The sequence below is a fragment of the Nicotiana tabacum genome, chromosome 21 (assembly GCF_000715075.1).
Source record: "Nicotiana tabacum cultivar K326 chromosome 21, ASM71507v2, whole genome shotgun sequence".
Classification (NCBI taxonomy): Eukaryota; Viridiplantae; Streptophyta; class Magnoliopsida; order Solanales; family Solanaceae; genus Nicotiana; species Nicotiana tabacum.
Genome location: NC_134100.1, coordinates 98,986,116 through 99,130,294, shown reverse-complemented (window position 1 = coordinate 99,130,294; position 144,179 = coordinate 98,986,116). Strand labels below are relative to the sequence as shown.

The 144,179-nt window shown below is 36.8% G+C and overlaps 6 protein-coding genes and 2 pseudogenes across 6 annotated transcripts; 1 reads left to right on the top strand and 7 right to left on the bottom strand.

The window, feature by feature from the left end:
* Window positions 1–12,437: 12,437 nt before the first annotated feature.
* Window positions 12,438–14,489, bottom strand: LOC107820307 (peroxidase 57-like). The gene is made up of 2 exons (XM_016646569.2): window positions 14,206–14,489; window positions 12,438–13,430 (listed from the first exon to the last, which is right to left on the bottom strand). Exons 1-2 carry the CDS (start codon window positions 14,410–14,412, stop codon window positions 12,651–12,653), a joined length of 987 nt encoding a protein of 328 aa, XP_016502055.1. The 5' UTR covers window positions 14,413–14,489; the 3' UTR covers window positions 12,438–12,650.
* A 52,659-nt stretch (window positions 14,490–67,148) lies between these two features.
* Window positions 67,149–72,805, bottom strand: LOC142175381 (zeatin O-glucosyltransferase-like; annotated as a pseudogene).
* On the bottom strand, window positions 72,799–79,408 carry LOC107820306 (zeatin O-glucosyltransferase-like; annotated as a pseudogene).
* Window positions 79,409–80,523: 1,115 nt separating this feature from the next.
* Window positions 80,524–82,715, bottom strand: LOC107820309 (uncharacterized). The gene is made up of 2 exons (XM_016646570.2): window positions 80,879–82,715; window positions 80,524–80,780 (listed from the first exon to the last, which is right to left on the bottom strand). Exons 1-2 carry the CDS (start codon window positions 82,079–82,081, stop codon window positions 80,757–80,759), a joined length of 1,227 nt encoding a protein of 408 aa, XP_016502056.2. The 5' UTR covers window positions 82,082–82,715; the 3' UTR covers window positions 80,524–80,756.
* A 2,674-nt stretch (window positions 82,716–85,389) lies between these two features.
* On the bottom strand, window positions 85,390–92,868 carry LOC107820308 (V-type proton ATPase subunit H-like). The gene is made up of 12 exons (XM_075242342.1): window positions 92,730–92,868; window positions 91,716–91,830; window positions 91,116–91,241; window positions 90,621–90,723; window positions 90,480–90,552; window positions 89,519–89,584; window positions 89,284–89,401; window positions 88,534–88,695; window positions 88,138–88,263; window positions 87,412–87,537; window positions 87,023–87,202; window positions 85,390–85,894 (listed from the first exon to the last, which is right to left on the bottom strand). Exons 2-9 carry the CDS (start codon window positions 91,749–91,751, stop codon window positions 88,174–88,176), a joined length of 774 nt encoding a protein of 257 aa, XP_075098443.1. The 5' UTR covers window positions 91,752–91,830; window positions 92,730–92,868; the 3' UTR covers window positions 85,390–85,894; window positions 87,023–87,202; window positions 87,412–87,537; window positions 88,138–88,173.
* Window positions 85,646–87,692, bottom strand: LOC142161731 (putative V-type proton ATPase subunit H). The gene is made up of 4 exons (XM_075241967.1): window positions 87,663–87,692; window positions 87,412–87,537; window positions 87,023–87,202; window positions 85,646–85,894 (listed from the first exon to the last, which is right to left on the bottom strand). Exons 1-4 carry the CDS (start codon window positions 87,690–87,692, stop codon window positions 85,646–85,648), a joined length of 585 nt encoding a protein of 194 aa, XP_075098068.1.
* A 5,112-nt stretch (window positions 92,869–97,980) lies between the features above and the next one.
* LOC107831450 (putative UPF0481 protein At3g02645) lies at window positions 97,981–98,988 on the bottom strand. The gene has a single exon (XM_016659214.1). The coding sequence runs from the start codon at window positions 98,986–98,988 to the stop codon at window positions 97,981–97,983; it is 1,008 nt and encodes a 335-aa protein (XP_016514700.1).
* A 28,562-nt stretch (window positions 98,989–127,550) lies between these two features.
* Window positions 127,551–128,384, top strand: LOC107800693 (uncharacterized). Its single transcript, XM_016623920.2, has one exon. It carries the CDS (start codon window positions 127,652–127,654, stop codon window positions 128,186–128,188), a length of 537 nt encoding a protein of 178 aa, XP_016479406.1. The 5' UTR covers window positions 127,551–127,651; the 3' UTR covers window positions 128,189–128,384.
* The last annotated feature ends 15,795 nt before the right edge of the window (window positions 128,385–144,179 follow it).

The following is a 144,179-nucleotide window of genomic DNA, read 5'->3' as shown; positions in this document are numbered from 1 at the left end:
ACTAGAATTATGTTACAACTTCAATGAAGAAGATGGGTCTAGGTTACATAGGTCTCATGGGTCATGAGTGGGTTTAGTAGAGTCTTGCGGATCGTTACGGAGACGTCTGCACTTATCTTCGAGAGGCTGCAGAACCCTTAGGAAAATTTCACTTTCTTGTATTCTATCGTGCGAAATTTATTCAGCTTGAGACATAACTCTTTGAATTCCTTCCACACATCTCGTATGCGCACACGAGCACTCGGTATCAGTTGCGCATCGCCGGTTTGTGATTCTATGAATGAGGTTCGAGATATGTATTATGTGTTTTGGTAATGGGCTAGTCTGGAGGACTTGAGGCCAGGTTTAAACCATAGTTTTGGGTTGGTAGCTTCAGGTGTAACCTATACATTTGGACTCATATGTCTGATAATGGCCCTAGGAGTGGAATTGTGGCTCGATGAGCAGTGGAATGGCTTTGTGGTGAGTATGACGTAACTGAGGGAAGTTATAAGACTATGTGAATGTGACGAGAAGTGTTTTCTTGAAATGTAAAGGAACGCCATTGGGTGCTTGATTTTTGTTTTGATATAACGTACCGTCTCGAGTGTGAATGGTTTGAACGATCTTTCACGTTAAATTTTGGGGCAAATTAAATTCTCATGTCTGTCAATGAGTTTGAACTCAAGAAGAATAAGTGGTTGTGTAGTAATGATGGTTGTGAATGGGTATTTTGATGTTGATGGCTCGGGAAAGGTAATCTTTGAAGAGACTTAGAGTCGGTAACATTTTATTGGTTCAGGTGCGATAGAAATACATTTCAATTTGACGCAGTAGTTGGGTAGCAAAGTATGAGGGAAGACATATCGGGAAGTATTTTGCGGTGGTTTAAGTACTAGCAAGTCAAGTAGGAGAAGTAGAGGTTGAGAAGTTTCTTAAAGGAGATGATTTAACCGAAGTAAGAGTGGCAAATTAGCATATGAATTCACTAGTAGGGTAATCGTGCACCTCGAGAAAGTGTAGAATGGTTTGGAATCGTGTTAATATGTGAATCGGCCTGCAGACTCTATTTGGAGTGATGGTTAGTGTACAAAGGAAAAAAATTGAATATGGCAGAAAGGAGTGTGTTTGAAATGAATAGAGGCGTAAAGATTTGATTATCGTGTCAGGTGCAATATGACTTGAGTTCGGAAGGTATTGTTGACGTACAATTGATGTCAATAGGGAAAGTACAGACTTATATAAATGGTGGGCGAGCATGAACTCAGGAGAATTTACGAATTTCGTGGTCGTTGCACTCAATGCAATGTCATTAGGAGATTCGGTAAGGATTTCCACAGGTAGGTTATCTCCTGTGTGCAGCTAGCGGTGGCGTGATGTTGATGAAGCTTTTGCGAGGAATATTACTAGCTACCCGGTAGGAGGTCGCGTGTGTAATTTTGGCTGGAGATTCAGAATGTTCATGAAAGGCTTAATAAAAGACTTCGAGAAGTCTGGAAGGTTAACGGTGCGAGACCTTGGTAATTGAGAAGGAGGAATCCTTAAGGGTTCTAATTTTATATAATTACAGCTTAAGGCTAAGTGGGGGAGTCTGCTATCGACTAGTTTATTGCAAGGTTATGGGTCGTATTAGTTTCGGTTCGGGGTATACCGGTGAAATCAGTTATGACTTACAGAGGTCGAGATCAAGGATGACTCGGGTAAAGGAATTTCTGGACACAAGTTGTATTACACTCTATGGTTATAGGAGGACCATAAAAATAATTGAGTGGTTATTCACAGAGAATGTAGTGTACATGGAGCAGAAATTTGCTCAGTTGTGTAGGAGTGAGGGTTACTCTTTATTCCCTTGGGTGTTGGTGTGCTAATGGGGCACATGTCGTTTCGGTCTGTTTGGTCGGTTAATTCGAGAATGGTTACAATGGATTCAAGATTTATAAATATGGCTAGAAAACTGGGAGTTTCATTGAACGGTGTTGAGACTCGTTGTATCTTATATCATTGTGAATTATGCATTTTAGTATCAAGAGGGTGAAGGAAACAGTTTTAGGTTCACATAAAGTCTCTTCGGAGTAAGCATTTTTGGTTGTGGAACCTTTGGAATACATAAAAAGGGAATTCAGCGGCTTATAAGCCTTAGGGCGGTGTGATTCTATGCTAGAGTTCGTGGTGCAAGTTTTAGTTAAGTATAATAGTGTTCTGACAAGGAAATAAATAGAAATTTGAAGGCAATTTGGAAAGGACTTGAGTAAATAGGACAGTTCGGAAGTAGGTTGGGGTAGCACAGTAATGGGTATGATTGGTTATTTGTGTATTTATGACGTGGCTAGTCTCTACAGGTGTTTCGTGACAGTGCTCCCGGATTTAGCAACCTGTGTGTCTTGGTGAAGTTAGAGGAATTCGATTCAGATAGCTTGGTTATGTGCAAATGGATTTCAAAGTGTTCATGATGGGTTCTACCATGGTATGAACCGGATAATTTCTACAGATATGCGAAGCATGTTATGTGTTATTATTTCTTCCTAGAAATAAGCAAGAAAGAGGTTTATGACTAATAAGGTATGTAATTTGCTAGTGATTGAGAGTTGATAATGGAATTCTTATGCTTGTCACATGATGGCATAATAGATGTGGTGTGTTGTGCGGGAATAAGATTTACATGCACCAGGTCACATTTCAGTTTTGAAGGGAAGGACATAAATTCTTAGGAAGCATGAACGGTTTCCGATGACTAGGTAAATGATATTACTATCTGGTATAGCTTGATGAGAGTGTACATTTCAGATGGGGCAGTGTGTTTTGATTTATGGGTACTTCGCTAGTATTGCGGCACTCTCCTGGTTGATCGACTGTTGATATTTAAATTTTTGCCAAGTGGCACGGAAGAAGTTTCAAAGTATTTCTCGTGGAAGGATTGTGTATGAGAGAGGTGTTAGGAATTCGGGCGGTGGAGGTGGAATCAAATAGGGTGATTCATGTGTTCTATGGAATTGAAGATTGGGAGTTCTCATGAGCAGATTGTTTCATGGTGGTGGACTATAAAGTTGTGGCCGGAGCTAGCCAGATGATAGAAAGTGTTATGATTCCATCATTGTGGACTTTCGGAGGTTGTTTATCTATTGCTGGCTAACCATAGTTGATTCGGGGCCCATAGGTAGGCCCAATTAGGATGTGTATTCTACACTGAGCTGCATTGATTGGCTCCATACTGCTATTCTTGAAGGACGTGTCATTTGGTTGATGTGAAGCTTATTCGTGCTCTGAAATGATTGGTGAGTTACTCTTCTATGCTATGAGGAGTTGTGATTCGTGGTTATATGCACATATGGTGCAGTTCTATTGTGGCCTTGTAGCGGCATTTGAGCGAGAATAGTATTGGATATTGCTTGGTTGATGACGTATTGGTCATGTTCTTTCGGGTTTATGTCGCATGTTGTCGTTTGCTTCTCTGTGGTTATGGTAATACACTTTGGGTACTTGATGTCAAATTGCGCATGGTCATTGCTTTTAGCATGGTGGCTTGAGGTGTTTCATATGGACCAGTATTTTGATAGGGTCGCGTATTGCAGCAGAGTTATGTGGAAATATGATCCCTTGTGTAAGATTCGTATGCTATGGTTCTGCGGTGTGTGATGGGTTCTTAACATTGCATCGGGGTGGTACTCGTCGAGCTTGCGGAACGGTTCTCCTGTTTGGGTCATTGTTACGATTGGGTACATTTGGAATGTTGCTATCTGGTGCACGGATTACACGAGTTGTGGCTTTAAATTGTATTGATATGTCATGTCACTAGAGTGGTCGTGTTGGAGGAGATGAGGTCATTGGGCCTAGAATGGATGCTATCAGAATTGATTGTGGTATAATTAGGAGGATAATATCGGAAGTCGGCTTTGAAATTGGCTATAGTTCTTGTAGAAGGAACGAGAGCTCCATGGCCTGATGGTCTAATGAATGGTTATGAATTCGGTATGTTTCTTTCATCATCGACATTGTACGAAGGTTTTAGAACGAGGGTTTGGTTGATATGAGGTTTATTACTGCACTGGATTGATTTGAGTCGATACTGTGATTTGAAATCATTGCTTCGAGCATTCGAGCTATGCGGTATTTGAATTTGAGTATTTTACGGCTTTTGGTACAGATTGTTCAGACTTATACGGTATATAGACGCAAACTTCTCATCTTATAGGAAATTTTGAATGTTGGAAATTTGATTCGAAGTCTTGTGGGCTAGGTTGAATTGAGAAACTTCAGTTATGCTGTGCTATCAAACCTGTATGGGATAGGGTGATGTGGGATCACCCCCGGGTATGTGCATGTGAAAGCTACACAGCAATTTGATGGCTTTTGGAACAACTCTGGGCACGTTCGAGGATGAACGTATGTTTAAGTGGGGGAGGATGAAACGACCTGACTGGTCGTTTTGAACATTTGCACTTCGCTCGGTTGTTTGAGGGCATGAGTACTTCCGTATGATGTACTTTGACTTGTGTGAATCATCGGTTTTGGGTCGCGAGTATTTCGGAATCGAATTGGAAAAAGAAATTTCATTGTTGAAGCTTTGAATTGGGAGAGTTGGCCAAAATTTGACTCTTTAGCATTTGACCTCGGATTGGAATTTTGATAATTCTGTTAGCTCCGTTAGGTGATTTTAGACTTGGGAGTGCGTCCGGAATGTGATTTGGAGGTCCGTGGTAGAATTAGGCTTGAATTGGCGAAATTGGAAATTTTGCGATATCGGTCGGCATTGAAAAATTTGATATCGAGGTCGGAATGGAATTCCGGAAGTTGGAGTAGGTTCGTAGTGGTATTTGTGACGTATGTGCAAAATTTGAGGTCATTCGGACGTGGCTTCGTTGGTTTCGCCATGGGTTACCGAATTTGGAAATTTAGAAGTTCTTAGGCTTGAATCCGAGGGTAATTTTGTATTTGGATGTTGTTTTGAGTGATTCAAAGGTTCGACTAAGTTTGTATTTTGATATAGGACTTGTTTGTATTTTTGGTTGAGTTCCCGAGGGCCTCGGGATTATTTTGGAAGGTTAACGGGAAGTTTGAAGTTGGAAAAATACAGTTGGTGCTACTGTTCTGGTGTGGCCGTACCTGCGGGTTGGGAACCGCAGGTGCGAGTTTCGCAGGTGCAGAATTTAGTCGCAGGTGTGGGGCTTGGAAGCTTGAGGTTTTATCGCAGAAGCGGATGAGGGGTCGCACTTGCGAGAACGCAGGTGCGAAGAGGTGATCGCAGGTGCGGGTTTTAGGACCTTAAGTGACTTCCACAGATGCGGGCTTTTGGGCGTAAAAGCGGAGGCCGCATGTGCGCTATTTGGACCGCAGATGCGATTGTGCTTGGGAAAGAAGCGCCAGCTCATGGTTTTGTCTTCATTTTCAATTTTTGGATTTGAGAAACTCGGGAGAGAGGCGAATTTTCGAAGGTTTTCAAGGAGCAACGTTGGGGTAAGTGATTCTAACCCATAATGGTATAAAATTCGTGAATCTATGGCTTTGTTCATCATTAATTAGTAGGATTTTGGAGTGAAAGTAGGGGGTTAGGGCTTGGAATTCGTAAGAGTTTAATTTAAAGATTTGAGGGACCAAACGATGTCAGATTTTGATGAATTTGGTATGGTTAGATTCATGAGTGAATGAGCTTTCTAGTTTTGCAATCCAGCCTGAACTAAGGTGCTGAACATGCTCAGAAACTGGTAGTCCCAATTTAAATATGCAATGCAAGATAAAATGAAACGTATGGCCTCGAATTATACAGTTTACACTAATCACAGATAAGGAAAAATAGGGATTTAACTAAGCATGGTGCACAGAATATCAATTAGGCAGTTAAAATACGTAAGCATATTTTTCTAGTCTAAACTAAACAATTAAACATTATTAGTGCAATTCAATAAGAGAAACCATTTATGATTTAAAAAGGACAAACGTGATTTTTGCAAAAATAGCCTGTGTACGTACTCGTCACCTCACGTACACGGTGCCCACACACTAAATAATATCGAAATATCCTAAGGGGTAAGTCCCCAACACAAGGTTAGACAAGCTACTTACCTCGAACCAAGCTTAATCAATCGGTCACAATGCTTTTCCCACGAATATCCGGCTCTGAATGACCCAAATCTAGCAAAAAGTAATTACATATCATAAATACAACCATAATAGACTCATCTAATTAATGAAATCAACATTTAACAAAAGTTCTGAAATTAACTCAAAAATCGCCCGTAGGGTCCACGTCTCGGAATCGGGTAAAAGTCACAAAATACGAACACCCATTCACTCACGAGTTTACTCATACCAAAATTTGCTCAAATCCGATACCAAAATCTCGATCAAAACCCCAAAATTCGGCCTAAGAACTTTTCTCAATTTTCACCCCAAATCCGAAATTAAACGATGAATTCAAGCATAGATTAGTGGAATATAACCGTAAAGGAGTTAAGAATCGTTACACAATCGATATCTCTGAAAATTCCTTAATCCCTCGTCCAAAATCCGAGCTCCCAACTTAAGTTTTTGATAAAAATGGCATAACCTCCATTTTTTTGGAACTTTAATACTGCCCGGACGCGTCCTTCTTCGCGAACGCGAAGACCACTCAACTTGACCCTTTGCGAATGCGGGATCTCCATCGCGAACGCGAAGAACTAAAATTTCGCCTGCCTCCGGTTCTTCTTCGCAAACGCGAGGACCGTATCGGGAATGCGTAGCTTCAAGGTTCCACACCTTCGCGAACATGAGATCGACATCGCGGACATGAAGAGAAATTCAGCTGCCCTTCCAGATACCTTACGCGAACGAGAGGACTCCCTCGCGAACGCGATGAAGAAAATGCCTGCAACCGAACACCAGAAATTTGCTATCTTACAAAGTCCAAAAGTGATCTGTTTAGCATCTGAAACTCACTCGAGACCCCGGAACCTCAACCAAACATACCACAAGTCCTAAAACACCATACGAACTTAGTCGAGCTCTCAAATCACATTAAAAAAAAAATGCTAAAATCACGAATCACCTTCCAATTCAAACTTAAAGAACTTGAAATTTCAAAATTCTACAACCGATGCCGAAACCTATCAAACCATGTCCGATTGATACCAAATTTTGCACGCAAGTCATATTCAATATTACGGACATATTCCAACTTACGAAATCAGATTCCGACCCCGATATCAAAAGTTTCACTACCGGCCCAAAACTCCAAAAAATCGACTTTCTCCATTTCAAACCTAAATGAGCTACGGACCTCCAAAACACAATCCGGACACGCCCCTAAACCCAAAATCACCTAACGGAGCTAACAAAACTAACGAAATTCCATTCCAGAGTTGTTTTTACATAGTTCAGGCTACAGTCCAAATCCTAAGGCTTAAGCTCTCATTTAGGGACTAAGTATCCCAAAACACTCCGAAACTCAAAACTAATTATCCAGGCAAGTCACAATAGCAGAAATAGATATAGGGAAAGGAGTTAATAGGGGATCGGGGCTATTACTCTCAAAACGACCGGCCAGGTCGTTACAAGAAGTACTCTTCGCCCATGCTATTTTTCGTAGCTTAACTCAGGTAGAACCTTTTCGCCTTGGGGGATCCAGCTCATAGTTTCCGGGTAGAAGTACTATTTGCTTAGGATATTTTATGTAGCTTAACCCAGGTAGAAACTTTTCGCCTAGGTGGATCCAGCTCATAGTTCCGGATAGAAGTACTCTTCGCTCAGGTTGTTTTACGTAGCTTAACCTAGGTAGAACCTTTTCGCCTAGGGGGATCCAGCTCATAGTTCCGGGTAGAAGTACTCTTCGCTTAGGTTGTTTTACGTAGCTTAACCCAGGTAGAAACTTTTCGCCTAGGGGGATCCAGCTCATATTCTGGGTAGAAGTACTCTTCGCCCAGGCTCGCTTTTCACAGTTTAACCCAGGTAGAACCTTTTCTCCCAGGGGATTCATTTTCATTTCAGTAATACAGGGCACCGACCCCTGTTTAAATTTCTTTTCCATAATACAGAGTGTCATCCCCTGGTTACATTTCCTTTCAGTAATACAGGATGCCATCCCATGACTAGGGTCTCCATTCCCCAGTCATAGGGTCTCCATTCCCTAGTCTCTATTTTTTTCGGGGATCACCATTCCCGACCTTTTATTGCTTTCAATAAAGAAATAGTTTAGAATTTTGTTCACGAAATTTTCCTAGTGCAAACTGGGGCAGAAAAATTTTGCTCGTTTGTTTGTTTTGGTGTCTGAGTAGGTTTTACCTCGAGGCACATGGTTCAAGATGACCAAAAGAAGAAGTTTCAATTCAAAATAAAAGAAAAGAAAAAATAGATGAATTCAAAATGTAAAAGTAGTTGAAACGATGTGGAATGCTCAAGACATGAATGAAGCCACGAGCATTGAAGTCCCGTTTTGATTAGAAGAAGCTATAGAACAATGAACTCTCACCTACAGCTAGCGAGCATCAAGGTTTAGATCATAGTAAGCATGAAGAACCTGTCAAAACTCAAGATCAAGTTTCAGAAGACTCATAGATAGGAATCTTGTAACTCATAGCTGATAGGCTTGTTGAGTTTCTTTTTTATTTTGATATAATAGCAGGACCGTGGACTGGAGCCTCGACGGAACCTTACTCGACTCCTAAACTCATCATTTCACCATTCTCCTTGAACTACACGTGACCTGATTTCCCTATAACCCGAGATATGTAGGTTGTCCAAAATCAGGACTCGGTTGCACCCTATCTTTTATTTCTTTTCCTTTTGAATAACGGTTTGGTCAAAAATTAGTCACATGTCTCACCTAGTCTTTGGCTGAAAACTCTTCATGCTTCCAAGCAAAGAGGGGCAGTTGTAAGCACCTAATTTTTTACTATATTTGAATTTTTATCACCTTCTACTATGTAATTACTTTTAGAAATTTAATATATATGTTTTTAGCTTTGTTACATTTTTTATATAGGGTAAGAATTAAAAATAATTTAAAAGGTAAAATTATTACTATTAGTATAATTTTTATTTTTTATCTTTATTTTTAAATAAAATAAATTTTAAAAAACCAATTTTTTTAAATTTTCGGATGGGAATAAAATAATAGAATAATTAAAAGTATGGAATAAAAAAAATAAAAGTAAAAGTAGGCGAAAATTGTTTTTTAAAAAAAGTAAAAGAAAGTGAAAAATTAAAAAATAAAAGTAAAAGAATGTGAAAATTTTAAAAAGTAAAAGTAAAAGAAGTTGGAATTAAAAAATAAAAGTAAAGGTAGCTGAAATTATTTTTTAAAAAAAGTAAGAGAAAGTAGAAATAAAAAAAAGTAAGATAAGTGGAAATTAAAAAAAAGAAAAGTAAAATAAGTGAAAAATAAAAAAAAGAAAAGTAAAAAGTGAGAAATTAAAAAAATAAAAGTAAAGGAAAGTGGGAAATTATTTTTTTAAAAAAGAAAAAAATGGGAAGTGAGAATTCTTTTTAATTAAAAAAATAATAAAGTAATAAAATAAAATAAAATAATCTGAAAAAAATTTCGATTTTGTTTTTCTATAAATAGAAGAGAAATATGAGGAGAAAGGGGGAGGGAGAAGGAGTAAAAAATAAGGGAGGAGGGAACTGAGAGAAATTATTTTTTTCTTCTTCTACGCTAAGGGAATTTCTACTCGTGTCATTCTTTCTCCGTATTTCTTTCAAGCAATCAAGCAAGTCATCACCCAAAACCCAACAAAAATACTTCACAACATCCTTATTTACATGCCAATAAGTGGAGTCAATAGTCGAGGTCGAGGATTCTGTTGGAGCTCCGTTCACTAGGTTTGATATTATTTTGATGTTAATCGTCGCTTATACTTGTTCGACGTTCGTCCGAGTTATTGTACCTGTTCTTGGAGACTCATTTAATTGAAAATTTTGCATTAAAGGTTTATTCATCCCTCTGTTCTTTTTATCTTATTTCATGTGATTTTATTTATTTGCCTTTAAACTTTATAAATAATAATGTAAGTTAGTCCTTAAATGATATATGCTTAATCATGTTTTTGGAAATATGGCATTCAAACTTGCTTTAAAGTTGCGAAGATTTGGACCCTAATGAATTTGGGCTTCAATTGTTGGTTGTAGGGTATTGATATATGATGGTTTATTTATTCAAATATCTAAAATCATACACTTCTTCCACAAGTAATTCCATAATTCATGGCCTTCACAATAATCTCTAACTTAGGAAAGAAACAAATCATGAATATGCTAGAATGCTTTAGGAGTACTCATAACTAATTGAATTATCGTGATTATGTATACGTTCGCGTGACATTATTACGATTCCCAAAACTAAAATCAATGTATGCGTTCGCGCAACTTTGGCGAAACAACCTTAAATATAATAAAAATGCTATTAATTGTGTGCACGTACACGTGACATGATTTTGGCACAATAAACAAAACGGATTCACACACGTAATTCGTTTCAAAGATAATTTCATATTTTAATATAAAAGTGGACAGATAAAATATGAAAACCAATAAATCACAGTTTATCTAAAACTAGTTCAAGCCAAGTTAATAGTCAATAAAGCGACCGTGCTAGAACCACGAGACTCGGGGAATGCCTTACACCTTCTCCCCGGTCAACAGAATTTCTTACCCGGACTTTGTTTTCGCAGACCAATAATAATAGAGTCAAACCTTCCTTTGACTAGAGATTCATATAAAAGGTGACTTGGAACACCCAAAAAATCAATTCCAAGTGGCGACTCTGTAAATAAAATAAACCCTACTCAAATTTGTCACTTTAATTGAAAAAACTTTTAACCCACAACAATCCATAACACATATATCTTTTGGGGCTAAAAGAGGTGTGACATTCGGGTTGGAAGATGAAGGGGCAATTTGCTGAGGCATGGACTTGGAAGTTTTTGCCATCGGATTCTGGAATATATGAAGGTTTGAAGAAAATATATGAAGATTTGAAGATGGGATGAATATATGAAGGTCGAGGTTGAAGATTCAAAGAGAAAGTATATAGGTTAGAGGATGGAGATATGAAGATCTAAGGAGCAATGTATGAAGATTTAAAGGGGTTAAAGGTAAGTAGAGAATTCGAGGGTAAATCAAAGAGCTCTGGAACCGAAAAGTGGAGAAGTGATAAAGGGGCAGAGTTTTTATAGAGAAAGGACAATCAATGCATGACGTTTCATATTTGAGGACAGTCAACCGGCGACTGACACGTGTCCGAAGTTAAAACGATGTAACGGATGGGGCATTTCGTTGACCCATCAATTCAGTTGTAATGTATGAAGGAAGATACCAGGGTTCATTTATCACTTCCCGTCGCTTCGATAAATCTACCCTCCAGAAAACGAGGGGACTATCTGTGTACGGGTAAAATTGGGGAAAATGGCTACCCCGATTCCCCGGTGAGGGAACGAAAGGGGAGCATGGATCCGTGAGGTTATAGTCGAGGCCAAAGACCCCTCATATCGAGACCCAAGAAGATTGATTGGTATATCCGACATCAGACATGGTAAAGCGACGCACCTTGGATCGAGTATAACTTCTAGACCTTGGGAGACTAGTGGACGATTATGCACCACGGATAGGGCGCCGTAATACTTGCCATCAACCGGATTTTACGGCGTGAATCTCGTTCAGTATCGATTATGGATCAACAATCACCGGGAAAAGAAGATTTTTACCTCTTTTAGACTTATACTAGGACTGAAATTCTCCTACTATATAAAAGAAAAAAATTTTCTTTAGTCGGATAGTACATTGTAACATGCAATTCAAAGCAATAAAAGTTTACTTTTGTCTTCTAGCTACTGTTAAAGGCATTACTCACTTGTTATGTTCTTCATTCGCGACTGAGCTTGAATCGAGGGTCCAATCGAGGACGAGTTCATTATTCAATCTAGGATCAGGCTTGGTCATAACATTGATATTGGTTTGATCGTTTATTTCGTCTTTAATTCATTTACTATTTGTTATTCTTAACTATTCGTTTTGAATTAAACCACGCATCCTTTAAACCGCATACAAATTTAATTGTTACCTCATTTTGGAGTAAATAGTAATTTTCATCGCATAACGTGCCCTTCGTGCACAAAATTAAGCTTCGCTTTTAACCATTTTAGTTGTCATTGTTACCTTTTAGGGATATGACGTCATTTTTAAAACTTATTGAGTATAACGTCATTTGTACGTTAAATAATGGAGGCAAACGATCTTTAATTAAAGACTTGCTTTAACAATTTTATTATGACTTTTTAACTTAATGGATATCCATATAATACTTTTGATAATTGTACGAATATAATTAAGTAAGGGTTATGTTATGTGTACTAAAAGTGATATAAAGAGTATTAGCAAAAGAAAAAGATATAAAAAGGACAAGAATGATCAGAGGCGGATCCAGAATTTAAATCTTATGGGTTCAATTTTAAGATTTTTAACATTAAACCCATTATAGTTGGAGCTTAATACATTATGTTACCCTGTCATAAAATTAAAAAAAAAGAATGAAACTAGAGAAACCAATATTTTTAACTCTCATTTCCTTTCTTCCAAATCTCCTAGCCCACAAAAGTCTAGTTAATTCAAACTGGCGTTGAATAAATATAAGATAATACATAATAAGAACATAGATTGATTTTAATAACTCCCAAAATATAACACTTACAACATTTTAATTAAGATTATTTATTGAAGACCCTGCAATTTTTTCTAATTTCTCCATCATCCCCTACTAGTACATTAATACTTCCCATCTTGACCATAGCCTTAGCAAAACTCTGTCTAAATGCATTTCCATTGGCTGCAAATCTTGAAACAATTGGTGCACTTAATTTATCCAAAGCAAGTTCTTGATCAATCTTCAAAACCCCTTTCTTCAACAAGATTTGCTTATAAAATTGATTGTCAACTACAAAAGATGTATTTTGATCCAAAAATGTTGTTGGAACATCATCCAAGGTTGTTGGTGGTGTAGACGTGTTACAAAGTTTGAAAAGTTTTGTAACCAATTCAGGATCCATTGTGGGATCAGGTTTTCCTGTACCTCGAAAATTCGAAACCCGAAACTGAAAAAAGAAACAATGTGCAATTCCAACTGTATGAGCTCCTAATAATGTCACCATGTCATTTTTGTTTAGGCCTAGGGTTTTAAAGAATGCTAAAATTTCTGACACTGAACGATTCGGGCCGGGTAAGTCCACTTCTGAGGCGTTTGACACGAGGCCGTCGCGCCTGCCCGTCGGAATAGTGTATTTTGGTCCTCCGGCTAAGGAAACTACGTCGCGAGTAGCTAGTGTTATGATGTCCGCACATGAAACAGTTGAAGGACAATTAACTTCTAATTTTTCCTTAATTTCATCAATTAGTTCATAACCTCGTACTGTGAAGTTCGGATTAGAATCTTTTTCGGAGGTTTGATTGTTGGTTGGATCTGAATCTATCAGTATTGATGCATCACAACCCTGAAATAATAGTTACATTAGGAAAAATATCAGTAGATGACTACAACAAAAATAATTGAAGCTAATGGTTTTGCAATGAACACATAATTCATAAAAATAGTTTTAGTTCCCATTTTTGGTACTATTATATGTGGCTCCCCTACATGACTAATACTTTGGTAATGCATAAAGAATAACATTACTTTTACTGATTCTAAAATTTAAACATAAGGAAAGTTTTAATATAGAAACCGCGGCCTAAGGTGTTTTCTCTCTTTATCTGAATGATAAATCCTAAGATAGAGACATAAAGTACTCTTTTACCAAGTTGAAATGGTATAAGCAATATAATAGATGAGTTTAAATTCTACTATACTATACTAACAGTGTAAAAGAATATTTTTTATACAATAAATAACCGTCAATAAAAAATAAAATTAGTAACTTGAAAAATAAGATGAATTACCTACTATAACATGTTAAAATATACTGATGTTGTAGTAATATAGTAATTCGTTACACGATTATAAGTCAAATCCAAGTTCTATATATATAAGTGTGTTAGTGTACAAAATATATTTACACAATCATGTCACTTATATAAAATAACATGTAAATCTCTATGATAAGCATTAATTCATATCTAACATGATAACTAACTTATACGTAAATAAATTAAACTATAGTGATAGTGTAAAAAGTGAGTAAATAAGTTAAATCCTACTGAATATATGATTAATCTACTAACTACAATCTGCAAAATAAGTCCAAAGAGAAACAATTTTTAGATTCTTACTCTAACACCACAGTCATGAAAATGCAAGCGAAGTAAAGCTCCTGTAATGGAATGGTCACTTTTGAACTTCTCCTTCACTACATTTTTCACAATAGTTTCAGCCTTTGGACAGCTAGAACTATAGAAACCAACTTTAAGTTGAGCTGATACAAAATCTTGATTAAAAAAGTAACACAAAAACACCAATAACAATGTCACTATCTTCATCTCTTTAATACTAATATTCTTGAACCAAATAGCAACTAAAGCAAGAGAGGATCTCACTTATAACAAAAAATAGCAAGTACTAAACCAGTTATATAGAGCAAGTTTAAAGATGGTTTTGAGCTGAAGTTTGAAGTGTTCAACTGATAATTTTTTGATTCTTTTGTATGTTTGTTAAGTTTATTATGAGAATATACTGCATGAGCCGGCTAAAATAGCAGCCAATAGAAGCACATATTTAAGACAGCCGGCAAAATATAGGCATATATAGCAGGTTAATTTTTCCTAATCTAAGGGTTGTAGTTTTAACTTTTATATACGCTAACAAAGTAAAAATAAAAATACACTATCAATATAGTTTAATATGTGATTATCTCATGTTAAGTTGTTAACAATTTAATGATTATCATAGAATTTATTTGTTTTTTTTGTATAACTATTTGTATTCGGAACCCACCGGATCAGCTAATCCAGTTTTGTACTGTGTAGGGTCCACTTAAGAAGAAGCGGTACCTATTTCTTCAATCGGGGTTCGAACCCAAGACATTTGGCTAAGGATGAAGGGATCTCATCTATCCCACTGAACCCGAGACATCAGGTGGAATTTGAAACACTATAACTTAAGCTCTTATTACATTGTTAAATTTAGTGCTTAATTTGTAGGCATGTAAATTCTACAATTTTTAGTTGCACATTCCCATGCCAAGCTTTTCATTGTTATTTTTGTCACTAATATTACAACCTTACTCCCTATTATAATTGTCATGGTACGTAGTCGTTGGCCGTAGCCTCGCCAATAAGGAATCGTTTGGTTCAAATTCAAGATATTTCAGGATTATAATCGTGGAATTAATTACAATCAAGATTCCAATGGCCTGTTTGGCCAAGCTTCTCAAGAGGCCAAAATTGTTTTTTTTTTCTTTCTCAAAAGCACTTTTTTTCCCCAACTTGAGTTGTTTGGCAAAACTTTTTTTGGGGAAAAAAGTGCTTTTGGGAGAAGCAGAAGCAGTTTCTAAGAAGCAGAAAAAAATAGTTTCTTCTCAAAAACAGAAGCAGAAGCAGTTTTGACTTTTCTTCTTACCAAAAATACCCTTTAACAAAATATAGTATATACCAAAATAACCATTAAACCTAATACTTAGGATATTAATGTATAAATATTTTTTATTATTTTTAGGATAGCTTTCTAATATATAATGACTTTAGGAGTGAATGCTTTTATATTTGTTGAATGATTTTTAATATATTTAACTTATATTAAAAGAATTAAGTACTTTTAAATTTTATTTTTGTCACACCCCTTTTATGCCCCCCCAAAACGATAATGTGTTTGGATTGTGGGTTAAAGAGTTTTTTCAATTAAAGTGATAATTTTTGAAATATGGATTATTTTATTTATAGAGTCGCCACTTGGAATTGATTTTTTGCCGGTGTTCCAAGTCACATTTTATTTGAATCCCTAGTCAAAGGAAGGTTTGACTCTTTTATTATTGGTCTGCGAAAACAAAGTCCGGATAAGGAATTCTGTTGACCGGGGAGAAGGTGTAAGGCATTCCCTGAATCCCGTGGTTCTAGCACAGTCGCTTTATTGACTACAACTTAGCTTGAATTAATTTTGGACAAACTATGATTTATTGGTTTTCATATTTTTCTTTATCCGCTTTTATTGCTTGATTATTCGTAATTAAGGAATTATCTTGAAACGAGTCACGCGTACGTGTACCCGTTTTGTTTGGCGCATTAAAAATCATGCCACGCATGTGTGTACACAATTGATAACACTTTTATTATTATTAAAATTCTTCTGTCAAAGTTGCATGAACGAATACCTTGCCTTTAACTTTGGAAAACTGATGGCTTCTTTTCTTCCCATTCCTAAACCAAAACGTCCCAATTCGATTATTAAATCCCAACGCCATTAATTCATTGGAAAAATTCATATGACCCCATACTTTTAGCATTAAATAGTAACTCCACATTCATGACAATAGTGGAATGAAGACCCATATCAACTAGAAGTGAAGTAACAGATCATCTCAAGGCATACAAATACAATCAATAAATAAAGCATGTCAAATAAGAACCAATCAGGAAACTCATTTCAAATTGCACAACTAACTTTGTAAAGAGGAAAAGAATGGATCTTCTGTAGGTACTCCTCCATAAAAGAAGTACTAACGCGAGAAATCAGATCAACTCAAGTTTGTCACACACATATATACAGATGCTCATTAACAACACTATTTCATTCAAACATGCATTATAAAACTTCAAAAGTTATAATATTAATCAAAGGTGAGGCAAAAAATGAACCTTTACATGAATCTGGGCTTTTGATTTGGCAATTGGAACGACCATGACACACCAACCAGAGAGCCTCGGCACTGACCTCGAAAGGATTCAACTCGACTGAGCTTGGACGACGGTTTTGGATGTCAAAATGGGCTGTTTTATGGTGGAGTTTGGAGGCTGTTTTGAGGTAATTTTCTGTTGGTTTCAAGTGTGGGTTCGAGTGAAGTTTCAGTTGGTTTTCATGGTTGTTTCAAGGCTGTTTTCAGGTAGGTTTGGGGGTGGATTTTCAGCTTGTTTTTGGGGGTGTTGAACTGGAGAAAAGTGACTGTTTTGGGGTGTTATCGACAGTTGTGGGTGGACTGGTTTTCAGCTCATTTTTTGGGATGTTTTCAACTCGTTTTTGAGCTGTTTTGAGGAAGTTTTGGGGCTGAATTTCTAGCTCGTTTTTGGGGGTGTTGAACTGGAGAAAAGTGACTGTTTTGGGGTGCTATCGACAGCTGTGGGTGGACTGGTTTTTAGCTCTTTTTTGGGCTATTTTCAGCTCATTTTTGAGCTATTTTGAGGGAGTTTTGGGGCTGGATTTGCAGCTCGTTTTCTTTGCTGGTTCCTCCTCTTTTTTTTTTGTGTTGTGTGTGTGTTTTATAGTTGAAAATGGGGTATGGGATTTGTGATAGGAGACAAGTATGGGGGACAAGGAGTGGGAAAAAATAGAGAGAGTAGGGAGCAAAGTGTGGGAGGACAAGCATGGAGGACAAATGAAAGTGGAGTGGGGAACAAACATGTGGGATAAGCATGGGAGACAAAGCATGGGGGATAAGTATGAGGGACAAAGAAAAGTTGAGTGGGGACACGCTTGGGAAGCGGGAAATATTCAAGCACGGTTAAAAATTAGGTGCTCACAGCATGCCCCTCTTTGCTTGGAAACATTAAAAGTTTTCAGGCAAAGATAAAGTGAGCCGTGTGACTAAGTTTTAACCATATCGTTATTCAAAAGAGGAAGAAAATAAAAGAAAAAAGTGCGACCGAGTCCTGGTTTTGGATAGCCTACATATCCCAGGTTATAAGGGAATCAGGTCGCGTGTAGTTCAAGAAAAATGATGAGTTCGAAAGTCGAGCTAGGTTCCGTCGAGGCTCCAGTCCGTGGCCCTGTTATTACATCAAAATCTAAAGGAACTAAACAAGCCTATCAGTTATAAGTTACAAGATTCCTATTTATAAGTCTTCTGAACCTTGATCTTGAGTCTTTGACTGGTTGTTCATGCAGACTCTGATCTGAACCTTGATGCTTGCTAGCTGTAGGTGCTAGTTCATTCTTCTACGGCTTCTTCTGAGAATATGAAGCTCGTAACTTCAGTCATGTTTTGAGCAGTCCATATCATTTCCATCTGCTTCTGCATTTGGATTCACTTTTTTTTCTTTCTTTATTGTTGATTCAAACTTCTTCTTTTGTTTATCTCAAACCTTGTGCCTCGAGATAAAACCTACTCAGACATCACAACAAATAAACAAACGAAATTTTTCTGCCCCAGTTTTCACTAGGAAAATTTCGTGAGTTATTGTAACGAAATTCTAAACTACTTCTTTATTGAAATCAAATAAAAAAAAGTAATGGTGTACCCTGAAAAGGTCATGATGATTTTGTTTTTTATTGTCCCAAAAGAATATCTCAACTAAGGATTTGTGTACCTTATGTTGGGAAACTGTGGTCAGAGAATGGGATACCCTATATTGGCAATGATACCAGGGAGTGGTGTATCCTGCATTTAAAATCAAATCAACTAAGGAGTGGTGTACCCTATGTTGGAGAACACAGCAAGGGATTGGTGTACTCTATACTGGTAAGGAGATCAGGGATTGGTGTACCCTATACTGGTAAGGAAATGTAATCAGGGGATGGCTCCCTATATTACTGAAAAAGAAATATAACCAGGGGTTGGCGCCCTGTATTACTGAAAAGGAAAGGTAATCAGGGGTTGGTGCCCTGTATTACTGAAACAAGCAAACGAGGATAGAATTACAAAAGTCAAGACACTCACCAGTTTGCAGATTCAACAAACAAAATAGAAGAGAAGGCTAAGTGCCAAATAGCAACTAATTAAAGCAAGAGAGGATCTCACTTATAACAAAAAATAGCAAGTATTAAACCAGTTATATAGAGCAAGTTTAAAGATGGTTTTGAGCTGAAGTTTGAAGTGTTCAACTGATAATTTTTTGATTCTTTTGTATGTTTGTTAAGTTTATTATGAGAATATACTGCATGAGCCGGCTAAAATAGCAGCCAATAGAAGCACATATTTAAGACAGCCGGCAAAATATAGGCATATATAGCAGGTTAATTTTTCCTAATCTAAGGGTTGTAGTTTTAACTTTTATATACGCTAACAAAGTAAAAATAAAAATACACTATCAATATAGTTTAATATGTGATTATCTCATGTTAAGTTGTTAACAATTTAATGATTATCATAGAATTTATTTGTTTTTTTTTGTATAACTATTTGTATTCGGAACCCACCGGGTCAGCTAATCCAGTTTTATACTGTGTAGGGTCCACTTAAGAAGAAGCGGTACCTATTTTTTCAATCGGGGTTCGAACCCAAGACATTTGGCTAAGGGTGAAGGGATCTCATCTATCCCACTGAACTCGAGACATCAGGTGGAATTTGAAACACTATAACTTAAGCTCTTATTACATTGTTAAATTTAGTGCTTAATTTGTAGGCAAATTCTACATTTTTTAGTTGCACATTCCCATGCCAAGCTTTTCATTGTTATTTTTGTCACTAATATTACAACCTTACTCCCTATTATAATTGTCATGGTACGTAGTCGTTGGCCGTAGCCTCGCCAATAAGGAATCGTTTGGTTCAAATTCAAGATATTTCAGGATTATAATCGTGGAATTAATTACAATCAAGATTCCAATGGCCTGTTTGGCCAAGCTTCTCAAGAGGCCAAAATTGTTTTTTTTTTCTTTCTCAAAAGCACTTTTTTTCCCTAACTTGAGTTGTTTGGCAAAACTTTTTTTGGGGAAAAAAGTGCTTTTGGGAGAAGCAGAAGCAGTTTCTAAGAAGCAGAAAAAAATAGTTTCTTCCCAAAAACAGAAGCAGAAGCAGTTTTGACTTTTCTTCTTACCAAAAATACCCTTTAACAAAATATAGTATATACCAAAATAACCATTAAACCTAATACTTAGGATATTAATGTATAAATATTTTTTATTATTTTTAGGATAGCTTTCTAATATATAATGACTTTAGGAGTGAATGCTTTTATATTTGTTGAATGATTTTTAATATATTTAACTTATACTAAAAGAATTAAGTACTTTTAAATTTATTTTTGTCACACCCCTTTTATGCCCCTCCCCCCCCCCCAAAACGATAATGTGTTTGGATTGTGGGTTAAAGAGTTTTTCCAATTAAAGTGATAATTTTTGAAATATGGATTATTTTATTTACAGAGTCGCCACTTGGAATTGATTTTTTGCCGGTGTTCCAAGTCACATTTTATTTGAATCCCTAGTCAAAGGAAGGTTTGACTCTTTTATTATTGGTCTGCGAAAACAAAGTCCGGATAAGAAATTCTGTTGACCGGGGAGAAGGTGTAAGGCATTCCCCGAATCCCGTGATTCTAGCACAGTCGCTTTATTGACTACAACTTGGCTTGAATTAATTTTGGACAAACTATGATTTATTGGTTTTCATATTTTTCTTTATCCGCTTTTATTGCTTGATTATTCGTAATTAAGGAATTATCTTGAAACGAGTCACGCGTACGTGTACCCGTTTTGTTTGGCGCATTAAAAATCATGCCACACATGTGTGTACACAATTGATAACACTTTTATTATTATTAAAATTCTTCTGTCAAAGTTGCATGAACGAATACCTTGCCTTTAACTTTGGAAAACTGATGGCTTCTTTTCTTCCCATTCCTAAACCAAAACGTCCCAATTCGATTATTAAATCCCAACGCCATTAATTCATTGGAAAAATTCATATGACCCCATACTTTTAGCATTAAATAGTAACTCCACATTCATGACAATAGTGGAATGAAGACCCATATCAACTAGAAGTGAAGTAACAGATCATCTCAAGGCATACAAATACAATCAATAAATAAAGCATGTCAAATAAGAACCAATCAGGAAACTCATTTCAAATTGCACAACTAACTTTGTAAAGAGGAAAAGAATGGATCTTCTGTAGGTACTCCTCCATAAAAGAAGTACTAACGCGAGAAATCAGATCAACTCAAGTTTGTCACACACATATATACAGATGCTCATTAACAACACTATTTCATTCAAACATGCATTATAAAACTTCAAAAGTTATAATATTAATCAAAGGTGAGGCAAAAAATGAACCTTTACATGAATCTGGGCTTTTGATTTGGCAATTGGAACGACCATGACACACCAACCAGAGAGCCTCGGCACTGACCTCGAAAGGATTCAACTCGACTGAGGACGACGGTTTTGGATGTCAAAATGGGCTATTTTATGGTGGAGTTTGGAGGCTGTTTTGAGGTGATTTTCTGTTGGTTTCAAGTGTGGGTTCGAGTGAAGTTTCAGTTGGTTTTCATGGTTGTTTCAAGGCTGTTTTCAGGTAGGTTTGGGGGTGGATTTCCAGCTTGTTTTTGGGGGTGTTGAACTGGAGAAAAGTGACTGTTTTGGGGTGTTATCAACAGTTGTGGGTGGACTGGTTTTCAGCTCATTTTTTGGGATGTTTTCAACTCGTTTTTGAGCTGTTTTGAGGGAGTTTTGGGGCTGGATTTCTAGCTCGTTTTTGGGGGTGTTGAACTGGAGAAAAGTGACTGTTTTGGGGTGTTATCGACAGCTGTGTGTGGACTGGTTTTTAACTCTTTTTTGGGCTGTTTTCAGCTCATTTTTGAGCTGTTTTGAGGGAGTTTTGGGGCTGGATTTGCAGCTCATTTTCTTTGCTGGTTCCTCCTTTTTTTTTTGTGTTGTGTGTGTGTTTTATAGTTGAAAATGAGGTATGGGGTTTGTAATAGGAGACAAGTATGGGGGACAAGGAGTGGGGAAAAATAGAGAGAGTAGGGAGCAAAGTGTGGGGGGACAAGCATGGAGGACAAATGAAAGTGGAGTGGGGAACAAACATGTGGGATAAGCATGGGAGACAAAGCATGGGGGATAAGTATGAGGGACAAAGAAAAGTTGAGTGGGGACACGCTTGGGAAGCGGGAAATATTCAAGCACGGTTAAAAATTAGGTGCTCACAGCATGCCCCTCTTTGCTTGGAAACATTAAAAGTTTTCAGGCAAAGATAAAGTGAGCCGTGTGACTAAGTTTTAACCATATCGTTATTCAAAAGAGGAAGAAAATAAAAGAAAAAAGTGCGACCGAGTCCTGGTTTTGGATAGCCTACATATCCCGGGTTATAAGGGAATCAGGTCGCGTGTAGTTCAAAAAAAATGATGAGTTCGAAAGTCGAGCTAGGTTCCGTCGAGGCTCCAGACCGTGGCCCTATTATTACATCAAAATCTAAATGAACTAAACAAGCCTATCAGTTATAAGTTACAAGATTCCTATTTATAAGTCTTCTGAACCTTGATCTTGAGTCTTGACTGGTTGTTCATGCAGACTCTGATCTGAACCTTGATGCTTGCTAGCTGTAGGTGCTAGTTCATTCTTCTACGGCTTCTTCTGAGAATGTGAAGCTCGTAACTTCAGTCATGTTTTGAGCAGTCCATATCATTTCCATCTGCTTCTGCATTTGGATTCACTTTTTTTTCTTTCTTTATTGTGGATTCAAACTTCTTCTTTTGTTCATCTCAAACCTTGTGCCTCGAGGTAAAACCTACTCAGACATCACAACAAACAAACAAACGAAATTTTTCTGCCCCAGTTTTCACTAGGAAAATTTCGTGAGTTATTGTAACAAAATTCTAAACTACTTCTTTATTGAAATCAAATAAAAAAAAGTAATGGTGTACCCTGAAAAGGTCATGATGATTTTGTTTTTTTATTGTCCCAAAAGAATGTCTCAACTAAGGATTTGTGTACCTTATGTTGGGAAACTGTGGTCAGAGAATGGGATACCCTATATTGGCAATGATACCAGGGAGTGGTGTATCCTGCATTTAAAATCAAATCAACTAAGGAGTGGTCTACCCTATGTTGGAGAACACAGCAAGGGATTGGTGTACCCTATACTGGTAAGGTGATCAGGGATTGGTGTACCCTATACTGGTAAGGAAATGTAATCAGGGGATGGCTCCCTATATTACTGAAAAAGAAATATAACCAGGGGTTGGCACCCTGTATTACTGAAAAGGAAAGGTAATCAGGGGTTTGTGCCCTGTATTACTGAAAAGGAAATGTAACCAGGGGCCGGCACCCTGTATTACCGAAAAGGATAATGTAACCAGGGGTCGGCGCCCTGTATTACTGAAAAGGATAATGTAACCAGGGGTTGACGCCCTGTATTACTAAAAAGTATAATGTAACCAGGGGTTGGCGCCCTGTATTACTGAAAAAATGCTGAATCCCCGGGGCGAAAAGGGTCTACCTGGGTTAAATTACGTAAATCAAACCTGGGCGAAGAGTATTTCTACTCGGAATATGAGTTGTATCCCCCTAGGCGAAAAGTTTATACCCGGGTTAAACTACGTAAGATAACCTGAGCAAAGAGTGCTTCTACCTGGAACTATGAGCTGGATCACCCAAGGCGAAAATGTTCTACCTAGGTTAAGCTACGAAAAATAAACTGGGCGAAGATTACTTCTACCCGAAACTATGAGTTGGAACCCCCTTGGCGAAAAGGTTCTACCTGGGTTAAGCTATGATTAAAAACCTGAGCGAAAAGTACTTCTACCTGCAAATATGAGCTGGATCCCCCTAGGCGAAATGGTTTACCTAGGTTAAACTACGAAAAGCAAACCTGGGCGAAGAGTACTTCTACTCGGAATATGAGTTGTATCCCCCTAGGCGAAAAGTTTCTACCCGGGTTAAACTACGTAAGACAACCTGAGCAAAGAGTACTTCTACCCGGAACTATGAGCTGGATCCCCCTAGGCGAAAATGTTCTACCTAGGTTAAGCAATGAAAAATAACCTGGGCGAAGAGTACTTCTACCCGGAACTAGAGCTGGATCCCCCTTGGCGAAAAGGTTCTACCTGGGTTAAGCTATGATTAAAAACCTGAGCGAAAAGTACTTCTACCCGCAAATATGAGCTGGATCCCCCTAGGCGAAATGGTTCTACCTGGGTTAAGCTATGTTAAACAACCTGGGCGAAGAGTACTTCTACCCGAAACTATGAGTTGTATCCCCTTAGGTGACAAGGTTCTACCTGGGTTAAGCTACGAAAGACAGCCTGGGCAAAAAGTACTTCTACCCAGAACTATGAGCTGGATCCCCCTAGGCGAAAAAGTTCTATTTGGGTTAAGCTACAAAAACCAATCCTGGGCGAATAGTATTTCTACCCGGAAACTATGAGCTGGATCCCCCTAGGCAAAAAGGTTCTACCTGGGTTAAGCTACGAAAAATAATCCTGGGCGAATAGTACTTCTACCCGAAAACTATGAGCTGGATCCCCCTAAGCGAAAATGTTCTACCTAGGTTAAGCTACAAAAACCAATCCTGGGCGAATAATATTTCTACCCGGAAACTATGAGCTGGATCCCCCTAGGCGAAAAGGTTCTACCTGGGTTAAGCTACGAAAAACAATCCTGGGCGAATAGTACTTCTACCCGGAAACTATGAGCTAGATCCCCCTAGGCGAAAATGTTCTACTTAGGTTAAGCTACGAAAAATAACCTGGGCGAAGAGTACTTCTACCCGGAACCGTGAGCTGGATCCCCCTAGGCGAAAAGGATCTACCTAGGTTAAGCTACGAAAAACAACCTGGGCGAAGAGTACTTCTACCCGGAACTATGAGCTGGATCCCCCTTGGCAAAAAGGTTCTACCTGGGTTAAGCTATGATTAAAAACCTGAGCGAAAATTACTTCTACCCGCAAATATGAGCTGGATCCCCCTAGGCGAAATGGTTCTACTTGGGTTAAGCTACGTAAAACAACCTAGGCAAAAAGTACTTCTACTCGGAATATGAGTTGTATCCCCCTAGGCGAAAAGTTTCTACCCGGGTTAAACTACGTAAGACAACCTGAGCAAAGAGTACTTCTACCCGGAACTATGAGCTGGATCCCCCTAGGCGAAAATGTTCTACCTAGGTTAAGCTACGAAAAATAACCTGGGCGAAGAGTACTTCTACCCGGAACTATGAGCTGGATCCCCTTGGTGAAAAGGTTCTACCTGGGTTAAGCTATGATTAAAAACCTGAGCGAAAAGTACTTCTACCCGCAAATATGAGCTGGATCCCCCTAGGCGAAATGGTTCTACCTGGGTTAAGCTATGTAAAACAACCTGGGCAAAGAGTACTTCTACCCGAAACTATGAGTTGTATCCCCCCTAGGTGACAAGGTTCTACCTGGGTTAAGCTACGAAAGACAGCCTGGGAAAAAAGTACTTCTACCCGGAACTATGAGCTGTATCCCCCTAGGCGAAAAAGTTCTATCTGGGTTAAGCTACAAAAACCAATCCTTGGCGAATAGTATTTCTACCCAGAAACTATGAGCTGGATCCCCCTAGGCGAAAAGGTTCTACCTAGGTTAAGCTACGAAAATGAGAGGTATGAACAATAGTTATGCATGCTAAAAATAAAGGAAAGTGGAGATTTTGAGGAAACTTACCTTTGGTGACATTCGTCCTTTAGAAATCACCATTCTTCACTGTTTTGTTCATGCTGCAAACAAAGAAAAATTGTGAGTTTTGAAAATAGTGGTCAGTTTGTGGCCCTGATGTCTTTGGAAGCTTGGCTTTGTGCCCATCTTCTTTTGATGATGATTTTAACCTGCCACTAGATGTTTCCTGAATACCATTAGCATGTCTGGCCCTAGAGAGCCTTTGACTTTTCAAACTTTTACATGACGGTTGGTCGCGTGGGACTTAAACTATTCAACTTCATTTTGCCTTGTAGGCACTTTCAATTTGATTTCCTCTTTACAAGAGTTTTTGATTTCTAAGCATCAGCCGCCATGGCCAGTCGGGGTCGACTTGATGTCGCTGCTGAGTCTGGGTGCCTTTTTTGCATATTAGCTTGTATCAAACGAAAGCCCTATAAATCAGTCTTGCTATCCCTTCTTTGCCTTAGTTTTGGAATAGAGTTAGACCAAAATGGATTCGAAGAAAAACAAACAATGGAATGGACAATGAATTTAGACAAGAGGTATCCCTTTCGGGGAAGGAAAGAATGACTTATATGGAGTATATGCGGACTTCAATGAACATGACATGCCTTTTGGACTTGATGTCTGATCTGTGTAAACCGTCCGACTCTTAGAAATTCATCACAATTTTTGCTTCGAAACCTAGAAACCTTGCCCAGGATTATCAAAACCAATGGCTGTGAAGATCCTCTTTTCGATCAGTAGTGCCCTTTGCGGGTTTTCACCAGCTAAACTCTCTCAATTCTCTTCTCACCATCGCCTTATAGTGCCCTTTGCGGGTTTTCACTAACAAGACTCTCTCATTTTTATTTTCTTTGCTCGTCATCGTCATATGGTGCCCGTGAGGGTTTTCACCAATAAGACTTTCTCGTTTTATTTCTCTCATTTTGGTGGCATTAGATCCAAGTGATTGTATCCTCCAATTCTTGAACATTCTCGTTGATTAATCGGAAGGACTTGAAAATGATTTGGGTAAAAAGGATTTGGACTGAATTACAACTTTGGAACCTCTCAGGCGAAACCATCGCCGAATCATTATAACACCTGCCCAGTTTTAACTTTTGGGGGAATATAGATTTTTATTTTGGTGTGACTGAACCCCAGAGAGAGGCTGCCTACGTATCCTTTCAGAATGAAGTCGAACGTAGTTCGATTAACATGAACTTGTTTGATTTTTTTTTTTCATTTTTTTTATTTTTTATTTATTTATTTGTTTTTCTTTTTTTATATATTTTTAAAATAACATCTTTAGGTTCCAAAGAGGGTAATCAAAGAAAGGTAACCGGCTTAAAAGGGTTAGCAAAGGGTTGATGGTGTTTGGATAGCGAGAATGAAAGCATTCATCATCCCAATCAGAGAACATTAATGCTATATAGAGGGTCAAACATAGTACCTTTTGATTGCATCCGCGTTGACGGTTGTTTCAGGGACACTTTCTTCGTTGCTTCCCAGGTACAACGCTCTCTTTTGCAGTACTCTCATTACAATGTATGTACCTTTCCAATTTGGAGCCAATTTTCCTTTAGCTTCTTCATGAGATGGGAGGATACGTCTCAGAATGAGTTGTCCTATTTTAAATTTATTGGGCCGCACTTTCTTGTTGTAGACACGGACCATTCTTTGTTGGCACAACTGCTCGTGGCAAATTATGGCAAATCATTTTTCATCCATCAGTGTCAATTATTTCAATCGGTTCTTGACCCAATCTTTATCCTCAATCCCGGCTTCAACAATGATCCGAAGAGAGGGAATCTCAACTTCGTTCCAATTTTCTATTTATTTTCTTACAAGCCTTGTCTTCAAAATATTTTATTTCTTGATCTATTATTTCGGGGTCTCACAACGTTTTAGGATCTGGGCATGAAGTCCGCAAGCATGTCATGTCATTAAAGTCTGCATTAACAGAACTAAAAAGAGAATAAGAAAAGTGACAAGATTAAGAAAAGAAAAATTCCCCGACAATGAAATATTAATTTCATTTGATTTTTTAAAAAAAGTTTTTAAGATAGAAGGGTTTACATCAGAAAGCAAAGCAGTGAAGTAAAATAGTCGGATTAGATCCTGAAATAATTCGGATGCAGAAAAGATAGCAAGACCGGCTACCGAGACTCCCATATGACAGAGAACTTTTCAGGTTTGGCGCCCGTTTTTAAGTTTCTCTTCTGTCTCGGCAATGGCTGCAATGGCCTTCAGTGCCAGATCAAATTCCTCATCTTCACAGATCATTCCGATTACTGGCCCATTGGTGTGAGTAGGCAGTGAATTGTTTATCATATTAGGGGCCTCTTCATCCCTAAGCACTATTCCCTTGACATTGATGAGGTCTTCCACTGCTCTCTTAAGAGTCTAACAGTCTTCTGTATCATGTCTGACTGATCCAGAGTGGTATTCACATCTAGCATTAGCCTGATGCGAATGGGACTCAGGGTTTGGCCGGTTCGGGGCAACTGGCCACAATAGACCTAGCCCGATTAGCTTTTGGAACAAGATCGAGTATGATTCACCAACAGGGGTAATCCATCTCGGGAGGCTTTCTCTCTTCTTTCTTTTTTTTTTGATTTTTTTTTCATATCTTGATTTTTTTTTCTTTTTGTTGTTTTTCGCTCTTTATTTTTCTCTGTTATTTTTTGTCACTCTTTCTTTCTTTTTTACTCAATTTTTTTTCGATTTTTTTTTACTCAATCTGTTTATGGCTATGATCGAATCTGATGGGGATTGCCTACGTATCATGACACCGCATGAATCAGATCATTACGTAGTTCAGGAATACCGGGAACAAAGTACATAAGCTAGCTCTTCTTTTTTTTTCTTTTGGAATGTTTGAAAAGAAGAATTCTTAAAGGAGAAAGAAAATATATTTTTTTTTGGATTTTGATTGTTTTTGTTTTTGGATTTTTTGGGAGAAAGACTTCTAAAGAAGGAAAAAATATATTTTTGGATTTTGATTTTTTTTTTCAAATGAAAGACTTCTAAAAAGAAAGAAAATAGTTTTGTTTTTTTTTTCCGGTGAGAATCAGACCCGTGTAGTTCGGTGGATCAGAAATAAAATAGATAAACTAACTCTTTTTCATGTACAATTAATCCGACAAAATTTCCTAGCAAAGAAAATATTTTTAAATTTTTTTTCGATTGTTTTTTTTTGGAATTGGTGAAAGAAAAACTTCTAAAGTTGAAAAAAAAATTGAATTTTGATTTTTTTTTTAAAATTTCAAAAGAAAGAAAATATATTTTTTTGGATTTTGGGAGAAAGACTTTGAAAAAAGGAAGAAAATATTTTTGGATTTTTGGTCTAAAAAAAAAGAAGCTTCTAAAGAAGTAATTAAAGGAAAATATCTTTTTGAATTTTTAAAAATTGGGGGCCGAAACCGGTGAGGTTTGCCTATGTATCTCACATCCGGTGAGAATCAGACCCGCGTAATTTGGTGAAAATTGACTATGTTTTTTTTTATATGAAAATTAATCTTTAAAAACCATATGCACTAAACCACATCATTTTTTCTCTCTTCGTTCAACCGATATATGCTAAAGTCAGTCGACATGCAAGCCTCCCAAATAATGCAACAAGTAGCACATAACATGACATAATGGTCTCAACAAGGTACCTGTCCTAAAACAGAACTCGGCCCATGAGTCGAGCGCTGCTAAGTGAAATGCACATGATGCAAATAAACCGTAGCCTACTAGGGATATTCATTGCTTGTGGCTTGTTCTTCTAAGTTTGTAAATTCTAATGGAGATGGTATCTAGACCTGGCTTATCCGGACGGATAACCCGAGCCGAGGAGCGTCAAGCATTACCAGTAGTAGAACAGCACTGGCTAGCTAACGGCTCTCCCGCCTAAATATGTGTGACTAAATCGTTCACCAGAAGCTGGTAGGCTAACTGGCTTTATCTCAAGACAGAAATTTTGTGATGCTGGTAGGCAAACACAACATAACTAATTATCAGAAGACTCAGTGGGATGCAAGAGAGGATACAATTTATATGTACAGTTCAACAATATCAAGACAGTAAAAAGTGGACAAGTAGCACATTAGTCCCAAATAAATCACAATATATACAAAAATTAATAAAGTCAATGTACAAGTTCGAATTCTTGATGTCCCCAGCAGAGTCGTCAGAGTTATCACACCCCTTTTATGCCCCCCCAAAACGATAATGTGTTTGTATTGTGGGTTAAAGAGTTTTTCCAATTAAAGTAACAATTTTTAAAATATGGATTATTTTATTTACAAAGTCGCCACTTGGAATTGAGTTTTGGGTGTTCCAAGTCACCTTTTATTTGAATCCCTAGTCAAAGGAAGGTTTGACTCTATTATTATTGGTCTGCGAAAATAAAGTCCGGATAAGGAATTCAATTGACCGGGAAGAAGGTGTAAGGCATTCCCCAAATCCCGTGGTTCTAGCACGGTCGCTTTATTGACTATAACTTGGCTTGAATTAATTTTGGACAAACTGTGATTTATTGGTTTCCATATTTTTCTTTATCCGCTTTTATTGCTTGATTATTCGTAATTAAGGAATTATCTTGAAACGAGTCACGCGTACGTGTACCCGTTTTGTTTGGCGCATTAAAAATCATGCCACGCATGTGTGTACACAATTGATAACACTTTTATTATTATTATTAAAATTGTTCTGTCAAAGTTGCGTGAACGAATACCTTGCCTTTAACTTTGGAAAACTGATGGCTTCTTTTCTTCCCATTCCTAAACCAAAACGTACCAATTCGATTATTAAATCCCAATGCCATTAATTCATTGGAAAAATTCATATGCCTCCATACTTTTAGCATTAAATAGTAACTCCACATTCATTACAATAGTGGAATGAAGACCCACATCAACTAGAAGTGAAGTAACAGATCATCTCAAGGCATATAAATACAATCAATAAATAAAGCATGTCAAATAAGAACCAATCAGAAAACTCATTTCAAATTGCACAACTAACTTTGTAAAGAGGAAAAGAATGGATCTTTTGTAGGTACTCCTCCATATAAGAAGTACTAATGCGAGAAATCAGATCAACTCAAGTTTGTCACACACATATATACAGATGCTCATTTACAACACTATTTCATTCAAAAAAGCATTATAAAACTTCAAAAGTTATAATATTAATCAAAGGTGAGGCAAAAAATGAACCTTTACATGAATATGGGCTTTTGATTTGGCAATTGGAACGACCATGACACACCAACCAGAGAGCCTCGGCACTGACCTCGAACGGATTCAACTCGACTGAGCTTGGACGACGGTTTTGGATGTCAAAATGGGCTATTTTATGGTGGAGTTTGGAGGCTGTTTTGAGGTGATTTTCTGTTGGTTTTAACTGTGGGTTCGAGTAAAGTTTCAGTTGGTTTTCATGGTTGTTTCAAGGCTGTTTTCAGGTAGGTTTGGGGGTGGATTTCCAGCTTGTTTTTAGGGGTGTTGAACTGGAGAAAAGTGACTGTTTTGGGGTGTTATCGGCAGTTGTGGGTGGACTGGTTTTCAGCTCGTTTTTTGGGCTATTTTCAACTCGTTTTTGAGCTGTTTTGAGGGAGTTTTGGGGCTGGATTTCCAGCTCGTTTTGGGGGGTGTTGAACTGGAGAAAAGTGACTGTTTTGGGGCGCTATCGACAGCTGTGGGTGGACTGGTTTTTAGCTCTTTTTGGGCTGTTTTCAGCTCGTTTTTGAGCTGTTTTGAAGGAGTTTTGGGGCTGGATTTGCAGCTCGTTTTTTGCTGGTTCCTCCTTTTTTTTTTGTTGTGTGTGTGGGTTTGTGATATGAGACAAGCATGGGGGACAAGGAGTGGGGAACAATGGAGAGAGTAGGGAGCAAAGTGTGGGGGGACAAGCATGAGGGACAAATGAAAGTGGAGTGGGGAACAAGCATGTGGGATAAGCATGGGGGACAAAGTATGGGGGAGAAAGAAAAGTTGAGTGGGGACACGCTTGGGAAGCGGGAAATATTCAAGCACGGTCAAAAATTAGGTGCTCACAATTTTCATATTTTACTTAAATAAAATGAAAAGATTTAATTATTTTCTGTAATAATAAATTTTTAAGATTATTTATTTACTTATAATATTAACTATTAAGTAAATCTATTCATGTCCTAATTCGTAATTTGATACTTAAAAGTACTTTCTGAAAAGTTTGGCCAAACACAAATTATTGCTCAAAATTGCTTTTCAGAATGATTAACCAAACACAAACTGCTTTTCTTCAAAAGTACTTTTTTCAAAAGCACTTTTGAAAAAAAAAACTTTTCAAAATAAGCTAATTTCTTGAGCTTGGCCAAACAAACTATAAGTTGAAGGCACACGTCTATTTTAGGACACACAACTTATAAAGTTTCTTATATTTCAAAGGAAAAATAGTGATTTTGTTCCTTGAATTATTGGATTATTCTTGTATTGGTCCTTGTATTACACGATTGAGCGCTTGTAACCTTAAATTTAATGGCAAAGAGCCAAATATACCCCTGTACTTTCGAAAATGGTCTAAGAATACCACTCGTTATATTATTGGTTATTTATACCCCTGCAGTCATACTTTTGGTTCAAATATACCCCTCATTTAAACGGAGGGACACGTGTCATCGTCCTGTTGGCCAATTCTAAATATCTCCTAATTAAATAAAAAGACCCATTAACCATACCCAAAAATTAATTTTCTAAAGCAATTTTTATTTTTACAAAAACTGAAAAAAACTGAATTTTTTTTTACTAAAAACTGAAAAAACGAAAATATTTTTTTTTTCAGTTTTTACAAAAAAACTGCTTTAAAAAACACTGAAAAATATTTCCTAAAACAATATTTTTGTAAAAACTAGAAAAAAACCTGAAAAGTAATTTTCTAAAGCAATTAAAAACTGAAAAAAACTGAATTTTTTTTAACTAAAAACTGGAAAAACAAATATTTGATTTTTCAGTTTTTACAAAAATATTGCTTTAGAAAATTTCTTTTCAGTTTTGTTTTTTAGTTTTTACAAAAGAAAATGCTTCAGAAATTATTTTTCAGTTTTTTTTAAAGCAATATTTTTCTAAAAACTAGAAAAAATATTTTCAATTTTTCAGTGTTTAGTAAAAAAACATTCAGTTTTTCCAGTTTTTAAAAAATATTGCTTTAGAGAATTGCTTTTTATTTTTTTTTCCAGTTTTTACAAAAAATTGTTTTAGAAAATATTTTTCAGTTTTTTTAAAGCAGTTTTTTTTTTGGGAAAAACTGGAAAAAAAAATATTTTCATTTTTTCAGTTTTTAGTAAAAAGAATTTTAGTTTTTTTCAGTTTTAACAACAAAAAAAATTGCTTTAGAAAATTAATTTTCGGGTATAGGTAATGGATCTTTTTAATTAATTATGAGATATTTAGAATTGGCCAACAGGACGATAACACGTGTCCCTCCGTTTAAATAAGGGGTATATTTGAACCCAAAGTATGACTGCAGTGGTATAGATAACCCAATAGTATAACGAGGGGTATTCTTAGACCATTTTCGAAACTAAAGGGATATATTTGGCCCTTTGCCGTAAATTTAATCTAATGTCTGATTTTGGTCCAATTATTAACTACTGCTAACGGAAGTTAAATTCTACCAAGGACTATACTATTTCAGGAAAAGAACCACTAGTCAATAGTCATGTTTTCAATTTGATTAAAAAGAAAGCATTGAATATGAGCAATATACACTCTTTTCTTTCTACAAAAGGCTCTAATTTTTTTTAAAAAATTTTTTATAAAAGAACTGCTTTTACTACAAAATTCGTTTTTTTCTTGTATAATCTTGTTTTGCTTGACATCGTAGAAAGAGTAATTTCTTTTCTTTTCTTTTTTTCAAAATTTTTGTTGTAAGTGACAATGATGGTGCCATGGTTAGAACCTGAATTTAATTGCTTTTTTACTTGGATATAATGCCTCTTACAGAAATGCAGGGTAAGAATGCGTATGATAGACCCTTATGGTCCGACTCTTTTTCGAATCTCGCACATAACGAGAGTTTAGTGCACTGGACTATCCTTTTTTTTTTTTTAACTTGGATATGATCGCATCGAAAATAAATGGAAACATGATGTGACTATATGGGAATGATTGGACGAAAAAGACAAAAAAGCTTATTACAGTAGAAGTTAAACCCATTAGTTTCCGTCAAGTATTAGACTAAAATCACTGTAATATGGCCAAATTTTCATGACATTTGCCATGACATAATATCCATTATAACAAATTTGTGGTTCATGACAATTGCCATGATATAATATCCATTATAACAAATTTGTGGATCATGACTTTTGCCATGACATAATATCCATTATTAGGCCAAGGATTTCTTGCTATAAATAGAGGAGTTTCTCCTCATTTGCAAACACACCAATTCAAGAGCTTTTCACTCTTGTCTTTCTTTCTCCTCCTTTATTTCATTATAGAATATTTTGTAAGAGAGTGAGTGTTGGAAAACACTTATGTGAACCCTTTCTTTGGAGTGATCTTGTGAGGTTATTCTCTTGAGGTATTTGGGATTAATTAGAGTATTTACTCTAATTTTGTACTCTCTTTTGTACTCTTGTTGGTATAGTAAAATTGCTCATCTCCGCTTGTGGACGTAGGTCACCTTGACCGAACCACGTTAAATTTGTGTCTTCTTTATATTCTTTAATTGCGGTTATTATCAACTTCCATTGTCTTTGTTATTGTCATTATACCGTTGTTTGGCTAAATTTTGCACTATCCGGATTTCCGATCCTAACAAATTGGTATCAGAACCAGATCTAACCTGGTTATTTTAAATAGCCAAAATGACTCTAACAAAGTCTTATGTTGAGAAATTTGACCGAAGTACAAATTTTGGAATGTGGCAATTAAAGATGGAAGCTATCCTAATTCAGGATGGCTTAGATTTAGCACTGCAAGGAAATGAGAAGATGCCGGATAAAATGATGGACGGGGAGTTTGCCGTCATAGACAAAAAGGCAAAAACAGGTATTATTTTAAATCTTCCAAATGAGGTTTTGCGTGAAGTTGCAGCAGAAAGCTCAGCCAAAGGCATATGGAAAAAACTTAAAACCCTATATATGAAAAGAACAGTAGAAAACAGGCTTTACCTAAAGCAAAAACTCTACACTTTTCGTATTGCTGAAGGTACCTCTATACTTACTCATCTTGATACTTTTGATTCTCTTCTTATGGATTTAAGTAACATAGATGCTGAAATCAAAGAGGAGGATCAAGTTGTGTTATTGCTTGTTTCTTTACCCTAGTCGTTTAAACATATAAGAGATAGTATGCTTTATGAAAAGGATAATATCTCATATAAAGATATCAAATCTATTTTGAAATCAAAAGAACAAATATATAGAGATATTACTGGAAAAACTAGTGGGAATGAAGGGGAAGGCTTATTCATAAGAGGTAGATCCAATAAGAAAGATTCAAGTAGTGAGAAACCTAAATCAAGGTCAAAATCCAGATACAGAAATGTCATGTGCAAATATTGTCATAAGAAAGGTCACATTATTTATGAATGCTTTAAATTGAAAAACAAAGAAAAGCATATAGAAAAGAAAAATGAGCACAAAAATACTGACACTGCCGAAGCAAGTGTAGCTGCTGATGAGACTGAGGGAACTATTTTTTTAGCAACTAATAATAGTTTCAAATCTAACAATGAATGGATTTTAGATTCGGGTTGTTCTTATCATATGTGTCCCAGTCAGGATTTATTTATCACATATGAATCTATTGGAGGTGGAGTTGTCTTGATGGGCAACAATGCTGCCTGCAAAGTTATTGGAAAAGGTACAGTCCGAATCAAAATGCACGATGGTTTGGTGAAAACTCTCACCGATATTAGACATGTTCCTGACTTGAAGAAAAATCTCATCTCTTTGGGCACTCTAGAATCTCTTGGGTGCAAGTACACAGGTGAAGGTGGAGTTCTGAAAATTTCTCATGGTGCTCTTGTGATCATGAAAGCACGCAGATCTGGTACGTTGTATACTCTTTTGGGATCTACTATTACAGGTGTTGTTGCAGTTTCAATATCAGATAAATCAGATTCTGACATCACCAAATTATGGCATATGCGATTGGGGCATATGAGTGAAAAAGGTCTTTCCATCCTTAGTAAAAGAGGTCTCTTATGTGGCCAAAGTACCGGAAATATGGAGTTCTGTGAACATTGTGTGTTCGGAAAGCAGAAAAGAGTCAGCTTCAAATCTCCAACGATTCATAGAACAAAAGGTACTTTGGATTACATTCATTCAGATCTTTGGGGTCCTTCACGTACCCCATCAAAAGGTGGTGCCAGGTATATGTTAACTTTCATTGATGATTATTCAAGGAAAGTTTGGGTTTATTTCCTGAAAAATAAAAGTGATGTTTTCTTAAATTTCAAACAATGGAAAGTTTTGATTGAGAAGCAAACAAGAAAACAGGTTAAGCGGCTTAGAACAAATAATGGCTTGGAATTTTGTAATGATGAATTCAACGAATTTTGCAAGAATGAAGGAATTGCTCGATATCGTACTGTGAGAATGACACCTCAGCAAAATGGTGTGGTAGAAAGGATGAATAGAACTCTTTTGGAAAGGGCTCGTTGCATGATTTCAAATGCTGGGTTGACAAACGCCTTTTGGGCAGAAGCTATCTCTACAGCTTGTTATATTGTCAACCGAGCTCCTTCTGCACCTTTGAACTTTAAGACTCCAGAGGAAATGTGGTCAGGTACTCCTGCTAATTATTCTGATTTAAAGATATTTGGTTGCCCTGCATACATGCATGTAAATGATGGAAAATTAGAGCCAAGGGCTAAAAAGTGCATTTTCCTTGGGTATGCATCTGGGGTGAAAGGATACCGACTATGGTATCCTGATCCCACGGCACCAAAATTTATAATTAGCAGAGATGTAACCTTTGATGAATCCTCTATGTTACATTCTAGAAAAGAGTCTTCTAGTTCTTGTAATACAGATAAAGGAAAGAGTACATAGAACCAGGTGGAGATTGAGATTGGCATTCCTTCTGAGCCAAACTCATCAACTTTGGAGCAAAATACAGTTGAAACTCCTGAAGTTGAGACAGAAGCTGAAATTCCTGAAGTTGAGACTCCTGAAGTTGAACCAGAAGAAGAGGAGTATTCTATAGCCAAACATAGACCAAGAAGAGAAGGTACACAACCATTAAGGTTTGGAGATTATGTTGCATTTGCTTTTTCAGTTGCATAGGAAACTGAAGAAATTGGAGAACCATCAAAATATTTAGAAGCAATTTCTGGTGCCGACTCAGCCAAGTGGCTGATTGCAATGAATGAAGAAATTGAGTCTCTCCACAAGAATGGTACTTGGTCTCTTGTGAAGTCGCCATCAGAAAAAAGAATTCTTGGTTGCAAATGGGTCTTCAAGAAAAAGGATGGCATTCCAGGGGTTGAAGATGCGAGGCATAAGGCACGATTAGTTTCAAAGGGCTATAGTCAGGTAGAAGGAGTTGATTTTAATGATATTTTCTCACCTGTTGTTAAACATAGGTCTATTCGTGTCTTGCTTGCCTTCGTTGCCATGTATGATTTGGAATTAGAACAACTTGATGTTAAGACAGCTTTCCTACATGGCGAACTTGAGGAACAAATATACATGCATCAACCCGAAGGATTTGAAATTGAAGGAAAAGAAGATTATGTTTGCTTGTTGAAGAAATCCTTGTACGGATTAAAGCAGTCTCCAATACAATGGTATAAAAGATTTGATTCCTTTATGTTGGGTCATGGTTATTCGAGGAGCATGTATGATAGTTGTGTTTACTTCCGGAAGTTAAATGATGATTCATTTATGTACCTATTATTATATGTTGATGACATGCTCATTGCTGCTAAGGATTTAACAGAAATTCACAACTTGAAAAGTCAGTTGAAATGTGAATTTGAGATGAAAGATTTGGGAGCAGCTAAGAAAATCCTTGGCATGGAGATCAAAAGAGATAGAAAAGCCAACAGGCTATTTCTGACCCAGAAGAAGTACTTGGAGAAAGTCTTGGAGAGGTTTGGCATGAAAGATGCTAAACCAGTTAGTACCCCTCTTGCTGCTCATTTTAAGTTATCAACTGCTCAGTCACCACAGTCAGAGGAAGAAGAGAGGTACATGGCACAGGTTCCTTATTCCAGTGCAGTCGGCAGTATTATGTATGTAATGATTTGTACACGTCCATACATTTCACAAGCAGTGAGCGTGGTAAGCCGGTATATGGCTTGCCCTGGTAAAGCACGTTGGCATACTGTGAAATGGATTCTCAGATACTTGCGAGGTACTTCAAACACATGTTTGGAGTTTGGGAGAAATACTAACACTTTGGTTGGTTTTGTAGACTCAGATTATGCAGGTGATCTTGACAAAAGAAGATCACTGACATGCTATGTATTTTGCATCGGGGGTTGCGCTATTAGTTGGAAAGCTACATTACAACATGTAGTTGCTTTATCTACTACCGAAGCAGAATATATGGCAGTGACCGAGGCGATCAAAGAAGCTTTATGGTTGAATGGTCTATTTGCGGAACTCAGTTTACACCAAGGTGGTATTACCATTTTCTGTGATAGTCAAAGTGCCATTCACTTGACTAAAGATCAAATGTATCATGAGAGGACGAAGCACATTGATATAAAGTATCATTTCATCCGAGAAACCATTGCTGAAAGAAAAGTCTCTGTTCAGAAGATCAACACTAGAGACAATCCTGCTCACATGTTCACAAAACTTCTTCTAGTGTCCAAGTTCAAGCTTTGCCTGAACTTGATTGGCATTTATGAAGAATGATTTTTCCCATTGGGATTTTTGCGGAGAAGGTGGAGAAAATTTACTATATATAAGCCAAAATTAGGCCAAGGTAGAGATTTGTAATATGGCCAAATTTTCATGACATTTGCCATGACATAATATCCATTATAACAAATTTGTGGTTCATGACAATTGCCATGACATAATATCCATTATAACAAATTTGTGGATCATGACATTTGCCATGATATAATATCCATTATTAGGCCAAGGATTTCTTGCTATAAATAGAGGAGTTTCTCCTCATTTGCAAACACACAAATTCAAGAGCTTTTCACTCTTGTCTTTCTTTCTCCTCCTTTATTTCATTATAGAGTATTTTGTAAGAGAGTGAGTGTTGGAAAATACTTGTGTGAACCCTTTCTTTGGAGTGATCTTGTGAGGTTATTCTCTTGGGGTATTTGGGATTAATTAGAGTATTTACTCTAATTTTTTATTCTCTTTTGTACTCTTGTTGGTATAGTAAAATTGCTCATCTCCGCTTGTGGACGTAGGTCACCTTGACCGAACCACGTTAAATTTGTGTCTTCTTTATATTCTTTAATTGCCGTTATTATCAACTTCCATTGTCTTTGTTATTGTCATTATACCGTTGTTTGACTAAATTTCGCACTACCCGGATTCCCGATCCTAACAATCAAACTCAATTTAATTGAAGGACAAATACAGCTAGTTGAGTAATTCGAGGTTTAAAAATACAATTACGCGATAACTCAGGGACTAGAAGTACTGTTTTCCTATTTTTAACTCGGGTCGCCTGTACAACCAGCGACATGCACAGGGTACAACCAGCGACATGCATGATTTATACGCCAACGGTTTTTTCCTCGTACAACTTTATGCTTTTGAACCGTAACCCACTATATAAATATATACTAGCATTACCATAAAATTTATTTCTTATAAAAATAATAGAAAACTTTATAGTGTAGATTTTATTTAAAATTTTATATTTCTAACTTGTGAGATGCAAAGTTATTAAAAAATATTTTACAAAAAATTGTAAGATAAAGAGTCGATGGAGAAAGATTTTTGTTAAATACTAGACTTTGTCTTTTTTTTAGGAATACCCTTTTCTTTTCTTTTCTTTTTTTGCTAATATTTTAGGAATTACTCATATTTATGCTTTTGAACCATTTCCACATTTATTTTTCTCATACTACTCTATGCTTTTGGACTATAACCCTGTTCATAAGTATATACATCAGCATTTACGTACAAAATTATTTTCAATTTTTTTTTTCCATAAATTAAACCAATACAAAAATTCAAACCACTCAATAGTTTTTTCCTAAACTCTATAAATATTTTAAAAAATTAACTAAAAATCTATAAATAGTTGTCTCTGAACTCAATCATTATGTAATTTTAATTTGAGTAAGTTGTAGGAGCCCATAAACATTAAATTTTGAATACTTAATTATTATGTAGTTTTAATTTGAGGTTATTGTAGAAACCTATAATCTCAAATTTTGGATGCTCAATTATTATTTAATTTTAATTTGAGATCACTGTAGAAACTTATAAACCTCAAATTCTGAATTCGCATCTAAACTCAACATTCCCGAACTTCAAGAAATAATAAAGCTATTATCTCAAATTTGTTATAAAATAAAGACTGTAAAGTAAATACAAGTATATAGAGAAACTGATATATTATTCAACTTCAAACTGATGTACATAATGAATTGAAAACTCCTCTATTTATAGAAGAAAGGAAGCAGTTGCGAGGCTTTTCAGGAAGCAGCTGCAGGGCTTTTCTTGAGCTGTTTGTAAGCTGTCTGCATGAGTTGCTTGCAACCTGACTGTTTAATAAGAAGCTGCTGTAAATCACTTCATTGAGTTGATTCCAACTTGCCTGCATCAGTTGCTTGTAGATAAACATCAATAGAGTACCAAACATATAATCTTCTTCAGGAAAATTATCTCTAGCGGAGTAATAAATAGATATTCACATTATAATTATTTTCATAACACTCCCCTTTGGATGTTCATTAAAAGATATTGTGCCTCGTTAAAACCTTACTAGGAAAAACCTAGTGGAAAAAAAATCTAGTAAAGGAAAAAGAGTACACATATTTAGTAATACGCAATTCTAGTTGCCTCATTAAAAATCTTACAAGAAAAACCCCATGGAAAAAACTTTAGTAAGGAAAAAAGAGTACATTGTGTATTTCACTCCCCTTGATAAAAACCTTATTTCAAATATTTGAGTCTCCGCATTCCAATCTTGTATACCATCTTCTCAAAAATTAAAGCTGGCAAAGATTTAGTAAATAAATCTGCTGGATTGTCACTTGAACGGATTTGTTGCACATCGATGTCACCATTTTTTTGAAGATCATGTATGTAGAATAATTTTGGTGAAATGTGCTTTGTTCTATCTCCTTTTATAAATCCTCTCTTTAATTGGGCTATGCATGCAGTATTGTCTTCGTATAAAATTGTGGATCTTTTATCACATCCCAAACCATATTTTTCTTGAATAAAATAAATCACTGATCTCAACCATATACATTCCCTACTTGCTTTATGAATAGCTATTATCTCAGCATAATTTGAAGAAGTAGCAACAATAGATTGCTTTGTGGAGCGCCATGATATGATAATACCTCCATATGTAAACACGTACCCAGTTTGAGATCGAGCTTTATGGGGATCAGATAAATAACATGCATCTGCATAACCAACAAGATCTGCACTAACTTTGTTAGCATAAAACAAACTCATATCAAGAGTTCCCTTTAAATATCGCAAAATATGCTTAATCCCATTTCAATGTCTCTGTAAAGGAGAAGAGTTATATCTTGCTAGTAAATTAATAGAAAATTCTATGTCAGACCTTGTAGCATTAGTAAGATATATAAGTGCACCAATTGCACTGAGATAGGGTATTTCAGGACCAAGGAGTTCCTCATCCTCTTCTGGAGGTCGGAAGGGGTCCTTATTCACTTCAAGTGATTGAACAACCATTGGTGTACTCAATGGGTACGCTTTGTCCATATAAAAGCATTTTAAGACTCTTTCTGTATAGGCAGATTGATGTATAAAGATCTCATCTGCTAAGTGTTCAATTTGCATACCAAGAAAAAGTTTTGTCTTTCCAAAATCTTTCATCTCAAATTCTTTCTTAAGATATTCAATTGCCTTTTCGAGCTATTCTGGAATTCTAACAAGATTTATGCCATCAATATAAACAGCAAGTATAACAAATTCTGATGAGATTTTCTTTATAAAAATACATGGACAAATAACATCATTTATGTAACCCTCTTTCAACAAATATTCACTAAGGCGATTATACCACATGCGCCCAGATTGCTTTAAACCGTACAAAGATGTTTATAATCTGATTGAATACATTTTTTGAGATTTTGAATTTGCTTCGAGCATTTTAAATCCTTCAGGAATTTTCATGTAAATCTCATTATCAAGTGACCCGTACAGATAAGCTGTAACCACATCCATCATATGTATTTCAAGCCTTTCACGTAAGGCTAAACTGATGAGATATCGAAATGTTATGGCATCCATAACGGGTGAATATGTTTCTTCATAATCGACTCCAGGTCGTTGTGAGAATCCTTGTGCGACAAGGCAAGCCTTGTATCTTTCAACTTTATTTTTGTCATTCTTTTTATGCACAAAAACCCATTTATGACCAACTGGTTTTATATCAGCATGTGTTTGGACTATTGGTCCAAAGACCTCTCTTTTAGCAAGTGCGTTCAATTCTGATTGAATTGCCCCTTGCCATTTTGGCCAATCAGATCTTTGTCGACATTCTTCGACAGATCGGGGTTCAAAATCCTTGCCATCTTGCATAATGTTAAGTGCAACATTATATGCAAAAATATTATCCACCACTATTTCAGATCGATTTAAATTAATTCCATCACCAGTAGAACTTATTAAAAGTTCCTCGCTCACTTGAGTCTCGGGTTCATTGATTTCTTCAGGAATCTCAAAATTAATCAAATCTTGGGTCTCTTCAGGAGATCCCATTATAGTGTCGTTTTGATCATTTGTCGATTTTCTTTTTTGAGGATTTCGATCCTTGAACCCAAAGGCCTACCACGCTTCAAGCGTGCTTTAGATTCACTAGCTCTCATGCTACTAGATAGTCCTGTTGGCACATCAATTCGGATATGCACTTTCTCTGCAGGGATATGTGACTTAGTTATCCTTTTCAAATCAGTAAATGCGTCTGACATTTGATTTGTTATATTCTGTAAATGGATGATCTTCTGGACCTCCCGATTACATATATGGGTACGTGGATCAAAATGAGATAATGATAAAACTTTCCACACAATTTTGTCTTTTGATTTTCTTTTTCTCTCCCCCTAATTGTGGAAAGTTAGTTTCATCAAACCGACAATCTGCAAATCGAGCAGTAAATAAATCTCCTGTCAATAGTTCAAGATAACGAATAATAGAGGGTGATTCAAACTCAACATGTATTCCTAACCTTCTCTGGGGGCCCATCTTACTGCGCTTTGGTGATACTACTGGCACATATACAGTATATCCAAAAATTCATAGATGGGCAATATTTGATTCATGACCAAAAACTAATTGTGACGAAGAATATGTATTATAATGTGTCGGTCTGAGACGGATAAGTGATGTTGCATATAAGATAGTATGGCCCCAAACAATAGTGGGCAATTTTATTTTAATAAGTAGTGGTCTTGCTATCAATTGCAGGCGTTTAATAAATGACTCTGCAAGACTATTTTGAGTATAAACATAAGCTACATGATGTTCAACTTTTATCTCAACTGATAGACAGTAATCATCAAAAGCTTGAGATGAGAATTCTCCAGCATTATCAAGGCGAATAGCCTTTATAAGATAATTTGGGAATTATGCCCTTAATCGAATTATTTGGACTAATAGCTTTACAAACGCCAGGTTGTGAGATGATAGTAGGCACACATTAGACCATCTTGAAAATGCATCTATTAGGACCATAAAATATTTAAACAACCCACTTGGTGGGTGAATAAGTCCACATATATCCCCATGTATACGCTCTAAAAAGCCAGGGGATTCAATGCCAACCTTCATTGGCTAGTGATCATTTTGCCTTAATAACAAGTATCACAAGAAAATTCATCATTTGTAAGAATATTCAGGTTCTTTAATGGATGCCCACTCGAATTTTCAGTAATTCATCTCATCATTATTGATTCAGGATGACTCAAACGGTCATGCCAAAGCACAAAAGTATTTGAATCATTAAACTTCTAATTTACAATAGAGTGTGCTTCAACTGTACTAATCTTTAAATAATATAAGCCAAAAGATAAAGTTGGTAACTTTTCTACAATGCACTTTTGGCGAGAAATATTCTTTGTAATACAAAGATATTCCATATTCATTTCATCTATCGTCTGAACATGATACCCATTTCAGCGGATATTCCATAAAACTCAACAAGTTTCTTCAGGACTTGGAGGAGAACAATGATAAGTTTTTTTCCCTTAGACAAAAATATAGTGGCTCTTCCGGAGCCTTCAATCAAACTTATATTACCAGAAATTATTGAAACATTTGCTTTTTCCTTATGCAAATAAGAAAAGTATTTATGATCTTTGAATATGGAATGAGTTGTTCCACTATCAATTACACAAATATCTTCATGATTGATCTTTGATCCAAATATAACTTGAGAATTATCCATATTCTCTGATACTTTCAAAGTATTTGCTCGAGATGGCAGAGTCTCGTACTGATAACGTGTTATAAAATAATGAGTGTAAAGTAAAGACAAGTATAGAGATAAACTGATATATTATTTAACTTCAAACTGATGTACATAATGAACTGAAAACTCCTCTATTTATAGCAGAAAAGAAGCACCTGCGAGGCTTTTCTTGAGCTGCTTGTAAGCTGTCTGTATGAGTTGCTTGCAACCTGTCTGTTTAATAAGAAGCCGCTGCAAATCATTTCATTGAGTTGCTTGCAATCTGCCCGCATCAGCTGTTTGTAGATAAACTTCAACAGAGTATTAAACGGATAATCTTCTTCAAAAAGATTATCTATAACGGAGTAATAAATGAACATCTACGTTATAATTATTTTCATAATTTTTTTTATATACTTTCCAAATCTTATCGCCGCCCCTTTAAAAGACTTTTTTTCCTCAAGAGAATAAATACTCTTATAGATTTAAATTACCAAGTGGTAGAAAACTTAAAACTCTTACTTAAAAAATGATTTTTTGTCGGTTTAAAGTAGGACCCAATTAGAAAATCAAGTCTTTGGGTGTCTTTTTCAATGTACACCTCACATGCACAATGACTATTCATTATAATAAAAGAAGAACTTAGGAATAACTTTTAAAATTTAAACTTGTGACTTTATAGGAATTATTAATTTATAAATTCATAAATAGTTATTGCGTCACATCACACGAGATCATCCAGTGACACATTCTTAATTTCAAAATATATTATTTTATTTAAATTTCAATGATAACAAAAATCAGACGTTTGTCCAACTCTTAATTTTCTGACTTTATAGCGAGTGTTTAGTATACTTGAACTGTCTCATATATAAAAAATAAAATTTCATCAAAATTTTAATATACCCCCGACAATTTAATCAAGATAAGTGCCTCAAGACCAGTAGCAAATGAAGTTTTTGAGCTATGGATCCAACTGAACATAGTATTCGTTATACGGAAAACAAATATACGCATGAGTTTTGAACCCATAATTTCAAAAATATAACAAGTTTAACATTAAAAATAATCTTTAAAAATTAAAGCAGTCAAATTTAAATTCTGAATCCGATACTACTCAAATCTCTTTTTTTTTTTTAAATTTCTCATCCGGTGTCCGGTACCTGTATTAGAGCCCGACTTAAATTTGAATTAGCGCTAAGAAGTCCCACATTTAGGGGTAAAGCGCATCCTGCCAAAAGTGTGACTGAAATCCGAAACCTCTTAATATGGATCCAGACATGATACCAAATGATTTCCTTATTCTGCACATTTTACAATATTGTCTGCAACTCTATGTCATTTTGTGAGCGGGCATATATTCCAATCTTTAATGTTTAATCTTTCTACTTTAAGCCCTTAACCAAAATTTCCCATTCTACATTTCTCTTTTCTAGCCATTTTTGCTCCAATGACTACAAATAATATTCTTCAACTCAGAACTAGTTGTAGCCATAATTCCATGGCCTGAACATGGCCATCTCAATCAACTCTTTCATATTGCTAAGTTCATTTCCTCTCATAATATTCGTGTTCACTTCATTTCTCTCACCGATAAAAACCAAGATCTAAAACTTCGTGTCAATAATAGCCACAAATCCTCAAATATTTACTTCAATGACCTTTGGCACCAAATTCAGTAACCAAGAATTCAGAAACCAAATCTGATTGGGCTGATGACTATGCTTTTTTAGAGTTCTTGGAAAAATTAAGTGACCCCATTTGCAAAAAATGTGTTGAACTATCGACTAGTGCAAAGAAATTGGTGATTATTTATGCTTCTTTAATGTAAAGTAATATAAGGGATGTGCATTCAGTTTCAAACGTCGAGCGATTCTCTTTTCATGCTATTTCAGCTTTTACTATGTACTATACATTTAGATAAATTGTTAATGTAATTGATTAGGATCATGACGTAATGGTCACTCAACTTAGATGAATTTCCACGTTTGCGGAATTGCTTTGGACCGGAATTTATGAACTATGTAGAGAATTGGAAGGCAAGTACATAGATTTACTTGCTAGTGTTAGAAAGAAGCCTTTGTGGGCTCTTGGTCCATTTCATGTATACACACAGAGTCAGGTGGCGAAGCAGAGGCGGACCCAAAATTCGACAGTTAAGGGGCACCGATATATTCAATACAAATTTACCTGCTCATAAAAATTACTTGGGGGACCTTTGTTAATATCTGACTATTTCTTGAAGAAATTAGTAAATATATATGGAGTTTTTTGTCAAAGTTTTCGGGTACCGGTGACCCCTCTGCCTACCATGTAGGTCCGCCTCTAGCCAAAAGGAGAAGAGATGAGACAGAGAGCAAAGGAGCTGAGTAATAAGATCAAAAGTTCTGTTAGCCGTGGAGGACTTGCGCATCAGGAAATGAAATCTTTTCATTTCTTATATTACCAAATAAATTTTTTTCACTTATTGACGACAAGCTTCACCTCATTTTGTGAAATTATACTGAATTTGTTGTTGTTGTTGACGACATGCTTTAGTGTCCATTGCTAGTATATCATCTGCAATTAAGTTCCATCCTATAAATCTATTTTATACGACAATTTCTCCTTTTTGCCATGCCAACTTAGATTGTGTCGTATCAATTGTTTTAAAGCGTTGGTTTTATGCTAAACTGTCAGTATATATTGAAATCCAGCACTGCAATTTATGACTTTTTTTGTAGTAGTGTTTTGCCGGCTCTAAAGAGAAACATTAAGCTCTCTATCCTATTATATTATTCAGACTTAAGATTACAGATTACTTGACTAAATGGAAGAAAGTCTTAATTCGGGAATCTACTGTAATAAAAGTTTATATCTAGTTGAGAGCAGAGTGCATATATTTATCAAATGCTTAATTGTGCATTTGGGTAGACTGTCTACATCACACCTCTTGGGGCGCGGCTCTTCCTCGGATCCTGCATGAATGCGGGATGCTTTTTGTAAGGAGCTCCCCTTTTTTTAGTTGTAAATTAGTAATTTCTGTTCCTATATTCATCTTGCTCTATTCGAGTACCTCTTTACTCCAGTCTCAAAATGTTTAGTATGTTGGGCTTTTCTCTATTCAGAATTAGATCTTTGCTTGATTCAGATTTTATGTTCATATTGAAACAACAATAACAAACCCATTATAATTTCATGAGTGACGTCTAGGGAGGGTAGTGTGTACGCAGACCTTACCCCTACTTTGAGGGTAGAGAGATTGTTTCCGATAGACCCCGACTCAAAGAAAAAAGAAAAGAAAGCAATAACAACAACTACATAATAAGAAAACAAGCGAAATGATCAACATGTTGTAATAGTAGTTTAAAGAGTAGCTTAAAAGGATTACAAATCAAATTGCTGGTACAAAACTAGTGCTAATGTGAGTAACAACTCATAAAAATCAAAGTAGCTAATGTTTTATTAAAATAGAGGAAGCAGTACACATCCTCTACATTTGGGAACGAAAGCACATCCCCTATAGAAGTCCTCATTGGATTGTCATGAATTATGACCAATCTTTTCGCGTTGATTGAGAGTTCAAGACATGTTTTGGAAATGGACTCGCTAAGCTTTTCCAACAACAATACAATTGGGGGCAGATCATCGACACCATCTATAGGGGATGTGTACTGGTATATTATGGGAGGCGATAAAGCGAGCAACGATGAAAAACTGTCGACAATTAAAATTCATGTGCCACTCTCTTGACAAACGTGTATAATAAAAGCATCTTGTCATATGCAGATCTTGGGAACACACTAAGAGATCCCAACTTAATGTTCTGAAGATGAGCTTTTAATAACTATCATGTCTAAGTTTATTGACTCGATTAATTTCGATTTTTGAGGGGTAATGCATTTCCGAAAGATCTTTTATTTTATTTTCACGATTCGAACTCAAGATATCTGAGTTTATTTTCATTTTTATATTTGTAAAATGTTGGTTTGAAGTGAATTTAAGACATGTTCAGTGAGATTCATATAGCTGATCCAATTTGTTTGAGATTGAGGCGTAATGGTATTGCTGGCTGTTGAACTCAAGACATTTGATTAGGAGTAGAGGGTCCCAACCATAAGTAATTAAAGCAAGAGGAGATGATTTATATTTGTATAGGAATCCGCCGAGGGGATCGATAAATTATGACTTACCACTACTTGAAAAGGATCAGAAAAATCATATTCCTAATAGGAAACTAGTTATATGAATAACTATCCATAAACCTTAAGGTTACTAGGCCTCCTTTGTAGAGCTAGACAACAACAATAATAACAAATTCAGTGTAATTCCACAAGTAAGGTTTGTGAAGGATAGTGTGTATGCATACCTTTTCCCTACCTTGTGGAGATAGAAAGATTATTTTCGATAGACCCTCAGCTCAGGAAAAGCATAGTCACATAGTTGAAAAGAAATACAGTAACGGGAAAGTCATGGGAAAGAAAAAGTAGTAACAAGAAGCAGTAACAACAACATGACAATAGGATAACCGAAGCAAAAGAGACAACCGATAGTAATAAAGATCTAAGTGTAAGAAAATCCGTGAATAATAATGATACTACAAGTGTGAAAAAGAAAAAGCTCGACTAACTACTAACCTTTTATCTTTATTCTCGACCTCCATACTCTTCTATTAAGGGTCATGTCCTCGGTAAGCTACAAATATACCACTAGACGATGTTCTTAAAAGACTCTTCGATTTCAATGCAAGGATCAAAAGATTGTGAGAAGTAAAAAGCTATTCAAATGAGCTCTAAACGAGGAACAGAAACTAATAATGCTCAAATATGAATGTCTAATATACACTATGTAATGACCCAATCGGTCGTTTTGCCTTCTAGAACCCCGTTCTTCTAAATAAAACTCCCCGCATATGCTTTTATAATTTTATGACTTGCGGGGATGGTTAGTTCGGGATTTGGAAGTGTTCGGGTTGAAATCGGAACACTTGGTTCCTTAGTTTGGCTTTAAAAGGCCAAGTTTGACTTCGGTCAACATTTTTAGAAAACGAGCCCGAAATCGGGATTTGACGATTCCAATAGGTTCGTATGATGATTTTGGACTTAGGCGTATGTTCGAATCGGGTCTTGGACAACTCGCGAGCGTTTCAGCACTTAATAGTGAAACCTAGTTATTTGAAGGTTTTAAGGTTCTTTAAATTTGGTTTGGAGTAGGTTTTGGACTAATCGAGTTTCGTTTGAAATTTTGAGCCTGGGAATAGTCCCGTACGGTGATTTAAGGCTTGCACGCAAAATTTGGAGTCATTCTAAGTAGTTTAAGTATGTTTCGGCGCGTTCGTAGTAAGTTTGAAGAATTTAAAATTTCTAAGTTGAATCAATTTGGTTTGAGGTATGATTCTTAGTTTTGATGTTGTTTTACATGTTCCGAGGGTTCGAGCGAGTCCGTTTTATGATTTCAAACTTGGTATGTTCGGGCGGGGCCCCGGGAGCCTCGGGTGTTAACCGGACGAGACTCAGACCAATTTTGGAATTTGGAGTAGCAGCTAAAGCTTCCAGCTTTTGCTGCAATCGCACCTGCGCTTGGCTAGTCACAAGTGCGAGCTCGCAGAAGAGAGCCCCAAGCTGCAGAAGCGAAGACGCGAAGAAGGGGAGACGGGCCACAAGCCGCAGAAGCGGGATTTTTGGGCGCACCTGCGAGCGCGCAGGTGCGAAGCAAGGCGCGCAGAAGCGGAGAAATGCACAGGTGCGAAAACTTTAGGCACACCTGCGGATGCGCAGAAGTGGCTCTTGTCCGCAGGTGAGGAGCCAGTCCAAGAGGGGGAATCTCGCACCTGCGAGAAATTTTTCGCAGGTGCGGTTGTACCTCCGTAGGTGCGAAAATGTTGTTTGGGTAGAATGTTTAAAGGAACGAGGCTCAACCATTTTAGCCCATATTTCCTCCATTCTTGGGCGATTTTGGAGATTTTTAAGAGAGAATTTTAACTAGAAACTTGGAGGTAAGTTAATTCTACCTATTGTGAATTAAATACATAGATTATAGGTAGATTATAACATATAAATTGTGGAAATCAAGTATTTAGATGAAAAATCTAGGTTTGGATAAAAATGAGATTTTAACCACAAAAATTTCTGGAATCCGTGCACGTGGGCCCTGGGTAAATTTTAGGAATTTTATCATTTTGGGTCGGGTAATTAATCTAATACTCTAATTTCGAATTTTTAAGCATGTATTAATTATTTTATATAACATTTGGCTAGTTTCGGATGTTTCGGCATCGAATTGAGGCTTAAACGCGGCGTTGTGATCGAGAAGTGGGCTTTGAGACAAGGTAAGTCTCTTGTCTAATCTTGTAAGAGAGAATTTACCCCATATGTGATTTAAATAAATAATTGTTGCTCATTGTGGGGGCTACGTACGCACGAGGTGACGAGAGTCCGTGCGTAACTACTAATTATGCTATGTCTGTATAGTTTAGGACTCAAATCATGAATTACTTGTAATAATTGCATCATTTATTAATTAAAGTATTGGATTTATATTTGAAATTGTTAGAGGAAATAATAAAAGACCGAAATTTCATATACTTGATTTTTTGTGCAAATTACTTGACCGTTAATAGAAATTGTACATCCTTATATGTTAGCCTTGTGATAACTTCTCATTTTGGAGGTTCATAAAAAAATGTCCTCCTTTCTTAGGGAGCGGGCCGAACACCTCAGCAGTATTGATGTATCTATGGATCGTGTTGCACGTCCCTCGGCAGTGTATACGATACTCTGGACCGGGACGAACGACCTCGGCATAAATCGTGCTTAATAATAATAATTACACGATGCCTTGACATTTTGTTGCAACTTGTGAATATAAATGATTAATTGAAAATTATTGAATTTGAAAGAATTATTTATTTCCGCTTGTTACGAAAACTATTGTTATTCACATAAATCATGTCTATTTAAATATTTCTATTTTAATATTATTGACCCATAGTGAGTGTCAAAGTCGACCTCTCGTCACTACTTCTTCGAGATTAGACTTGATACTAACTGGGTACACGTTGTTTACGTACTCATGCTACGCTTGTTGTACTTTTTTGTGCAGGATCTGAGACAGGAGTTTTAGGTGGTCCTACCGGTGCGCATCTACGTTACCCCGAGGCCTAGTGGTGAGCTGCTTTTAGCAGCAACTAGTGCCTCTCCTTGTATTTGTATTCTGTCTATTTCATTTCAGACAGTATTTAGAATTTTTGTATAATCTACTAGATGCTCATATACTTGTGACACCAGGTCTTGGCACATACACTGGTAGAGTTGGGGTTTGAATTATTTTTCTTGATTTTTATTTAATCAGAACCTTTCATATTTTCTTAAATATAGCAAGTAAGGAGAGTTTAATTACTCAAAAATTTTCTAAAAGAATGAATATATGTTTAATTCACTAGTTGGCTTGCCTAGCTGTAATGTTGGGTGCCATCACGACCTATAGGTGAAATTGTATTGTGACAACATGGTATCAGAGCACTAGGTTCACGTAGGTCTCACAAGTTATGAGTAGGCCTAATAGAGTCTTGCGGATCGGTACGGAGACATCTGTACTTATCTTCGAGAGGCTATAGGGTGTTAGGAAACTACCTTTCTTCATCTCCTAAAAGCTGCTCCCCCTGTTGTTAGAGGCCGAGGCAGAGGTCAAGGGAGGGCTCTAGTCTGTGGTAGGGGACAAGGACGTCCCAGAGTTGTTGCAGTTATGCCACCAATGGATCCAGTAGAGGATCCTATCATCGAGGAGCAGGGCGAGGTGCCCACAACCGAGCCAGCTCCGGTGGATTTCACATCCGCACCGGGATTTCAGTAGGTCATGGGCCGTATGATGCGGTTCATGGACACTATGACTCAGGCCGGTTTATTTCTGGTAGACCAAGCCACATCTCAGGCCAGCGGGGGAGGACAGACCCCTACCGCACAGGCTCATGGGCAGGCAGCTACTGTATATCAGACCCAGGGTGCACTACTCGTGGGTGGAGCCCCTCTAGTGGCAGCAACTACACCTGAGCCCAAACCAGCTACGGTCCGCGAGCCACAAAAGCTGTTGGACAGATGGACCAGGCTACATCCTCCTGTCTGTGGGGGTGAACAACATGAGGATCCCCAGGACTTTATTGATCGGTGTAGGGACAAACTGCACAACATGAATATATTGGAGTCTCATGGGGTAGATTTTGCTACCTTTCAGCTGGAGGACAGGGCCCGTAGGTGGAGGAAGTCTTATCTTCTTGGCAAACCAACAGATTCTCCTCCCATGACTTAGGACAGGTTCACCCATATTTTCCTGGATCAGTATATTCCACCCTCCCAGAGGGATGAATTGCAGTTTCAGTTTGAGCACCTCCAGCAGGGTCAGATGTCAATGACCGATTATGAGACGAGGTTCTCTAAGTTGTCTCTCCATGAACTTATGATAGGGTTCGTCTGTCAGCGCATCTAATCATGTTATTTCCTTTCTAATCATATTGATTTCTGTATTGACTTGGCTCCAGATACCCAGCCTATATCTATCCCACTGTATCGCATGGCTCCGAAAGAGTTGAAGGAGTTAAAATAATAGTTTGAGGAGTTACTAGACAAAGGGTTTGTCAAACCGAGTGTATCTCCTTGGGGTGCACCGGTATTATTTGTGAGGAAGAAGGATGGCACTATGCGGATGTGTATAGATTATCGCCAATTGAACAAAGGCATTATTAAGAACAAGTACCTGTTGTCGTGTATTAATGATCTATTTGACCAGTTGCAGGGTGCTAGGGTGTTCTCTAAGATCGACTTGAGGTCGGGGTACCATCAGTTGAAGATTCGGGATTCAGATGTTCCGAAGACCGCTTTCCAGACTAGATATGGTTATTATGAGTTTCTGGTGATGTCCTTCAGTTTGAACAACGCCCCGGCGACATTTATGGATTTGATGAATAGGGTGCTCCAGACCTTGCGGGAACAAAAGCTATATGCTAAGTCCTCCAAATGTGAGTTTTGGCTAAACTCTGTAGAGTATCGGGCGAGGGTATTAAAGTTGATCCCAAAAAGATCGAGGCAGTTAAGAATTGGCATCGTCCCACGTCGGCGACTGAGATCAGGAGCTTCCTAGGTTTAGCAGGTTATTATCGTCGATTCGTGGAGGGTTTTTCATGTATTGCAGCACCTTAGACCAAATTAACCCAGAAGGGTGCTCCGTTCCGATGATTGTGAGGCGAGCTTTCAGAAGCTCAAGACAACATTGACTACATCACCAGTGTTAGTGTTGCCTTCCGGTTCAGGGATGTATACAGTGTATTGCAACGCTTCACGCGTTGGCCTGAGTTGTGTATTGATGCAGGAGGGGCGACTTATTGCATATGCCTCACGTCAGCTGAAACCCCACGAGAAGAATTACCCGGTACATGATTTGGAGTTAGCTATGATTGTTCACGCTCTTAAGATTTGGAGGCATTATCTTTATGTGGTGTCTTGTGAAGTTTACACTGATCATCGTAGTTTGCAGCATTTGTTTAAGTAGATAGACCTAAATTTGAGACAACACAGATGGATTGAGTTACTAAAAAAATTATGATATTATTATCATGTATCATCCAGGCAAAGTAAATGTTGTTGCAGACGCGTTAAGTAGAAATGCGGAGATTATGGGTAGTTTGACTTTTATTTCAGCAGAGGAGAGGCCATTAGCTTTTGATATTCAGTCCTTGGCTAACAGACTTGTGAGGTTGGATATTTCAGAGCCCAGTCGAGTTCTAGCATGTGTTGTTGCCCAGTCTTCACTATTTGAACAGATCAAGGCTCGCCAGTTTGATGACCCACACTTATTAGTTCTTCGAGAAACGGTACTACGAGGTTGTGCCAAAGAGGTTACTATCGACGAAGATGGTGTTCTGCGACTCCAGGGTTATCTATATGTTCCTAATGTAGATAGGCTGAGGGAAAAGATCCAAGAGGAGGCACACAGTTCTAGGTATTCTATTCATCCAGGTGCCACGAAAATGTATCGTGGCCTGAGGTAGTATTATTGGTGGCGGAGGATGAAGAAATACATAATTGAGTATATAGCTAGGTGCCTAAATTGCCAGCAAGTTAAGTATGAGCACCAAAGGCCAGGTGGCCTACTTCAGCAGATGACTATAACAGAGTGGAAATGGGAACGCATTACTATGGACTTTGTAGTTGGGTTGCCGCGGAAGTTTGATGCAGTTTGGGTCATTGTTGACAGGTTGACCAAGTCGGCACACTTCATTCCGGTTGTGACTATGTATACTTCAGAAAGGTTAGCCCAGATTTATATTCAGGAGATAGTTTGGTTGCACGGTGTGCCAATTTCCATCATATCAGATAGAGGCCCTCAGTTTATTTCACATTTCTAGAGAGCAGTACAAAGTGAATTGGGGACCCGTGTAGAGCGCAACATATCCTTTCATCCGCAACCGACCGGCAGTTAGAGCGGACAATTCAAATCTTGGAGGATATGCTCAGGGCATGTGTGATTGACTTTGGAGGTCAGTGGGATCGTTTCTTGCCTTTGGCCGAATTTTCTTATAACAATAGTTACCAATCCAGCATCGATATGGCTCCATTTGAGGCTTTGTATGGTCGGCGATGTCGTTCACCCAACGGGTGGTTTGAGCCCGGTGAGGCTAGGTTATATGGTACTGATTTGGTGAAGGATGCCTTGGAAAAAGTAAAGTTGATTCATGAGCGACTTCGTACAACACAGTCCATACATAAGAGTTACGCGGATCAGAAAGCGCGTGATTTATCCTTTGTGGTAGGTGAAAAAGTTCTCTTGAAGGTTTCACTGATGAAGGGAATCATGAGATTCGTGAAGCAGGACAAGTTGAGCCCAAGGTTTATAGGCTCATTTGAGGTGTTGAGAGGAGTTGGGGAGGTTGGTTACGAGCTTGCTTTGTCGCCCAGTCTATCGGGAGTTCATCCGGGTTTCCATGTATCTATGCTCCGAAAATATCATGCCAATCTGTCACATGTGTTAGACTTCAACACAGTTAAGCTAGATAAGAGCTTGGGTTATGAAAAGGAACCAATTGCCATTATTGATAGACAGGTTCACCAGTTGTGGTCCAAGAAAATTTCTGCAGTACAAGTCCAGTGGAGGGGCCAACTAGTCAGGGAAGCGACTTGGGAGGCCTAGGAGGACATGCGGAGCAGATATCCACATTTGTTCAGCACTACAAGTATAATTTTAAACTCGTTCGAGGACGAACGTTTGTTTAAGAGATGGAGAATGTAACGACCCAACCAATCGTTTTGCCTTCTAGAACCTCGTTCCCTTAAATATGACTGCCCGTATGTGCTTTTACTGTTTTATGAGTTGCGGGGATGGTTAGTTCAGGATTTGGAAGTGTTCGGATTGAAATCAGAATACTTGGTTCCTTAGTTTGGCTTTAAAAGGCCAAGTTTGACTTCGGTCAACATTTTTAGAAAACGACACCGGAATCAGGAATTTGACGGTTCCAATAGGTTTGCATGATGATTTTGGACTTGGGTGTATGTTCGAATCAGATCTTGGACAACCCAGGAGCGTTTCAGCGCTTAATAGTGAAAACTAGCTATTTGAATGTTTTAAGGTTCTTTAAATTTGGTTTGGAGTAGGTTTTGGAGTAATCGAGGTCCTTTGGAATTCCGAGCCTGAGAATAGTTCCGTATGGTAATTTAAAACTTGCACACAAAATTTGGAGACATTTCGAGTAGTTTAAGTATGTTTCGGCGCGTTCAGAGTAAGTTTGAAGAATTTAAAATTTTTAGGTTGAATCAATTTGGTTTGAGGTATGATTCTTAGTTTTGATATTTTTTTACACATTTCGAGGGTTCGAGCGAGTCCGTTTTATGATTTCAAACTTGTTGGTATGTTCGTGCGGGACCCCGAGGGCCTCGGGTGTTAAGCGGACGAGGCTTGGACCAATTTTGGAATTTGGAGTAGCAGCTTAAGCTTCAAGCTTCTGCTGCAATCGCACTTGCGCTTGGCAAGTCGCAGGTGCGAGCTCGCAGAAGCGAAGAAGGGGAGGCAGGCCACAAGTCGCAAAAGCGGGATTTTTGGGCGCACCTGCGAGCGCGCAGGTGCGAAGCAAGGCGCGCAGAAGCAGAGAAATGCGTTGTTGCGAAGGCTTTGGGCGCACCTGTGGATGCGCAGAAGCGGCCCCTTATCCGCAAGTGCGGAGCCAGGCCAAGAGGGGGAATCTCGCACATGCAAGGAATTTTCTGCATGTGCGGAACCGCAGTTACGGTTGTACCTCCGCAGGTGCGAAAATGTTGTTTGGGCAGATTGTTTAAAGGAATGAGGCTCAACCATTTTAGCCCATATTTCCTCCATTCTTGGGCGATTTTAGAGCTTTTTAAGAGGAGATTTCAACTAGCAACTTGGAGGTAAGTTAATTCTACCTATTGTGAATTAAATACATAGATTATGGGTAGATTATAACATATAAATTATGGAAATCAAATGTTTAGATGAAAAACCTAGGTTTGGATAAAAATGAGATTTTAACCACGAAAATGGTTATGGAATGGGATGAAAATTATATATTTGAGTTCTTGAGATTATGGGTAACGATTTCCTCCAAAAATTTTCGGAATCCAGGCACCTAGGCCCCGGGTGAATTTTAGGAATTTTACCATTTTGGGTCGGGTAATTAATCTAATACTCTAATTTCAAAATTTTAAGCATGTATTAATTATTTTATATAATATTTGGCTAGTTTTAGATTTTTTGGCATCGAATTGAGGCTTAAACGCGATGTTGTGATCGGGAAGTGGGCTTTGAGACAAGGTAAGTCTCTTGTCTAACCTTGTAAGAGGGAATTTACCACATAGGTGATTTAAGTTAATAATTATTGCTAATTATGGGGCCTACGTACACATGAGGTAATGAGAGTCCATACATAGCTACTAATTATGCTATGACCGGGTAGTTTAGGACTCAGATCATGAATTACTGGTAATAATTGCATCCTTTATTAATTAAAGTACTGAATTTATATTTGAAATTGTTAGTGGAAATAATAAAAGTCCGGAATTTCACATACTTGAATTATTGTACAAATTACTTGACTGTTAATAGAAATTGTACATCCTTATGTGTTAGCCCTATGATAACTTCTCATTCCGGAGGTACATAAAAAATGTCCTCCTTTCTTGTGGAGCGGGCCGAACGCCTCGGCAGTATAGATGCATCTATGGATCGTGCCGCACGTCCCTCGGCAGTGTACACGAAACTCTGGACAGGGCCGAATAACCTCGACATAAATTGTACTTAATAATAATTACACGATGCCTTGACATTTTATTGCAGCTTGTGAAGATAGATGATTAATTAGAAATTATTGAATTTGAAAGAATTATTTATTTTCGCTTGTTAAGAAAATTATTGTTATTCACATAAATTATGTCTATTTAAATATTTTTATTTTAATATTATTGACCCATAGTGGGTGTCAAAGTTAACCTCTCGTCACTTCTTTTTCGAGATTAGACTTGATACTTACTGGGTACACATTGTTTATGTAATCATGCTACGTTTGCTGTACTTTTTGTGTAGGATCAGAGACAAGAATTTTAGGTGGTCCTACCGGTGCGCATCCACGTTACCCCGAGGCCTGGTGGTGAGTTGCCTTTCTGAGTCGTTCTGCAGCAACCAGTGCCTCTCCTTGTATTTGTATTATGTCTATTTCATTTCAGACAATATTTAAAATTTTAGTATAATCTATTAGATGCTCATATACTTGTGACACCAAGTCTTGGTACATACACTAGTAGAGTTGGGGTTTGAATTATTTTTCTTGGTTTTTATTTAATCAGAACCTTTCATATTTTCTTAAATATAGCAAGGAGAGTTTAATTACTCAAAAAATTTATAAAAGAATGAATATATGTTTAATTCACTAGTTGACTTGTCTAGCTGTAATATTGGGCGTCGTCACGACTGTGAGCACCTAATTTTTTACCGTGTTTGAATTTTCGCCCACTCATATCACCAATACCACACTTTGTCCCCACTTCACTTTCCATTGTCCCCCACTCACAAACCCCATACCTCATTTTTAGCCATTAAAACACACACATAACAGACAAAGGAAAGAGGGAACGAATCCCTCCCCTTTACAAAAACCCTCGCAGCCCTCTACTTTCTTTGGACATAAGACATCTCCTTCCTCACAGGAGAGAAGAACGAAAATCCTCTCCAAAAAACAAGCCGCCAGACCTCTCTTTCTTCTCTCATCTCACTCACTTTCTGACCTTCATACACCCCTCACGCACACAGTGTGATTGACGGCTGAAACCACAGTTTTACTGCTGATTTTGTTGCTGGGATTTTAGCTTGAACTAGACTCTACTCTTATTTGGATTATCCTTTAGTGTTTTCTTATTCAGCTAGGTTAGTACCAAGTTCCCTTTGTTATATTTTTATCGAATGAGCAAATGTTGTTATTCTCGATTATTTTATGAGTATTTGTTTTCACTTTAATCTGGGCGGAAACAGTGAAGTAGATCACTCGTATGGGTCAATTTGATATCTATGGTCATTCAAGAATGTGGCATTAGTTGTTAAACCTTTTCTTTAGTCTTGAACAAGGTTGAAGTTTTGTTTAAATCAGGCAGACTTTGCAGTTTTTCAAACAGAGGTTTTACTATAGTGTAGTGTGTGAAATATGTGGATTTGTGTTAATTTTGGAATGCAAGAGAGCTGTTATTACTAACTATATGACTGTGATTTGCAAATCTGACTATTAGTTGGTCAGACCAGTGAACTCTAAGGCTAATTGAACTCTAAGACCTAGCCAAGCTCCTACGTTGAGATGCACATTGCGGGCAACTCCTTTCACGTTAGTGGGTTTGGCATTTACGGACTTCAGCACAGAGCTGCTAGGACAAAACACAAGGCCAAGTGACTTAGATTTGGGAAAGACTCCTGCCTAAATCTCTTTGTTATCTATGCTCATACACTCAGAAGAACATGCTCGTGTACTAATAAAAATCCTGAACGAGGCACATGTATCAGAGAAGACACAGTGAATCAGTTAGAGAAGATGACCAACAGATTTTTTGAGGTGACCAGAATCTCATTTGTTGATGATAAACTTCGCGAGGAGGGAGCCGGGCACAATAGGGCTTTGCACCTGATTGTCAAATATGAGGGGCATTATGTAAAGCGAGTCATGGTTGATGGAGGCTCGAGTGTAGATGTATGCCCTCTCTCTACCTTGCAGAGCATGAAGATCAACACGGACAGAATCCGGCCCAGCAATGTTCGCATCCGGGCTTTTGATGGCTCAACGAGAGATACCATTGGGGAGATTAACCTCAAAATGACGATTGGGCATGTTGATTTTGTAATTGTCTTCCAAGTAGTGGATATGGAAACTTCTTATAACTTTCTGCTTGGAAGACCATGGATCCATACGTCCAGAGCTGTGCCATCCACCTTGCATCAGATGCTCAAATTCAAGCACGACAGGCAAGAAATTATTATTCATGGAGAAGACGAGTCATCCATTTATAAAGACCCGTTAATCTCATGTATTGAGGCCAAGGAAGGATGTGAGTCTATTGTCTATCAGGCTTTTGAAGTGGTTGTTGTGGATTTTCTTTTAAAACTAACAATGATAATTTTCTTTTGCTTTGTCATTGATCCCCTACCGTTGCTCGCTATTAAGCAGCAACAACCTGGTGAATTCATAGAAGTGGCTATTTGGTGAAGATCTTGCAATTTTCTTTGCTTCTAATTTTATCATGTATTTGATAGTCTATAAAATTGAGTGGATAGGATAAGCATTACATTCACGTTCTTTTAGAATTTGAACATTTATTTATGAACCAACAAGGCCAGATATGAGATTAGACTTAATAGAATGCTAAAGTTAAAACATGAAAATCAATAAATCACAGTTTATCCAAAATTAATTCAAGCCAAGTTGTAGTCAATAAAGCGACCGTGCTAGAACCGTGGGACTCGGGGAATGCCTTACACCTTCTCCCCGGTCAATAGAATTCCTTATTCGGACTTTGTTTTTACAGACCAATAATAAAAGAGTCAAACCTTCCTTTGACTAGGGATTCAAATAAAAGGTGGCTTGGAACACCAAAAATCAATTCCAAGTGGTGACTCTATAAATAAAATAATCCCTACTCAAATTTGTCACTTTAATTGGAGAAACTTTTTAACCCACACTTAAACACATCTTTTTGGGTAGAAAAGGGGTGTGACAGCTCTGGCGACTCTGCTGGGGAATCTCAAGAATTCTAGCTTGTACATTGACTTTGTTTGGCTTTATTAATTTTTGTATATATTGTAATTTATTTGGGCCTAATGTGTTGCTTGTCCACTTTTTCCGTTTTGATATTGTTGAACTGTACATATAAATTGTATCCTCTTGCACCCCTCTGGGTCTTCTTATAGTTAGTTATGTTGTGTTTGCCCACCAGCATCACAAAATTTCTGTCTTGAGATAAAGCCAGTTAGCCTACCAGCTTCTGGTGAAGGATTTAGTCACACATGCTTAGGTGGGAGAGCCGTTAGCTAGCCAATGTTGTTCTACTACTGGTGACACTTGACGCTCCTCGGCTCGGGTTGTCCGTCCGGGTAAGCCAGGTCTAGATACCATCTCCTTTAGGATTTACAAACTTAGAAGAACAATCTACAAGCAATGAATATCCTTAGTAGGCTACGCTTTATTTGCATCATGTGCATTTGACTTAGTAGCGCTCAACACATGGGTCGAGTTCTGTTTTGGGACAGGCCTTGTTGAGACCATTATGTCATGTTATCTGCTACATGTTGTATTATTTGGGAGGCTTGCATGTCGACCGACTTTAGCATAAATCAGTTGAACGAACATAGAAAAAATGATGTGGTCTAGTGCATATGGTTTTTAAAGATTAATTTTTAAAAATAAAAAATAAAAAATAAATAACATAGTCGATTTTAACCGAACTACGTGGGTCTGATTCTCACCGGATGTGAGATATGCAGGCAAACCTCATTGGTTCCGGTACCAATTTTCAAAAAAGAAAATTCAAAAATATTTTCCTTAATTCCCTCTTTACAATTATTTCCTTAGAAAATCCAAAAACAATAAATACTAAATCCAAAAATATTCTTTTTATAGTCCCACAGTTTAGCTTTTATTTATTTATTTTTATTCTTTTATAGAGTAAAATCCCGAGAAATCAAAAATTTTGTGTGTCAATAATATGTTTGATCAAAGCCTAACCTCGTGTCTGGGTAGACAGGTATATCATGAGTGGGGAAAGAGGTAAGTCTGAAAAGAGGCCCATATCAAAAGGGATATCAGATTTTCTGATTGTCGATCAGATACCACAGTTGTTCTGGGATTGGTGGAGAGACTTTAAGAAATATGAGCGAAACCAGATAAATAAATACTTGGGACATTTGGTTCACATGGTTACGATCAAGCCCAGGAGGGATGTGATCGAAGCTTTGATTCCGCACTGGGATCCTGAAAACAATGTGTTCCATTTTACCGCCTGTGAAATGACTCAGACCTTAGAGGAAATCGCTCATTTCCAGGGGTAGGGCCGCAATCTTCGCCGCCAAATGCCCATAGTACAAAAAAATGTGAATGAGGGTAGGTTTCTGAAGCTCTTGAACTTAAAATACGGACAATATGAAGGTTTAGGAGGCAAGTGGGTCAAGTTGGGCTTTTTGTTTAAGTTGTATGGCCTAGAATGCAATTTCGAAAGGAATATGAGAAAATTAAAATCAAAGGAAGATAAGGAAACATGGAAGGTACATATAAGGTTTGCATTTATGGTTACTGTTTTGGGGCGTGTAGTTTTCCCGGAAAGGGAGGGACGCATTGACATTCGCTTGGCAGGTGTAGTTGAGGCTCTAACCTCATAAGGGGACGATTATAATTTGGTCCCTATGATTCTTTCTTTCATTTTTCGTGCTTTAACTAGATGTAAAATGGGCGCGCGAAACTTTGATGGTTGCAACATTTTGTTACAGATATGGTTTTTGGAGCATTTCTATCGCCATCCTACGATCACTGATTTTAGTGAGCTGTGGCCCAATCATACTTATGATCACCAGAAAAGAATTGACGAATGTGACTTACCAGAGGGGATTGGCGCCTGGGAAGAACTACTTCTTACTCTGTCTGCCAAACAGATCACTTGGAACTACGATTGGTTCTCCTCTAAAAAGGGCATTTGTGATTCTGCATACCATTCTTATTTGGTACTCATAGGATTGGATGGTGTTCAGGCCTATGATCCACTTCGGGTAATGCGCCAATTTGCACGACTACAGGAGGTTCCACCAACACGAGATATGAGCAATTTTTGTTATGATTTTGGTAAAGATCAACCTCATGACGAAGAAGAAATTATGAAAATTTGGTATGCAAGTAAAGTCTCAGAGTTGAATGATATGGTAGAAGACCGAGATCATGGAGAGGTAATCCCTGAATATATTACCTGGTTTCATGACCCTTCGTCGCTTAGAGATAGGCTTGAAGGGTCCAACAGGAGGAAAAATGATCAAAGAGCTATAGAAAGGCTAAAAAAGGAGTTGGAGCATTCCCAGATGACCATATCCAAACAACAAGCCCAACTGCAAGCCGGAATCGCTCAGATTCGTTTAAATATTGAGAAAGATTATCAATCGGTCTTACGGGGCATGGATAAAGATCTAAAGCATGCTAAAAATGAGGCGGCCCGCTTAGAAGAAGAATTGGCAAGCACTATTGGTTTAGTCAGAAGAGTTGAGGCAAATACAAATGCTGAAATGCATAAGCTGCAAGAAGACTTGAGTATCATTGAAGAGGATGCGCACCAACAAAAATTGGAGTTTGATCAGCAGAGAGAGCAGTTTGAAAGAGAAAGGGCCCATTGGATACGCTCAAAGGGTCAGTTTCATGTACAATTGGAAGAAATAAAAAGGTATAAGGGAGGTCATCAACATGCAGATTTTGAGGTAGAACGGCGTCAGTGGATAATTTAGAGAGCTATGCTAAACTGCCGTATTGAAGAATATGAGGGACGCGAGACTCAGATAGGGAACGCCCTCAACACTATCCAGATATGGTTGTAGACTTGTCACGTGAATATGGGGCAAGCCAGAGAGCAAGTACTTCAATTGGCAGAGAAAGCAGCATATATTCATGACGATCATCGTCATCTAAACAATGAGAAAGTTGGTCAACAGGCACGTGCCCTCGTTCCACAATTGCCGGCAGTATTTCAGAATTTGTACGAGATGTTGGGGGGAGAGTGGAGGCCAAGGGATGCAGACCATTGATGATATCAGTTTAAGCTAGAATGCCATTGAAGATTAAAGTTTTAGTGCAGTCAATTAGTTTTTAGTTTCATTTTTCATTAGTCACATTTTTAATTTTATATTTGTCGCATTTTTATTCATACATATGTCTTTAGAGTCAATTTGAATAATAATAATTAAAAAAATTTGTTATTACTTCCTCCTGAACTACGTAATGATCTGATTCATGCGGCGACATGATACGTAGGCAACCCACAAAAGGTTCGATCAAAATATTTTTTAATGATTCTAAGATGAGGGATCAAAATGAGGCATGAGTGAAATGAAAAAAAAAGGAGAGAAGAAACTAAAAGCGTCAATAAGAAGCAACCTGATAAGCCAAAATGAAACATGAGGCCTTCCAAAAGCATGTTAGGAATGGTGATAATATTAGGAGCATGGCATATTACGTGTGATTTATATCTATAAAATGCTTAACCCTAACACGTTTGTTGTCTCTTAAAAAATAGTAAGCTTAAGGTGGTTGGTTTGTGGAGAAGCTGGAAACACGTCATTACTTCACCAGATCTAAAGGAAAAGTACCAGTGGCTGACAATAATGAGATCGAGTTGGTCAGTGATGACCCCCAAGTTTAGTCAGTTGAGCAAGAGTCAGAGGAAATAAGAAAATTGAGACAACAATTGTCTGATGTATATCAAGCTTGGGTTTCCGGTCAACCTCCACCCTGGGGTCACTCAGAAGGAACTTTCACCGTACTCCTGACTACTCAACCACCGCTCTATGCAACGAGCGATCACATTCTACCACCAGGGTATGTGCCAAACTACAGCCTTTGTGCTACCCCTGATACCTCTAATGTGCGACCTCCAATCGCACCGGTCGGGAACACTCCTCTCGTCGTGTCTGGCGCACTGGTATATACAATCTCGCCACCACCTTCTGTGACGAGGCCGAACAATGAGCCACCATCTCATGCTTATGATGGCCAATACTACTCTCCAAATGTGGCTTTTAAGGTCTCAGCTCCATACAATCAGACTCCTCAGTACGAGTCACCAGTGGAAAATGAAAAGGCTGCCAAGACGTTTGAGCCGGATGAGATGGCCAGGAAAATGAGAAGTTTTTAACATAACATAAAGAACATACAGGGACTAGGTGGTCACAAAAGTGTTTCATTCAGTGATCTATGCATGTTCCCTCATATCCATTTTCCACCAGGGTTCAAGACCCCAAAATTTAAGAAATATGATGGACACGGTGATCCTATCGCCCACTTGAAAAGGTATTTCAACTAGCTGAGGGGTGCAGGTGGAAAAGAAGAATTACCGATGGCTTATTTTGGGGAAAGTTTTGTGGGGGTAGCCTCTGAATAGTTCATTGACCAAGATATCTCTCACTGGCATGTCTGGGACGACATGACCCAGGCATTTGTCAAACAATTTCAATACAACATTGATATTGCACCGGATCGCAATTCCCTGTCCAATATGAAGAAAATGCCAACTGAAAGCTTTAGGGAGTTTGCAATCAAGTGGAGGGAGCAAGCGGCTAGAGTTAAGCCACCCATGGATAACCACGAATTGATCACTATTTTTCTGGAGGCTCAAGAGCCTGATTACTTTCAGAACATGATGTCCGCGATGGGTAGACCTTTTGCGGAAGCGATCAAAATAGGAGAGATGGTCGAAAATGGCCTCAAGACTGGCAGAATTATAAGTCAAGTTGCTCTCAAAGCCACCACCCAAGCTATCCAAAATGGGTCTGGAGGTTTGGCAAATAGAAAGAAGAGAGATGAAGGGTCCATGATGACTTCGGGATCTAGGGAAGTTCAAAGAGGGGCATCGCACCCTTATGCGCAAGCTCAGCAGGGGAAATCAAGCTACCCTCAACATTGTTATCCCCCGCTAATTACTCAATACTCAGTGGGACCACCACAATATACAATGTTTAATGTTCAATCATATGCTCTTCCTCCCAATCAACAAGTATGGGCACCAGCTCCAAGGATCCCCCGACCTCAGCAGCAAAGTTTTTGGGCACCCTACAATGCTCGTCCCAGGAAGGATTATGGCTGAGAGCAGAGGCCGGTGGAAATATTCACTCCATTGGCTGAATCATACTCTAGTCTATTCCAGAAGCTAAAGCAGATGGGCGTGATTGGACCTATTGCTCCCCACCATATGCATCCCTATTCACATGGATTTCAAGCAAATACTAGATGTGAATATCATTCAGGTGCCCCAGGGCATATCACCGATGACTGTTAGACTCTAAAAAGAGCCATAGAAAGACTCATCGCGGAAAAGTTGATTGTGGTAATAAATGGCGAAGACCCTCCTAACGTTACAAACAACCCGCGACCGAGATCAAGAATACAAGTCCGTTGGCCGAGCATAAATTACAGTGGGAACGATTCAAGAAGGAACATGACTGGAAGTAAGTCCAAGCCGAGATGCACCATTGATTGTGAAAGGCGCCCAGAGTTCAGGGAAGGCAACTTTATTTGTTCCAAAAATCTCGAGGTTGGAAGTTCGCTCCAATGTTCCAAGCCGAGAAAGACTCCTGCCCAAATCTCTCTGTTATCTTTGCTCATACACTCAGAAGAACATGCTCTTGTACTAATCAAAATCCTGAACGAGGCACATGTATCAGAGAAGACCACCGTGAATCAGTTAGAGAAGATTACCAATAGATTTTTTGAGGTGAACAGAATCTCCTTTGCTGATGATGAACTTCCCGAGGAGGGAACCGGGTACAATAGGGCTTTGCACCTGATTGTCAAATGTGAGGGGAATTATGTAAAGCGAGTCATGGTTGATGGAGTCTCGAGTGTAGATGTATGCCCTCTATCTACCTTGCAGAGCATGAAGATCAATACGGACAGAATCCGACCCAATAATGTTCGTATTCGAGCTTTTGATGGCTCTGCGAGAGATACCATTGGGGAGATCAACCTCACCATGACGATTGGGCATGTTGATTTTGAAATTGCCTTCCAAGTAGTGGACATGGAAACTTCTTATAACTTTTTGCTTGGAAGACCATGGATCCATACGGCCAGAGCTGTGCCATCCACCTTGCATCAGATGCTCAAATTCAAGCACGACAGGCAAGAAATTATTGTTCACGTAGAAGACGAGTCATCCATTTATAAAGACCCGTTAATCCCAAGTATTGAGGCCAAGGAAGGATGTGAGTCTATTGTCTATCAGGCTTTTAAAGTGGTTGTTGTGGATTTTTATTTAAAATTAACAATGATGATTTTCTTTTTCTTTGTCATTGATCCCCTACTGTTGCTCGCTATTAAGCTGCAACAACCTTGTGAATTCATAGAAGTGGCTATTTGGTGAAGATCTTGCAATTTTCTTTGCTTCTTATTTTATCATGTATTTGATAGTGTGTAAAATTGAGAGGATAGGATAAGCATTGCATTCACGTTCTTTTAGTATTTGAACATTTATTTATGAGCCAACAAGGCCAGATATGAGATTAGACTTAATAGAATGCTAAAGTTAAAACATGAAAACCAATAAATCACAGTTTATCCAAAATTAATTCAAGCCAAGTTGTAGTCAATAAAGAGACCGTGCTAGAACCGCGGGACTCGGGAAATGCCTTATACCTTCTCCCCGATCAACAGAATTCTTTATCTGGACTTTGTTTTCGCAGACCAATAATAAAAGAGTCAAACCTTCCTTTGACTAGGGCTTCAAATAAAAGATGACTTGGAACACCAAAAATTAATTTCAAGTGGCGACTCTGTAAATAAAATAATCCCTGCTCAAATTTGTCATTTTAATTGGAGAAACTCTTTAACCCACACTTAAGCACATCTTTTTGGGGTAGAAAAAGGGTGTGACAACGACCTATAGGTGAAATTGGGTCGTGACACACTGATCTGGCCGTGTGTTGAATGAAACGGCCAATGAAGTTATTTGATAATATAGGAGATGAAGGATTCCATTTCCTTGCGTGCAAGTCCTCCACAACTATCAAAGCTCTTTGTCACGGGACCGTTTTCTGAGGGCTTCGTGAGGACAGCAAGATAGCCTGACTACTACTCTAGCTTCAGTCCTAACCAATAAATAAGCACAATGTCGTGCTTGAACTAAGAAAATCACATAATCTCAAAGGTTGGAAGACAATGAAATAAAAGACACATAAAGATTGATAGGCCAAGGCTAATTTTTGGGTTTACTTCATATACAAAAGAAGAAAATACAAGTAAAAGAGATCTGCCTTCTAACAAGGCATATACATGTCTATATATACAATGAATGTCCATAGGCAACTAGGTTTACTGTGGACTCGTCCAACTATGGTGCACTACTTTATGCTGGCATTATGTGATATCCATGAATGTGTTGGCAGCCCATGTGCCAATGGTCCTATCCAACTATTGTGCCCTAATTCTTGCTGGCAGATAGTTGCCTCCATGATTGCCCAGACATACTGTGGTCCTACCTAGCTGTGCAGCACATGTCTTTGCTGGAAGTGAGTTGCCTTCATGATTGTTCTGGTAGGTTGTGGTCCTGCCCAGTTGTACTGCATGTGACCTTGATCGTAGAGTGTGGCCTCCATGAGGGCCCAGACAGCCTGTGGGATTGTTGCCTCCATGTGCAAAGACCTCCTGGTCTTTGGCAGCCAAGTTTGGCTCGGATTGCAGCCCTTTTGGCGGCAAATTTGGTCGGAAAATATGCGGGTCGGTACACTCTCCCCCACTTGAAATGGCGACGACTATGGCGCCATAACGATTCAAGTAATCGTGAACTTAATCTTTGAACGGCCATAGAAGCTCATATATTTCCCATGATTCCTCCTCTGGTGGTTGCCCCTTCCAACAGACAAGAAATTGGGCTCTTGAATTTCCCCAATCTACTCCTTGTACCACTCGATAGTTGATAATGACCTTGAATTCCTTGTCGACGACCGAAGGAGTTACGAAAATATTTGGTCGGCTGGATTGCCTCCGCTCTATATCACCCTTGTCTCCACAAGGTGCCTCTAACGGACTGACATGCCCCGACCCAAGCAATTTTTCATGTTGTTTCCTTGAATCCTCCAACTCTGGAGGTGTCATGTACGGACGCATTGCAGGTGGGTTCGCCCACGATATGAAGTCCTTATTCTCCTTAAGGACTTGCTGTTCACATGTAGTCAAGGCTTTGTCCAACTTGACCTTCTTAGTTTTTGTCCCGACTGCCAAAACCATTGCTCCCTTTTCCTTGAAGCCTTTCACGATTTGCATCGCGGGCAGTTGACTAACAACTTGCGGCACCCGAACTGTCGATACCACACATGGACCCCTTGGGTCATAAATGTAGATCTGGTTGAGATATGGGCATATGAAGGCCTTTACTTCATCCCAATAGTCCAACCCAGTACCAGATCAAACACATACAGGGAAGCGACAAAGAAACTCACATTTCCCTGCCAAGCTCCTAAGTTGAGCTGCAGATTGCGGGCAACTCCTTTCACGTTGGTGGGCTTGGCGTTTGCGGACTTAAATACAGAACTGCTAGAACACAGAACTGCTAGGGCAACTCCCAAGTGACTTAGCCTTTGCTTCCGACACAAAGTTGTATGTCGCGCCGGTGTCTACCATGATACCGACAGATTGTCCGTTCAATCTTGCATCCACGAACATGGATCATGGCTCTCTCAATAGGGGTTCCTTTACAATCACATTATCGCCTAACGAGTGAACCAGTTTGGTAATGTCATGCTTCCCTTGGGAAGCTGGCTTTAAAGAAGACTTTTTGGCTACTACCACGCCCAGTATCATGTTGCCAATATGAGCTATGCCCGACTGTTGTTGAACTGCTTCTTCGTCATGTTTGTCAGCTTGGACTCTCTCCTATGTTAGCCTCCGCTTGGCCGCAATTAAGGCACCGAGTTTCTTCAAAGAAGGACAATCTTTGTAGCCATGACTAGGGTCCTTGCAGATGTAACAACCATTACGAGGACCAACTTCCTTCTTCCTTTGGTTATACCGGTCACGCCAATGAGACGCCTTGTTGCCTCTTTCTCTGGAATCGCGGTCCGGGGCAACAACTTGTTTGTCCTTGTCTCGATGTCCATGGTCTTCACCAGGTTGGAAGTTGGTGTCCCTTGCCTTTGTGGCTTCAGTCCTAAAATCATTTAAGGACTCAGCCACCGCGATAGCTTCATCAACGTCTTGGACTTGATGCCTTTGTAATTCCTGTTTGGCCCAGTTTTGAAGGCCATCCATGAAGGTGAATAGCAAGTCATCGCTTGCCATGTTCAGAATCTGCAGGATGAGTTTAATTAATTCCTTCACGTACTCACTAATGGAAGTTGTTTGCCTGAGCTCTCACAACTTCCTACGTGCCTCATTGACAGTGTTTTTGGGGTAGAACTGGCATTTTAGTTCGTACTTGAATTGTTCCCAGCTCTTGATGGAGCAAGTTTCCTTCTCCATGTCGGCTTTCTTCCTCCTCCACTAAAGAATAGCGGTGTCGTCAAGATACATCGTTGCTTCCCGGATCTTGGCAGCCTCATCAACGATGCTGAGGTGCTCAAAGTAGTCTTCCATCTTCCAGATGAAGTTCTCTACATCTTGAGCATTTCATTCGCCCCTAAACTCCCTCGATTTTGGGCCCTCAATTTTTGTTTCACGCACTGTTACATTTCCAATGCCACCAACTAACCTTGCTGCCTACAGTTTTTACTTTAGGGATTCAACTTCCCCGTGAAACGATGATACAACATCGGCTAGTTGAAGCTCAAGGTTGGTCAGTATATCCCTGTGCTCCTTGAACACTTGATCTAATGCCTCTCTGAGGTCTCCTAGCTCTTCTAGGGCAGTAGACTCAAGTGAGCAGAACTTGCCTTCAACAACTTCAATACGCCGATTTAACGTAGATAAACCAGCCTCGGTGAGATCCAGTCTCACGTCTAAATGATTTGAGGCAGAAGCCTCACAATCTTCACCACGACCAACCTGTTGTGGGGGTAGCTCAAAAGTTGGCACCTCACTTGTTAAGGCTATAACGGGATCTCGCGCTTTGCTCGTCCCTCTCTTATTTGCTTTGTGTTTCCGTGTTGGTTATTCGTCTCTCCCACGAATATTGTCTAAGGTAACATTATCTCCATCAATTGCCATGGTCAATTAACCTCGCTCTGATACCAATTTTCACGGGACCTCTTTTTGAGGGCTCCGTGAGGACAACAAGATAGCCTGACTACACTCTTGCTTCAGTCTTAACCAATAAATAAGCACAATGTCGTGCTTGAACCAAGACAATCACAAAAACTCAAAGCTTAGAAGACAATGAAATGAAAGACACATAAAGATTGGGAGGCCGAGGCCAAGGCCAATTTTCGGGTTTACTTCGTATACAAAAGAAGGAAATATAAGTAAAAGAGATCTGCCTTCTAACAAGGCATATACATGTCTATATATACAATGAATGTCCACAGGCAGCTAGGCTGGCTGTGGACCCGTCCAACTGTGGTCCACTGCTTTATCTTGGCATCAGGTGATCTCCATGAATGTGTTGGCAGCCCATGTGCCAATGGTCCTATCCAACTATTGTGCCCCAGTTCTTGCTGGCAGATAGTTGCCTCCATAATTGCCCAGACAGGCTGTGGTCCTACCTAGCTGTGCAACACATGTCTTTGTTGGAAGTGAGTTTGCCTCCATGATTGTTCTGGCAGGCTATGGTCCTGCCCAGTTGTACTGCATGTGACCTTGCTGGCAGAGTGTAGCCTCCATGAGGGCTCGGACAGCCTGTGGGTTTGTTGCTTCCATGTGCAAAGACCTCCTGGTCTTTGGCAACCAAGTTTGGCTCGGATTGCAGCCCTTTAGGAGGCAAATTTGGTCGGAAAATATACGGGTCGGTACACTCTTGATCTTATTGCTCAACTCCATTGCCCTTTGCCTCATTTCTTCCCCTTATGTCGTATCCATCAAAGTCTTGACAGCTTTTTCAATGGTTGATGTTGTCACCAATTCCTCTCGACTATCCCAACTCTTTACAGAGTTCCGATCTTCAGCACATTGGTTACCAAAGTAGCGTTATAAGGCTGGTCGTATTGGATTGGCCAAGTTGCTAGAGGCACTCCCATGCTAATGTTCTCGATACAAGAATTCCATCCACAATGACTCAAAAACGAACATATGGTTGCTTTGTTCTAAACCAAGCACGAGCTCATTGACTTGCTCTTGTGAGAATGTAGTGGTTGTTCCAAACGAGACGAGTATCAGTGTATTAACATCTTGCTTGTTTAGAAATTCTAGGCATTCATGACGAGTTGATCTGTTGCTTGAGTCACGTGATTCAAGCAGCATATGAAGTGGACTAACAGCCCACAGCGGTTTTTTGTGTATTGCATTGGCAAGTAAATCTAGGTACTTACCTTCTAGTTCTCTGCAGGAGTTCATGATTTTCTCCTGAGCCGAGCGTCCACTCATGTTCCTCTCTCACGAACACTGCCATATCTGGTGCACACCAATTATCCAACAACGGAAACTCGTCCTGCATTTGCTGGATCATTTTGTCATGATCATCATCAAGTATGTCATCAATACTTTGTCGGAGCATAGCATATCTTGTAAAAGCCGAAAAGGAGTGGAACTTATAAGACTCTACATTCGGGAATGAATGAACATCCCCTATATAACTCCTCATTATAGTGTCATGAATTATGACTAATTATCTCTTTGCATTGGTTGACAGTTTAAGGCATGTTCTATGAATGGGCTCGCTGAGTTTTTTCAAGAAGATTAGAAGCGATGCGATGCCAGACCATCGCCAGCTTCTCTGGTATCTTCTGTTTCACAAGGTAGCGAAAGGTCATTGAAAAGAATGTTAGAGAAGAACTGTGAAATGAGGTAACTTACAATATAATGAGCTTAGATGCTTAACTACAAAAAATACATGTATCATACTTCTCATACTTAATTTCGAGTTAGTATGCATTTAAAAAATTAAACAGAAATGAATGTGCCACTCTATCGATAAACATGTATAATAAAGGCATCATGTGATATGAAGATCTAAGAAATTAAACTAATTAAGAGAACAAATTGAACTAATTAAGAGATCCCTCAAATTTCTATAAGGTGGTGTTTGACTTCTCTTAAACCAAGAAACCTGTTAAACAGATAATTAAGTAAACTAAAAAATTATTCCTTACAATTTAAACTTTCAGATGTATGGCATTTATTTATCTGATGCATGAATGAATATCTTATTTTCTTTTACAAAGACAGCATCCAAACTGATGTTCCCTCTCCCTTAGCTTTTTGATAATCAGTGGTGTCCGAGCGAACTTTTTTCTGTACCTCTGACTAATTTAACAGGTCTTTGCTACCTCGCGCCAATATAAATATCGAATAACTCTATCCACCACCAAAAAGAAAAAAATGCAATACTAAGGTTCAAATACCTTAATCCCCTTCAGATGATCTGAAGATTATGAGAAGTAAACTGATACTCAAATGAGCTCTAAAGTAAGATCATAATCTACTAATTCTCAAATTTGAATGTCTAATATACACTAATCTAGCTTGATTGGAGATGGACTTCTCTTATTTTAGTAATACAAGACTGCTTCTTCCATTGGCTATCAAGGTTATGCCAACAGTGAATAATAAAACTGAGAGCTCTATGTTTATTTACTTAGTTTTGAAGAAAAACCACCAATGTGACTACTAGTCTTTCATATAAGGAAAAAGATAAGAAAAAGTAAGGCTTACTTGTCTTTCTCCTTAGTCGCGTATTAAAACGATACGGCCTATGAAGTTATTTAATAATACATAATACGCGCAAGTCCTCAGGCATGGCTAACAGAGTTCTTGATCTTATTGCTTAATTCCATCGCCCTTTGCCTCATCTCTTCCCCTTCTGTCGTACTCATCAAAGTCTTGACAGCTTTCTCAATGGTTGATGCAGTCACCAATTCCTCTCGGCGAGCCCAACTCCTGACAGAGGTTCCAGTCTTCAGCACATTGGTTAAAAAAACAGCGTTAAATGGCTGATCGTAATTGATAGGCTAAGTTGCTAGAGGTGTGAGGTCTATCCATGATTTAAGGCATTTGATAAAGACTTCTAAGTTTTTTTCTTTGAATTGGCAGCTGAATTGTCAACAATCGAAGGAAAATGTCAAATACAGTATGCGTTATAGAGTGAGACTCCGCCTATAAAAGGAGAGGTTCGGCTCTTATCTCTATGCACCAATCTCAAAGGAAAAATATATCTGAGAATTAGAAAGAAAGAGTTAGGTTTCACAGACAGGATATAAGAAAATAGTCTGTGAAAAAAATAGAGAGCGAGCGATATTGTAGTAAGGTGAGAATATCAAAAGAGGATTATTTCTTTTGAGTATTGTAGTGGTCTTTTGAGTATTTTACTCGGACCTAGAAAGTGTAAAATTTTCTTGCTATAGTGATATCAGTTGCTCCTCTCGGGGCCCTTTTTCCCCTTATTCAAAAGGGTTTTCCACGTAAAAATCTTGATGTCGTTGTTACCCTTTTATTCTTGTTAATTACCGTATGTCAGTGCTACGTTATTATTCCACTTTTATTACAGTGCATAGTATTTCTGTAGGGGATTTATTCCCAATAACTGGTATCTGAGCACAGGTTATGTTCGCTCACAGAAGTACTATTCACTATCGGTAGTACTATACTCAGTAAAAAAAAATATTCGGAATAAAGTACGAGGTAGCAAAATTCAACGGAGATAATGGTTTCTCAACATAGCAAAGAAGGATGAAGGATCTGCTCATCCAACAAGGATTAAACAAGGTACTAGATGGTGATGCCAAAAAGCCTGATACCATGAAAGCTAAGGATTGGGCTGACTTGGATTAAAGGACTGCTAGTGCAATCAGGTTGCACTTATCAGATGATGTGGTAAATAACATCATTGATAAAGACACCACACGTGGCATTTAGACAAGGTTAGAAAGCCTATACATGTCCAAAACGCTAACAAATAAATTATACCTAAAGAAGCAGCTATACGCCCTACACATGGGTGAAGGTACGAATTTTTTGTCACATTTAAATGTGTTTAACGGACTAATCACACAGCTCACCAATTTCGGAGTGAAAAATCGAGGAAGAAGATAAAGTCATCTTGTTGTTGAACTCGTTGCCATCTTGGTACGATAATCTGGAAGCAACCATCCTGCACGGTAAGACTACCATTGAGTTGAAAGATGTCATATCGGCTCTTCAACTCAATAAGAAGATGAGAAAGAAGCCTGAAAATCAAGGACATGCTCTCATCACAGAAGGTAGAGGCAGGAGTTATCAAAGGAGTTCGAGCAACTATGGTAGATCCGGAGCTCGTGGGAAGAGATTGCCCAAATTCAAGGAAGCGAAAAGATGAAACTAGTGGCCAGAAGAATGACGACAGTACAGCCGCCATGGTGCAAAATAATGATAATGTTGTCCTCTTTATAAACGAGAAAGAGGAATACATGTATTTATCAGGTCTAAAGTCGGAATGGGTGGTTGATACATCAGCATCTTACCATGCCACACCGGTAAGAGATCTTTTTTGCAGATATGTAGCAGGTGATTTCGGCCTTGTGAGAATGGGTAACACAAGTTACTCAAAGATTGCGGGGATTGATGACATTTGTATCCAGACAAATGTCGGATGCATATTGGTTCTGAAGGACGTGCGACATGTACCTGATTTGCGAATGAACTTGATCTCGGGAATAGCTTTAGACCGAGATGAATACGAGAACTATTTTGCAAATCAAAAGTGGAGACTCACCAAGGGATCATTGGTGGTTGCAAAGGGAGTTGCTCGTAGCACGTTGTACAAGACAAATACAGAAATATGCCAAGGTGAATTGAACGCGGCACAAGATGAGATTTTTACAGATTTGTGGCACAAAAGAATGGGTCATATGAGCGAAAAGGGATTGCAGATTCTTGCCAAGAAATCACTCATTTCTTATGCCAAAGGTACAACGGTAAACCCTTGTGACTACTGTTTATTTGGTAAGTAGCATAGAGTCTCATTTCACACATCGTTTGAAATATTATTGAATATACTTGATTTGGTATATTCTGATGTTTGTGGTCCAATGGAAATTGAATAGATGGGCGGTAACAAATATTTTGTTACTTTGATTGATGATGCTTCACGAAAATTATGTATTTATATTTTAAAATCCAAAGATTAGGTATTTCAAGTTTTCGAGAAGTTTCATGTTCTGTGGAAAGGGAGACAGAGTGTCTCCGAAGTGACAATGGAGGTGAGTACACTTCAAGGGAATTTGAGAGTACTGTTCGAGCCATGGGATCAGACATGAAAAGACAGTTCCTGGAACCCCACAACACAATGGCGTAGCCGAAAGGATGAACTGCACCATTGTGGAGAAGATGAGAAGCATGCTCAGAATGGCTAAACTGCCTAAGTCATTTTGGGGTGAAGTAGTTCAGATAGCCTGTTACCTGATCAATATGAGTCCATCAGTTCCAATGGCGTTTGACATCCCAAAGAGAGATTGGACCAACAAGGAAGTATCCTACTCGCATCTGAAGGTGTTCGGTTGCAAAGCTTTTGCATATGTATCAAAGGAGCAGAGAACACAACTGGATGATAAATATGTTCCCTGCATATTCATCGGATATGGAGATGAAAAGTTTAGATATATATTGTGGGATCTTGTAAAGAAGAAGGTCATCAAAAGCAGAGATGTAATCTTCCGAGAAATAGAAGTTGGAACTGATAATGATATGCTAGAGAAGTCTAAGAATGGTATAATTCCTAACCTTGTTACTATCCCTTCTACTTCTAACAATCCCACAAGTGCAGAAAGTAGGACCGGCGAGGTTGCCGAGCAAGGGGAGCAACCTGGTAAGGTTATTGAACAGGGGGAGCAACTTGATGATGATGTCGAGCAAGTGGAGCACCCCACTCAGGGAGAAGAATAATCTCAACCTCTGAGGAGATCAGAAAGGCCAAGGGTAGAGTCATGCAGGTACTCTGTCATAGAGTATGTCCTCATCAGTGATGAGGGGGAGGCAGAAAGACTTAAAGAGGTATTGTCCCATCCAGAAAAGAACCAGTGGATGAAAGCCATGTAAGAAGAGATGGAATCTCTAGAGAAAAATGGCACGTACAAGCTGGTTGAACTTCCAAAGGGTAAAAGACCACTCAAATGTAAGTGGGTTTTTAAACTTAAAGATGAAAATGGCAAGTTGGTCAGATATAAAGCTCGATTGGTGGTTTAAGGCTTCAAACAGAAAAAATGTATTAATTTTGACGAAATTTTCTCATATGTTGTCAAAATGACTTCTATTCGAACAATTTTGAGCTTAGCAGCTAGCCTAGATCTTGAAGTGGAGCAGTTGGACGTGAAAATTACATTTCTTCACGGAGATTTGGAAGATGATATCTATATGGAGAAACCAGAAGGATTTGAACTAACTGAAAGGAAACACATGGTGTGCAAACTGAATAAGAGTCTTTATGGGTTGAAGCAAACACCAAGACAGTGGTACAATAAGTTTGACTCATTCATGAAAAGTCAAACTTACACAAAGACATATTTTGATCCATGTGTATACTTCAAAAGTTTTTCTGATAATAACTTTATTATATTGTTGTTGTATGTGGATGACATGTTGAATGTAGGAAAAGACAAAGGGATGATCGCAAAGTTGAAGGCAGATTTGTCTAAGTCATTTGATATGAAGGACTTGGGCCCAGCACAACAAATTCTCGGTATGAAGATAGTTCGAGAGCAAACAAGCAGAAAGTTGTGGTTGTCTCAGGAGAAGTACATTGAACGTGTACTGGAACACTTCAACATGAAGAATGCTAAGCCAATAAGCACACCTCTTGCTAGTCATCTAAAGCTGAGTAAGAAGATGTGTCCTACAACAGTGGAGGAGAAAGGGAGCATGGCTAGAGTTCCTTATTCTTCAGCAGTCGAAAGCTTGATGTATGCAATGGTATGTACTAGACCTGATATTGCTCACGCAGTTGGTATTGTCAGCACGTTTCTTGAAAATCCTGGAAAGGAACATTGGGAAGCAGTCAAGTAGATACTTAGGTACCTAAGAGGTACTGTAGGAGATTGGTTGTGTTTTGGAGGATCTGATCCAATCTTGAAGGGCTATACGGATGTTGATATGACAGATGATCTTGATAATCGTAACAAGATACCTGTTCACATTTTCAGGTGGAGCTATATCATAGCAGTCGAAGTTGCAGAAGTGTGTTGCACTCTCTACAACTGAAGCAGAGTATATTGCCGCTACTAAAGCTGGCAAAGAGATGGATTGGCTGAAACGGTTCCTTCGAGAGCTTGGATTACATCAAAATGAGTATGTCGTCTATTGTGACAGTCAAAGTGCAATAGACCTGAGCAAAAACACCATGTATCATACAAGGACGAAGCATATCGACGTAAGATATCACTGGATTCGATAAAGGATAGAGGATGGATCTATGCAGGTCAAGAAGATCCATACAAGTGAGATTCCTTCGGATATGCTGACCAAGGTAGTACCAAGAGACAAGTTTGAGCTATGCAAAGAACTTGTCGGCATGCACTCAAACTAGAATCTTCGGTGTTACCTCCTTCAGGTGAATGGGACTGGAGGGGGAGATTTGTGGGGTCCATCCCATGATTTAAGTCCTTTGATAAAGACTTCTAAGTCTTTTTCTTTGAATTGGCAGCCATCGTTTCTGAATTGTCAACAATTGAAGGAAAATGTCAAATATAGTAGGCGTGAGAGAGTGAGGCTGAGTGAGGCTCCGCCTATAAAAGGAGAGCTTCGGCTCTCATCTCTACACATCAATCTCAGAGGAAAAATATATCTGAGAGTTAGAAAGAAAGAGTGAGGTTTCACAGACAGGATATAAGAAAATAGTCTGTAAGAAAAAATAGAGAGTGGGCGATATTGTAGTAAGGTGGAATATCAAAAGAGGATTATTTCTTTTGAGTGTTGTAGTGGTCTTTTGAGTATTTTACTCGGACCTACAAAGTATAAAATTTTCTTGCTATAGTGATATCAGTTGCTCCTCTCGGTGCCGTAGTTTTTTCCCTTATTCAAAAGGATTTTCCACGTAAAAATCTTGGTGTCGTTGTTACCCTTTTATTCTTGTTAATTACCGTATCTTAGTGTTACGTTATTATTCCGCTTTTATTACCGTAAATATTATTTCTGCCGGGGATTTATTCCCAATAAGAGGTACCCCATGCTAATGCTCTCAATACAACTCAAAAACCCACCTGTAGACGGGTGCCCCGAGATCTTCAACTGAGGTGCCCAATTTCTCACCACCATTCCTCTTCCTTTCCTTCTTTCTTCAATCTTCCCATCTTTCTCTTCAAATTTCTCATTTTCCATCTTTTTATCCGCTTCTCTTAGTACCCAAATGAACCTATAGTTGCTTTGTTCTAAACCAAGCGCGAGCTCATTGACTTGCTCTTGTGAGAATGTAGCGGTTGTTCCAAAAGAAAACGAATATTACTGAATTAACATCTTGCTTGTCGAGAAATTCTAGGCACTCATGACGATTCTTGTTGTTAGAGTCGTGCGATTCTAGCAGCATATGAAGTGGACCAACAGCCAACCATGGCTTGTCTTTTGCATTGGCAAGTAAATCTAAGTACTTACCTTCTAGTTCTCTGCAGGAGTTCATGATTTCTCCCGAGTTGAGCTTTCTAAGTAACATTATCGCAAATTGTGCCCCCGAACTCTCCAACAACGGAAACTCATCCTGCATTTGCCTGATCATTTTGTCATGATCATCATCAAGTATGTCATTAATACTTTGTCGGAGCAAAGAATATCTGGCAAAAGCTGAAATGGAGTGGAACATATAAGACTTTACGTTCGTGAATGAACATCCCTCACATGATCCATCATTTTGGAGTCATGAATTATGACTAAACTCTTTGCATTGGCAGAGAGAGCAATACATGTTCTTCGAATGGGCTCAACGAGGCTTTTAATACAATCGAAGGCAGACCATCACCAGCATATTCTATTTCTGCCAGAGAAGAAGGTACTAAAATGTCATGGAAATGGATGTTTGAGGCCCTGAGATCACCTTGTACGCGCAGTTTCAAATCTTGGTTCCGATCAGCAAGGCAGAGGAAGTGTACTGGTATATTATCAGAAGCGATGAAGCGACCAAGAACAAAGAGCTGATCAATATTGTCTGATGTGTTGGTAGCCATAGGAAGAAGCAGAAAATAACTGAGAAATAGATAATGTACAAATGAATTTAGGATTAACTGCATAAATACTTGTTTCATACTTCTCATACTTCTTTACAACAACAATATACCCAGTGTAATCTCACAAGTGGGGTTTAGGGAGGGTACAGAGTACACAACATTATCCCTACCTTATGCAGGTAGAGAGGTTGTTTCCGATAAACCCTCGACTCAAAGCAAGTATGCATAATCATAGCTGATAAAAATACAGTAGTGAAAAAGTCAAAGAAGCAGTAACAACAATAAGACTTCTCATACTTCTTTGTTGTTATTATTATGCATTTTAAAGATTGAACACAAATGAACGCGCGCCACTCAGCTTGACAAATGTGTATAATTAAGACAACATGTGATATACAAATCTGAGAAATGAACTAATTAAGAGATCCCTCTATGTATGCAAGATGACTTGTTCTACAATAAAGAGTGGATTCATGCTTCACTAAATTTCTGCAGATATGATCATTTTCTATAAGGTGGTGTTTGACTTTCCCTTGAACCAAGAAATCTGTTAACTACTAATTAAGCAATCTAAAAAAATATTCCTTACAATTCAAGCTTTCTAAATAAATTGTTGCACAATTCACGAGGGGAGCCTTGGAGCAACGGTAAAATTATCTCTGTGTGACCGAACTGTAGAAGTAGTCGCTAATGCTTGCATTAGATTAGGCTGTCTACATCACACCCCGTTTGTGCGACCTTTCCTTGGACTCTATGTGAATGCTAGATGCCTTGTGCACCGCGGTGCCCTTTTTTTTACAATTCAATACCATATCAATAAAGGTCGTATATTGAAGTCCCACCACCACCTATTGACCAAAAAAGTATTTCAACGTGCTTGACGCAAGAAAAAGAATCAGATCCACACGATGGAGCACAGTAAGAAATAGTTTTTAAAATTTTTTTACTATGTAACATGTTAAGTTTTTCGATGATATGGTCGGATAATTTAAGAGAAGCACCTGTGAAAATCCAATCGAGCATAAACATCTATCTAGTCAGTGCAAATATTCTAGCTTAAACTACAAACTGCAGTAGAGATAACTTACAACCAAAACTCACAAGAAGATAGAGGGAAATTCAAAGCAAAATATCATGTTGATATCATGTTCTTGATGTGGTAAATTAAGTTGTTGCAGATTCATGAAACATACAACATTTACAATTCACTAATGATCAATTTTATAATCGAATCACCCTTTTGTGGCCATTCTTGTAAAATGCCAAAAGGACTGTTACAATACTCAAAAAAAGCATAATAAGTACAAGTTTCAACATCTTGAATTTGAAAGCTTTTTGATAGCTGATATCAGAGCCAAAAGCAAACCATTACCTGTCCACCATTTTAACATATTGTCAAGATTTTCACATATATACAGACTTATTGCAAGCAAAATATATACAAAACAAAGTAGTAAAAGAGAGTAATACCTCTGTTAGAGAAACTACAGATAACTGATCTCTTGTAGGGGACTTCTTATTTTTCCAACTTCTAATTTCAGATTGCATCAAATTCATTTGCTCCTTAATATCATGTAACAACATTAGTTCTTCGTGTCTGTCGGATTCTTGCCTTGTCTCAACTTCAGCTATCTCAAACATCCTATTGAGACGACGAATCTCTGCTGTTTCTGTAGCACTAGTTGTAGTGCAAATTGCCAAATGACAGTCAAGGGAAGAAGCTTCACCTACTTTATGTAACTTCTTCTCATGTTGCATAGGCACTAAATATTTCTTAAGGCAATCAGTTTCATCTTTAACAAGTTGTTTTACATCCTTTTTTGCGACAGAATCTTGTCTTTCATCACTCTTCCAAATCATCTTATCGTCGTCTTTAATAGCTCGAGGGACTTCAAATACATCAAGAACATTCGGAGGAGAAACAGAACGAACAGACGTTCCATTTTCTGATTTATTTCCTCGATGCTTAACTAGGTAAGCATCGAGGAAATTGTTACAAGAGCTCCTTTGAGAAAGTGATAAATGTGACCTCATCTCACTACTGCACGATTTTGCATAGTTAGCACCAGCAATCTGTTTCACTCTTTCTTCCAACTTTTCAATCTTCTCACAGTATAAATTTATACTTCCATCCATTGAAGTATCATTCAAATCGCGTTCTTGACTGATATATTCATCTTTATCAAGAATTCCCTTTATATGCTTAGCATATTTCAATGGAATGTTTGGAGCAGATTTACACCTCCCAATAGCTTGAACACACATTTCTTTATCAAAACTTTCATTCTTATGAAACAAATCCTCATTAAATTCAATATCATCACAGCCCATACTTAATAACTTATATCGATAAGCTTGTGTTTGATAATCTAAAGCAACTATTTCCATTTCTTTTTTATGAATAAGATCTTGAAAAATGGATAATGACTCTTCTGCATGGCACATTTTTTCCTCTACAAATCTCTTATATTGTTCTGCTTCCATTTCCTCTGCTGCTTTTTCGCCTTGAAGACGTAAAATCATCGATAACGCTTCACTAGCAGCACTAGCTGAGGCTTCACTTTCTTCATCCAACTCATTGTATAGCTTCTCTATAAGTTGTTCTTGAACATAAAGTGTTTCTTGTAACAATTCGACGTCGATTTTGGACATTGCCATGCCAATTTCAAACATCAAACAACAACAACAACAACAAACCCAATGTAATCCAGGGGTCTAGGGAGGGTAGTGTATCCGCAGACCTTATCCCTATCTTACGAGGATAGAGATGTTGTTTCCGGTAGACCCTCGTCTCAGGAACAGAATAGGGGTTTCGAACATAACCCAAAAAAAGAATGTAATAATAATCTTGCTTGTGTCTATAATAAGGGAATCATTAGGAGATTATACCCAACAAAATGATTGATAATTGATGCTAGTAATGAATATAGGCCTCAAAAAAAGGATCTAATTGCACTTAATGTTCCAAAGATTCAATTTTTATCATGATCATGATAAATCCATGTTTGGATTTTGATCAACTTAATACTATCCAACAAGAAATGTCTAAAATATTTATATTTATATCAAATACAAAATATTCCAAAGTCATCATTTACAGGCTTGAAGAAAACTTCATATGTATATTCTTTCAACGAATGATAGATTTACTTTCTTTCTTTCTTTAAAAAAAAAACATAACAGGATTCAAAGATATGTGAATGTTGATAAAGGATATAAAAGAAAATAGAAAAACCTCACTAGAGGAAGATAATCAGATAGGGAAGAAAAGTAAAAGAAATCAATTTTTCTTTCCTCTAATGAGATTTTTCAGATGAAAAAAATTCTTTTCATTTTATGACTGTTTTTTTATTTATATTTCAAAAAATGTATTCCTAGATTCAAGTGTTTGTTTAGGCAAGCCGAAGGTAACCAAATAAAATCCGCATCTAGTGTTTGCATCAAATTGTGACTTACCCTAAGCGAGGACAATTTCTTTTTTACTTTTCAAATTCACCCTTTTACTATACGAAATAATTTAATTTTACCTTCGTTTACATTGAGCTTTTTGAACCCCTATCATCTCTAACTGAACTGTGAGCTTTGAACTCGATCAAAATCTTAACACGTGTTAAAATACTTCGAAAAAAGTCTGAATTTATTCAGTTACTTTTGACTAAGGTTAAAAATACTCTTCTTAGTGAAAATCTCTATTCAAACACAACTTAACTTTTAAATACTCATTTTTTCTACTTTTAACTTCAAATACTTTATCGTTTTTTAAATTTCAACCAAATATCGTGCAAAGAGAATAATAATGAAAAATACAGAGTAACATATATCTCGCTTCACTATGACTGATTTTGGATGGATATATACGATACAATATTATTGGAAATATTTTTTCTATCTCACACAAGATAAGAGTAAGGTCTGCGTACATCCTATCCTCCCGAGACCTTACCTATGAGATCACATAGGTTATGTTATTTTTGTAATATACGATACATTATAAAATTACCATACAAACTTAACCAGTACTCATTTATCTTTAGTTATATTTCATCAACATTTATCTAGTCTCAGCAAGTCTTGGACTCTAGTCATTTTAATTTCTATCCAAATTCTGCGGACAGTGGAACTAACATTAATAAAAAGAACTAAACCCTAAACTTTGAACATTAATAAAGAAATACCCTACAATAAAGAAAGATGGAGCACAAGAAGCTCAGTAGCAAGGCCGTTACTCTTCAGTTTTCTGTTGAACTCTATCCCGTAGAGGTACTCAAATTGGATCAGTGATGGATTTCTAGGTTTCGTCGTAAACCTAATTGGTTACTAAGAAGAGGCTTTAGTTCCAAATAAAGGAAAAGACCTTTGAACTTTCTTAAAAAAATACTTAGAATTCATAGATTTTGAAGATGAAGTCGAATAGTTGGAAGAAATTGATGACTCGTTTGAGCTTGCTGCTTCTCTGTCATCTTCTTTGATCGTCTCTAACATCTTTGATGTTCGATTTCTCATTACATTAACAAACTGTGGTGGTGCTGTTTCAGTAACAAACTTTCCAATACGAGCATTAGCCATTTTAGAAAGAAATAAGATTGAAGAAGTTAGATGAATTAAACTGGTGTTTGAGGAGATGTTGGGTTGTTAATGACATTATAAGAAACATGTTAGTATATGGTATGAAATTTATAGGGGTCAAGATTATTAGATTATGAAACTAGCCATGCATTGCCAAGGCTTAAATTGATTCAGTAGTCTTAATCATAATGTTTAAAATCATTTTTAGCAGTTAGAGCTGGTGTTTACTTTTGGTATTAATCGTATGGATAGAGATATTTCCCTCCTAAATCATCTACTTCAAGATATAACCTCAATGATGGGACCAAATATACACTGATAGTATAATATTTTAACGAGTAATTGTAGCAAGTAACGTACTTTATTTTTCAAAGTTACTTGTTATGGCCCATTGCAAGGTATTGACTTGAGTCCCATATCGATATTACAATGTGCTAATATGGGATTTATATGACATTGGTCTCTCCCACCTTAATAGCTAGCTTTTGAGATGTGGTTCTCCCTCGATTGCATCAATGGTATCATAGCCATCTACCACTCGTTGTGTCCAACGTGACATGGATGGTACGCCAGTATTGCAGTGTTCGCCCGAGGCTAGAAAGGTCTAGCGCACAACTTCGAGAACGACGGATGCAGAGCGTGGTGGTTTGTTATGGTCCACTATGGACTTATGTGCCTTGAACTCCCACTATTTTTATGGATGGTAAATTATAGTTATAGTTCAGGAACATGATAATATTAAGTTCTTTTAAACTATAATTGTGTAAAGTTTAACTCAAAACAATATCACGATCGTTATGGCTTACAGTTTAATGATATGAATGATAGTTTTTTACACAATAGGTGTGAATTCAACGTAATAAAACTTCAAATAAAATAATGTCATCAAAAGCTTCCAAGTTTGTACTTAATGTCATTGAGTTGGAAGTGACTCATAGAATGCCACATGTCCTTTTTAGATCAGTTACCTCAACTGGCTGTTTTTGGTAGATTTTGATGTATTCTGCGCTGAATGGTCAAGAAGAAATTATTTACTTGAGATAGTGAAAGTTTATTTCTTCAAAAATATATTTTTGTACAATTTTGGTGTTATACACTAACATGGCATGTTTTTTCTCTGTTAGCTTGGGATGTATATGGGGTTGTTGGAATTTCAAGTGGCGCACGTAGAATTTTGCAGAAATAGTTATCTTGTAAGTTTTGGACTTGGAAGTATGGTGGTTTAATTTAAGGTTTTACTCGTCCTAAATTAATATTTGTCAGGTGACGTCGACATATTAATATATAGACATTGTTTATTAGAAAATATTTACATATGCATATGTAAAGAAACATTTTGCAAAGTGATGCTGAACGACACCCCTTAATAAAGGGTGTCTTGTGTTGATTACCACTATTCTCCAATTGAATAAATAATACACACAAAAAATGATTTATTGGATAGAATAAGGCATTCTTCTGAGTGAGAAGCACATCAAACAATAACAACTACACCCGTCCCAACTAGGTTGGAGTCAGCTGTATGAATCTTCACAATTCATGTCGCTCCAATCTCATTAAACAATAATAAGATAAAATGAATAAATAGAACATGACCACTCTCAAACTTGTGTCAAGTGAAATAACAAGATATGTATAGCTTGTTTAAGGAATGAAGCCAGTTGAAGATAATTAAGCCTGCAAAAAGCTGGCATATTTGGCACCTAAGAAAAGCCTCTGGATGCAAAGCAAGGCATTTTTCGTCACCTCTGCAGTTTCATGGTTCAATAGTTTCATTACCCGTTCCTTAGCTTTGAGGTCGGCCACTATGATTCGCCCAGCAGGATGGCACTGAATGAACTGTGACAAATCGTAGCAAGCGACAGCAAGTGTCCTTGCATCACTTGATGTATCCAAAATTGTCATAAGCACTCTCAAGATCTGCAACACAACGACGATCATCACTCTAATACCAGAACAGAAGTTGTCGGATTGATTTGTTATTTGTACGCTCAAGAGAATAACAAGGGACGATACCAACAAGAAAGCTACTACGATCACCACCACACTAACTGACTATTACTGCCTATGCCTCATTTTATATGATACTCTTTCCTCTTTAGTTTACTGTTCTACTATTTCTTTTCGTCTTCTTGAGTCGAGGGTCTTTCGGGAACCACCTCTATACTCCCGGGGTAGGGATAAGGTCAGCGTACACACAACCCTCCCCAGACCCCACTTGTGTTATTTTACCGGGTTGTTGTTGTTACTCTTTACTCTTTGGTCTGTTCCAAAAAGAAGGGTACTTTCTATATTTGGAAACTCTAACTTTTATAGTTTCCATTATACCCTTATAACATAGTCTTATAGCCTGTTTGACCAAGCTTCTTTTGAGGCAAAAACGCTTTTTTTTTTGTTTGTCAAAAGTCCCTTTTTTCCTCAAATTAAGGTGTTTGGCCAAGCTTTTGAAAGGAAAAAAAATGTTTTTGAGGAGAAGCAGAAGCAGTTTTGGAGAAGCAGAAAAAAGTAGCTTCTCTCTAAAAACACTTTTTTGAAAAGTACTTTTGAGAAAAATACACTTAGAAGCAGTTTTTTAAAGCTTGGCCAAACACTAATTGCTGCTCAGAAGTGTTTTTCAAATTAATTAGCCAAACCCAAACTACTTCTCACCAAAAGTACTTTTGAGAAAAGCACTTCTCAGAATAAACTGATTTTTGCAGCTTGGCCAAACGGGCTATTAAAAAGCCATAGAAATGTACTTTTGGTATGTGTCAAAAGTGTTTCTTTCTTTCTTAAACTCCATGCACATCGAACACCGCCTTATGAATAAAACGGAGGGAGTACCACTGCTAGCAATGACTACTTAGACACGATTAAAGTTTTTTGAGTTCAAGTAGCAGATATACTAAGTCAAAGCCAGCAGAAAGTCGAAGACGAATAAATTCAGGTTAACAAGTTTGGTTGGGCAGTTAATCAACCTGCAAGATTGTTATTTTCTTAAAGAAAAGGCATAACAGTAATAGCATTTTACAGCCTTTAAGCTTGAATGTGAAAAGCCACAGGCGTTACCTGAAATCCATTCTCCTCGAAATTATTTATGTTTTCCTTCCAGAATAGAGGATCTTTATGCATGGGAGACCAATCAAGATTGCCAAGTAGGACTTCCTGCTTGTACTTGTCGTATGAACTTAATTTTTTGATGTTGTCCTTCAATCCTTCTTCAAGTTGATTCAGAGCGTCCAAAAGGTCCTAGCGAGATTATAAATAAACATAACATGATTAAGTACTGTCTATTAAGGAAATACGGGGACACAGAAAATATTTAGTCACCGTCTCTCCATACAATGAGCACTGACGTTAATTTTATCTATTTCAACTTTCCCAGAATTTTTTAGGATTTGCTTCTTATATAGAACAAAATAATTATTGAGACAAAAGCCAAAAAATGGTTGTATCACCTCATCGCTCCAAGCCTGTCCTTTCAGGTTCTGTACAATTTGCAGCACTCCCACGTCTACCATTTGAGCACCATATGTCCCTTTGGAAAGCAAATTCCTAAGAGTCAAGATAACAACCCTGACTACCTGCAGTCATCGAAACATCAAAATGCCATGAACAAAGATGAGACAAGACATCATTCTGCTCGACTTGATACTTATTAGATAGATAAATTGAAAAATGTTCAACAGATTAAAAGCAAACAGTCCACCAAAATAGGATTGTTGTAGAGGATAAGCATCTTTTATTCCCCCCCCCCCCCAACAACCACTCGATAAATGTCCACCAAAATAGGATTGTCTTTGCTAGAACGCCCAAATAAGTTCAACTTAATTTGAAGTTAGTTACTGCTTGGTGCTACTGCTTTTCTTTTCGTCTTTCGTGAGCCGAGGGTCTATCGGAAACAGCCTCTGTACCTTCAAGGTGGGGTTAAGGTCTGCGTACACATTACCCTCCCCACACCCCACTTGTGGATTACACTGGGTTTGTTGTTATTGTTGTTTTTGTTTATTTGAAGTTAGGAAGTACAGAAGCAGGACTGTTAAAACTTCAAACTTATGAATGTACAGCACAATATTATTTTAGCAAAGTGGAACCTCTCTTCGCATGCCCAATTGAAAGACTATAGTCATAAACAGAGCGAATACACAAGTTGCTGTAACGCTTAGCGTGGAAAAGTCACTCACCTTCTCCTTGGTCGAACCTTTAACAACTTCTATCAATCAAGGCAGGGCCCTAGAAGTAGCCAAGTACTCAATTGCAGGTTCATAATAAGACAAAAGCCAGATGCATAGGCATGTCTCATAGAGAAGCTGTTTCAAAAGAAGGGCAGAAAATTACATCTTAAGACAAATTTGTCGAGGAACTGCTTCAACACAGAAAAGAAAAGGTTAGCAATGTTTGGAAAGTTAAGCAGGTTAAAGATGGCAGCATATAACTTTCTATCACAAACTCTCGAAGTTGCATGATACATAAATTAGATGACGAACCATCTCAACTCTCACATCCCAGCACTTTGATAACAAAATTACAGAATTTATGAAGTAGGTCTAACATGTGGCAGTATTAATGTAAAGATGCACCTGAATGGACTGCTGAGTAGATGCTGGTATAATTAAAGGAACAAGCAGCTTCACTCCGTCAGCTTGAACAAATGAAGATCGAACAATAGGTTCCTTCAACAGAGTTGCAAGGCAATTGATTGCAGCGGGAATGCTACAGGTAGGGTGAGAAGGCTTTCTCAGCTGCAGTGATATGGACAAATCAGGATTGATACAGTGCTGATAAATTGTCATTTAATTATAGCATCAAGTGGAAATAAACCCATAAATCCATTCTTCCTCTTTTCCATTACTTTGGTGACTTAACTTTAGTTAGAAAGAATACCATGACAACGAAAAAGAGAAACACATTAAAATTGGAAACCACAAAGAGGTTAGCAAGTATACGAATACCTTCTCTCAACTATTTAGTGTCAAGGTGGAGAAAGAGGTTAAACCTAGGCTCGACAATGTGCTTGAGCAGAAGCAAGTATTTTCATGTTTCAACTCAATAGAGTTGTCTCAAATAGATTGAATTATAACTTAATTTGTTTTATTTTATACTGTCCTAACTCTTTTCCTTCATCCTCCTCTTCTTTTCAGCCGTTTTCCAAAGTACTACTGCCAAAATTCTATACCTCCATAAACCATTGCAAATCCCCTTGAAATGTCTAGAAAAACAAAAGTGGTCTCAAGAATCGGTAATTTTTTTTTTTTGGGGGGGGGGGGGGGGGGGAGGAAGAGTAGTGGAGGAACAAAATAGAATTGCAAAATGTAGGAATGCAGACGAACCTGCGCGCATAGCCACTCAACCAGGCCTCTCAGAACATCTTCAGCGGTGGTGAGTTTCCTCTTTGAACTGGCAGCATCTCCGTTTGCATCAACACCATTCTGAACGTTTGGCCTTGCACTGGAATTACAAAAAAGAAAAGGAGAGCCATTAGGAAATAGTTTTTTTTTGGGGTAAATAATCCTAAACTTAGGTCTCTCAAGAAGATAGACACCATAAGGATAATGACTTTAATACCTCACTATCACAGAGAGAATCTTACAGCTCTTCTCTTGTATGAACCAATTACCTTTCCAAAGCAATCTGAAGAAAATAAACTTATCATTCAGAAAGATAAGGAATGTGAGAAAAGATAATTATCGCAAAGAAGAGACTGCATATGGGCAAAACAAGGAATTTCAAAAGAACATACAAGTCTCACTTTTTCTATTGAGCTATCTACATGTTCATCTAGTTTTTGTATTTTTCATTTTCAGCATCACCTCAGGTATATACCTGCTCCTTTAGAGCCGAATGGCATATAAACCCATTGTTTTACTTTCAGGAGTAAAACAATTTGGAATACTATGCATATACAAGTAATTGTAGCACAGTTGATTTCTTGATTTTGTTGATACCACAATGTCACCTCCTAATTTCACGTAGTTGAGAAAGTCTTCATTACAAACATTACCACTTAAGCAGATCCCTCAATTAAAATCCTAAAGGACTAACGGTTATTTCTCCAACAATATAACTTATCAAACTAATGAGAACTTAGAAAAATATGAAAGATCATGTCAATTGGAATAGATAAAGAGGAAAGCAGGTTTTGTAAATTTTGGATATGAAGGGGCAAAAAAAAAAGACGGAGAAAAACTTTGCCTTCAAATATCTGCTATTTCGAACACATGACTTGCTGCTGACTATATATAAATAAAATAAAACTAAATGAACTACTGCTAACTGCAACTCAAAACGTGACGACAGCAATTCAGTGATATCCTAAGCTGGGCATTGAGTTGATACATGTGAAGTCATATATATGTATTGAAAAAAGGAAAAAGGATACATCGACACATGCAAATACATAGAGAAAGAGGGAGTAGTACATCAGCGGTGCTATAGAGGGAGAGAAACAAATAAAGACAAGCTCAAGTGAAGTACAGATTGTTCCGACAATTATGGACCAAAAGTACACAGATGTTAAGAACATTACCTAAGGAAAGGTTCATAAGTGTCTTCATTGGCAAAAGAGTTGTCATGGAATAATTTCGCTCTTCTTGGGTTTGCTGCAAGAAAGAAGGTATAGATTAGTCGATCTATCAAAAGAGATATAAAAGGTACACCCCTCAGTTACCTGTAAGCATTTCATCAATCAAAGCTAAAACATATTCCACAGTTTCTTCCTTAAAGATGTCTTGTAAAACGGTAACAAACACACTGACATAAGCTGGACCATCCTGTAACAATGAATAACTTTTCAACCAATGAATAACTGTTGATAAATAAACACCCAAGCACATATAAAAAGGACATTGAATCAGAATCAAATCAAAAATAGGTAGGAATCAGGTGTATTCTGCAGCTCCTCAGTGAAAAAAAGGTTAGTGATAGTACTATATCAACTATATCCATTAGAGAATATTTAATTTCTTTTCCCCCAAGTATCAGTGACTTCCGACTCCCCGTCGTGGTGACATAAAAGCAAACGCAACATTACCACATATAAGACCTTCTCTAGATAGACTTTAGAAGAATAATACAACTAATTACAAGAAATATTAGGCAGAAACGTAGCATGAAATAGAATTTTCCTGCAATTAAATTTAAATTAGAGCTAAGTAAACATTACATCATCCAGCAACTGAGTTTTGTAGCTTTCAGCCTTTTTATCATAACGCCTCAACAACTGAAGGCCTGCTCCGGTGATCAGCTTTGTGGTCATGTAAGTCTCCCACGGAATATCCCTCCTCAAAACCTTTAAAAAGTAAAGCACACAATATGAGCTGCACTGAAATACACAGTTGATCACTACCCCCCCCCCCCCAAAAAAAAAGACAAAACTGCTTTCAATTCTTAGCTTTTTATAGGAGCATGTAGTTAACATATGGAGTAGAAAATATATGGTAAAAAGAAGATGTTACTGTCACCAAGAAGAAAGATAACCGTGACGGACAGTTCACATAAAATATCCCAAGAATAGAAAACTTTTCTATGTCAAATAATGTACCTTGATCAGTCATTTACTTTCTTTCCCGTATCTTTTATTTACACAGAAAAGCTATAATAGCCTTTTGTAGAAGAAGAAAGTCAATGAATGAAAAGAAAGCACTAACAGCCACAGACCTAGATCCTCGTGTACGTGCTCAATATGATGATGGTGGAAATCAAAATCTAATCATTAGTTCAAAATTGTAGATTCATGATGATGCTTATGCACACACGAGATTACCTGCTCCGTCGTGAGCTCAGCATTCTCAATTGTCATTGTGACTAGCTTCTTCAGATCCGATATATTTTTGCCTCAAACGAATCAAGTAAAATTGGAATGTCTTGTGTCCTTTATCCTGTATAGATTCCACAGAAATATTTCAAAACTCTGACAAATAGATACTCCCACATTGTAGAAAGATTCACCTAAATACTGGATCATCAAATACTTTCGCACAATCCGTATAATTCAAACTCACTAACATGTTGTTTGGATGGTTGTTACCTGTTGCATTGTATCATATTGTTACTTTAAATACAATATTTATTTTGATTGTTACCTAAAATTTATTGTGTCGTATCGTTAAATCCGTCGTTACGTAACGACGAAATGTGCCATTTTATGGAACGACAGATTTGGTGTGGTCGCATCGTTTTTCTTTATAATATTGCAAGTTTATTCTCCATATTGTTGGTGCATGAAATCGTGAAACGATGACAAACAATACAATTTATCCGACCATTATATACATCAAAACGATACAGTACAATACGATATATTATGAAACGATACATAACAACCATCCAAACAAGCTGTAATTCAAATGGACTATCATTTACAAATTGACCCAGAAAAGCAAGGCGATGATGATTCAAGCATTTTAATCGAACAACAAATAAAACCCAATTTCCAGCAAGTTCATTTAGCTACTTCAAGACTCAACATTTTTCTCAACCTAAACCTAAAGCTCCAAAACATTCATTCAAATCCAGAAATTGGCATTTCCCATTCCTCTCGTGCATTAACAAAAAGGACAACCTTTTCTTTTTCAAACTTCAAGAGTCAACCTTTATCTCTAAAACACATTCATTTAAACCCAGAACTAGCATTTCCCATTCCTCTCATAAAAAAAACTAAGGACCCAATACTATATAATCCAGTGAATTAACTGAAATTGAGATGAAATTGGTGCTAGTTGAATAGAATGGAGGAGAAATGTACAAAATAAATAAACAGATATACAAATCAAGATACCTGTATCAGGACAGATGGCGGAGATCAATGTGGAGAAGAGAAAGACTAAAGAGGATCTTGAAATCTGAAAGGAATAAGACTGGTAAGAGCCAAGCAAATAGGTAAGAAACAGCATTAGTGTAAAATCTATCTTTAAATACTTTATTTATCTGTTTTTGTGGTACATTTTTTTTTGGATTGTTTAAAAAAATAATGATTTTTTTTTTTTATATTTAGAAGGTTAACCATCTTCCGGCAACTTAAACTTGCACCAATTTATACTTTATCCTTTCCCGTTTAAACACTCCTAACTCATATTTATGAATTAATAAACAAACAACTTTGACTGAACGTGTATATCAATTGCATTGATTTGACATGTCATATACTTAGCTATTCTTTGGTTGACATGTGTAATTTATGGGTCCCACATAAAATTATAATTTCATATTCTTCTTTTCTTCTTCACGGTCTAGAGGTTGTAAATATTTTTATCGAGAATTCAAATGTATAGCTTCCCTTTTTTAATATTAAGCTTATTTGTAATTGAGAATTGTTATTTATTCCTTCCATTTTAATTCATGTGACACATTTTTATTAACTAGTTTTTTATGTCGAGTTATGTACATGTGATTTTGTAACATAACATTAATATTATTAAATAAACTGCATTAAATATCACGTAGATTTTAATCTCCAACAAAACGCCACGAAGGCTTTACTCTCCAAAACGGGAGTACACAAAACCACAAAGGTTTTAGTTTGCAGAATAATAAGAATAACACAAATACAGAAATAAATATTAAATTCCTTAAGATTGTTAGTTCCGCCAATATTGCTGTATTTGTAAATAATAATTCTGCAAAATATAAGTTATCGTAATGAAACAGTAATTAATTCGAGCCCACTGAATTCACAGTGTTTTCTTAAGGAATTTAATCCCCTCCTAGTACCCAAGGTAATGAATTATTTCCTCCCAGGATAAAACGAATCACACACTGGTGTAGCGGTACTTCAAACCCCAGTGTTTCAGCGAACACAAAGTTCGGTAGCAAATCACACTTACAGTTGATTTGTTTGAAGTTAAAAACAATGCAGAACGAATGAGTAGAAACTCAGAAAATCGTATGGAAATGCTGAGAGGAAGGAGTGCAATGTATAGCCAAATCTGTTGAGCGATTTCAGTATTGTGTATTGTGTGTTGTGTGTGTCTTTCTTCAACAGCTGCTGCACATATATATAGCAGCCAGTGTTGAAGAAGAACAATCGTCCACCCTCCATGGTGGAGCAAGCATTAGCTTGTTTGTGGAGCAAGCACATTCATGGTGGGAAAAGCATTAGGCGGCTGCCTTGTGGTTAATACACGGATTGGAAAATATCCGTTACAAATGCGGATAATCTTACGTTAATATTTACTATTAACAAATACAAGAAGAGCAATTATATATATATCTACCAAAAATCTTTTCCTCTTCCAATATGGGACAATGTCTCATTGTCAAGAGGGGGAAACTTAAAATTTTACTCAAAAATTTTATTTCCCTCCATTTCCCATTCACCCTCATTTTAAGACTATTTCATCTTAAAAACAAAAAACCTCAACAATTTTATGAGGTACAAACATGTAATGAGATGTATTTTCACCTAATATTCTATTATAGACTATAGCGTCTATGTTCCTTTCATTCGTTTAGGTTATTCTATCGTGATCAAAATTTTTGGTATCAATATTGATAAACCTTTTGAAAGTAAAATGTCAATTTGGCTGTGTGAGAAACAATTTCATAATAAGAAATTTATCTTTAATCAGCCTATATTATTCCCAATCATCACATACATGCAAACAAAATATATGCTTTGTGATCAGTCATTCATAGAGACATGACAATAACAAAATCACAGAGGAAAGGCAATGGTTAAATAAATCATAAATTGAGTAAGAACGTAAAACCTGTTTTATCGTCTCAAGCTATTCAAGTCTCTTCGAGAAATGACGCAACAAAGCAATTTTGTAAAACATGTTCACTTAGCATTTGACCAATCAAATATTATCTAGGCCCCTACACGGGCTCATATATCATAAACTCATCAAAATGAAAACAAAGAGATATGATATAATTAACACGTATTAGTAATAAATTTAAAAATTTACTGCTAGTATAATAATTTTAGTATTAATGTGAATAACTTAATTAAGTACTCCAACATAGAGGAGTTAGACTATGAGAAAATTGATGCGTAAATGCTAGTGCGTTAGTAAATTAAGAACCTTTCCAGCAAAATTTGAAACTATTGGTGGCCATAGTATACCTTGAATTTAATAGATCTTAGCCACACAAATATTATGGCCCCAAATTATTTTATATTTTTTTTAAAACTTCTTATCGAGTCAAACTAGGCCTAATAAATTAAAACAAGGGGAGTAGATAATTTCATGCTTTAATCGGAGTTTTTGGCAAAAACACATCCTTCAACAATACCTCAAATCTAAACAACACCCTTGAACTGTCCATGTAAATTAAAAAGACAGAATAACAGAACGACTCTTAATTAGCGAAAAAAAAACATAACAGACTCTTATTCAGTTCGCATCTGAACTTTATGTCAGCCTAACTACCATTTAAACTTGGCAATTTGGTAGTTACGACCTCCTTACGTTGACAAGAGTGTGAATATACTTTCTTTTAGACTCGTGGGAAGAAAGAAAAATTAAAAATTAAGCTTTCAAAAGGGGTATTTTTCAACTATTACTTGTCACATGATCAATATACAATATTTATTTATTCCAATTGTATTTATCCTTGTTTCATCTTAATATATATTTCATATTTATTTGATATTTTCCTCTTAGATACAATTATTATTTGTTTCAATTGTGTATTTCTTCTTCTTCTTTTCGTTTTGGTCCAAATTTATAGAATTTAGTTCCAACTCTATTTTTAGCCAAAGTAATGGAGTTCAAACGATATGTGTGTGTGTGTATATATATATATATATATATATATATATATATATATATATATATATAAGCTATATTCGATAAGCTATATATACATCTTATATACTATATATAAGATTGTGTAAAATATTTTATTGGAATTTCATTATTTTTTGCCAAATTATTTTAGCAATAATAGAGTTTCAACATTTTTTTTTTATTTCTTCTTTAGATGTCGTGGTTATTATTTTTTTTTATCTGGACAAATATATAAAAATAACTTGATTAGAATATTATTATCTTAGCCAAATAAAAATTTATAGGCAAAATAACATTGTTTCAAGTTTCTCTTTCAAAGCAAAGCAGCTCTTTACATTTCAACTCTTTTTCTTCCAAAGGAGGTGAAATAAGTTTGCAAAATTCACTGGGTTTTTGGTGAACAGAGAAGAAGAGGATAATAGAATTATACTGAAGGTATTTATTTTTCTCCTTGTTGTTTTACAGTTTATTCCTTTCCTTCTTTCTTACACCAATTCCTCTTTTCTTTATATATTGATTTATGCTCTCTTCGTCCTGATTCTTATTTGAGAAGGTGGACTTGGAATTTGGTAAATTAGCTAATTAAGGAATTGGGTTAGTTGAGAGGTCGATTAAACTCAATTAAAAGAATTTGAACTAGAGATAGAGATTTCCAACTAGGACAAATTATCAATAGACCTTAACGCAATCCTTGAAACTTGAGAAGGTTAAATTGGATTAAATTACTCAATATTGAGTGGATTAATTATATTGATTGTCATGACAACCCCAATAAATTAAGCAAGCTTAGTAGAACTACACCTATTAAGAACACCTAGGCTAGGGATACAACTAAAGGCCTTTTTCTTTGTTAAGTTACTCGTTAGTTAATTAGTGCATTTTAGGTGTTCGATAGATTGTTTTAATTTCAAGTCTTACTTATAATCAAAAACCATACTTTCTATTTAGGAAATTAATCTAAGTTTAGTAGGTTCTCATGCTTAGATACACATTTTTTCACCTCAACTCCTTATGGATTCGACCCTGGATCATATTGGGTAATTATACAATAACAAATCCAGTTTAATCCCATAAATGGGGTTTGGGGAGGGTAATGTGTACGCAGACCTTACCCCTACCTCATAGAGATAGAGAGGTTATTTTCGATAAACACTCGGCTCAAGGAACAATGAAGATAAAGCAACCAAGTAGCAAAGAATATTAGCAAAAATGTAACATGCTAACGGGCGTGAATGCCACACCATGCATAATAAAGAACCATAAATAGAAAATTACAAAAATAGTCCTAGTACTACTAAATGGCCTAGGAGGAACACACTACTATCTGTCAACTTACAACCCTAATGTTCGACCTCTACACCTTCCTATCGTGTGTCTTGTCCTCGGTAAGCTGAAACAATGACATGTTCTACCTAATCACCTCTCCCCAATATTCTTAGGCCTACCCCTTCCTTTCTTCAGATCCGCCATGGATAACCTCTCACACCTCCTCAATTGCTTTGTATCTCACATAGAGGTGATTTGGGCGTAGAAATGACATCAGGTAGTCATTCTAAAGGACTGCTATTTAAGAATTAGTCAGTGCGTCCTAAATTTCAGTTTTTCAGTTCTTTATACCTGAGTTGTCCTGAAGTTAAAATTTTTAATTTAAAATTTTATGACAAAATAAATATTGACTAATCTCTAAATAGCTTCCTAGAAAATAACTTTATTTGCACTTGCCCTAATTTGGGCGACATCAAAGACTTTCAAATCTGTTCATTTATTGTATAAGAGGACAATACAAGACGCACTACAAAAGGAAACCCCTCCCTCCCCCAATCCCCAAGAAAAGAAAAGAGAAAATAAAAGAAGAGTTATGGACTAATTAAAATGACAAGAAAGCAAACTAGACGATTCAGGAATGAACTACCGATTGCTGCAGCCATAGAACTGGCAAAATGTTTGCAAAGAAAGCAACAATATGAGCACTAGAGTTGTAAGAACGGTAAGAGACTTTCGAGATTTAAAAATATGCTTCTTGATGAATCTTTGAGCCTTGATTCTTAATATATTATCAAATTTCTCGTTTACCGACTCTATGATCATTGCTAATTCAGACTTCTCCTTATGATTTCCAGTTGTTTTAGGTAGCCCATTGAAGAGATCAGCAATTTCCTCATCACTCAAACTTCCTTTTATAATCCCTGATTTCTTCAATATTTCCACATCCTTTGGTGTGTTCACAATTCCACACATCAAATCCACGTACTCCGCCACCTCAAGTTTCCCATCTTGACCAGCAACAACTGCTTCTTATGCTACTAAGTTTCTCAATATCACTTCAGAATCAGAATTCAAAGTGATCTCAGGAAGATAAAACGCGCGTTCACCACCTTCCTCCTCGACAAATTTAATATCCTTGATGCCTCCTTCTGTGAGCTTAAAATTTATTTTAGCAGTTTCGTTTAGTTGTGTCACTGATGAGATTTTAATCTCATCTACTAAAGGCTTCTTTTTGTTGTCCTTCTTCTTGAACAAAACTTTGATGTGATCCCATGGCAAACCGGTAATGAAACTTATAAGGCCGAAACTAGCAGCAGTCTCCTCGACGCCGCAAAAATCTTCATAAGACACATTTGTATCATCTGATTCGATGATCAAATGGTGCAAATAAGCCAGCAAATGGGGACTATTGAAGCTACGGAATATGTTTTGATTTGTCAATTTGAGGGGAGAATGTGCCTTACAGAAGTAGAACAGCTCTGTAAATAAATTGTTATAAGATTGATTGATAGCCTTTTCGGTTTCAATCAGCACGAAAGATGGGATTTGATTCTCTAGCATCATAACATCTTGAGCCAACTTTCTTTGTTCAGCATCAACTTCTTTACGTGGAACATAACTGCTCAATAAATGCAACAAGTAGAGAGAATCAATGCTCAAAATCCATGCTAATGTTATGCCTTCAATATCCGAGTACTTATCATAGTACCCGCGAATAACTGGCACGACTGAGCTCAGCTTATCGATAACTTCTTCTGCAAAATGTTGGACCTCGTGATCATTCAAGCAACTTTTGGCTATGGTTAGCTTGTGCCTCTCAGTGACTAATAACTCCGGCCGGAAGTGATGGTATGGTCCGAGGCTTATTTTCTGAGGGTTATAAGCTTGAGGCTTAGTTTCAGTAAGTGTTTTTGGAACTTGAAAAACACAAGGTGTAGGTTCAATATCAACTCTCAATTCTGATTTAAAGGCTCTTATAGTTTCATTGACCCAACGTTGCTCATTAACAGTAGAACCAGTAATGGATTCTGTCGTCATTTTTTGTGAGAGGTTTAATTGAAGTAGAGATGTTTGAGCTTTGGTTTTTGTTTTTTTGGAAGGATTTTGGCTTTGGATCAATTGTGAAGTGATTCGACTCGTATGTTTATATAGTTTTTAAAGATTTGGACCATTTTGTTAGATTTGTATGTCATCCTTACTTCGTGGTGCCAAGGTGTTTTTTAATATTGATTTGAGATTTGGCTACTATCGGGTGAAGATTAGGGCATCGGATGTCCGTAAGACAGCTTTTCGGACTCGGTATGGCCAGTACGACTTCTTAGTGATGTCATTCGGCTTGACTAATGCCCCAACAACCTTTATGAATTTGATGAACCGAATGTTCAAGCCTTATTTGAATTCATTCGTGATTATCTTCATTGATGATATTCTGGTTTACTCTCGCAGTAGAGAGGAGCATGTTACGGGCATGCTCTATGGATTTCAGGGATCAATGGGACCAGCTTTTACCTCTAAAGGAATTTGCCTACAACAATAGTTATAAGTCGAGCATTCAGATGGCTCTGTACGAAGTTTATATCGGAGGCGATGTCGTTCGTCGATTGGTTGGTTTGAGCCCGATGAGGATAGATTTATTGGGCATTGATCTGGTTCGTGATACTTTGGAAAAGGTTAAGGTGATTCAGGAGTGACTTCGTACAACTCAAGTGTTATGCGGACCGGAAGATTCGAGATGTGGCTTACATGATGGGTGAGAAGGTTCTTCTCTGAATGCAGGGTTCTGCTAATCTTCTCTGTATCGTTTGTATACGGTCGAAATCGGGCATACCCGATTTCGTTGGCAAGGGAGTTGCCCCGAGGGTAACCTCATAATAGATCGGGCTTGAGTTCGAAGATAAAACATCAAACCTGGAGATCGAAGTGTTCATTGAGATCGAGGCCAACAACAATCAAGATCAAGCATGAATGACATCGAGTAAAGCGTAATAACGGAATGTCGAAATATCATTAATCGGTCGAAGATCACAGCGAAAATCCCGGAACACATCAAATCAAACGGTTATTAGTGTCAATCATGAGATCTACTTTCGCTATTAGAGTTGTACCTTATTTAGGATTCCTCTATTATATAAAGAGGGATCCCATTCACTTGTAAGCAGAATAATCATTATTCACTGATAAGAATATACATATATGTAGTTTTCTTTGTTTTACTTACTGTTCATCATTGTTCATCGTTGTTTGTTCCATCCTCTACTGTTCTTATTAACTAACCTCGAGACTATCTCGAATCGAGGTCGAGACATTATTTGCAGACCGGTTTGATTTATTTTATTGTCCAATTTATCTATTTAATTCGTTGTTTATTAATTGGTACTAGGTTAAATCACATATCCTTAAAACCACAATATAAGTTTAATTGTTACTTAATTTTTAGGGTAAACATCGTTACAAGGGACAATATAGTGTTGATGCGTTAAGACATTTTACAATTGTTAATGGTAATAATTAAAGGAACTGATGGATGTGTTTCAGACCAAACTAATTAAGCTTGCCTAAGCATACACGTTATTACGTATGCACAAGCAATGTTATTTAAGTTTAATGTCACTATACCTTGAAATTTTAGGTATCTTACTATCTTTGAATTTTAGTTCGGTGAATTAATATTATACTGTAACTAGTATATGTCACCTCTATAACTGGACTACTCTATTCTATATTCGAAGACTAAATTGAACTACACTTCTTGTTTGGATAAAATTGTACTTACCAAGTAATATTTTTAACAAATAATATTTCTTGGGTTTTCCTCCTGCTAGGGCACACATGATATCTGATCACTGTTAAGATATATTATTTGAAAATTAAAGTTGGAGTGTTAATATCTAAAATTGCATTTACTTGATTGGTTCTTTCGCTTTCTTAACTTTGTAATTAAGTAACTCACAGTGTTTGGTCAAAATTTTCAACATTTCTTTATATCCCTCTTTCTCCTTATCAAGCAATGACGTGAACGAAGAATTCGGAGTCAACTTATTAATTGGTCTAAGAAATTTTTTCTTCTTTAGCTTTGAGGAAATTGTTTTCCCTTCATTTCGGCAAACATTTTATCAAAAAAAAAAAAAAAAATAGTCAAGTATTTAGCTAGTGCAAAGTTTGAAGAATTATCTTCGGAGAGTTTGGAGTACTATATCCAGTTTCTTTATTATTTACATGCTAACGAAAATAGTATGAGATATCTATTTTTTAATTTTTCCCTGATTTAAATAAAATGTATAACTTATTTTTCTTTTAGTGGTTAGTCATGTAAATAATAGTACTTATTAGTCATAAGTACTATTAGCATGTAAATAATAAAGAAACTGGATATAGTACTCCAAACTCTCCGAAGATAATTCTTCAAACTTTGCACTAGCTAAATACTTGACTATTTTTTTTTTTTTTTTTGATAAAATGTTTGCCGAAATGAAGGGAAAACAATTTCCTCAAAGCTAAAGAAGAAAAAATTTCTTAGACCAATTAATAAGTTGACTCCGAATTCTTCGTTCACGTCATTGCTTGATAAGGAGAAAGAGGGATATAAAGAAATGTTGAAAATTTTGACCAAACATTTTAAGGTCTTAATAGAGACAAAGGAAGTATCTTCATTTTCTTATCGTTGGGAAGTTACACATGATACTTAGTAGGAGTTCTTTCTTTTTTCAAGAAGAAATTTTATTAAATTAGGAATTAGAGAAGAATAATGAAGTAGAAGGAGAACAGAGAGAATTGAACACATAGCTATTGTGTATGAAACTTTTAACGATACCATTAGACTATAATTCTTGATTTGTTAATCTGTAAGTCGATAAAGTCCTAATTTCAGGGTACGGTGTTGAGGTTTCACATATCTGAAAATTTCAAACTTCATGAATTTTTCCTAGAGTTTAAACTGAAAAATGTCTAAACTTCGGTACTCATTTTTGGAATTTTTCGTGTTTTAGTGGGGTGATATTATTGTTCAAATTTTATTTCTAATAAAGAATAGCTATCTTTTGGTTACATTTCAAATACTGACTAAACTCTAATAGCAGGGGTTAAAAATGATTATTTTCCAATTTCTCAAACGTTGTTGGTTACATATATACTTTCGTTATAGTTTCAAATGCATTTGTTTCAAAAGCATGCGAATTGTTTTTTAACCAAGCGTTTATTTTAGTTTTTCCGAAAGCTAAAAGACCACTCGCTACTCTAGATGTGTTATAAACTTTTTACAAAAACTTTTCTATAATATTGTTTGATAAACAAAAATATTTGAAAATTTTGAAAGCTTTACAACAAAATTTTCAAAACAAACACCAAAAGAACACGGTAAGCACACGGTTTATGGTCATTTGTAATGTAAAAAATGTCGTTGACATATGTCGTTATCATTTTGATAAAGTTTTCTATTATCAATCAATTAATTTTTCTATTCTTCGCCAACTCATAGTTGTTGTGTTCTTTTAATTTTAGTGGCCCCTCCAAAAGCACTTTTCAGTGAATTTAGTTCGTTAAGATATTCAATTATTTGAAAATCTAAAAAGTTGAAAAAGATGTCAAGGCAATTGCATTAAATAAATATCACCTGTGATAATCAAATAAATTGTACAAATAATAATAAAATTTCTTTATACATCAATAAATATACGTAACGCTCTACGCTCTTTTAAGAAAAGCGCCCTAATCCAATTCTTAATTATGTACCTACATCGCAAAAGTTTAATTTCCTTCATAGAACAGGTCCTAATTAATTATAATCAAAATCTTGAAAATAGTCAATCAAATTAAAGTTGTAATAACTGAACAAACCAAGATTGGCCCACATGTGTGGTGGAATAATTTGGGTGAAATTCAAAAATAGCCAGATTTACAAGTGGTAATTGAAAAATAGTTACATTTTCAAAAGTGATCGAAATTTAGCCACTTTTCATGTAAAGATAAATCTGAACAAAAACACTGTTCAAAATCCGGAAAATATTCTAGCATAATATGATGGAGCTCGAATTTTTTACATGTGAACTTCCAGCATAACATGCTGAAATTTTATAATGTGTTGGGGTTCCAACATAATATGCTAGATCCAATCTCCAATATATTAATTATGTTGGAACTTTTCGTGTGCTGAAGTTCTATCATAATATGCTGGAAGTTCATACACAGGTGCTCCAATCTCCAGTATATTATGCTGGAATTTTTCGTGTTGCAGCAAAATAGTGGCTATTTTTCAATGACTTTGCAAACGCTGGCTATTTTTCAATTACCAGTCTGAAAACTGGCTAATCCGTGCTATTTTAACAATAATTCGGATCTCATTATTAACCAGAGTCTCGAGTTCGAACCCTAAAACTAAATGACTTCTTGTTAGGGAGCCCTTTACCCCCTTAAAGGGCCTATCTCCCACACGAATCCAAATTGGTGGTCTCAACTTCTAACCCTAGGAACTAAGAACTTCTTGATGGGGAGCACTTTACCCCCTTAATGGACCTATGCAACGCGAATCCAAATTGGTGATCTTGTATTCGAACCCTAGGAACGGAAAATTTCTTGGTAAAGAGCGTTTTTACCCACTTGGTAAGCCTACCCGACGCGAATCAAAATTAGTAAATCAGTAAACTTCCAATACTAAATGGTTATACCACAAAAAATTTAAACAAACTAAGGCTACCAATGTAATTTCTCAAAGCAAAGAAAATTCTATATAAACGCAAACCTAGAAAGAATAAAATGGTTTGCTTCACAAACAAGTGTCAACCACTTCCCTTTTCTTCATTTTCACACTCTCAAAAAGAAACCTTTGAATACTTTGCCATGGCTTCTTCAAAATCTAATACACTAAAACGTATTTGTACTTGTTCTCCTACTACACATCCAGGTTCTTTCAGATGCAGTCTTCACAGAAATGTTCGAAAATCATCAAAAAATAGTTCATATTCAACAAGTTCTAATTGGGAATTGGCAAAGAATATGGCTAAAGGTAACTCTTTGAAATCTTTGCTTCTTCAAATTATACAGCCTTCTAGCCATGATCTTCAAAGAAGAAGGAATTTCCAGCCAAAACCTTCTAGGTTTTTTTGGTTGAATAACAATCGAGATGGTGTTGCAGTTTCTTGATTACAACAAGCATTGAGAGCTAGCTCGAGATTTTTTCTTTTTTTCTTTGTCTATTTTTCGGTAGGAGATGGAGAGTTTTGGAGAAACGGTAAAGACGTAAAGTTGTCTCCGCTTGACCTATAGGTCATGGATTCAAGTAGTGGAAGCAGTCGTTAATGCTTGTATTAGGATAGATTGTCTACATCACATCCTTTAGGGCGCAGCCCTTCTTCGGACCCTGCGTGAATGTGTGATGCCTTGTGCGCTACACTGCCCTTTTTCTTTTTTAATTGTCGATGGGCAAAGATATTTGCTATTATGATGAAAAAATAGCAGATATCTGATGGAATAGTCGTGGTGTGCACATGAATGTAACACTAAATATCCTTGTAAATTTGAGTTATAAATATTTTTTGCTATCAATATGTAGATTAATCTATTATGGTAGGATAATTTTCGTGCTTATCAAGTTACCAGTTAATACTCCATATAATAAAGATTTACCTGTATTTGCTTTGTACAAGTCATGACATGATTGTGTAAAATATGTTTCTACATTGTTGGAACTTTGTTTTTTCTTCCTCTTTTTACTTTTCTGTAACTTTAATCCGATTACAAAATTCAGTTGCGCAACTCACAAATCAGGTAAGCTTAAAAATTTAGCTTTTAAGGTTTCAGCGTGAAGAGAAAACAAAAAAAAAAGTGTCATAAAAAGAACAAAAGTAGAGTTTTATTGTTACATAACAATAAAACAAAAGAAAAAGTATATGTACTGTAGTCTCAAGAATTTTTACACAATTAGCGGAGGACGAATTAATATTTAAATTTGATGGGTTAGACTTTCAAGGTTTTTAGTATGCTTTTAAAATTATAAATTCAAATTTAATATTTATTAAAATTTTAATAATTTTTCGTATATATCTATACTATGTGTCGAAAATATTGGGTTGAGCCGCTGCACAAAAACAGAAAAACTGCATCCATCACTATAATTCGACTTGATTATGAATGGTAAATAAAAATTTTATAACTGTGGATGCGTAGAAATTAAGCCCAATTATGAAAATGAAAGCTAAACCCCGTAGTCATCTTGCCTTTAGGTTCTTTCCAATATCTTGGGATTTTATCCACCAACTTGTGAAGCCTAAGTATGAACAAGACTAAGGGCAATTCGGTGCGCTAGTCATTTCGCATTTATGCAGGGATTAGAGAAGGACCGCATCCCAAGAAGTAGTGGCGTACATATGATTTTTGATAAATTGTGTCACAATTTAAATAAGTGAACAAATCACTATTTGACAAGCGGTGTCATTCGTTATATTTATCCCCAATATTTTTATTTTTCTTATACATATCTAGTAAAAAATTTCAATAAAATTGTATCTAGTGACACCGTATAGAACAAGACTATGCGCATTATATACCTAATATCTTCAAGACATTAAATTTATTGTTTCAAAATTCAAACTCTTTCAATACACAACGAAATACAAAAAGAGAAAATGCAAATCAAGAGTGAGAATCAAAAAAGATTAGCACAAGATATGACCTGATAGTTGACAGAAGCATCTATCAGTAGCATGACATATAATTTACGGTAAAGGGCCAAATATACCCCTATATTTTTGAAAATGATCTATGAATACCCCTCGTTATATTATTGGATTATCTATACCCCTGCACTCATACTTTGGGTTCAAATATACCCCTCATTTAAATGGAGGGACATGTGTCATCGTCCTGTTGGCCAATTCTAAATATCTCCTAATTAATTAAAAAGACTCATTACCCATACCCGGAAAGCAATTTTTTAAAGCAATTTTTATTTGTAAAAACTGAAAAAAACTGAAATTTCTTACTAAAAACTGAAAAAAACGAAAAAATAATTTTTTTCCCAGTTTTTACAAAAAACTGCTTTAAAAAAATAAAAAATATTTTCTAAAACAATATTTTTGTAAAAACTGAAAAACAAATTTTTAAAGCAATGTTTTTGTAAAACTGGAAAATACAAAATATTTTTTTCCAGTTTTTAGAAAAATATTGTTTTAAAAAAACTGAAAAATAACTTCTAAAGCAATTGTTTTTGTAAAAACTAAAAAAAAAACTGAAAAGCAATGTTTTTGTAAAAACTGAAAAAACAAATATTTTCTTTTTTCAGTTTTTAATTAAAAATATTTTATTTTTTTTCAGTTTTTAATTGCTTTAGAAAATTACTTTTTAGTTTTCTTTTTCCAGTTTTTACAAAAATATTGTGTTAGAAAATATTTTTCAGTTTTTTTTAAAGCAGTTTTTTTGTAAAAACTGGGAAAAAATTTGTTTTTTTCAGTTTTTAGTAAAAAAAACATTTCAGTTTTTTCCAGTTTTTACAAAAAAAATTACTTTAGAAAATTGTTTTTTGACTATGGGTAATGGGTCTTTTTAATTAATTAGGAGATATTTAGAATTGGCCAACAGGACGATGACACGTGTCCTTCCGTTTAAATGAGGGGTATATTTGAACCCAAAGTATGACTGCATGGGTATAGATAACCCAATAGTATAACGAGGGGTATTCTTAGACCATTTTCGAAAATAAATAGGTATATTTGGACTTTTGCCGTATAATTTGCATGGAGAAGTTCCAAAATTATGGGTTCCCCACCATGTGGAAAAATAATACTCCACTATTTAATTGTATATACATACTTTTCAAACAGTTGTTGTATTCTTTTTCTACTTTCAGCCTCAACCCACAGGACCACAAAACAAGTGGATCCTATTTATTGGGTTTTTATAGAATAAGCTACTTTACGTTTTATTAAAGATTAAAGATTAAAAAGGGAGATGATGACAAAATGAAGTTCTAATTTCAAAATCACAGCTCTAACAAATAATTAATTAAGCCATTATATAAAAAAGATATAAATTTTTGGTTCATTTTTGAGAATAATATTGCAATGCCATTCATGTTTTGGTCCCAATATTCACATTCGCACTAAAGACTACTTTTGACAAGTTGAGGTAGAAGACTGAGACATTAACTTAAATTTATTGAGGCAATTAATTAATATGCTAATGCTAAGAGAATTTATTCTTTCGTATTCTAATAAATCAAAACGTGTAATTAAAGATCTTGCTTAATCACTTGAGAAGACATTTAGTCGGATTTAGACTTCTGATACCGGGTTCAACTGAACTAATAATTTTCTACGTGGAGTATTAATATAATTATGTGTAAAAATTTATTAAAATTGCAACAAATAATATATTTGAACCAAAATTTAAAAAATATAAAAGGGTTCAATCGTAATAAACTTAAAGGTTAAACCTATATAATTTAAATTCTGGATCCGTCTCCGTGAGAAGTATCATGTCTACACGCAACTTGATATAGGCCACCTATATTTCTAGAATTTGAATTTTATATTCTGACTATGTAAATGAATTTTTGCACTATCAAACTATTTAAAAAGTAACTAATTAAATGTAAATATCCGCATTAAGTTGGATTTGCATCTTGGAAAATAAGGCAAACTATATACCTACTAAAACAGGTTTAATATACTAAAAGTGTAAGAAACATTATATGCAGTTAATTGTATATAAGTTACATACATATTTTTATTATTTTATGATTTTTGGTTCTAAAGGCATTAACTCAATCGTGTTCGTATTGTCATCACCTAACATAACATAGGGAGATTTGAATTAATTGTCTATTACAAATATTATTTTAGTTATTTGAACTTTTTTTTAAGGAGACAAGTGAAAATTAACACAAAAAGATCTGCAAAAAACAAAGGAGATCATTTCCTCCGTTTAAGAATATCAAGATATAGGTGATTACAAAACCTGAATGTTAGTACTAATTAGTAACCAACTATTAAAAAATCATATAGCATCTATAATTAATCAACGTGAATAAGTCTTATTATAGTATTAATTATAACCGGTATAGGAATACTACTAATTATTCTGGAAATAATTCAAAGCACATTTGACCAACTTGTTTGATACAAGTTGCCAAGTCTTGTGACAACTCATAATTTAATACGTTTAAATTTTGGTCAAAGGTGGATACTATGCCAACACTTTGCTAACATCAAATGACTTAAGTTGTATATTTTGACCGTGTAAAAAAAAGTAAGTTTTGCATATAATTGTGCAATTTAATTGGTTATAATAAGTAATTAGTCTATTTTTAAGTTCTCATATCGAACTTGCTACTAAGAATTACATGTCATTGTCAGTCAATTTAACGTGATAATTGTAAAAAAGCTATACGTTGTGACTTGAGTACAAAAAACTAATTAAATTTAATTCAATAAAATAAAATCTATAGCGATTGAAAGTTTTTAATAGGTTTAATTTTATGAAACAGCTAGTTTCTTTTCCTGTAAAAGAAATTGATATTGTCTTGCTATTAATTAAGCCACTTCAATTCAATTCTAAAGTAGTAATGAAGTTTGGTCTGTTGTTCAAATTTGAGAAAGCTTATATGGAAAAGTCAAGGTATCTCATTCAAATTAATTTGAGAAAACTTATATGGTAACTCTCAAAACTATAACCAGACGTGGATTCAGACTTTGAAATTTATGGGTTCATACATCGATCTCAAGTTAATAACTGGGTTCAGAATTAAATATTTATAAATATTTAATAAATTTTTCAATACATATACAAGCCTCGGTAAAAACTACTAATTAAGTTCCTGGGAAGCCGCATATTTTCCTCTAGAATAACACTTCTCTATAACAACATCCCTATATATATAACAACACTTCTCTATAAAAGCCAAGTTTTTTCGAAATCAATTTTTATGTTATGTTATAATATATGTTCTCTATAACAATAATTCGCTATAACATCCAAAAATATTCGAAACAAATAAGATTGTGATAGAGAGGTTTGACTGTATTACAATACTATTTTTCGTCAATAAGCCATCACTTTGACTGGAATCAAGTTTTTGATAGAAAACGCTTTATTTATATTGAGTTATTTGTTACGGATTCAAATTAGTATGATCAACGTGCTTCGGATACTTATGAATATGATTAAACAAAAAATATCACCTTGCCACTTATTCTCTGGCATGAATCTTCTAAACTAAAAAAACGAGACTTGGTTTTATTAAATATAAGAAAAGTTGAGGATTAAGTTATTAAAGAAAAAATATAAAGCGTAGTGCTTTCGGTGTAAGAGAGCAAACTTCTATATATGTGACCTAAGAAGAATCTCTTTTGTGGTTTTTCGATCACAAAATCTTTTATTTTACTAAAAGCATGGGTGTAAGCATTTTCCATCATTTAAAGTTTTGATCAACTTCTTATAAAATAATTTATTTTATTTTATAAGGGTCAGTCCGGTGTACAAAGTATCTCAAACTGCACCTCTAAGGATGTCATTTGACAACCTACCATAATACAAGTATTAGTGATAGATTTCACGGCCTAAACTCATGACTTCTAGGTCAGACAAACAAGTTTTATTTTATGTTAGACTTTTATGATTTGAAACATCGAAAAAGGTTTTTCATCTGGTGTAGTATGTAAATGCGTAAATCTTATTATTTAACTTTAAAAATACTATGTCTAAATTCACGTGAAAATTTAGTAATTTGATACTTATGAGTCTAATTATCTTGCAATAAAATGGAGGAGTACAGATTTTTTTGATAATTAAGGTTTTAAAGCCTACCTAGGTGGACGTGCCAACAAAAACAAATCCATTTCACGAATTTTTATTCTCCTAGTTGTGTCCTAACACCATTACAGAACTGATTAAACATATAATTAGTAAGGTACATATAATTGAGGTTAACTTAAAGAAATATATTAGTAGAGATAAAATTATTATTTCTTTTATCCGCTTAAATCTTTGTGAGTATAATTATTTTTTATATGCAGAGTTGTCAATACTCATAAAAGTAGAAAGTTATAAGTACCTAGTGAAGTAATAAAAGTACGAATATAACTATGATAATTGTACAATCCAGTCACTTATAAAGTAATAATTAATCATAAACTATTATGATAAACTAATTAATAATTTGATTAAAATGCTAACTAATTCAATCATAAGGTGATAGTGTAACAGATATTTATATTATCAATTCAAGTGACTTAACCCGTAGAAAATTGTGTGAATAAATGGATATTCATTGCACTCAAGAGTGAGACTTAATAAATAGGTTTACAAATGAGCTAGTCTCAGATTTAAATTCAAAAAAGGTAAAAGTATAACATGATTTCTCTTTCATCCGTCTAAATTTTAAAAAATAAAGTTATCGACACCTATATTATTAAAATTCTCGATAAACTTAAAAGTGCATGAAATCTAATTTAGAATAATAATAACAATAATAATAAATTCAATATATTCTCACAAATGAACCTGTAAAAATTAGTATATATACAAATCTTATCTCTGATTAACCCTTAGAATTCTTTTATAAATCGAATCTACTTTAAATTAATATTAATAAATAGGACACAGCTATACGTGGAATCTATATGGAGTGAGTCACCAAACATGAACTGGGACGTGGCAGTCATTAGGTAAAAGGTTTATCAATTAATTTGTCTTCTAAATTTAGTTGATAAAATAAAAAGGTCAATTATATATTTTGTGAATTGTGTTATAAATATATTATATTATGGATGTTCATTTAATACTCCGTTGTAAATAAGCTTCCTGAAAAAACTTATCCATATAGGACTCCGCCGTAAATATATTTATCTATTTAGTACTCTATTAAAAATAAGCCTCCTGAAGAAGCTTATCCTTTCGATACTCCGTTATGGATAAATATTATCTCCGGTAGAAGATTATCTATATCTGGTACAATAAGCTTATCCTTTCGGTACTCCGTTATGGATAAATATTACCCTCGATAGAAGATTATCTATATCTGGTACAGTAGCAGTTTACAAGCAGTTTACACAGCAGTTTAGAGTAGCAGCTTACACAGCACCTTGCAGTAGCAGCTTACACAACAACTTTCTTTCTTCTATAAATAGAGAAAAATTCAGTTCATTATGTACATGAGTTTGAAGATGAATAATATATCAATCTCTCTCTATACTTGTCTTCGGTTTATTTACTTTACAGTTTTTATTTTATAACACGTTATCAGCACGAGTCTCTAATTTCATCATCACTACCTGACTGTGAGGCAACATACTGCCCTTGTGCCTGGTCAAACCGAGTTCATTCGGAGCATTTTGAGAAAAATTACATCTTTGGAGTGGTGAACAACATGTTGGTTTTGTTAATTTCCAACTCTATGAAGAGATGAAATCCTTCTGATGTCATTTCTCAAAGATAAGGCTTATTAATTTATAATTTTAATTTGATTTCCTTCATGAGCTTGAAAAATTATGCTTATTATCTATTATCTATGTCCTTCACGTTTTAATTCTAAGCAACTAGTGATGCATGACTTGCAGGTATATTGTGATTTGAAATACAAATTTGAAGGCTAAGAAGACAATGGACATTGAATCAGCTTGCTATGTTACGTGCTCTGTATACGTATTAGCATATAACAACTATTTTTCTTATATACTTATTTTCATCATGTTGTCATCTCCGTAAAAGATTACAAAGTGAATAACAATGTCAGATCCATCTAAACTCCAGCAGAGTTTATGAGAAATATATAATTAATCAACAGTGGTAATATTTCCTAAGTTTCGTTATGACTTAACTTCATGGTTCACTTGAACTCCAGCAGAGTACGGCCACCAAAAGCGGCTATGTTTCATATAACTCATTGTAACTAAATTTTGTTAACCAACAGAAATGTTATATGCCTATGACCACGAGAAGTGATAATTTAGGCTTGTTATGGTTACAATAAAGATAAGTTAGAGAAAATTCTCTATATTATATTCATACCTCGATTTGTTTCTGAAGTAGCAAATATCTTAAAAGAGGTTCGAAGTATCACAATTTGATGTGATTATGCACGTTCGTATAATTATGTTCTATCTCCTGAAGGAAGAGAACTTTTGATAATATTAATCCATTTCCTGAAGTGAATGTGACAATATTAAATATGAACGCGCTCTAGATGTAAATATATTACGATTCACCTCTAGAAGAGGTAATACGATTGAGAGAATATATTCTCAATATTTCATATTTCAAATTTCTCCTGAAGTAGTAAATAATTAAAATTTCCTCCTGAAGATATTATGTAGTGGTTAAAATATATATAAATTTCCTACTGAAGACGGAAAATATTATGTAGTGGTAAAAAAAATATTAAAATTCTTAATTTTCGTCATTTATAAATTTAGAATTGTCTTTATATTGTTCATTTGATTATGATTTTCTCTCATGACACCAGAAGTGTCTGAACAATATTTGGTAGTACAAAATTTATTAAAAGCTCCTGAAGATCTAACTGTTTATCTAGAAGACACATGACACCAGTAGTGTCGGATAAATATTAGATTATGGATAATAAATGAAGGCTCTTGAAGAGCTTATATACAAATATGTCATTCATATTATATGATTATGGTCAAAATATATGTTGTAGTAAACCTGAAGTTTACTAATAAATGGCTATCATATTGAGACTACAAATGATTGGAACATTGAAAATCTTTATATTTTCACAATCATAGGGGGTAAAATAATATGTATGTGAGAAGTGACCCGCCTTATTCTTTAATGTCACGGCCCGAAGGTGTGAATTTCGGGCCGTCATAGTTGGTATCAGAGCATTAGGTTACATAGGTCTCACGAGTCACGAGCAAGCTTAGTAGAGTCTGAAGGATCGGTACGGAGACGTCTGTACTTATCTCTCAGAGGCTATGAAGTTTAGGAACAATATCACTTCTTTTTTATTCTGTCATGCGATTTTATTCTATCATCGATGATTGAACCATTCTACTCTTATTCTCTCGCAGATGGTGAGAACACGTAATACCTCTACCGATGGATAGGGACCAGAACCCCCGGTGGCAACTATGGCCAGGGGTAGAGGTCGAGGCCGAGGTCGAGGTCGTGCTAGAGGCCGAGGTAGAGCTCAATCCAGAGCTCGAGCAGCTGCACCTGTTGAAGAACCTCAGGTGGACCTTCAGGAGGAGGTTCCAGTTCAGAATGTACCAGTTGGACCAGTTCAGGTCCCGAAAGGATTCATAGCCACTCCAATACTTTAGGACGCTCTAGTCCATTTGGTAAGTCTTATGGAGGGCGTAGCCCAGAATGGTACATTTCCAGTGGTACCACCCGTCTCACAGGCTGGGGGAGGAGCACAAACTCCCACTACTCCCGCTCTGGAGCAGATGGCTTCCCAGAATCAGGCTCCAGCAGCCCCGCCAGTTGGGGTAGTTCAGCCAGTTGTTGCGGCACAGATCGATGATAGGTCCGCCATGTCTTTTGAGGCCTTATTGAGACTGGATAAGTTTACCAAGCTCTTTCCAGTTCACTTCAGTGGTACACCTTCTAAGGACCCACAGGATTATCTTGAACGCTGCCACGAGGTGTTGCGGAACATGGGTATTGTTGAGACCAATGGGGTTGATTTTGCTGTATTTCAGATGACGGGTTCTGCCAAGAGGTGGTGGAGAGATTACACATTGACCCGACCAGACGGATCACCTACACTTACATGGGAGCAGTTCTCTCAGCTATTTCTGAAAAAGTTCCTCCCTATCACACGGAGAGAGGAATTCCGCAAGCAATTTGAGCGTCTGCAGTAGGGCAGTATAACTGTTACTCAGTATGAGTCCCGTTTTATGGATTTGGCCCGTCATGCTCTCCTCTTGCTACCTACGGAGGGAGAGAGAGTGAGGAGGTTAATTGAGGGACTCACTCACCCTATCAGACTTCAGATGGCCAAGGAGATCGGAAGTGAGATTTCTTTTCGGACGGCTGCTAAAGTTTCATTCAGCACTTCATCCTCCCAGACCGTTTGGAGGCAGTTCGGTGGTTTTAGTGGTGCCTCGTCTGGAGGCAGGGGTAATTTTGGTAGGGGTCATCCTCACAGACCGTTTCATTCAGCACTTCATGCATCTCCCGGTGCTTTAGGGAGTCACGGTCCTATTATGCCTTACTTTGGGCAGCCAACATTTAGTGCACATTCAGCTCCTATCAGTGTACCACCACTCCAGAGTTACTACAGTGGTTATCCGGCCCATCTGGGTCAGCTTCAGCTTCAGCAGCCACGGTATCAGGATGGGTGTTATGAGTGTGAAAACATTGGTCATATCAGGAGGTATTGCCCTAGATTGGCGAGTAAAAGATCTCGGCAAGATTCTCATGCCATTATACCGGCACCGGTTGCTTCACCGCCTACTCAGCCAGCTAGAGGTAGGGGTCAGGCAGCTAGAGGTGGAGCTCAGGCCATTAGAGGTGGAGGTCAAACCGTTAGAGGTGGAGGCCAACCAGTTAGAGGCCGTCCTAGGGACACAGTTCAAGGTGGTAGGGCCCAGCCCCAATTTTATGCTTTTCCAGCTAGGCCTGAGGCTGAGTCATCTGATGTTGTGATCACAGGTATTATTCCAGTTTGCCATATAGATGCTTCAGTTCTATTTGATCCAGGATCTACTTATTCCTATGTGTCCTCCTATTTTGCTTCATATTTGGTTGTGCCTTGTGATTCTTCGAGTGCTTCTGTGTGTGTATCTACACCGGTGGGAGACTCTGTTGTAGTAGATCATGTCTATCGTTTGTGTGTGGTTACTATTGGTAATCTTGAGACTAGTGTGGATCTTCTACTTCTTGTTATGGTAGATTTTGATGTCATCTTGGGTATGGATTGGTTGTCCCCTTATCATGCTATATTGGATTTTCATTCCAAGACAGTGACCCTAGCTATGTCGGGGTTACCTCGGTTAGAGTGGAAAGGAACTCCTGGCCATTCTGCCAGCAAGATTATTTCTTATATGAAAGCTCGGTGTATGGTAGAGAAAGGGTGTCTAGCCTATTTGGCTTATATTCGCGATCCCATTGCGGATGTTTCTTCTATGGACTCAGTACCAGTTGTTCGTGAATTTCCTGAAGTATTTCCTGCAGATTTGCCGGGGATGCCACCCGACAGAGATATTGACTTCTGTATTGATTTGGCTCCAGGAACTCAGCCCATTTCTATTCCACCATACCGTATGGCCCCACCAGAGTTGAAAGAATTGAAAGAGCAGTTACAAGACTTGCTTGATCAGGGATTCATTAGACCCAGTGTCTCGTCCTGGGGTGCACCAGTATTATTTGTAAAGAAGAAAGATGGCTCTATGCGGATGTGTATAGATTATCGGCAGTTGAACAAGGCCACTATCAAAAACAAATATCCGCTGCCAAGAATTTATGACTTATTTGATCAGCTTCAGGGTGCCAAGATATTTTCGAAGATCGATTTGAGGTCTGGTTACCATCAGTTGAAGATTAGGGCATCTGATGTTCCTAAAATAGCTTTTCGAACTCGATATGGGCATTACGAATTCCTAGTGATGTCATTTGGGTTGACAAATGCCCCAGCAACATTTATGGATTTGATGAATCAGGTGTTCAAGCCTTATTTGGATTCTTTTGTGGTTGTATTCATTGATGATATCTTGATTTACTCTAGCAGTCGAGAGGAACATGAGCAACATCTTCGAAGTGTGCTTCACACCTTGAAGAATAATCAGTTATATGCCAAGTTTTCAAAATGTGAGTTTTAATTAGACTCAGTTGCCTTTTTGGGGCATGTTGTATCGGCAGAAGGTATAAAGGTGGATCCTAAGAAGATTGAGGCTGTTCAGAATTGGCCTAAACCTACTTCAATTACGGAGATCCGAAGTTTTCTAGGTTTAATAGGTTATTATCATCGTTAGTGGAAGGGTTTTCATCTATAGCAAGCCCATTGACCAGATTGACCCAGAAAGGTGTCCCATTCAGATGGTCAGACGAGTGTGAGTTGAGCTTTCAGAAGCTCAAGATCGCTTTGATTACAGCGCCAGTGTTAGTATTACCCACAGGCTTAGGATCGTATACGGTATATTGTGACGCATCTCACATTGAGCTTGGTGCAGTATTAATGCAAGATGGCAAGGTAATTGCATATGCGTCGCGACAGTTGAAAGTTCATGAGAAGAATTATCTTGTTCATGACTTAGAATTGGCAGCCATTGTTCATGTGCTGAAGATTTGGAGGCATTATCTCTACGGTGTCTCGTGTGAGGTATTTACTGATCATCGTAGCCTTCAGTATCTGTTCAAACAAAAGTATCTTAATTTGAGGTAGAGAAGATGGTTGGAGTTGTTGAAAGACTATGATATCACCATTTTGTATCACCCCGGAAAGGCCAATGTGGTGGCCGATGCTTTGAGTAGAAAGGCTGTGAGTATGGGCAGTCTTGAGTGTATTCCGGTTGGTGAGAGGCCATTAGCTGCAGATGTTCAGACTTTGGCTAATCAGTTCGTGAGGTTAGATTTTTCAGAACCCAGTCGGGTTCTAACTTGCATAGTCGCTCGGTTTTCTTTATATGAGCGCATCTGGGAGAGGCAGTATGATGATCCTCATTTACTTGTCCTTAAGGACACGGTGCGGCATGGTGATGCCAAACAGGTTGCTGTGGGGGAAGATGGGGTTCTGCGAATGCAGGGTCGTATTTGTGTGCCTAATGTGGATGGGCTTCGTGAATTAATTCTTGAAGAAGCACACAGTTTCAGGTATTCTATTCATCCAGGTACCGCCAAAATGTATCAAGATTTGCGGCAACATTATCGGTGGAGGAGAATGAAAAAGGATATAGTTGCACATGTAGCTCGGTGTCTGAATTGTCAGCAAGTTAAGTACGAGCATTAGAGACCTGGTGGTTTGCTTTAGAAGTTAGAAATTTCTGAGTGGAAGTGGGAGCGTATCACTATGAATTTTGTTGTTGGGCTCCCACGGACTCAGAGAAAATTTGACGCAGTTTGGGTCATTGTGGACAGGTTAACCAAATCAGTACATTTCATTCCAGTGGCAGTTACCTATTCTTCAGAAAGGTTAGCTGAAATTTACATTCGTGAGATTGTACGCCTTCATGGTGTGCCCGTGTCTATTATTTCATATCGAGGTACGCAATTTACCTCACATTTATGGAGGGCTATACAGCGTGAGTTAGGCACGCGGGTGGAGTTGAGTACATCATTTCATCCACAGACAGACGGACAGTTAGAGCGCACTATTCAGATATTGGAAGATATGCTTCACGCTTGTGTTATAGACTTTAGAGGTTCTTAGGATTATTTCTTGCCACTTGCGGAGTTTGCCTATAATAATAGCTACCAGTCGAGCATTCAGATGGCTCTGTATGAGGCATTATACGGAAGGCGATGCCGATCGCCAGTTGGTTGGTTTGAACCGGGAGAAGATCGGTTGTTGGGTACCGATTTGGTACAGGATGCCTTGGATAAGGTCAAGATTATTCAGGATCGACTTCGCACAGCTCAGTCTAGGCAAAAGAGTTATACCGACCGTAAAGTTTGTGATATTGCATTCATGGTTGGAGAAAGAATATTGCTTCGAATTTCACCTATGAAAGGTATAATGAGGTTCGGAAAGAAGGGCAAGTTGAGCCCTAGGTATATCGGACCCTTTGAAATTCTTGAAAGGGTGGGTGAAGTAGCATACGAGCTTGCACTACCACCTAGTTTATCAGTGGTTCATCCGGTGTTCCATGTGTCAATGCTCCGAAAATATCATGGTGATCCGTCCCATGTGTTAGATTTTAGCTCAGTCCAATTGGACAAAGATTTGACTTACGAGGAGGAGCCGGTGGCTATTCTAGCCCGGCGGGTCCGACAATTGAGGTCTAAGAGTTATCCTTAAGTTCGGGTGCAATGGAGAGGTCAGCCGGTAGAGGCATCTACCTGGGAGTCCGAGTCGGACATGCGGAGTAAATATCCACACCTTTTCTCCGGCTGAGGTACTCTTTCTAACTCCGTTCGAGGACGGACGTTTGTTTTAGAGGTGGAGAATGTGATGACCCAAAATGTCATCTTTAAATTTAATAAGTAATTCTGTGTTCTAAGACCTCAAAAAGCACCATTTATTATTTTTCGACTTGCGTGCGCAGTCTGTACAATTTTCCAAAAAGTTTTTATGTAAAAAATGGATTAAAATATGAAATAAGAGCTTTAAAAACTCAACTGAGTTGACTTTAGTCAACATTTTGAGCAAACGAACCCGGATTAGTATTTTGACAATTCTGGTAGGTCAGCATCGTGATTTCAGACTTGGGCGTATGCCCGAAATCGAATTCCGAGGTTCCTAGCTCGAGATATGAAATTTTGATGAAAAATTAAAAGTTTGAAAGCTTAATGATTTCTAAGAAATTACTGATGTTGGATTTATTGACCTTGGGTCCGTATTTTGGTTCCGGAGCCCGGTATAGGTCCATTATAATATTTATGACTTGTCTGCCGAATTTGGTGAGAATCGGAATTGATTTGACATGATTCGGACGTCCGGTTGTAAAAATATAAGTTTTAAAATTTTCTTAAAAATTTCCTTTGATTTGGCATCTGATTCGTAGTTCTAGGTATTATTCTGGTGATTTGATCGCTCGAGCAAGTTCGTATGATGTTTTAGGACTTGTGTGCATATTTGGTTTGGAGCCCCGAGGGCTCAGGTGAGTTTCGGATAGGCCACGAGATGTTTTGAACTTAAAAAATTTTGCTGGTATAACTGAACCTCTTGCTGGCCTCTGATCTCGCAATTGCGAGATCAGGCATCGCAAATGCGAACCAAGCAGGTATGGCAATTGCGAGGTTTTTATCGCAATTGCGAAGAAAGCCTAGGCCAGCAGTTCTCGCAATTGCGAGTTTATCTTCGCAATTGCGAAGGGCCAATTGTCGCAAATGCGACATAATCTTCGCATTTGCGAAGGCAGCTGAAATGTGAAGGTTCTCGCATTTGCGAAGAAGGATGAGCGACGAGCTGAGGAAGAACGCGTCACAGTCGAGCTGAGGAAGAAGGCAGCAGTCGCACAAGGAACCTTAAATCTAATTTTTTATTTAGGTTTGGGAAATGAGAATGTATCAGTAAGACTAAGTCTTAGGTAATTAGGTTTGGATAAATTGGGTGGGTTTCAAATGGGTATTGGACTATTGGGCTTCAGCCTTCAGATGGGTAATAAGTTTTGGACTCTAAAAAGAACCCATATGTTCAAACCTATTTTTCTCAACTAATACCTAAAATTTTGATTTTTCGGTTTAACCGAAAACCGAAATACCAAAAACGTAAACCGCACCGAAAATCAAAATTTAATAATTTAAAAATCGTTCACCGACCGAATAACCGATTAAAGCAAAACCGAAAAATTAAAATTCACGGTTCGACCGGTATTTTCGATTCGGCCGGTATTATGTCCACCCCTACTTTATATATTAGTGTAAATTATTCTAAATCTGTTTAACCTTTTGGATTAGAAATAATGCTCTTTTAATTTTTTAAAATGGGACACGGAGCCTCCTCATTATTAATGGCCAAAGGAAGATCATTTTAATAGATTTTGAATGGAAAAAATTAGTCATAGGACCGCGATACAAGTTAAATATTTTCTTTAAAATAAATATTGTTCCAAACACCATGGGCGCGTGATATGATGTTTACTAATTTTCCTCCTCTCCTATTACTGTCCTTATGTTTTTGTATGGTATTGTACTGGTTGTTGTTGGTTGGGCAGAAAAAGGACATGGTGCACAAATCAATTTTTTTATTTATGCATAGCATATCTGTATACGGATAAAACCGAGCTCGATATTCGATCTCGCTTCGAAAATTTCCTGATTAGGTCGGGGTCAAAATATCTGTGATTGGATAAGGTCGAGCTTGAAAATCGATCTAACGTTCGATACAATCAGCCAAGATCGAAATATGGTGATTGAGATCGAACCCAAAACATTGTCGAAATTAGCCATCGAGACCATCGAATTTGTCCTCAAGTTAACCAAAGGCATAACCGGTCCCGTTTCTAGCCGTCTCGAAAAAATCTTTGCCAACTTATCCGACAAGGGTCCGTAATTCTCGCCATTAACCAATTATTATGGCAGAAATCACGGAACGACTCAAAAAGGGTACCAACTGTCAGCAAATCAAGGACTTTTATCTTTTATAGAACAATAAAATAATACATTAAAAGGTAGAGATCTCCCCTAATATATAAAGGGGACTTGATGAATCATAAGACACATTGTAACATATACTGACAAGCAATACATTCTCTAAGTTTTTGCTCTTTGATATTTTTTGTGTCAATAAAAGTGTATTCAACTCAAGGGTGACTTGCTTCCTTACGTTGAAATCATCCAACTTACGTGGTTTGCAGTTAATTTATTATTATTTATTTCAATCGCAATCTAATTTATCGCTTTGTATCAAGTTAATCCGCATATCCTTAAAATCACTAACAAATTCAATTGTTATCCGATATTGAGGGTAAACAATATCCTAAGAGGTGTGACGTAGACAACTTACCTATCATAAGTTAGTGGCTACTTTCACTATTCGAATCCGTAACCCATAGATTTCACGGAAATAACTTTATCGTTACTCTAAGGAACTAGAACTTATTATACAGCTATTGATATCATAGACCTTTTAAATTTCTTTTGAAGTACTTCGCGAGTAGCTAGTCCCTTACCATAGTTTTTCTATCTATGGTCATGAAATATGTCTCTTTGTTTATATTGTTGTTATTGTTCAAATGGTTTACTTTAACTGTGTTTTTTTCTGCCCATTAGTATTACAAATGGATGAATTCGAAAGTATTTACTCGTGATGAGATTACTTATGCAAATTGAACTCCTTCTATGTCGTTATTATAGATAACGCTTTCTTCATTACATTCCGTGAGCAAACGAAACTTATTGATTGTCTAATTTCATATTTCAACGATCTATTTTGTGTACAAATTAAGGCTGTCTAACGGGACGGGCTGTTCCGATCCCGTTTCGTCCCACTTAAATATAAACGGGATGGGCCAATATTAAACGGTACACAGGATGCTCATTTCGTCCCGTCCCGTCCCGTCTATCCCCCGTATTTTTTTAAATTTTTTGAAATATAGCCATTGGGCAACCCATATTATTTGTAACCCCCCCCCCCCCAAAAAAAAAAAAAAACACCCCCTAACTTTTAATATAATCCTTAAGTTCATTAAATTATATTTTGGCCCTATTGTTAATTATAAATCACCCCATCCTTCTTTATTTTTTCCCACAAAAATCAATCATTCTCTCTCAAATCTCTTACATTCTATCTATGTTGTCTTACACTCTTACTTAGTTACTTAATGGCTTGAAATTATATTAAATAAATTATAATTCTATTATAATTACTTAAATATTTCATTACAAGTCTTTTATTTTAATATTTTATAATTCTTTACTTAGTTTCCTAATTTTTTTATAATTTATTAAGTTTTAAGTTTATTAAATAAGTCAAAAAACTAGTTATTGCAAACTTTAAAAACTTAGTCATTGTCAAAAAACTAGCCGTTGCCAAACTTAATGCTTAAATAATTTCTTTTTCAAACGGCTCACTTAAGGCACGCGAAACCGTCCCGTCCCGTTCCGTCCCATCCCGTTTGTTAGCGGGATGGGATGAGCCTACCGTTTCATCCCGTTTATCCCGTCCCGCCACCGTCCCGGCTAAATATCGTCCCGTCCCGTTCCGTTAATTTTGTCCCGTCCAGTTGGACAGCCATACAAATGGATTAAGAACAATCTGGTTCGTTAGCGGCGCAAGCAGTTATATACACAAAACTAATGACAAAAGCTTATAATTAATTAACTATAGTGCTGTGCAAATATGAATGTTAGAAGTGACAAATGAACGTAACGGGTTCCTATTATTATTATTATTATGGAGCTTTTGGTTCTACGTAGTTAAATTAAAAAAGAATACAAAATTTTACTTCTATAATAACTAAATGATGGGGAAAAAAAGGAAAAGGATAGCCAAAATTATTAAAGTTTGGCAATACTAATGCTTCCGTTTTAATTTATGTGAACTTATTTGACTGAATACAGAAATTAATAAAAGATAAAAAACGTTTGAACTTGTGGTGTAAAATAAGACACATATATTTTGTGTTACTATAAATCATTACATAAAAGGTAAATTATTTTCAAATAAAAAAATTGATTATTATTTTTTAAACTAACTAAAAATAATATAGATTCACCTATATTGAATGGGGAGTATAATTTATGAATGGGGAAGTTCCAAAACTATGGGTTCCATACCATGTGAAAAATATAATAATTTTACGTAATTTTCAAAACAGTTGTGTATTCTTTTTCCACTTTCAGCCTCAACCCACATGACCACAAAACAAGTGCATCCTATTTATTGGGTCTTTTATAAAGTAACCTACTTTATGTTTTATTAAATTAATTAAAGAGATTAAAAAGGGAGATGATGACAAAATGAAGTGCTAATTTCAAAAATCATAGCTCTAACAAATAATTAATTAAGCCATTATATAAACAAGATACAAAATTATTGGTTCATTTTTGAGAATAATATTGCAATGTCATGCATGTTTTGGTCCCAATATTCACATTCGCACTAAAGACTACTTTTGACAAGTTGAGGTAGAAGACTGAGACATTAATTAACTTAAACTTAATTGAGGTAATTAATATGCTAATGCTAATGCCAGGAGAATTTATTCTTTCTTAATCTAAATAATAAATGAAAACGTGTCTTGATCTTTGCTCTAAAGGCATGTCTACACTCAACTTGATATAGCCATAAGCCAAAAATAGAGTTTGAGTTCTATATATATTCCGACTATATAAAATAATTTTTGCAATCAGATTTTTCAAAAATATAACTAAAAATAATTGTCCATATTAAATTGGATCAATCGTGGCTATTGTCATCGCCTAACGTAAAATGGGAAGATTCGAATATGTCATCCATTACAAATATTACTTAATTAGTAATATATGACATTTTTCAAAAGAAATCAGTGAATAAAAACACAAAAGGTATATAAAAATTATTTAAAAAATCATATAGTGTATATAGTTATTCAACGCGAAGAAGTTAAATAATTCAAATATTTTCGAATATGGGAGCTTTATGGTTACATGCAGAATATAAAGCAGCACAACGTATAGGAACTCTACTTATTATTCTGGAAATAATTCAAAGCATATTTGACCAATTTGTTTGATACAAATTGCCAAGTCTTGTGACAACTGATAATTTAATACGTTTTAAGTTTTGTTCAAAAGGAGGAAACTGTGGCAACACTTTGATAAAGTCAGATGAAAAGTACAGTACAAAGAAATTAAGTGACAATAAATGATAGTACTAGTATTTTACTTTTAAATTTGCCATCTAGAGATAGTTTGCCCCGTAGTAAGATACGGAGCTGGAAGAGAATTTCAGTATACTTCTTCTTTGGTCAGATTATTATTGCATATTAACTTGAGCCTATTATAATCCATCCAATTAAAGTGTGATTTAAAATATATTCACCGTTTACAATATATTTAAAGATTAACCCATTCGCTTTCCTCAAGACACAAACATCATAAAGTTTTAACCTCAAAGTTCAAACTTTCGAACATCGTGTCCTAAAGTTTGAAAAAGATTCATGCAGTCGTTCTCTGCTGCATTGGTCTTTTCACTCCCCACTCTCCACCATAACAAAATATTTTCATTATATTTCAGGAGTAGTCAAAGGTCGGAACTCTAGGGGAATGAGCGTTTTAGGACGGGATCTAAAAAGCTCTCTAATGTGTTGCGGTTGTGTCCAGAAGTTCGAATCTTATGTCCTGAATTTCAAATTAGCAGTTCAAAAATTCAGGACACTAAGTCCTGAATTTCAAATTAGCAGCTCAAAAATTGAGGATACTTAGTCTTAAAGTTTGAATGAATTGACTAATCTTTAAGTACATTATAAATTATTGATATATGTTAAATAACATGCTTAAAAATGACTACTGGTTGCACTTTGTAATTCTTGGATCGGCCTATATAACATGTTATTAGTCCTTTTTTAAAGTTTTTATATTAGAATTACTATATAGAGTTACATGTAGATTGTAATTCAATTTAACTTATGAATAAAATTAATTTATACATTATGAGTGCATAGAATTTAATTCAATTCAATAAAACGTATAAAGATTGAAAGTCAATATCGACGACATATATATAGGTGGCTTTATGAAACTGCTATTTGTTTTTTCTGTAAACGAATATTGTCTTGCTATTAATTAAGCCACAGCAATCAATTCTTAATTTTGACTACTCTAATTTCACACCTATAAAGCAGAGAATAAGCTGATTCTGGATTTTTATATTAACTATTCTCAGGTTAGTCTTTCTCTAAACATGAAAAAGTGGACTTCAAAACTATCACATTACTTTAATTTTTAAAATTTTTGCTTCAAAAACTAAAGGCATCATCTTGGATTTTTAATAGAGAACGCTTTATTCATATTGGATTTACTTGACGTGAGTTTAAATTAATTTGATTAGTGTGCTTCAATACCTAATGGTTAAACGAAAATATCACCTTGACCACTTGTTCTCTATCATGAATCTTCTAAACTAAACTTTACTTAGTTTTATTCTAAACTAAACTTTACTAAATATGAGAAAAGTCTAGGAAAATAATAAAGAAAGAAAAAGAAAAAACTTAGTGCTTTAGAAGCTTTCGGTGTAAGAGATCAGAATTTCATGTGACATAAGAAGAATCTCTTTCGTAGTTTTTGGATCACAAAATCTTTTATTTTATTAAAGCATGGGTTTAGGCCTTTTCCATTAGACACCTTAGCATGTTTTATGAAAAGAAAATCATTTAAAGTTATTTTTTTTATTTATTAAAGTACTTAATTCTATGTGACATTATTACATTTGAAAAATCAAAGAGGTTATCTCCGATTATGAATTATTTTTTTTGACTTATATATTATAATCTTTAATTATTTGAATTTTATTTTAAAGATTTGAAGATTCTATATCAAAATAATGAAAGTTAAATAATTTGGCTCTCATGTAATCTTGGAGGAATTATACATTTTTAATCCAATGCACAAATTTTTATTCTCGCTGCTGTGCCCTAACACCATGACAGAAACTGATTAAACATATATTACTAAGGTAGTACATATAATTGAGATTAACCTCTAAAGATACCAATAATTATGTCCCTTAGATCATCTATATAACACATAAACTAAACCTAAAATTGAAAAAGAAAGAAAGAAAGGAAAAAAGGGAATCCAAAGTGCACAAAGTTAGTTGAGATTGTGTCCTAGTACTTAATGAAGTTCATGAAAATTATAAGAGATTAAAATCTAAATTAATGGAGGTAAAAAGGCCAATTTTTATCCTTTTAAATTTTTATCAGGATAATTATATTTGATAAGTAGAGTTATTGATATTCATATTGAAGGAAAGTGACAAGTACTTGGTTAAATAATTAAAGCACACACACTAAATTGGAATATTATTATAATAATTACACAATCAAATTATTTATAAAGTAATCATATTATATATATATAAAAATTGAAATTATAAAGAGTTAGCCACAATTAAACGGATATTCATCCTTAGACCCTTAAATAAGATTTTAAGTTCATATAAAAAATAATTAATGGATAATATTTTTTTTATTCTTACGCGATATAAAACTAAATTTATTGATGCTTTATATAGATACTGAAGGAAAACTTTTGAACAACGGTAAAGTTATTTTCGTATGCCCTATAGGTCACGGGTTCGACTCATGAAAATAACAACTAACATTTGTATTAGGATAAACTGTTTATATCACATCCCTTAAGAAAAGACTCTTTCCTTATCCCTACATAAACGCGGATGCACCAAATTGCCGTTTTTCTTTATATTAATATCGAACATCGAATAAAAAAATAAATAAAAAAAAGACATTTATCATAGAACCCCATATGTGCACCGTTTCTAACTGATATCCCAATGGCCATGATCTTTAAACCTTTTCCAAAGACTCATCGTATCTTCTTTGAATTCTTTTTTAATGGAATCTTGTTTGAATAAATATAAACAAATAAGGACACAGTTATACGTGGAAACTATATGGAGTGAGTCACCAAACATGAACTGGGACGTGGCAATCTTCTATTACAACAGTGTGGTCGTTACTCAAACGTCAAATTTCCCTTGTCCTTTTCAACTTTATCCTCTAGCAGCCCATTGTTTAATATTAGCCCTTACTACTTTCTAAAGAAATTGAAAAGTTTTTATTGCAATTATATCCTTGAGATTTTGACCACCTTACATTTTGTTGCCCTTATAGCCTTGATAATCATCTTTTCTCCTGTTTGAAAGTACGAATTTTGACATATTTTCGGAAAATACAATAACACTAACAACATACCCAATGAAAATCCACATATGAGGTTTAGGGCGGATAGTGTACGCATATCCATACCTTGTAAAGAGGAAGTGGTTACTTTGGATAGGCTTTCAGCTCAAGGAAGCATAATCCCAATAGTCATAAGAATAAATACGATACTAGAGATGCCATAAAAAAATAAGCAGTAGTAACAACAAGAAAAGTAAGATAACTGAATCAAAAGATAGCAGGTAGTAATATAAACTAAGAATAAGAAAATACGAGAGTAATATTAATACTACTGGTATGGAGAAGAAAACGCGCGACTACCTACTAGCTTAATACTCGACTTCCATATCCCCTCAATGATTATATCCCGAGTAAGCTAAAGATATACCGCATCTTAGCTAATCACCTCTCTCTAATATTTTAGAAAGTACAAGAGAATGAATAATAATACACATCTATACAAGAAACTTTGTAAATGATATGAAATAAAGTGTGAAACAATTAGATTCAATATCGTCGTTCTCCAATTAAACTTATGCAAATAATATTACTTCTTAGTATGTTTAAGTATTTCATTTGGAATTACTTTGGTGATATTACAAAATTTGTTCATCTTATATACAAAAGAGACTATAGTGAGATTCAATATTTACAAACTTATGTGGGTACATTGAAGAATGTTGACAGTAACATTTAACATTTCTTTAGCCATTAGAGGGAAATTTAGTGGCTAATCTCTACACTATGGCGAAAACAATCCTACTAAACTCTATAATTAAGAAGCAGAAGAGCATCGAATTAGTAGAGCACAACAAATTAAAAAACTAAATTATGTACGCATAATTTCTTGCCTATATATTTTGCTTATTTTAACTTAAAATTTAATTTCTTTAAAAAAAAAACTAAAAAGAAATATCTCGGAAGTGTGTTATGACATAATGTGCCAAATTTGAGATTTCTTAATCATCAAGTAAATGCGTCAACACAAAACTAACGCGCACCTAGGGCCAAAATAGAATTCTAAACAATCTAGAGGGTCAGCGATGTAATTAAAGCTAATTAAGATACCCTACCAAAATATTAAAACAAAAAATAAATGGTTCAGAGAAAGGAAAAAAAAAGGAAAAAAAATAGCCCCGTGATTGCTATAAATACGTACCTCAAGTGTAACTACGGTTTGCCAAATCAAACAGCCAAACACGTCTTAAAAGATACTCCTCCTCTCTAGATTCCTCTCTCTATATATATAACTGTAAAAGCAGCAAAAAATGGCGGTTTCTGCTCGACGATCAACCGGACCGGTGCTACGTTCACTTTCACCTGCCGGAAAATTTTATTCGTCCACCTCTAGGACTTCGTCGTCTTCTGCTTCATCAGTACGGTTCTCTCTGGACCGTGAGAGTACTTCCCCGAGCCGGTCTATTTCTGTTATGAACCGGGAGAGTACTACGAACCGGCAGTACAAATCTATGTCTTCTCAGAAGAAAATGACGTGTATGTGCTCGCCGACTACACATCCAGGTTCGTTCCGTTGTAGTATGCATAAGAAAATGGACGTTCGAAGGAGTAGTGCAACGACGTCGTCGTTGTCGTACGGTTCGAATTCGAATCGGTTGAATACTAGGCGGTCGGCGATGACGAATTCGCTAGTTCGAATCGGGACTGTTGAAGGTGAGATTGTGAAACGAGCTTTGGCGGCTTTGATTCGTCCGTCGTCTCATCAACAGCGCCGCCGTTACGGTTTTCAGCGCCGACCGAGCCGGCTTTCCAATATGTCTGGAACCGATGATTCTGTTGAATGCTGACCTCAGCAATGGTGAAGTGACGTCATCTGGTACAAGGCGGCGAAGCATGGCGGCGGATCGAGTGACTGAGGTGGAGGTCGGAACGGAACGGTTTTTTTGTGTAATCCGGTTGGCCAAAACCTTAAGATCCGACTGTGTATATATTAGTCTCAATACATGAAGAAATATATATTAACATCGAATCATCCAGTTTTCCTATTGATTGCTTATACTATCGAGCTTCTAATCTTTATACGTATTTATCCAAATCCTTCTTTAAAACAAATTAAATAACGCATCAGAAAAACGAGAATCAGCTGAAAAAGGAACAACTCCTTGATTATAAAGTGATGTATGAATTATAACTCTATGATACATTTTGAATGGAAAATTTTACCCATATGAACACGATACATGTTTAATATTTCCTTTAAAATAAATGTTGTTCCAAAAACCATGATATGATGTTTACCATTTATCCTCTCTTCTCTCTTAATAGTTATTTTTACGGTTTGAATATATAACATATAGATCACTCGAAAATAATTTTAAGTACGAAAATAACTTTAATAAAAACTTATTATAGAACTCATTATACTAACCATTTGATGTCATGGATCTTTTCCTTACTATGAGTTTTTTTTACTGTCATGAAATATGTCTATTTGTGCTCTGTTTGTTATTTGTATAGTGTATTTTTCTGCCCGTTAGTATTACAAATGTGCGTGAATTCAGAAGTATTTCACTCCTGATGAGCTTTACTTATACAAATTGAGTTCCTTTTGTGAGCATTCAAAAAACTCTCTATCCCTAGGAATCCAACTCTTTGTCCTTAGGGAAAAAGAGGTGTGACACTTTTTTGTCATTATTATAATAATAGATAAAGCTTTCTTCATTACATTCCGTGAGCAAACGAAACTCATTAATTGGTTGTCGTATTTCATATTTCAACGATCTACTTGGTATACAAACGGACTAAGAACTAAACTGGTTTGTTAGCCCACCCAAGTTGTTATATGCATAGGCGGACCTATGTGTTACAGCGAGGGTTCGTCACCTAACCTGTAAATTTCGGTAAAAATTTTATATATGTATATTTATATACTTTAAAACTTGTTAATTTAAAGTATTCCGAGCACTAAAAGCCTTTAGGAATACTGGTTGAGCAGAATATTGTGTCCCATATCGCGTAAAAATCATGGGTCCACCTCTGAATATATACACAAAATTAATGACAAAAGCTTATAACAATAATGCTGTGTGCATATGTGAATGTTAGAAGTGACAAAGAACGGATTGTGTTAAGTTGAAGAAATTTATAAGGCTGTTCTTTTTCATACACCATTGAATAAATTGAAGATTTCTTGTAAATTTAAGTTTGAAACATATACAGTTACTAATAACTGAAGCTTAATTTCTTCTCTTGATTGATATAAGAGCAAATTTAAGTTTGCTCTTATCCTTTTGTTTTGGATAGCCAGATAGGTGCAAACTGATATTAATGGAAGCTACAAAAAGCAAAAAGCAGAAAAGAGTAATAAAGGGCATTGTAAATGAAATGACTACATATTGACCCTACTTGGGAGCAACTTTTGGAGACAATGAAAATTGTATTTCTTTAAAAATATCAAGCTCAAAACAAAATGATAACATCTGTACTAAAAATATATGAATTCAAAATTTTAAGAGTACAGTTGCATTATATTTTAACAGACGATAACCATAAGTATATACCAACGTTAGCTTGATGTTTTAAGTTCTCGCTATGTAGACGTCGGAATTCGGGAAAGACTGAACCACATCGAATTTTATGTATGCAACATTATCTTGTATTATTTCTACAAGAAGTATTTTCTCAAACTCGTGATCTCCTAATCAAATAACGTAACTTCTATCGTGCGTCAAGCTCCCCTTTTCACTATTTATATAGCATATTTAAAAATTATTTAACTATATATATAAATTTAAATCAAAGATAAGATTACGATCATATCTCTACTGCTATGATACTGCATCTTCCCATGCTTCCCAAGTGTTCAGTGATGTGACGAGGGCTTGTTCTTTTGTGCAAGGGGATAAGGATATACATTAATATATTTTTTAAGCTTTATTATAATGTCCCATATGTATATTTATATTTTATATGTTAAATTTAATACACTGACATGTTAAAGAATTTGTATACCATGGGGTCACCTAAAGATAATGTCACGACCCTAACCGCAGGGCCGCAACAGATACCCGCTTATTCAACCGAGTACCAACGTAACATAACTTTCTTATCATACCATCATGGGTAAGTGGTCCAGAAGGGCCTTCATGAGATAACTAGAATAAAACATAAAGGAATACTAGACATAGGACGACCCAACATGGTATACAAACTCATACATGTGACATACAGGCCTATACGACCGAAATGATCATTTGTACACTTAAAACATAGGCCGACAAGACCATACAATCATCCATGTACATGACATATATCTACAAGCCTCTAAGAGTACATAAACGTCATAAAGGCCGGGATAGGGCCCCGCCATACCAATCTATACATGTCCAAAGCATACTATGAAATAGGCAACTCCAGAGCAAGTGGAGTGCACCAACACCTTCCTCTGAGTTGATAGCCTACTAGGAGGACTGTCAACTTGTCTATCGGGACCTGCTGGCATTAAACTCAGCGTCCCCAGGCAAACGGGGCCGTCAATACAAATAAAGTACCGAGTATGTAAGGCATGAAAAACAGTATATAAAAGACATGAAAGAAACATAGATTAAAGAACCCAACCTGTAAGTCTGAATAGCTCTGTGAATTATGAAACATTTATAATGTCATGCATATACGTATAAATGTCATATCATGCATAGGTGTATGCGTACATAACGTCATCAAGCCTCTGAGGGAATCCCATCATATCATTTCGGCCTCTGTGGGCGAAATCAACAACGTATACCAGCTGATTAGGTGGTGATGTGTATATAACGACGTAACCTTTTTCCGTACCCCATGTACATATAATATACGCGCATATAATACCATCTGGTCATGGGTCAATATATATGTATAAATAAATGCAATGCATAATGAAGTAAGTCAATAAGATCTCTCGGAATGTCATAAGATCATTATGCATTCGGATAAACTTTATCAACTTACGTATTTTCTGAGACCCATGAACAAACGATATAATAATAGGACACATGGGGAATCAAAAGCATAGGCAACCCTAGTACTTCTAAGAATAGAGTCACATGTGAAAGTTGCGTATTTGCTCGTTTCGTTGTATTATATGGATCATTTCAAAAGGAAAGAAAGGATAGCTTTAACATACCTTAACTCCGTTGAGTCCTTAATACCTTGCAAGAAATTCTTCAAACAACTCAACTCAATCTACCATAGAATACGAAGATTCAAAATCAGTGTTGAGTAAGGCTAAATCCGCAACTTAAACTAGTAGCTCACTTATGTAAATTTGGGCAGCATCTCCCCTATAACCTTACTTTACCAAGTCCATCAACCAACACGAACCCATACAACCTTCACCTATATACTTTCAGCGCTACAACACAAATCAACCTACACAACAACAAGTGCATAAAGATCACCAATGAAACTACTAATTAACACGACAAACGACAAGCTCAGATTGAATCCCTTTTGAACCATTTAACCCCAAAGTCATTCATTCATTAACTTAAAAACATAGCTAACATGATATTAAGTACAATGGTAGGACTTCTAACCCCCCCCCCTTTAGGTCTCTCTCTGACACTACGACTTGTGGTCAGAATTCTTCCAATCTCGTAACAGTTTCTACCTTATGTCATGGAGTCTATGCGACTATGTCCTTGTATGTGTGCCTATGCGACTCTTCTCTCCTTTTTCCTCCAGCTTTTATTCAATCTTTTGGCCTCACTTTGTGAACATATACAGAACTATTACAAGTTATCCCTCTAGGAATCTATAGGTGTACTAAAGTTCTTCGCTTCATACTTTATCGAACTTACGACTATTGCTATATCTTGTTTCATAGCCTCGATTATCTATGCTTATGGCTTTACTACAACTAGGTGAAACGACCCAAAATCTAACTAGTCGTGATGGCACCTAACCTAGCCCGTTAGGTAAACCAACTATTCACTATCCAATACCAATGTAATTTAACAAGATAATTAAGTAAAAAAAAATGACTAAATCTTATACATTCCCCAAGAACTGGTAGTACAAATCATGAGCTTCTAAGAATAGAGTTTACAAAGCTGGTATGAAGTAAATACATCATCTGTTTGAAAAGTACATAAACAAAGTTTTATGAATCTAAGGCTACCATAAACAAGAGGCAGCTACCACCGGAACGCAGATACATCTTCAGATCCAGTTCCCAACGAACACATCAACAGCAGCAGCCAACATCTGCACACAAGGTGCAGAAGTGTAGTATGAGTACAACCGACCCCATGTACTCAATAAGTAACAAACCTAACATTAGGTTGAAAGTAGTGACGAGCTAACACAAAAGTCAGATCCAACGCCAATATTCCACAACATTTTACAACATTATAGTACAAGTAACAAAGAGGTATCTCAGAAATAAAAATGTTCAGTTCGTTCACAGTTTCAGAAAAATAGGCATATCTTTTCAAGTATCTCAGTAAAAACCCATATCTTTTACCGAAAATGCCAAAAATATGAGTAAGTTTGATAACAGTAATTTTCCCAAAAAAACAAATCCTTTCAACAATAAATCAGATGTTGCATTTCCTTTCCAGATAGCCAGTGGAAAATGCATCACTATGCTCATAAGCTAATAGATGTAAGAAGTCATGAATGACGTGATATAGTGTAGCAAGAGGAAAAATGCATCTCTATACCTGTATGTCAAATGTGCATGTCAATGCGATACAACTCAGTGATAAAATCATATGCATACTCTCAGAGTATCATTTCACTCAGTCCTCCCACTCACTCAGTCCTCCCAGTCACTCAGTCCTCACAGTCACTCAGTCCTCACAATCACTCATGTCTCACAGTCACTCAATCCTCCCAAATCACTCGGCACTCGCACTCAGTAGGTACCTGCACTCACAGGGGGTGTGTACAGACTCCGGAGGGGCTCCTTCAGCCCAAGCGCTATAATCTACACGGACAACTCACGTGCTATAATATCATATCAAAATCCGCACAGATAACTCATGTGCTATAATAATATCTGAATCTGCACGGACAACTCGCGTGCTATAATAAGCCAATCTGGCCTGCTGCGGCGTGCAACCCGATCCCATAATTATCCTCACAATCAAGCCCTTGGCCTCACTCAATCATCAATCTCTCCAGTCTCTCGGGCTCACAATGTCATAAAAATCAGCCCAAAAATGATGATATGATGTATCAATAAATAGAAACGGAGACTGAGAGATGATATGAAATGAATGAACATGACTGAGTATGAAATTTCATTTTAAACAAATAATTTAACAGCAATATAACCTCTGTAGGTCTCAAAAATACTGGCACATAGCCTCAGCATAATATTTTTAACATGATTCCCATCTCAATTTCTTTAACACATAAAACTACATAGAAAATGCCAAGATTTATTTGACTACAAAATTTTACGGAACCAATTACATCACAATTTCTATAGTGCACGCCCACACGCCCGTCACTTAGCATGTGCGTCACCTTAATACCAAATACATAACACCTATAATCAGGGTTCATACCCTCAGCTCCAAGATTAGAAGACTTACTTACCTCAAACAAGCCAAATCCAATGTCGAGCAAGCTAAGAAATGCTCTAGAAATTACATTCTGCGCATATCAACTTCAAAACGGCTCGAATCTAGTCACAATTAATTTGATTCAGCCCACAAAATTATAGGAATTAATTTTATATCAAAATACTAATATTTTCCAAAAAATCCGAAATTACGCAATACTCGTGGGGCCCACATCTCGGAACCCAACAAAAGTTATAAAATATGAACGCCCATTCAACCACGAGTCCAACCATATAAATTTTACTCAAATCCGACATCAACTCGACCCTCAAATCTCCAAATTAAACCAAGAGGGTTTTCACAATTTTTTAACTTAATCCACCAATTAGTTATTAACAAAAACCATCGATTCAAGTAATTTGACAAATTTTGAGTTAAGAACACTTACCCCGTTGTTTTCCTTGAAAATCTCCCAAAAATCGCCTCTTCCCGAGCTCCAAATCGGTAAAAATGGAAAATGGGACGAAGTTCCATTTTCAGAACTTAAACTCTCTGCCCAGTCATTTCTTCTATGCGATCGCGGTCCAATTCCCGCAATCGCGAAGCACAATATTTCCACCGCCCAAAATAACCCTATACGATCGCGTACAAAGTTATGCGATCGCGAAAACCAACATACACTGCCCCCAAAACTTCTCTACGCGACCGCACCATAACACACGCGAACGCGAAGCACGAGCTTCCCACGCCTATGCGATCGCGAATAGCCCACGCGTTTGCATAGAACAATGCTCACGAACCCCATTTGCCTCACCTCCTCTTCGCAAACGCGGTTTGATCCACGCGTTAGCGATGGATTTTTTCTTCTGAGCTACGCGATCGCGGTCGTCCGGACGCAATCGCATACAACAAAACTTAGTAGCCCCCAATTAACCCTACGCGATCGCAGACCTTCTCACGCGATCGCGTAGAAGGAAACCAGATACAGATATCAGAAAATTCTAGCAAAATTCCAAATCCAAAAATTGATCTGTTAACCATCCGAAACTCACCTGAGGCCCTCGAGGCCTCAACCAAATACACCAACAAGTCCTAAAACATCATACGAACTTAGTCGAGTCTTCAAATCACATCCAACAACACTAAAAATACGAATCATACTCCAATTCAAGCCTAATGAACTTTGAAATTTCAAGTTTCCACAAACAACGCCGAAACCTATCAAATTACGTCCGATTGACCTCAAAGTTTTCACACAAGTCATAAATGATATAACGAGCTTATTAAAATTTTCAGAATCGGATTTTGACCCCGATATCAAAAAGTCAACCCCCCGGTCAAACTTTCCAAAATTCGACATTCGTCATTCCAAGCCTTATTCCACTACGGACCTCCAAATAATTTTCCGAGCACGTTCTTAAGTCCAAAATCATCATACGGAGCTATTGGAATCATCAGAATTCAAATCCGACGTCGTTTAAACATACTCAACATCCGGTCGACTTTTCCAACTTAAGCTTTTGATTATGAGACTAAGTGTCTCATTTCACTCTGAAATCCTTCCGAACCCGATAAGTCATAAATCTACTATAGGGCATAAATTGAACGGTAAATGGGAAACGAGGCTGTAATACTCAAAACGACCGGTCGGTTCGTTACATTCTCCCCCACTTAAATATACGTTCGTCCTCGAACGTGCCAAGAGTTGTTCTTAACCTTCAAATCTCTATTCCACCTTACCACGCACATATCCGAGGGTGATCTCACGTCACCCTATTCTATATAGGCCTGACCACACAACATAACTGAAAATCATTAATTTAACCTTAGCCCAAAAACTATGGAGCCAAATTTCAAACATCTAGAATTCTTTTCAAGACCCGAATATCACATCTGCACACTGTATAAGCCTGAACAAGCTGTATCCAACCATAACCATAATCCCATATATAATCACATAACATACTACACAACTCGCATACTCGTAGCACCATTTCTGATCACAGTAACTACTCAAAACCAACCAATTACTAGTATAAAACCCCGCATTCAACAGAACCTCATTCCAAAATCTTCATACACTGCCAATGATAAAATAAACAATCAAAAACTCATAACCACTCATCAGATCAACTAGCCACGGGGCTCTCTCGCCCCAACCAGAACGATAATCCTCTCCTAAGCCGACTTTCAATATTATCCTCCCGAATATACCATAATCAAGCCTGATAGTACCCATTCTAGGTCTAATGACCTTATATTATTAAGCACAACTATCCCACAGACACGCCACATCAATATATCTCAAGCCAAAAATTGTGCAATCTGTGCACCCAAAAATGGAAAATATCTCAAAGAAGATAACCGTTTTGCAAGTTCAGCTAACACCATCACAACCTAATATTTACAACCAACTCTTCATATTTCGTAAAGAGGATAACCGTAGGCACATGTACACAATTCCTCAAATACGCTGCTCATGTAATTTTTATTGTAGAGGAAGGAAAGCAATGAAATCAAATAAATTATCAAAGAAATAAAATTTCCACATACGGCACGGACAACCCATGTGCCAATAATATAAATCGCCTGGAATGATCACATGCCTCCAGTCCCAGCATATCATACAGGAGCAATTAAATAAGTACACTTATATATGATAATGAAATAAGATTCTCATGCTCCTGGACTGGTATAAATAACACGCCATAGTGTAAGCATGTGCAAAGTCCGCTGTCACACTTCAAATTTGCAATTTAACGCAGAAATAGTAACTTCCCCATTTATTCAGGGAACTAGCCTCTTTGTAACCTCAAGTGTAGCCCAGATAATTCTCAACAAAGGTAAGAATATGAGAAACATTATAACTTTATGCTTAACAGTCAACTCTAGGCATATCATAGCCTAAGCATTCTTCCGAGTATGAATACTTGCCCTGATTCTCGCACATGGGCTGAAACCTCACTTATATACGCACTTGTAGCGCGTAGCTGTCCCAAATGATTAACGCAACTAATGCCTCCACTGGATTTAAATAAAATACTCACTTCAAATAGATCACCACCTTGAAACAATATGCTTCTAAGAACTCCCAGTCTCCAAATTCATAGGACGCATGAATCATCATAACTGATCCCAACTTTACCATTTGAATGACTAACAAAACTCTCATGGACAATCATCCCACGAGGAATTCATCCAAAAACTTTTCCGTGCCACACAACAATAACTAGAATATCAACAGTCTATCAACCAGGTGAGTACCGCAATACCAATGAACATTCGTAAGTCAAAACACTATGCGTCTTCTGAAATGCGCACCCTTCTTGGGAGTTACCGAGCAGTTATAACATTCATCGAAATATCTGAAACTGACCATGCTGTCCAACATTCGTTACCTTCATTTCAAGACTGAACTGTCACCTTGTACATGTAAATCCTAATCCCATACAACACACCACATCTATTATGCCATCATGTAACAAGCACAAGAATCCCATTATCAACTCTGAGTCACCAGCAAATTACATACCCGGTTAGTTAGAAGCCTTCCTCTTGCTTCCATCCAGGAGGAAATCACAATACACAACACGTTTCCCATACCAGTAGAAAATATCTGGTTCAAACCATGGTAGAAACCATCAAGAACACTTTAAAATCTATCTGCACATAACCAATATATTAGAACTAAATTCCTCTAACTCGACCAAACCACGTAGGTCACCAAAAACCTAAGAATATTGCCACCAAAACATCTGTAGAGTCTCACCCCATCATAATTACCCCTATAAATACCACAACCGAAACACCCACTCTGAAAATACCTTATTTGAGTCTAAGGCCGTTTCCTTCACCTTCCTGATACCGAAATATAAAATCCATAATGATATACAAAAATTCCACAAGTCTCGACACCATCCAACTTAAATCTCAGATTTTAGCCATAAATAAATCCGCCAAAAATTCTCAATTGTTATATATTAATCTCGAATCCATTAGAACTTTCTCGAGAGTCACCCCCTTTGTTCAAATCCAAATTACACCGCCCATTTGGGCCAAAAGACACGTGCCCCAATTAGCACAACAACACTCAAAGAAGTAACTCTATTTTAATACCACCTATCAAATTAATACTCCGTGCGCACTATATCCTTCACAAATAACAACTCACTCATCCTATGATTTTCATATACTCATAAAGCGCAATATAACCCGTATCCAAAAAATTTCTTACTCGAGTCATTTTCAAACTCCACCTCTGCAAGTCATCACTGATTCCCAAGTATACTTCAGACCAAAACAAAAATTTGACACATACCCATGAATTGATTTGTCAATAGTAGACTCCCCCACTTGGCTCAAAATCGTAGATTAAAATACTTCATAACTCACAATACCCATACTCTATTACTTCCATAATGCCATAGTCAGTTCAACGAAACTTCTTCTCAAACTCATGCAACACCAACCATAAAAATACCCCAAATCATCCGCTATGCTCGCAATCATTCTCTTGACACTCAAGTTAACTTTCTCAGCCAGATTCCAATTCAAATCTTTACACATACGCCATGCTGGCAGAAAAGAAACTCTCCACTCACATATAAGGAACATACCTATGTAGATTAGTCCGCAAGGGATAACCCACCTGCTTAGCCTCAAATTGGTATCTTGTTATACCCTTTTGCAGACGCAATCACTTAATCTTTCCAAGTCCAAACTTATTAACAAGACATGAGAATTTAATTTGTCCCAAAATTTAACAACGAAAGATCCTTCAAAACATTCATACTAGAGATTGTACGTTATATCAAAACGAAAATAAGCACCCAATGGCCTTCCTTTACATTTTAAGGAAACACTTCTCGTCACATTCAAATCGTCCTAATACATCTCGCAGTTATATCATACTCATCACAAATCCATTCCACCGCTCATCGAGCCATAAATTTCACTCGTAGGGACATTACCGGACATATGAGTTCAAATGTACAAGTTACAACTGAAGCTACCGAGCTTAAGCAACGGTCCAATCATGGCCTCAAGTCCTCCAGACTGGCCCATCACCAAAATATAGAATACTCTTCTTGAACTTCATTCATGGAATCATAAGCCGACGATGCACAGCTGATACCGAGCGCCCATGTGCGTATACGAATGCGTGGAAGGAATTTAAAGAGTTATATTTCAAGCTGAATCAATTTTGTATGATAAGAAAAGAAATATGAGAATTTACCCTAAATGCCATGTAACCACTTTAAAAATAGGCATAGACGTCATCATACCGATCCGCAAGACTCTACTAGACACTTGCTCATGACTCGTGACACCTATGAACCTATAGCTCTGATACCAACTTGTCACGACCCAAAATCCAACTAGTCGTGATGGCACCTAACCCAACCCGTTAGGTAAGCCAACTATTCACTATCCAATTCCAATGTAATTTAACAAGATAATTAAGTAAAAGAAAATGACTAAATCTTATACATTCCCCAAGAACTGGTAGTACAAATCATGAGCTTCTAAGAATAGAGTTTACAAAGCTGGTATGAAGTAAATACATCATCTGTTTGAAAAGTACATAAACAGAGTTTTATGAATCTAAGGCTACCATAAACAAGAGGCAGCTACCACCGGAACGCAGGTACATCTTCAGATCCAGCTCCCAACGAACACAGCAAAAGTAGCAGCCAACATCTGCATGTAAGGTGCATAAGTGTAGTATGAGTACAACCAACCCCATGTACTCAATAGGTAACAAACCTAACCTTAGGTTGAAAGTAGTGACGAGCTAACACAAAGGTCGGATCCAACGCCAATATTCCACAACAGTTCATAACATCATAGTACAAGTAACAAAGAGGTATCTCAGAAAATAAAAATGCTCAGTTCGTTCACAGTTTCAGAAAAATAGGCATATCTTTTCAAGTATCTCAGTAAAAACCCATATCTTTTACCGAAAATGCCAAAAATATGAGTAAGTTTGATAACAGTAATTTTCCCAAAAAAACAAATCCTTTCAACAATAAATCAGATGTTTCATTTCCTTTCTAGATAGCTAGTAAAAAATGCATCACTATGCTCATAAGCCAATGGGTGTAAGAAGTCATGAATGACGTGATATAGTGTAGCAAGAGGAAAAATGCATCTCTATACTTGTATGTCAAATGTGCATGTCAATGCGATGCAACTCAGTGATAAAATCATATGCATACTCTCCGAGTATCATTTCACTCAATCCTCCCAATCACTCAGTCCTCCCAGTCACTCAGTACTCACATTCACTAAGTCCTCATAATCACTAAGTCCTCACAGTCACTCATGCCTCACAGTCACTCAATCCTCTCAAATCCCTCGGCACTCGCGCTCGGCACTCACACTCAGTAGGTACCTACGCTCACTGGGGTGTGTAGAGACTCCGGAGGGGCTCCTTCAGCCCTAACGCTATAATCTGCACGGACAACTCACGTGCTACACGGACAACTCACGTGCTGCACGGACAACTCACGTGCTGCACGAAAAACTCACGTGCTATAATATCAATATCTGGATCCGCACGGACAACTCACATGTTGCACGAACAACTCACGTGCTATAATAATATCCGGATCCGCACGAACAACTCACGTGCTATAATAAGCCAATCTGGCCTACTGCGACGTGCATCCCGATCCCATAATTATCCTCACAATATGGCCCTCGGCCTCACTCAGTCATCAATCTCTCCAGTCTCTCGGGCTCACGATGTCATAAAAATCAGCCCAAAATGATGATATGATGTATCAATAAATAGCAACGGAGACTGAGAGATGATATGAAATGAATGAACATGACTGAGTATGAAATTTCATTTTAAACAAATAATTTAACAACAATATGACCTCTGTGGGTCTGAATAATACTGGCACATAGCCTCAGCATAATATTTTTAACATGATTCCCATCTCAATTTCTTTCACACATAAAACTACATAGAAAATGCCAATATCTATTGACTACAAAATTTCACGGAACCAATTACGTCACAATTTCTATAGTGCACGCCCACACGCCTGTCACCTAGCATGTGCGTCACCTCAATACCAAATACATAACACGTATAATCAGGGTTCATACCCTCAGCTCTAAGATTAGAAGAAGCCAAATCCAATGTCGAGCAAGCTAAGAAATGCTCTAGAAATTCCATTTTGCGCGTATCAACTTCCAAACGGCTCGAATCTAGTCACAATTAATTTGATTCAGCCCACAAAATTATAGGAATTAATTCCATATCAAAACACTAATATTTTTCAAAAAATCCGAAATTACGCCCCAAAAATCACCCGTGGGGCCCACATATCGGAATCCGACAAAAGTTACAAAATATGAACGCCCATTCAACCACGAGTCCAACCATATAAATTTTACTCAAATCCGACATCAACTCGACCCTCAAATCTCCAAATTAAACCAAGAGGGTTTTCACAAATTTTCAACTTAATTCACCAATTAAATGTTGAAAACAACTATGGATTCGAGTAATTTAACCAATATTGAGTTAAGAACACTTACCCCGTTATTTTTCTTGAAAATCTCCCAAAATTTGCCTGTTCCCGAGCTCCAAATCGGTAAAAATAGAAAATGGGACGAAGTCCCATTTTCAGAACTTAAACTCTATGCCCAGTCATTTCTTCTATGCGATTGCAGTCCAAGTCCCGCGATCGCGAAGCACAATATTTCCACTGCCCAAAATAACCCTATGTGATCGCGTACAAAGTTATGCGATCGCGAAGACCAAAATAGACTGCCCCCAAAACTTCTCTACGCGACCGCACCATAATACACGCAAACGCGAAGCACGAGTTTCCCAGGCCTACGCGATCGCGGACAGCCCACGCGTTTGCATAGAACAATGCCCGCGAACCCCATCTGCCTCACCTCCCCTTCGCGAAAGCAACTTGATCCACGCGTTAGCGATGCATTCCTTCTTCTGAGCTACGCGATCGCGGTCGTCCCCACGCGATCGCATACAACAAAACTCAGTAGCCCCCAATTAACCCTACGCGATCGCAGACCTTCTCACGCGATCGCGTAAAAGGAAACCAGATACAGATATCAGAAAATTCCAGCAACATTTCAAGTCCAAAAATTCATCCGTTAACCATCCGAAACTCACCCGAGACCCTCGGGACCTCAACCAAATACACCAACAAGTCCTAAAACATCATACAAACTTAGTCGAGTCTTCAAATTACATCCAACAATACTAAAGCCACGAATCATACCCTAATTCAAGCCTAATGAACTTTGAAATTTTAAGTTTCCACAAACAACGCTGAAACCTATCAAATCACATCCGATTGACCTCAAATTTTTCACACAAGTCATAAATGACATAATGGGCCTATTAAAAAATTTAGAATCGGATTTCGACCCCGATATCAAAAAGTCAATCCCCTGGTCAAACTTCCTAAAAATTCGACTTTCGCCATTTCAAGCCTAATTCCACTACGGACCTCCAAATAATTTTTCAGACACGCTCCTAAGTCCAAAATCACCATACGGAGCTATTGGAATCATCAGAATTCGAATCCGAGGTCGTTTATACATACTCGACATCCAGTCGATGTTTCCAACTTAAGCTTTTAATTATGAGACTATGTGTCTCATTTCACTCTAAAATCCTTCCGGACCCGAACCAACTAACCCGATAAGTCATAAATCAACTGTAAGGTATAAATTAAGCAGTAAATGAGGAACGAGGCTGTGATGCTCAAAACGACCGATCGGGTCGTTCACTAGGTAGGTCATAATATACCATAAATCTTACTTCGATTTATTATTATCGAGGTCTACTACCCAACTCTAGGTTACTCTCTCGATGCTTATCTATATGTATAAATCTAAGTCCTTTAATACTTTCTCATTACTTTTCATCTTAACAATGACGACTTAATCTCATCTTATACTTTGTAAATTTTATCCATCCATTGTTGATTCACCTTAATGTTGATCCATAATCTACCACTGATAACTTGAGACCTCTTATGTAATACAATTTCACTAGGGCTCACGTTGCATCGGGGAACATTTGAAGTGATTTGCCTGATCCACCTAAGGATGATACTATACTTCAATAACCGTATTTTATAGCATCCCAACATGATTCATCTTATGGAGGTATTTTAATCCTGTGCAATTCATGAAATCCTTTTTCTTAAAATCATTACTTAATCAAAGGCCTAATAGACATCCTCTTATCTATCACCATTAAACCATTATTCTACTACCAGGGCAGCATTTCATCTCCTCTAATTTCTCCTAGTATTGGACTCTTCTAAGTACATTCAGGCTAAACCGAGCTTTCTATAACTTACGGAAACCATCAGCTCTCTTGTTTTGATGGGTTTAATCCCGAGGACTTACTTATTCTCGTCACCTCCTCACTCACTTTTTCTTATCCTTACTCCTATCTACATAAAACCTTGTCGCTCTATGATACTTTATCTTGTGACCTACACATATCTTTTTATACTACTCGCAACCTTCCTTTAACTTGCTAGCAATATAGATTTCCTTTCGCGCCTTCTCAATTGTCTTTAAATGTAAGCAGTTACTTTTCCTGGTCGTTCTGCCACTTGTTGCATGAATACTTGGCTTATCTTATTGTCCACGAATAATAAAATTTCCTGTAACTCATATAATTCAAATATCACCTTTGATTTTTTTTCCCGTTCATTAGCCACGATAGGTGCCACTTTCTTATGGAGTGTATACAATATTGTAGTGAAACTGTTGTTACAGGACCATTTATTCTTCAAGTTACTATGCTTAGGTTGAAGCCTTCTTCCTTATTTTCTCAACTAGTCTTTCGTTGTAGTACTTAGGGGAGACCCTTTTACTCTTGTAAAGCTCCGAGATTATTACATCATATACTTGATGGAATTTTTGATGTCCTTTCTCACATATAATTATCCCTAATTACTTAACTTTGTGCCCTTGTGCTCGTGTGGTTGCTTCTAAACTGAAATTTTTGACTATCTTCCTAGTGGCACTCTCTGTTATTTCCGTAACAATTATACAGTTCCTTTAACTACCCCAACTCCTATCTGAATATTTCTCAAGGATTATGACGTCATATCTGCGAGACTGAACACTATATTGGAGTTCACCATGTTTATCTTGCACAATCTGCTGATTTGTCTGTATCCTCTTGTCTAGCCATAACTAGGCTTTTCCTGAATCAACTACTAACTACTCGTTGGTCCATTCTAATCTCTATATTTTGCATTATCTCTCTTGGGAT

Excerpts from the sequence above, each read along its gene's own strand:
- LOC107820307 (XM_016646569.2), bottom strand. The coding sequence starts at position 14,412 with ATGAAGATAGTGACATTGTTATTGGTGTTTTTGTGTTACTTTTTTAAT. Across the intron at positions 13,431-14,205 it reads TTCATGACTGTGGTGTTAGA|GGTTGTGATGCATCAATACT; the intron begins GTAAGAATCTAA and ends CTATTATTTCAG.
- LOC107820309 (XM_016646570.2), bottom strand. The coding sequence starts at position 82,081 with ATGTTTGAAATTGGCATGGCAATGTCCAAAATCGACGTCGAATTGTTA. Across the intron at positions 80,781-80,878 it reads CTGTAGTTTCTCTAACAGAG|GTAATGGTTTGCTTTTGGCT; the intron begins GTATTACTCTCT and ends AATGGTGGACAG.
- LOC142161731 (XM_075241967.1), bottom strand. The coding sequence starts at position 87,692 with ATGCTTATCCTCTACAACAATCCTATTTTG. Across the intron at positions 87,538-87,662 it reads TCTACAACAATCCTATTTTG|GTAGTCAGGGTTGTTATCTT; the intron begins GTGGACTGTTTG and ends CGATGACTGCAG. Across the intron at positions 87,203-87,411 it reads GACAGGCTTGGAGCGATGAG|GACCTTTTGGACGCTCTGAA; the intron begins GTGATACAACCA and ends TAATCTCGCTAG.
- LOC107820308 (XM_075242342.1), bottom strand. The coding sequence starts at position 91,751 with ATGACAATTGAGAATGCTGAGCTCACGACGGAGCAG. Across the intron at positions 91,242-91,715 it reads CTGAGCTCACGACGGAGCAG|GTTTTGAGGAGGGATATTCC; the intron begins GTAATCTCGTGT and ends TACTTTTTAAAG. Across the intron at positions 90,724-91,115 it reads AAACTCAGTTGCTGGATGAT|GATGGTCCAGCTTATGTCAG; the intron begins GTAATGTTTACT and ends TCATTGTTACAG.
- LOC107831450 (XM_016659214.1), bottom strand. The coding sequence starts at position 98,988 with ATGACGACAGAATCCATTACTGGTTCTACTGTTAATGAGCAACGTTGG.
- LOC107800693 (XM_016623920.2), top strand. The coding sequence starts at position 127,652 with ATGGCGGTTTCTGCTCGACGATCAACCGGACCGGTGCTACGTTCACTT.